Genomic DNA, 121,896 nt, shown 5'->3' on the forward strand with positions numbered 1-121,896 from the left:
ATATAATGGCGGTGTAAATATTTTTAAAATTAAATTTGTTTTTTATATATTACAATATTTGAATAGAATAGAAAGTCATTACATAATTATGCGAACAATTGTTCCATTACATATCCACATTATATTCGTTTAGCGGGAAACATATGTAAGTTATATTACCTTAGAATAATACAAACATCCAAGATTTAGTAAACTAAAAAAAAAAAATACGGTAAACATTTTATTCCAAATTTGATGTTTGACTTCAAATTCTTATTTTATAAGAGTATGATATAAAATACTGCCTCTTAACAGATACGAAATGTTAATATAAAAATATAATCAATCAATAAACAATATATTTGTGTTATTTATATAATATATAGTGATGTATAAGTCTACCGTCAGTTCTACATTATTTATGAAGCTGAATATATTGTGGCTTTAGGATTTAAGGAGAGACAAAGGAAACAGTAACAAATACAAATCCGCATTTTAGGTGACAGTGTGAGATGGAAACGAATTTGGTGGCAAAATTACCATCATTAATCTGTGCTAACCATTATTAGAGCGCAGTATTGCCTTACAAATATTTTCTAGCATATCACACAATATGTGAAAATAAGCAAAATTATTTAGGGTCGTCTGAATCTACTGTTTATGCTTCTTAATTTATAGTACTTGGTTTATCACAATGATAATGGGACCAATTTAATCTGCGTTCTTCCCATATTGTCTAAATTTACATATTAATTCCAATTCCGGTTCTTGCAGGACAAGTTTAGTGTGTACATACACAAAATTAATTCCTTATCGTACAGAGCTCATTTTTTTTTTCTTTTTTTACTCTTATTATTGTAACTTCTCACGTATACAATTATATTTTGGTCATGGTTTTCTTAATAGGTGATATTGATTCCAATTATTATTTATATTTATAAATTATCTCCATAATACAGTAGTAAGCATGTTTCAATACATAAATGAGCTCACGTTGGAATCTCGATTGGAACAATTCAGGAAATATACATCCGTAAATTACAAACTACCTCTGGTTTGGATATTTTTAGGTTTTTTCATTATTCGTCTAGTAATATAATTATTATTAATTATGGTGAAATATTTATACAAGATATAAAAACTAGATAGAACAATAATGTATGAAAAAAATTAACACCAGTAACACAACAGCAGTTACAGCATTACAGAATTAAAGATTACAGTATGTAATTATTTTTTTAATTATATTTTTATTTAAGAAAAGTTATAAAAGTATACAAAGAAAGATATGTACTGATACCTTTGGCACTTACATTCTTTTTCCTGTGAGAATAATATAAGACTCTGTTCCATAAAGAAACACGAACTCTAATCACGGTAAAACAAGTTATTTTGATTTAAAAACTAAACGACAAAATTCTATAGAATCAATCTATAAATATATCCTTTTAGATAATAAATATCTAAAACACGATATTATGAGGTAACAAAAATAAAAAATATTACAACATTGAGAACTTCCTTCTTTTTTGAAAACGGTTAAAAATATGATTGCACAGATCTTACATAATTACATTAATAGATCATATCTAAATTTATTAAAATTTTTATATCACACTTCTCAATAACATAATGCTGCAGGTATTTTAAAAAAAGAATAAAATTAACAATCATTTTATACTTACACGTGGGCCTTTACAGTAATACAAAAGCAACAAAAGGATTCCCAAATAAAAATTCCTTTGTTTTTTTAGTCCAGTTTTATTCAATTATAACAAGATAAAAGAATTTTAGGCATACACCGCTTACTAAACTCAAACACACATTACTTGGGTTTGGGCCTTCATTAATTTTATTTATCTTCTATTTTATTTTCTGTACATATTCCATTATTGGACCTTACAGTGATCCTTATTATTAACAAGCTTTTACTCTTGACTTTGCCTGTGTGAATATATTCTTGTTTACTACAAGAATATACCACATTTGTGTACGTAATTTTATTGAAATGCGTTCAACCGTTTAAACGTGATATAGTAGCAAACTTTTAATATAGAAATACATTTGAAAATTTGTTTTTTTTTTTGCAAGCTGTGGCCCGCTATGAGGCGAGACGCTGTAACGCAAAGCGCCGTACGTCCCCTGAAGAAGACTTTCGGATGAAGTCGAAACAATTATCGGAAACGACATGTATTAAATACATAGGCGACCATGTTACCTGTAAGTCGCAGTCTAGGAGAATACACACTAGATAGAATACTGACCTCAAAGGTGTTACAATGATTTAGTAGTATGTAACTAAGGACCATATCTTACGAGATTTTACTGTCTAATATATTCTATACTAGCTTTTACCTGTGACCTTCATCCGCGTAGCCAAGATATACTAACCGGTATAAAAAGTAGCCTATATTCTTCTTCAACTCTTCTAAACCATATTTCATAGTGATTGCTTAAATCATTAAAGCGCTTTAAGATAACAAACAAACAAACTCACTTTCAATTTTTTTATATTAGTAAGAATAGTCTAATATATTTATAAATTTATAGTTATTACGGGGAAAAAATATCCCACTAAATAACAATAATAACACTTTTTCATCCATGAAAGTAATAAAAAAAAATTAATTAATTTAGTTAAACATTATACCTTTGAAAGTCTGTACAACGATGTAATAATACTATTTCAACAAACGAAATACGTCTCTTGTTTGTATTGGGATACGCTACAAAAGCACGAAAGGTTTCGTGGACGCGTCTTTATGGGCTTGTTACGCCCAGATAACACCCATTTGTACAGGGTTGGCGACGTTTTATTGAATACTTTGATAAAGTGTATTGCCTTCATTTTATTTTCTAACAAAATACAGTAACACAAAATAATTTCTTTGAAATTGAGTATTAAAAATTTTCATATTCACTATAGATCACTTATTTTATAGTATAAACCCGTTTTTTCATAAAAACGTCAAACCTCTCATCAACCTAATTTAACTATTGAACTGATCCCTTTCTTTTGTGCTAAATTCTTAGTTTGAAAGTGACAAAACAATATAATAATTAAAACAGGTTTGTAGAAGGTTTAAGTTTTATAAATTAGGGTGTAATTCATTAGAAATGAATGTAAAAGTAACCAAATTTTGTTGAAATTATCATTTATTCTAATTTTGTTTTGTACTACTATTAGACATTAGCAGACTGTTATATGGTCGGGACAATTAATTGTTTGTTTGTATCGAAACAGATTATAATGGCCTATTTAACAGTCCATTGGCCAGCAAACACCTCTACTCTGTTTTACCATATAGTTCGACGCTTCGTTGGCTTCCCACTACTTCTGATTACGCGTTCTAAATTCTAGTATTAACATTTTTAACGCTTGCCTACTTCTATCAGATGGTCTAACCCCAAAATTTTAATTAATTTTCAATATTTTCGCTCTTGAAAAAAAAATTTAATAATGCTAGTAAAAATTGTTTTAAATATATTATAAAAAAGCTTTACTATTTAACGATAAACATAAAACCCTACTTGTAAGTACGAGTAGCACACATGTTATGTTGAATTGGGACTTGGCTCTTCCCAACCCGAATTAGATATGTACGAAGACTTTGTTTTAGATTTTAATATACCTACCGTACCGAATAAAACCCTTAGTGTCTTTTGGGAATTCAACTTTCGGGACTCAATGTTACACTATTTCTATAGTATAAAGAAATATAAAATATAATACACGGCCAAAAAACTGGCCATTTTATGACTCAAATAGTAGATAATGAAAACTGTTGTATATATTCGTATACAACATTGTTTTATTGTTATAGAGAATTTGAAAAAAAAATTAGATACATATTAATATAATAATATGAAAATACTTACCAACATTTATTTTTTGTTAGCGAAATATTTGGAAGGATTTTTTTCATATACCGAACAGGCCTCGGAATATCATTTACCTATGTACCTATAGGCATACATTTAGTTTTTTTAAATACTTCGTGTATAATAAAATTTGGTGTATTCTTTTTTAAAACTATAACATTTATTCCATTATAATTGGAAAATATAATTTCTTAATATAAATTAGTTATATTATGTATTAAATATCACTCACCTTCTCCTAATATAGAGATAGCAAAATGCAAAATCAAAACAATAACGAAGCACTTGCAATACATGTTTATTTATTTTTTAATTTATTTTTTACTAGCCCAATTACCCCGGCGTCACGATCACAAATGGTAAATATTTTGCTACACCGATGAACGAGATCTCACTGGGATTGTAAACAGCGTGACGAAACCATACTCAATGGGCATTTGTGCCGAACGCGCAACTCTTTCGTGTTTAATTAAACGATTATCAATTTTGACGAGATTGTATTTAATATGAAGGACAAAGTACGTACTGCGAGGACAGAAAAAAGAAAACGACCTATAATTATTATGGCCATAGATACAAGTATAAAGCGCTGGTTTGTTGTGAATTCTTAATTTAATTTATTGCAAACTGTTTCAACAGATTTTTTTTATACAATTTAGAATGGCAAACAAACTGACGGCCCACCTGATGGAAAGTGGTAACCGTCGCCTATAGACATGAGCAGTACCATGGACATAACAGAGTATACTGTTTCGCCCATGATACCCACCATGTGTTGCCATTCCCGAGGACTCAGATATTATTCCTGCTTGTACCCTGTAAATTCACGCCATATCCCACCCTTCAAACCGAAACACAGTCATGTAAACACAACTGCTTTACGGTTGAAACACGAATGGGACAGAGGTACCCAAGCAAACGACTTTTGTACAAAATCTCCCTCTGGTTGAAGAAGAAGAATTGAAGAAGAATGTAAATGAATAGTTGATCTAAGCATAGGATAGTGTACTCATATTTAATAGCAGTAGTAGTCGATATTAAAAGTCGATTGATTGATTGAATGTTCCAATCTGTTACTAATTTCTTTTAGAAAATATTATGCTGTTAAATTTCTAGTAAACTTGATTATTTTTACATAAAATTACAATGAATGGAATACAAATGAATGGTTTAATTTTGGTTTATACAGTCTGGCCCTGAAATATTGTAGTAAAATGTTTAAAATTACATAATATTATATAAATTATTGTAGATCCACTGAAACTACGTAGAAGTGTTGCATCTCTGTGCATATTCTACCGAATTTATCATGGAGAAAGCTCTGAAGAATTGTTTGGATTGATACCTGCTGCTAATTTTCACCACCGTACAAACTGCTATAAACTAAAATTTCATCCCAACCATCTGGACGAGTGGTGATCCCCCCCCCCCGTACGTTTTAGAAGGCACTTCCTTTCACGCACAACCACTCTTTGAAATCAACTTCCAGCAGGAGTATTTCTGAAACGATACGACATCATAACCTTCAAGAAAAGAGCATGTTCCTTTTTAAAAGACCGGCAACACACCTGCAATGCCTGTAGTTTTGTGAATAATCACAGGTGGCGATAGTCACTTACCATAAGATGAGGCGCAGGCTTGTTAGTTCCCTGTGTTAAAAAAAAAACAGTATTATTAAAACAATGATTTTGGCTGTAAGTTTCAGGAGGAGTACGTAACTCACACAAATGACCGCGTTAATAACTTGTTATTTCGTAAATGGTACATAATATTGATAAATTGTCAAGGAGTCTTGACTTAAGATTTTACAAAAAAATGAATGTGAAAAATTTTAGTCTGCTTTAAGATATAGTCACGCGAAAATATTGAAGCATTTCACACACAAAAAATTTGAATTTTTTGCTTTTTTATGTCAGTTGAATATAATTTATAAAGTTCTCAAGAATTACCTTTTAAATGAATGAACATTTATCCAATCATTAAATCTGTGTACGTCATCTATACAGTTAGCAATAAAAGTAGCAACAGACTTAAAGTAATAATGTTTATCACAGTAGGAATAAACTTTCTTTGGCCGACCGTACCAAATGATTACGTGAATTCACGTAACTTACGAGTAATTATGTGAATATAAATTGGGTCGTGCGATTCAGTCCACAGTTTTTTTTTTTTTTGGTACACTTAATGTGCACTATATTATATAACAATATTGTAGTTTTAACTCACTTTTTACATGTGCTACTACTATCATTTTATTTAAGAATAATATCGTTACGTATTTACTCGCTTTGCTGCATATTTTGTTCAACGATCTGTGACGATACCAATAATATGTGAAGGTACTTACGACCTTTGTGGCACAGTGGTAAATACGTTTGGATCCAGTCTTCCTAAATAAGTGCAGAGTAATAAATGTATCTATTTATAGATTAATCTAAAATTAAACTATCATTAGATACGTTAAATTTCTTTTCGCTGTAATACGCATTAGTTACGACAAAACAGGAACATTTTCCGAAAAAGTGAAATTAATTGTCAATAGTAAAGGGGTCTAACAGACCCATTGCTAGCATTATACTTTATCAAGTCGATCTCCAGGCGGTTCCCTCTAAAAATTGTCGTCGTTAAGTCTTGATGGACCAATTGACCCTTTTTTATTGTTACCTATCATCCCTAACTATTGTAATATCAACGTATACCAATGGCGCAGGCGGAGTCACCATTTTATTGTTAACAATTAATAGAGAGACCTATATTCAATATTGAACAAATAACGGCTGTGATGATGATGATGATGATGATGATGATGATGATGAAGGCAGATCAGTGTAGTATCTTTTCACTTCGGCGTAAAACTATAACTACAGACAACCATTCAATTTTATAGAAAATGGTGAACTATTTTATTTTTATATGTACACGACTGTACTTACTGCTAAATCAAACAACTTAACGTTTATTCTGTTAATGACAAGTTCAACTCCCCTTGTAGTTAAATATCAACAGTGGGAAGAAACTTCTGTAGAAGTGTAACGCAAACACTACAAGGTTTACTGTATAAAATACATACAACTAACTAGGTCAGCTTCCATGATTCTGAAACGTTCAAATAGCCGAGCCCCTTTCAGACATTAATTATTAAATTACTGACCCACCTTCTACACTTAAGTACTTACCTATTATGTGACAGATTTCAAGGACTTTATTCGTGTAAGTGAGTCACTTTAATTTTACGAAAAAATCGTACTGTGTATGTTTGGGTTCATAGAAATTTATTTAAAAAATCTACAATTATCTACATTATTCTGTACAAAAAGAAAAAATCAAGCATGCCACGTTGATTTTGATCTCTAGATTATAATTTTTCCAATATAAATATTAATAATCCTCATTCCAAATTTTCAATTTATATAATTATATAAATAAAAAAAAACATCTCGATACATTGCTCTAGAATAATTACTATAATTTTACATTGCTCTGAATTGATATGAAATAAAGACAAATAAATACACGTTTACTTATATATTTAATACTGTAATATTACTCAAATATTGCTTTTTCACAATCGTTAACATCATCATAATCAACCTACATAAAGCCTTTTCCAGGGTACACCACTGATCTTCAGCTCTTCGCTTCCAATTATTATTACCAGCCACACTGCGCATGTCATCTCTCCGCCTAACACTGGTCGTTCTAAACCATGTTTATCGGTTCGCATAGTCCACTTTATCATAGTACTTGAAAATGTTTAATGTTTAAAATAATTGAAAAGCTTAAGTTAACCACTCCAGTGTTTAGTGCTTACAGTACATAAATTTTATTTATTTATTTAACCGTATGGTATATCAGTGGTTCTTATAATTATGAGGTAGCAATGTTATTATTTTCTTCATCCAAGCATATTTGATAGCATCATTTTTGAGGTTGAATAAATCTGCATTATTGCTTTTATATATATATATATATATATATATATATATATATATATATATATATATATATATATATATATATATATATATATATATATATATGCACTTCTTTGTACATAATGCTTTTCTTTAATATCTCGGCAATGACAATATTATAAATGTAGGATTTTAAAGATATTTGGATATTTGTTAGTTAATTACGCTTAAATAGCTAGACGGATTTGATTGAACTGTGGAGATTATATACTAACGTAACACATGGATACATGGTATTATCTGCTGCATATACCTTTAAAATAATTTACATTGTCTTCTCAATAATAGCTTACGTTTTATTTTTAATCTTCATAAGTATGACCATAACTCTCCCTATCGTACTTAGTTTAAGTGGCTCCCCTATATAACAGCGTAGAATTACAAGCATACTATGTACTCTGCATTACATTTCCGACTACCTTAAGTGTAAATTTCAATTTCACTTAAGGTAGTCACAATATTCACTACCAATTGTTGTGTTCATACTTGCAGGAATCTTCTTCTTCACATGCTGCTCGTCGTACTGGCTTCTTTTCCTATCCGCCGTTCAGGCTATTAAACACAGGAAAGCACTCCCGCTTGACATAAGACTACTTAACTTGACTATCCTAAGCAAACTAACTTTTAAACATAAATTACGCTCCTTTTTTCTAAAAAAAAGGTCGATTTATAAACTTCATTGTCTTTTCTCAATTTCCCTTTAAACTTAACCTTTCTAGTTACTTTGTCTGAGACACAGATTGTTTTCTTTATTTTTCTAATTTGATGTATCAATATTTTACGCATTTAATATATGTTATATATTTATATTACATATTTTGTGTATGTTCTATAATACTACTTTATGTTTTCTCAATTCATGAATACACTGCCTTCCTATTTCTCCGTTTGCCAAATAACTGAGTGGTTCATTAAAGTTTAAATAAATAAACACTTTATATACCGATTCACGTGGGTAAAACCGAGGGAAACATAACAGCTAATAATACGTAATGCTTACCTAAATAATGTGGACGCCGATATGTTAACGTTCACGTATCACCGGTAATAATTAATGAACTCAATGTTATTAATAAAACATAACGTTAACATTATAAGGTAGATACAGTGAAGCAACATGCATTGTTAATCACTTGCGAAACATGTAATTAGAAGCTGACTATAACACGATCGGTAATCTTAATTTTATTAAATTTCAATTTAATTAATTCAAACAAGCTGACCCTGTAAATGTCTCTTTACCACCTACTATCGCTTACATACCGGTTACATTTTTTTTCTTATCGGAGTAAAAACTATTCTATCTTTCAAATTGGAGCGAACAATATACATCTTGCCGTGTGTTCCCGGCATAGAATAGACAACCCCTTCCTTTCCCGTGGATGTCGTTAGACTTGACTAAGAGAGGGCGAGGGATGGACAGCAGCGTCCCTCTTAAAACATCTCTAAAAGCCTACCTGCGGTTGCCAACCTACCTGCCAAGCGTGGTTAATACTGGCAAAACTCCCCTTATGGGAAAGGCTTATGTTCAGCAGTGGACACTTAACGGCTGAAATAATAATAATTATAACAAAATGTACATTTACAAAACTTTATTAAAATCGATTGAGCGGATTCGGAGATTAGTGTGAACGAATTTTATATATTGAGATATGAACAAAACCCATTTCAGTATTGATTAGTGAGCTTGCCTGCAATCGACAGGCGTGCAGGCGGGTTCTTTAATACATTATTGGTATAAAGATAGATAAAAAAGACGTGTAACGAAGAAGGTGTAATGACCTGAAATCTAGCAATATTATTTGTGAAACTGGATAACTTTTTTTAAGAAACATCAATTGAAATTTTAGATTAACAAATATTTGGACAAAAAAAAAAAATTTTTTATGGTGTCGTGAGAGTGAATATAGGATAGCATTTTTTATACAACATACGTAGTGTGGCAAGCAAGTTGAAACTGGTAACTATAGATGGTAAAAATAGCACCATGAATATCTGTATAGCTCATGGTACCCCTTACGTGTTGCCATTCCTGACAACTAAGATTTTATGCCACTGTGTAATTTTACTGCCATATCCCTCTAAAACGAGTGGCGTGTAGGGATTTTAAGTCATGGGGATGCTAACCCCCATTGATAGCGATATACCCTGTCAGGTCGATCTCTACGCGATTTCCCCTGGTAACTATCGCGAATAATTCTTGTTGAATCAATCACAATTGCCTACTTAACCTGGTTTCATCCTCTCCTATCACCATTCACGGGTGCCCCGCCAGCGTATGCCGGTAGCGCAGGCGGGATTACCATTCCATTATCACCCATCAAGAACCCTCCAAAAGGAAACATTCTCAGACAAGCATTTTTACTTAACGTCGTAAATAGGAGTGGATCATACCCATGCCGATTACTATATATATATATATATATATATATATATATATATACACTATTGAATATCAATAATACTCATAACTTCCTTCGTGTGACCAGGATAAATAATATACCTTGACAGAACGTGTCTTAGACTACTCAAATAACAGAAATGGAAGGTAGATTTTGCGAATGTGAGCTCACACAGAAGCTTACGTATTTTTTACATATGACTGCCAAAGTTGCGTTTCCTCACTCTCTTCTCCTTTTTGCTAATACCTGCTAAATAGATCTTACCTAAGACCAATATAAAAAACTTGAGCGTCTCCATAAGAAGTTTGGACTTCGTAAGTTTCGCGCTCAGCTCAAATGAATCCTAATACATTGACGCCATGATTGGCACATACTTTCTCTTCTTTATTCTATTTTATTCAATCCTCTCACGCCTTAAGGAGAGATTTATATTTCTTCGCTTCGCTTCGTCATGCTTCGCGTACCACGAATAATCTTCATCTAAAAAGCCTTTCACATACTTGTACTATACTAAATCCTTTTCCATTCAGGCTTTGCGTCTATGGAACTCATTTTCTTTTCTCGCCTCTGGAATTCACAGCAAGTTCCAGAGGTTCTAAATGATGCTAAGGACTGGGCATTATAAAAATATAAAATAGTAGCCTATGCCCTTCTCCATCTCACATAATACGTGTGTACCAAATTTCATGATCATTGGTTGAACCCCTACAGCGCTAAATGTTAACAAAATAACAAACAAATTCAACGAAATAAAAACATTCTTGAATTCCCTACTTTAATACGTTTTCTAATTGATTGAGCTGTTTTAAATTACTTATATTAAATCATAATCGTAATAGCAAATACCGTAGAGATGTTTTCTAGTAGAAGCGTGCCTATAACATTACGAGGGGTGGAAAATGTCAAGGTAGTGCAGTTATTTTAGTTCCTCCTCCACAGATACGCCCTTGAAAGACCCTCGCAGTGGTGCGGAAAACAGCTTCACGTAGTTAAAACCATTTGAACTATTTATTATTTACTACTTATATTCCTCAACTTCTCCCGCATGAATCAGTACATAAAGTAAATAATCCTATGTGTTAAGTTAGTATATAGCCTACTCATGTGCCAAATTTCATACAAATCCGTTCAGTAGTTTTTCCGTGAAAGTGTAACAAACATTCATTCATCCTTACATATTTTTACATTTATAACATTAGTAGGATTTAATCATATATATCAAAAATTTTAAATTTTGTACGCGTAACTAGGATATATTTCCTAACTGGGACAAAAATATACCAAGTTTTATAGTAATTACTTAAACTATAAAAACATTAAGAGGTAATAAACAAACATTCACTTTTACATTTATAATATTAATAGGCATAGTACATTATTATAATGTCCAAATACAACTTGCCTTTATCCTTATAACATTTGATTATTAACGTACGATTGGAAATAACTACTATTTGTACGTATTTATTTTATTATTATTCTTTTGTCTGTTATCTACCACAAATGGTTAGAATTATATTAATGATATATATAATGAATGATATACACATTATATCTCTTGGAATTGATGAAAATATTGAAGATTATTATTTTATAATTATATTAATAATTAAATTAAACTAAATATGCACAGACCAAACATTTATTCATGACTAGCTTTTTGCCCGCTACATCATACGCGTGACTAATGAAAACCAATTAAATAAACCATTTCTAGATGCTATATTAGGTTTAAACATACTCCAGTTGTCAAATTACACCTTTAGGGATGCAACTGTAAATACTGCGTCCAATTTTATGCAGTAGTTTTTATGTGATACCAGAACAAATATACCAACAGACGAAATTTTAAAAAATATATTTTTTTTTACCTCTATTAACTTATTAAGACACCTCATATATTTTTTTCTCAAATATCTCCCACATAAAGACTAGTTACAATTTTATTATATTAGTATGATGTCACAACCTTTTGTATCCAATCCAGATTAGAGAAAACGTCCATGTAAATTGTAATACAATTTTTATGTATGTGAACATTTTTGCAGCTAGCCGACGTGACGCCAATAAGACGGCCCCTCGATATTAAAGATCCACCTGAATCTCCAGATCCCGCCCTCACTGTATCAATTGAGCAAATAAGTCCATCTACGTCGTACGGACATTGAGTTAATTTGGTAGTACCTTCTCGAGGATATGCCACATAATCTTCAGAAGCGCCATATCCAGCGATTACTGCTGATTGTCCGATCTGTGGTGGTGTTTTCGTTAATTTCACTGGTTGTATGGAAGCACTGAATTTAATCGGGCATTTAGTCTTTATCAAAGCAATATCGCCTGGTTTATCAATAACCGATGCGTCTCCAGATACAAAAGAGGGATGTATATGAATATCGCTCCGATCTACTTGAGCAATCTTTCTTAGTCTGTCCTCGGTTTGACGAAACACAGTTACACGCTTGACATCTGTTTTGAAGCAATGCGCTGCGGTTATTATCCATGAATGGTCTATTATGGAACCACTACAGAGACTCGGGTTACTTAAACGTCGATGCACTTTGAGTTGCACTAAATATTTATGCACTTCAAATCTTATGTCCTGACCATCAAATACACGCGAATCTATTGCAATTATTGTATTCACAAAACAAGAAAATAATATAATCAGTAAATAATTTTGATTATACATGACTGTTTAAGTCAAATGCTTACAATAAATAAACAATAATTATTGACATTTACTATAAAGAAATTTATTATATAGCTCCATTGTATTCGAAGTATGAAGCAAATGAATGCCACTTTTTGATAATTATACAATTAAAATATTTCTAGAATAATGCGAAAAATAGTTTCAAGAAGTTATACACATATGTATATTTCCTCATTACTAATGTAGCATAAAGCAGGAAATAAGGTCTATAATTTTATTTAAAAGTGTAACATATACTTGCACCATAACACCCGATGACTTATTTGAACTACGCCAAAGGGCTCAAAATCCTATTAAAATCATAAGCCCAAAAATCAACAATTGTATGTGACGATCTATATATTATTTGTTGAAATATGAACATAAATTTTTTACTTAAAAACGACTTAAATTAACAATGATTTTAATCACAACAAAATATCCTCATGAACGACGAGATGTATCGAAGACAAATTAGACTGAAAATATTGAAATTTGGATTTTCTTTTTTATAACAGGGGACAAAAGAGCATTTCACTCGTATGATGGTAAATGACCACCGCCGTTCATTAATACCCGCAACATCGAAAGAATTGCAAGTATGAAAAAGATTATGCTCTTTTCTTAAAGTTTATGATTAAAAAAGACTGCTTTTGTAAATTGATTCCAAAGTATGATTGTGTGCGGAAGAGAGTGCCTTGGAAAACGCACAGTGCAATATCGCCACTCACCAAAAGGTTGGAATTTTAGATACAAGTCTGTACCGGCACTCATCGGTATGAACACGCGAATTGTTTGCATGACCTTTACTGTTATATATAATGCATCCCCTGTACTATTGCTGACATAGCAATGTTGCATAAAATGCAGAAGTGTGTGTCTACGAATAGATTTTCTTCGCTCAGAAAGTAGGATTTTGCTTCACAAATAAAAATGGCGACATCGATCTTTTAAAAAGTAATATGGAGCCGACAATAGAAAAATGTATCAATCAGAATCGACGATTGTGTAACATGACTACTAAGAAATAAATGAATTGAGAAGCTTCTTCTTTTGAAAGCCCCTTAAAAACAAGAATAATGACAAGACTGAAAAATATCGATCCGATAAGTATTTAATTGCTCAGCATAAAAGTTAAGGCACTATATAATCTCAGGAGAAATGTCTAACTGCGTACGTAAATATTAAACGTTGCTATATCTCGACAATACAAATTATTAAAAAGTTTACTTTGGTAGTAATATATAGTATATATATAGTATAATAATATATATATAGGTAGTAATATATATAGGTAGTAATATATATAGTAGCAACTCCCTGTAGAGTTCTGAGAGGGCATAAACACCATACTCATTAAAATAATTAAAACATTTTCATAACATTTTCACTTTTAATATTATTATAAAATACTTGTACTGTATAAAGTATCTGCAATAATCTTAAATAAAATTCGATTAACAGCATTTAATAATATTTTATTTTAAAACATGCTTTGAAAAATTACAATATATTTAACAATTTTACAAGTTATACTAATTTGTTTTAATGTTTGCAATAGTCCTACAAACATTTCAGTTTTTATAGAGAATGAAAAAAATAATAATAGGATTGGATAATTTTTACGAATTAATGAACAATAGCATTCGGAAATAAAAGTTATCAACCAGTATGTTTGGCCTGCCACGACTATCACACTTGGACTGGACAGTCCGACACTTACATATTTAAATGACGGTCAAAGCTATATTTGGAATTTCCTTAAGGGATATAAACCAGAACGAGGAAGTTTGGCGTGGAACTAGAATGGTTCGTACAGCTCTCAAAGTTTGTCAGCTGAAATAGTCCTACGTCGATCATATTAGTCGAGTTAACGTTAGTAGGTGATAAAGGAAGGTCTTGGAGTGCAAGTCGCGTACAAGATGGAGTTTAGTGTGCTCTCCATCTAGGTAATCTGATGATATTAGTAAAACAGCCGGGATTCATGTAGAAATGAGAGATCTCATATGTTATAAAGCATGGGGGCAGACCCATGTTCAGCAATGAATAGTTACAGGCTGAAATGAATACATGATGAACCTCCTTCAAGTTTGCTAGTAATTATGCAATTATCCTACTTTATTTTTATTTTTTCATTTTAAATAGAGACATAAAAATTGTGTTACAATCCAAACTATTTCTATTACATACAAACTATCTATACATATATATACATACAATCTATATGTTGTCATGCTACTGAAGTATTATAGATAGGTATATATTTAATTTAGCAATTCCATAATGTACAAATTTTAATTAGTTATAAAGAAAATGGTTACTTTCCTATCCTGTCTGGTAATTCCAAAGGAAAATAAGGAACACATGCTTTATTAATTTCCCGAATAGTAAAAAACAGTAAAAGGAAGTCAAACATGCCGCCGACCGATTACGGTGAAGAAGAGGGTCCCTAATCTTAACGCATACATACAGTTAATTTAACTACAGGAGATTAATATTAACAAACGATACACGAAGCAGAGGCCGCTCTACAATGGAAATGACAATATAGCGAGGATAAAGTCCGGCCCCTCGCAAAGGCCGGTCTTTTCGGCAACATCGGACTCCCCGAAGAAAGCCTTCCAAGTATGCTATATATACGAAGACGAACGAAAAATTTCGATAGCGCGTTTCAGATGCAAGTCTCCGATTGGTGTTCACCAGTAATTTGGTTTCGTGCCGTTCCATTCAGTGCTCGTGAGCAGCAAAAAACGTGCATCCGAGGCCATAGCTCGGAAACGGTAGTGGTTAACGGTACTGCAAATTGTTGAGATAGCATATTGTTACATACGAGTAATTTAAAGAGAATACATACATGTCATTTTAATAGTTATGAAATATGTAGAAATATATTAAAATAAAATCATATTCATATATCTCGTACCTCCAGCGCAATACTGAGGCCAGTGCCCTTATTATTTTAATAATATTTATAATAAACCGATATACAATTAATAAATTGTAAACTATTTGATGTTATTAATTAAAAATAAATACGTTTAAAATATATACAGTAAAATCTCAATTACCCCAATAATTGAATATCCGGATTTATTCTTCACGACTCTAATTACCGATTTAAGAATAGTATTATGTAGATATTAATTATCTTTATAACTAGTAATTTTTTTATATCGTATTGTCTAAATGACATATGTGAAACCCTTTACATAATAAACCAATATAAAATATAATTACATATATTCAGATTTGATTTTGAAATTGATTATCCGGATTTTCGATTATATGGAATATCCTTGGTTTTATTCGATTCAGATAATCGAGATTTTACGGTATTTTAAAATTGCAATCCCTTCGCGATGTACCTAATTTTTTATGAGTCAAAGCAATAAAATATTACATGAATTATACATTTATTTTATTAAACGAACAAAAAATATACGATAATATCGATATTTTTGTTAGTTAAAATTTTTATAAAAACATGTATGTGTTTGTAAATGTAAGAAAACAATAACACGTCAATAATTTTTTATTACATATTTATGACTAATTTGATAATTGGATTTTAACACCTGATTTATCCACCACAAGTTATAACAAATACTGGCGTAATAAGTTAAACTGGTATTTATAACGTTTGCAGAAGTTACACCAACCAGTATTCCAGACGCAATCAGGGGTCCTCCTGAATCTCCACTCCCTCCCTGTGCTTTTCCTTTTGTGCACATTAATTGAATATTATCATTCCAACACTTTGATATACGGACTTGACCTTCACGTGGTGCAGTCAAACCGGGTTCAGACTTTCCATATCCCGCAATGTTGCCATATCGGTTAAAATTTTCCCAACATCCTATTGTTATAGGCTGCACGTATTTATTAAATTGTATGCGATGAACAGTCTTCACTAAAGCAATGTCAACCAAAATATGTTCGTTGGTAAGTATACTATCATTAACAGTTCCTTTATCAAAATGAGGATGTGTTAAGACACAATTTGCCTCTGCTATCTGTTTCTTGATGTTTACATGATGAAATATCTTGGCATTCACTTCATCATTGAAGCAATGGGCAGCAGATATTATCCAAAATCTGCTAATGATCGAACCACTGCAAGTAAATAAAGTGTTCTCCTGTTGTATCTCCAATTTCACCAAATACTTGTGGACATTTCGACGTAAATCACGACCATTATATACTCTATTTTCCAGATTGTAACTAAACGTAATAAACGAAAAAAAGAAAAACATAGAGTAAATCAACTTTAAGGTGATCATTATTTGATTAGATTTATATGTCCAATGAAGTAAATGTTTATCATCTAATTTTTTGTAGCGTAGGTACTTATTGATAAATTCACAACACATTCTTGTTATATTTATGTTCGGTAAATGGTATTTATTTTACTACCACATATGTAAATTATTTAAATGATAATATTTTACAACATTACTAAATACTAGCTCTTGTCTGCGGATTCAGTTATGCTAATTTGCTCATTTCTTTTACCAGCTTACTTTCTCTTGATTTGATTTAGAGATATGCTATAAGAATTGTTGACGATGACAGGTTAACAAGTAATATCGAATCCCTTTTGGTAATTAAAATATAAATTTAAATAAAGTTTAATTAACATTGTGTTTTGAAGAACATGATCTGCGACATGATGCCTTTTACCCTTTACTTTTTACCATTACTCCGCTGGTCATCGGTAGGAATCCATTCTTACACTCTAAAACTAAAATGACAGTATGATTTCATAGGAGTTTCCTCCTGCGAACGCTCAAGTTGTAGAATGACCTTCCTGTCGAGGTTTTCCCTAGAGACTGAGGTTCTTAAAAAAGGGCGTAATAAAGTTTCTTAAGGATAGGCAACGCACACGTGATAACCCTGTTGTTATGTGTTCATAGGCTACAGTGCCCCCGTTTGCCTTCAGAGGGACGTATGCTTGTTTGCAATCATTATAGTATAAAAGAAATTTGTGTAAAAGAAGTCTTTCTCTTTCTAAAATGTATTTATTTCTTTCTCTCATTATTTTTCTAAGTCTGATTCGCTAAAGATCAGCATAAACCTGATAAACATTTATTAGATTTATGGTTCTTATATTTGATGCTACATATATACAAAATAAGTGTGTGTATTTATCTATTTTTTTTATACAACTTAGAATGGCAAACAAGCTGACGGCCCATCTAATGGAAAGTGGCAACCGTCGCCTATAGACATGAACAGTACCATGGACATTACAGAGTGTACTGTTTCGCCCATGATACTCCCTATGCGTTGCCATTCCTGAGGACTCAGGTGTTATTCGTCTGTACCCAGTAAATTCAACAGTAAAAAATAAATATTACAGGCACAACAAATATATGTGACTAACTTTTCCACACATCTTTGTCCACGTGAGCAAGATATATTCATTAATCCGTATAAAAGGTAGACAATCAGTACAAAAATTGATATAAAAGTGTTATTAAATATAGAATGAAATTGGCACTACCTGTGACTTAGCTGTTATTCTTCTGTATCCTGTAAATTCACTACCGTATCCCACCCTTCAAACCGAAACACAGCCATGCAAACATAATTACTTCACAGTAGAAACACAAATGGGATAGAGGTATCCAAGCTAACGACTTTTGTGCAAAGTTTCTCTCATGGTCATATGTTAGCGTTTGAACCGAATCGCAGCCGAGCAAAGTCGATTGACGGTAGAAACACAAGGGGAAAAATACCCAAGACAACATCTTTTTTTTTTTAATTTCAAATACTGATGAAATTATAATAACAATTCTTGGTCACGCGGACGAAGTCGCGAGTTAAGACTAGTTGTATTATAATTGTTTCACGTCTACTCCATTACCTTCTCGTAGCGCAAGATGTGATTTGAATCTTGATAGAGTAGGAAGATGTCGGAATCTTTTGATTTAGTAACAAGATTCAACCCTTTTCTTGTGATGGATGGGATCTCATGTAAATTCTGCTGCATACCTAATCTTACTCCTAAATCATAAGTAGTACCTCTCTAATGTGCTATTCATTTTAGAGTATGTATTAACTTTTAATATAAAACTTTGTCTCCAACTTTCTGTGCATGAAATATACACCATATTTTAAGTAAGGCCTTTAAGAACACAGCCACATTCAATTCAATGCAGTAGTTTTTGCGTGATATCAGATTAAGATACAGACAGTCAAAATTTCTAAACATTTTTATTTTGGCCTCTTATGGTCTTATTAAGGCCGTTCATATTTTTTTTTAAATATCTATCATGTACAGATATTTTATTACATTAGTAAGATTTCTATCAACTATTATAATAATTCAAGTTGTTACTATTTAGAAAACGTTATCATTCTAAAGTTTATTTTCTTCTCTAAGTTCATGCTGAAAAAATAAAACTCTTATAATCCGTCCTCTTTCATCCATAGCGGTATGTTTCAAGAACCATAGATGCTATTAGTTTGAAATATAAATCAATATCAAAAAATTTGACGTTCATAAGCGGCTAAAATGTCCTACATGAATAAATGATTTTTGAATTTGAATTTGAATATTAAATAAAATGGACTTTACGCTGATATAGCTAGTCTTTTACATAAATAAATCACTTTCTTTACCTAAACATTCTACATCTTTTGCCATGTGGTCCCGGTATAGAATAGGTCATCCCTTCCTTTCCAGTAGGTGTTGTAAGAGGCGACTGACTGAATTTAATGATCGAGAGATTGGTTGCAGTGTCCCTCTTAAAACGTCAACAAAGCCAACGTTGCCAAGCTGCCTACCAAGCGTGGCAACTATTGGCGAAATCCCCCAAGAGGGAACCCTACGTTCAGCAGTGGACACAGCGATTTATATGATAATGATAATTCTACGTCTACGTATTACTTGATCTATTTATGTCAACTTATGTATATCTTTATGCTTAAGAAACGTTACTCCACTCCGTAATCTACTTGACAGGTAAATCAAAGAACTCTGAAAAGACATTTGAATTAATCATGAGAAGTTCCACGGCTTCATCTTGTTTTCATCAAACGAATGGAACGTCAAACAAGTAGACGTGTTCAAACAAACATAAAGGCTGGCTATGTACAGAAACTTACCTACCGCTTAATGTACTTATAGCTTTATCACGGAGACATAATGTTTATTTTATTTCAGCCCGAACTAATCACCTGGAAACCTTTTTTAAAAGTCCCATATTCTAGGTAAAGATAAAAAAAGAAAACTAATAACAAATTTCTGGTGAATTAAATATTGTTTTAGTTCCGTATTATTTGAAAATATTTTTAATAAATATTTTATCTATATAAATAAAACTGTATTACTGAATGTGTTGCTAAAAACAAAATTGGAAAAGAGCAAAAGTTAAAAAATAATTCTAAAAAAATTAAAACTCTTATTTCTCTTTTTCTAATACAAACTGTTCCTTACCAATCCTTAACAGGTCGACAACCAATCGTTATGAAATTTGGAATTTAATAATAATTTTCAATGTCTATACATATATACATATGTAATGGAAAATTAATGAACTCACCGTGTTTGCCATTTCCGACAATTGTTTCGTGTTCATCCGGAAGTCTTTTTCAAATGACGTACGGGGCATTGTTTCAGAAACGGCAAGTTCGTTGATTTCTCGTTATATATGTATATAGACATCGTATTTAAAAATAACCATACGTTATAAAAATAATAAAACAATTTTCAGTTATTTTTCTGAAAACATTAAAAATTCTAACATCATCTAGATTATCATCTTAGCTCATCTGGCGAAAATGGAAAAGAAATTTAAAGGCGAAATCCAATTACAATTTCCATGAAAAAAAAAGATATTGTATGACTGCTGAACGTATACCTACTCATGGACGCTAAAAGCCCGCAGTTATCATTTGTGGTACAGAGGTACAGAGTATTGCCATGTGTCGCAATGTAACTAGGATGTCCTGATCTTCAGAAATTTAAAATCACTATTATTAAAAATAATATGTTATTATTCTAGTCCTTTAATTATTAATACGGTACAGTAAGATAGATAATGTTGTTATGTAATATAACTCGAATGTTCTAATTTCCCGCAATTTTAAATAAATATATATCATTTTTTTAGTTTCCTAATTACTAAAATTTGTAGTAAGTGCATAGTGTTGCCATCTACCACAACGTAACTTGGATGTATAAAAATTTAAAATGCCCTATTACAGGAATCATATAGGATTTGCACAACTAAAATTAAAAGACCTTTCACGATGAGGGTATTATTTTAATAGGCTAGTTCATTACAGTAAGTTATAAAAAAAATCCTATTATGATTCGTATACAGCGGGTTTTAAAAGCCCCCTAATATTTGAAAAAATAACATTATAAATAATTAAATTTATCGCACGGTAAGTTTTTGCTAGAAAAATACCTTTGAGTAAAAATTTGTGTCCTTTTAATATTTTATTACTTCAGAAATATTACCGATAATTTTCATGTGAAAACTTTTCTATCCCACGAATGACGTAGAGAATTTGGTAATACTACCTGCTACACGTACTTAATTTCCATTTTAATTGAATTCAACGGATGAATAAATTTTTAAAAAGCCTTTACGACAGTCCGGTGCCCGGATAGTTTCGTCTGCGTTTAATTTTGACTCAACGTAAATAAATTTTGTTAATCATAATAAAAGAAAACAGATATTAATATGAACATATATTATTATGATAACGTCCATTTTTTTAGATATATGTCAAACACTATTGTAAAAGGGGGAAAGAGATTGTTAGTAATACGGACTAATGGCTCCATAGCTAAACAAGTCCTGTCAGGTCGACTTCCACGCGGTTCCCCCTGTAAACCATTGTGATTAAATATTTCTTGCATTCGTCACGATGGGCTAACTGATCTGCTTTAATTATCATCTATCATCCCTCACTGGTGCCCCGCCGATGTACAACAATAGCCCAGGCAAAAGTTACCATTTTATTATTATCCATTAAAAAAAAACACTATTGTAAAGAGTATTAAGGTAAGTTCAAAATATACACCAAAGACACAATCGATTTTTTAAGTTAAAAAAGTAAGCTCTCTCTAAGGTACTAATCTCCGATATATATATTGAACAGCTCCATGGACATCACCAAATACACTAAGACGGCCACGATATCTTTCATGCGTTGCCATTTTTTTATTTGCCAACTACCTACCTAAACTAACCTATATTTCGTAACTATGTTTGCTGAATAGAATTAATGAAAACTCTTTATTACTTAAAAAAATCATACCAATTATATATATTAACAATATGCACACAAATGAAATTAATAATTAATTATATAAACTTAATAACTAAACTAACTTTAACTAAAGCAAGATAAGGAGGCAACAATGGACGGTCTTATCACTAAATAGCGACTTCTCTTCCAGGCGACCTCAGGATGGAAAGAATAATTAAAATTGTGCCTGGTCAAGGCGTAATAGAAAAATAATAAATCTAAAGAAAGGAGAAAAAGGGGCTAAGCATAAATTAATTATTCAAACGCAGTATAAAATTTTTAAATAATAATATATTTGCACATAATAATAATAACATACTTATAATATATCGTATTAGGTACTACGATGGAGATGATTTTCTTAAATCGTAAATTTTTTTTACTAGAATTAGTATATTAACATGAACATATATTTCTGCTTGTTTGCCATTTCAAAAAATTCCATAGTCTGTAAATTCACGTCTTCGCTTATGGAGTATCAGAGGAATAATAGTCTATTTATAGAATTGTATCTACAGCCTAGAATGTTATCTATAAATGTTTTGACTTTTCATCAGGGAAGGCTGTTAGGTTATATATGCGGTTCACTGAGGCACTATAAAGTCGCTGTATAAAGGTTTCATAAAGATTATTCATATTTGTCTATGTTTATTAGTAGATAAAATTTTCATACAACATTGATATAAATAAAAAAAAATTAATTCATATCAGAAACACTTCACAAATTTTATACTTCGTTCATAGTAAGTTTAAGCACAAACAGATTTTGCTTCGCAACAAGCTATAATTTGCTCTGCAAAAAATGCATGCAGGCATCATTCATGATAATCATAACATGGTGATTAAAATTAGAAATATCCCTTACAATTATAACCGTATTTAAAAGGGGGTGCTCACCCCAGAATGCGAGGAGACCTATTCCTTTCGCTATGCACAACTACATGTCTGAGGGTATGTAATACCTGAACCTTTTTAGAGGTTTTAATCTTAAAGAGATCAATGTTATTAATTGGAAAAATAATTATTTTTAGTCAGAACTTTCACAGATAGCGCGTAACATACTCATAAAAAAATATATAAACGAAAAGAGACCCTTCTCCTTTTAGATATGGCTTAAAAACAAAATAAAATGACCTTTTATCTTTGAACTCGTACAATTTTATTGACATTCAAATACTTTAACAAAGTTATAGCTTCTCTATGTAAATACTTAAATAGCCAGAAACCATTTCATATTGAAACAAAGGTAAGCGTTTCCCACTTGACAAAACGCGATAGGAGACGATTATTTGAATTCTGACAGCTGACTCACCTCGCCGAACAAATATTCAACTTTGCTTTGTTTTAACTCGAATCGTTAAGCTATACCCTTACACTAATAACCGCAAAGCTGCTTACAGGCATTAAAGTCTGTGGAAAACCCGCGTTTCATACGAAACTTACAGCAGTCACTGAAAACAAATGGCCATGGGCGGACGTATCGCGCGCTGCGTCCCTGAAGACTTCGTAACTTTACTTCAATATCAATAAATACGCACAAATGCAATAAAATGTATTCAGAACTTTAACGTGATCATTTTAAAAAACATTTTCAATTATTCTATGCGGGTTTGTGTGAAATTAAAACAATGATACGTAATGACATTCCAACCGAACGTGCTTATTCGGAATAAGAATTTGCCGTGAATGTGGAAAGCTAGACGTATATATACCTACCCCCGCCACTGAGGAGCTAACCTAATTTAAAGTTAGCAGGTAAGTTTTAGAGTAATTGTACTTAGGATCACCATACCTGCGTGACTCAATGAATTTTTAATTACTTTCAATGATAGAGTTATAAAAAATAGTTTATTTTTATGCTTACACCTTTAAAGTAAATTCAAGAGAACAATGAGAGGAAAGCAAATGTAGTAGTATAATTATAAACATTATACAGAGTTAATCGTAAATAATGTGGTATACCATCGAAAAACTATGAATAACAATATAACAATTTGCCCCAAAAACAATAGTCAAACGTAAAACCTCACATTTTTACACCCTCACGTAAAAAAATCAATCATGTGACTGCGTGGCCTTTATAGTGACATAAAAATAATTTCAAATTTCGAATTTGAGACAATTTCAAATGGAGGAATGTTTTTCCGACTTATTAATATTATTATTCGATTTTGTCTCGGTATATCCTTTATGACTAACCCTTTATACTCTTCTTAATATAACAATTATTACGAGTACAGTGTAAAAATATATTATTGTAGATATTATGGTAATATAGTAGGTACACGTATTTCTTGTTGAGACAAAACAAAGCATTATTAAAAATTTACTTGTATATCCCTTAGTGCCATTTGGTAAATAAGTTCGCGCCTTTTTTTACTATCATGACACAAATTTCCTATCCTATAGTATTTCAGGTTTCTAAAATTCTATTTATTGTAATTCAATTATTAAATACAGCTCAAAAGAGCTAATAAAATAAATAAATAAAAGTCAATTTACCAAAACAATTTAAATTAAAGATTAAATGTTTTTATAATCTAAATTCTTTTGGTAATACCTAATTTAAAACCAACCGATTGTCATTGATTTAGATAGAGTTTCCTAAATTAGATTATGAATTATTTTATTACGATATAAATAAAATATATACAACAAATGTGACAACAAAATAAGATAAAAAAAACTCAGTGAAGTTCGATAAATTGTAGATTTGCATCCTGATAACTAAAACTAAGGCGACTAACGGGAACTTAATGATCGAGGGATGGACAACAGCGTCGCTCTTCAAACGTTACCAAACTGTTGGTAATTACGGTTGCCAATTCGCCTACCAAGCATAGCATCTACTGGCAAACCCCCCATTTTGAGGGAGGCTTATGTTCATCAGTGAGCAGTCGATGACTGATATGATGATGATTATGATATAGTTACAAGATCATCTAACTAAATATTAAATACAATAACTTTTAAAAGTTTAATAGTCCCGTTCAGTTGCATTCATGATTCAAATTAAATAATATTAATCTCGAATGCAAATAATAAAGCGCAGTTTTGGACAACTGAAATTAGTGGGTCATTGTTTGCTCTACCACGTTTGATGATTTGCCCGTACCTAGTTAATATTGTTGACCAACATTTCTTACAGACAGATATTGAAACGTTATCTGTCTTCTAACGTAGCAGACTGCGAACATACCGTCATTTCTCGGATTAATATTGTAGATGGAGTGACGACGTAAAATGCATTGAAAGGAATCAGTGGATACAAATGGCACAGGACTGTTTCTTGTGGCAGTCTATGGGGACGCCTATGTTCAGCAGCGGACAGATGTCTGAGACTATGATAACACACTTTATTCTGATTCTTTATTAATTTTTTTATTACCTTCTTTCTCTCTCTCTCTCTCTTTAGGTACTTATAATTTTGTAATTACGATATTGACAGGATTCCTCGTATTAAAGCCACATTTATTTTCAATATTTTATTTATCCCAATTTCCTGATTTCATCGAATCAAAAATGTTATTAAAAGACCTTTCTCAGTACCTCATATATATTCAAAACCTTTAAATTTCTGCCATGAATAGATTCCTCATTTAATTTAAAATTTTATTTAAAAAAAAAATATATTTTTCCACGGACGTTAGAAACTTTTACTGCATTCTGCTTTCTGACAATCAAACGGGAACCACCGTGAGCAAATATTTGACGCGCTCAACTCTTTGTGAATCAAACTTTCAAAGAGAAAACTAAATGTGAATACGCTTCCTATTTATATGGAATTTTAATTTAAATGCGTTAATTGTAATTTACATAACTAGGAAAATTTAAATTTATAAATATTTAATATATAAATTTACAGTACATACACTTAAACTATCATAATTAGATAACTTCTGTAGTGAATTATACTTCATAATTTTTCTTTTTTTCTTCTTTGTGTATGTCTATCTATATCTATTGTAATTTGCTAAAGTGATTTAAATAAATTATATATTTATCTGTCTATCTATTTGTGTAAAAATTTGGTAATAATTTTTTTTTTTATTTCCACTTTGTATCACGTATGTCGTTAGCTTATTCTAGTTAAATGAGGCCACACATGGAATACTGTTCTCACCTGTGGGCAGGAGCGCCACAGTACCAACTCCTTCCGTTAGACCGCATTCAAAGTCGGGCAGCTCGAATTGTTGACGATCGGCGTCTTACTGTCTGGCTCGACCCACTGAAACTGCGTAGAGATGTTGCATCTCTGTGCATTTTCTACCGAATTTATCATGGGGAGTGCTCTGAAGAATTGTTCGGATTGATACCTGCTGCAGATTTTCACCATCGTACAACCCGCCATAAACTAAAATTTCATCCCAACCATCTGGACAAGTGGCGGTCCTCCACCGTGCGTTTTTCAAGGCACTTTCTCCCACGCACAACCACTCTTTGGAATCAACTTCCAGCAGCAGTATTTCCGAACCGATACGACAACATAACCTTCAAGAAAAGAGCATATTCCTTTTTAAAAGGCCGGCAGCACACCTGCAATGCCGTAGGTGTTGTGGGTGACCATGGGCGGCGGTAGTCACTTACCATCAGGTGAGCCGCATGCTCGTTTGCCCCTGTGTTGTAAAAAAAAAAAGATACTAAATATTTTTATTTATAATTAAAAATTGTGTCCCACTGTTCAAGATTAGACATTATAGTTGTTTTAATAAAAGTTAAATTTTTCGCACTTGCAATATTAGAACCATAGATATAGACCGTTTAACCGCTAGAAGGTCAAACATTCAAATTTTGTTAACGGATAGAACTACACGCACTTTTGTATTTATTTTTAATTTATTATAAAACTTGAGGCACGGACAAGCATTTCATTTCAACCAAGAGCTTCTCACCTTCAAGCGCAAACATACGTGTTTTGGTCCTTCGAGCCGGATAATAATACGAAAAGTACGAGTCAGCGACCATTGGACTCATCGTATGCCAATTCATCGCACAAATTTTGGACTACGAGAAGTGAGAAGACATTTAGTAAGGATCGAGGTTAAGGCGTCGGAGGAGCAGCAGCAGACAGCAATCGTCCATAAGCGCATTCCGGAGCGGTCTGCCATCCTCCCTAACCCCATCTCCTTCGCTTCAATTGTGTCACACCGTGCCTTTAGTCACGTTACAGTTCTTGTGTTTAGCAATAAGAAGCAGCTTTGTGTCGCAGCTAGCACAGGCTGATCTTACAGACCAAGAATCAAACGTAAGTACCTTCATAATTTGCCAAAATGAGTATAAATGAGGCTAGTGTTAAAATAAATCGTGAAAGATCCCCTAATAGGCTAGTCGCTAATAATGAAAACGATAATGAATTGCTAAAGGATCTAGTCAAGACGCGTGGCATATTAAAAAGCAGGCTTACTAAATTTTCTAATGCCGTTAGTGATATTACCCTCGAACAATTAACTAATCAAAAATGCGCCGATGTAAAATTACGCATGCAAGGTGTTACGAGCTTATTTACAGAGTTTAGCGATGTTCAAACAAAAATTGAAAAAATTGTACGAGATTCAGATTTAGATTCACAGCTGACGCAACGAGAATTGTTTGAAGATTGCTATTATCATGCACTAGCTCAAGCTGAATGTTTGCTCAAATCGGTAGAGGTCACTAGCGCGTCCAGTAAGGGCAGTAATAGAGCGTCACAGTCTATAAAACTTCCGACCATCTCCCTACCTGTATATGATGGAACGTATGAGCATTGGATCGAATACAGAGACATTTTTCTATCTCTAGTACACAATTCCGATGAAATTAGCGATATACAGAAATTCCACTACCTAAAATCGTCACTAAAGGGAAGCGCGGAGTTAGTTATCGATTCCTTAGAATTCTCTGCTAGTAACTATGTGGTAGCATGGGAACTACTTCTCAACAGATACAACAATAGCAGTCTGTTGGTGCATAACCACGTTAAGGCCTTATTCACTATTCAAAAACTTTCTAAGGAATCACCACATGCACTCAGAAAACTGACAGATATTATTCTTAGAAATTTACGCGCATTAAAAATATTAGGTGAGCCTACTGAGTACTGGGATACGTTAATTATATTTATTATAACGTCTAAGTTAGATGAAACCACCGAACGTGAATGGGAACAATTTAAATGCACCACACGAAAATATATTAATGATAATTCTTCACTGAAGGTAGATGATTTACTTATGTTCCTCAGAGACAGGGCTGACATGTTGGAAACATTGCTAGTTTCACACAGGGTTAACAGTGACGTTAAAACTCAAAACGCGACTTCACAACAATCGTCATATTATCCGTCACATAAAAAATCACAACATAAAGTGCACTGCAATGTTTCCACCAATAAGTCACAGCAAGGTCGAATCACGTCTACTAAGAAATCGTGTTTAATGTGTAACGCCGATCATCCACTTTATTCATGTCAAACATTTTTGGACACTAACTTAGACGCTAAACTGCAATTTATAACCGCAAATAAATTATGTGAGAACTGTTTACGTCCAGGGCATTCAGTTAGTATGTGCAAATTTGGACCTTGCAGACTGTGTTTTAAAAAACACAACACGCTTATTCATAATAACGTGACTGATCGAGTAGCGGTCGTATCAATGCATCTAGCCGACAACGAAACCCCGGGTTCTAGTCAAATGACCCCCGCGACCGTCGCACCGCCCGCGCAGTCCATCCCCGCGCAAATTCATTCGTCTCGAGTAAACAGTACACACATAGATAATTTTAATTTAATTCACAAACAATCTACTATGCGACCCGTTTTATTGTTTACAGCTATAGTCGAGATAGCCGATAGGTACAATAAGTTTCACTTAGCACGCGCGCTTCTCGACTGTGGTAGTCAACATTGTTTTATTTCTAAACCACTATGCGATTTAATTAATATAAATTTAATACAGTCCACTTGCGAAATTCGAGGTGTCGGCAACACAGTAACAACGTCATCACAGATATGTGATATCGAGATCAAATCACGCATTGACAATTACTCCGCACGCATTAAATGTTTTGTGTTGCCGCACATTACATCTACGCTATCTACTGCTATGTATAGTCAACGCGCGCAGTCTTTTATGATACCTGACTATATACAGCTGGCTGATCCACAATATTATGAATCTCAAAATATTGATATTTTAATAGGCGCAGACTTATTTTGGGACTTATTATGCGAGGGTAAAATGAGATTACCCAATGGACCCTTTTTACAAAATACAAGGTTAGGTTGGATTATTTCAGGGCCTATTGAGTTTAACACGCACAATATCAATACGTCTGTCCAATGTAACTTCACTCAATCTATTGACACTCAGTTACGACGGTTTTGGGAGTTAGAAGAGGTGCCTAAAACTAGTGACATACAGACTGACGAAGAACGCTCTTGTGAGGAAGCTTTCATTCGTACTACCACGCGCAATAGTGACGGAAGGTTTTGCGTCAGCTTGCCACTGAAACAGTCGCCATCTGTTTTGGGTGAATCTTTGTCACAAGCTGAACGTCGTTTTTTGGCACTAGAGAGGCGATTAGAACGTAATTCTAACTATAAAAAATTATATATTGAATTTATACACGAATACATCGAATTAGGTCATATGACGCGAGTAACTTCATATGGAACCCCACACTATTTTTTACCTCATCACGGCGTGTATCGTGAGCACAGCAGCACAACAAAACTTCGCGTGGTGTTCGATGCAAGTGCCGCCACAAGTAGTGGAGTGTCTTTAAATGACATTCAACAAGTCGGACCTCCCTTGCAGCGTGATTTAGTTGACATCCTGCTTCGTTTCAGACAACATAGATACACTGCTTGTGCAGACGTCGAAAAGATGTACAGGCAGTGTCTCTTAAACGAATTACAACGCGATCTCCAGTTGATTGTGTGGCGTGACAACCCATCTGAACCGTTAGGTATTTACCGACTGAATACGGTAACGTATGGGACAGCCTCCGCACCGTTTCTTAGTGTTAGGTGTCTAAAGCAGCTGGCACTCGAATGTAAGGACTCAGCCGTCCAACAAATAATTTTAAATGATTTTTATGTAGATGATATGATTACAGGTTCAGATGACAAGCAGGAGTTGCTTGTACTCTGTAAGAAGGTCACAGATGTCTTAAGTTCTGGAGGATTTCACTTAAGAAAATGGATATTTAATTTTAAATGTGATGAATTGTTGGTTCATCAAATTCCAAATAATAACGCATCACAGGAATTAACATTAGGAGAAAATGTTCAGTGCAAGACATTAGGTCTTGGATGGTACTATGCATCAGACGAGTTTTATTTTAATACTCAAGTTAAAGTTGATACGTACAAGATTAGTAAACGAACCATTTTATCGCACGTTTCTCAAATATTTGATCCATTGGGATTATTAAGTCCGACCATTATAATAGCCAAAGTTTTATTGCAAAAACTATGGTTATTACAACTAGGATGGGATGATGAGGTACCGCGAGACGTGTTGCGCGCATGGACCGTATTTGTAAAGGGCTTATCAATGCTTAATACCATCCGCATACCCCGTCATGTTATAGCTAACGAAGCGATATGTACAGAGCTACACATCTTTACCGATGCATCGCAGACTGCGTACGGCGCTTGCATCTACGTTCGAACAGTAACTAATAACGGACTTGTATCGGTAAAATTGTTATGTTCAAAGGGTAAGGTTGCACCTTTAAAACCTGTCAGTATCCCGCGACTAGAATTATGCGGAGCTTTACTTGGGGCTCGACTTTATGATAAAGTAATTAACTCACTTCGTCGTCATTTTGATAACATCATGTTTTGGACTGACTCGACCATAGTACTAGGATGGTTACACATGTCGCCTAATTTACAAAAAACTTTTGTACAAAATAGAACGGCAGAAATACATGAGTTGGCGAAGGAACTTCCATGGCGTCATGTCAGTGGGAAGGAAAACCCAGCTGATCTGGTCTCGCGCGGTGTTCAGATGGAGGACCTTTCATCTTCTACTTTATGGTGGGAAGGCCCATCTTTTCTTCGTCACACTAACTTCAGTTGCAATAATGTACCGTTAAATTCATTTGACTCTCAGCAACTATTGCCTGAGCTGAAATCCATTGTGACACATTCCTACGCTACTGATCAAGACTGCGAACGTACATTATTTCCATTTGTTAGATTTTCTCAATATAGTCGCATGAGACGAACTGTCGCATATATACAACGTTTTATCCATAATACGCGCAATAAAAATACTCAACGGTCAGGTACTCTCACTGTCGATGAATTGAGGGAATCTGATATAACTTTGGCTCGACTGTCTCAACTAGAATCGTTTCCAGATGAGTATAGGTTACTCACAAATAATAGTACTCTAGTTAATAAGCATAATTTGTCTAAATTAAATTTATTTATTGATAAAAATAAACTAATTCGTGTTGGTGGTCGGATTGTAAATTCTCCCGACTTTAATTTTGATAAAAACCATCGATTTTAATTTCATCTAAACATATTTTCTCCCTACTACTATTCAGACACGAACACAAGCAGTTGTTGCACGCAGCTCCACAGGCGCTTCTTTATAACTTACGTGAAACGTGGTGGCCAATTGGCGGTAGAAACTTAGCAAGGAAGGTTGTTTATGATTGCATTATTTGTAAACGCTTGAGAGGTATGACCCCTACTCCCCTTATGGGAGATTTACCAAAGGAACGCTTAACTTCGGGCTTTCCTTTTATGCGTTCTGGGGTGGACTACGCCGGACCAATGCTCATACTTAATCGTAAGGGTAAAGGTGCTAGGACGACAAAATGCTATGTGTGCTTATTTATTTGTTTTGTAACGCGCGCTGTACATTTAGAACTCGTCAGTGACTTGTCAACAGATGCATATTTATTAGCGTTAAAGAGATTTATATCTAGGCGTGGCAAACCATGTGAGATTTTTTCTGATAATGGTAGAAATTTTGTTGGATTGATGAATGACTTTAAACATTTTTTAGCTAATTGTTCGTCACAGATTATAGAATATGCCACGGCTCAGAATATTCAATTCACATTCATACCGCCTTATGCGCCTCATTTTGGCGGATTATGGGAAGCTGGAATTCGGTCCTGTAAGAATATTTTACGTCGTATAGTAGGAAACGCGCACTTAACCTACGAGGAGTTCAGTACAGTGTTGACACAAATTGAAGCGGTCCTGAACTCCCGTCCTTTAAGCCCTATGTCCTCAGATCCACAAGATTTGTCGCCTCTTAGTCCAGGCCATTTTCTGGTGGGACGTCCACTTACTGCACCTGCTAGTGATGACTTCACTGAGACGCCTGTTCATCGACTGACACGTTATCAACGAGTTGAGCAGATTCGACAGCAATTTTGGTCCCGTTGGGCGAAGGAATACGTGTCAGAACTTCAAATAAGGACTAAAGGAAGGAAGAACACACTTGAACTGCAGCCTGATATGCTAGTAGTTATTAAGGACGACAACCTACCGCCGCTAAAATGGCATCTCGGTCGAATAGTGAAGATCTTCCCTGGCAAAGACGGCATCACTAGAGTAGCCGATATTCGCACATCGTCAGGTGTCGTGAGACGCGCTTACAGCAAGATATGTCCCTTACTTGATGACTAATTCTAGTTTTGAAGTTTTAAAATTGAAAGCTGAAGCTTTCAAGGCCGGGGGCATGTTCAAGATTAGACACCCACAAAAAACCAACTTTAATTGTCACAAAACCTTTAGTCTGAAAATTAAACTATTGGACAGATGCCGATACAATTTCTATAGGACTCTTCTGTAAATATATGTTTTCAGAAAAAAAATCCTATATCGGAAAAGTTAGTTTAAGTCTGAGTTACGAGTTTACGTCTGACGTAACAAACATAAAAAATGGGCAAACGCAGTGTAGAACGACTCCCCACTAGGTAGAATGACGACGTGAAATGCATTACAGGGTGTCAGTGGATGCAGGTGGCTCAGGACCGTTCCTTATGGCAATCTATGGGGGAGGTTTATGTCCAGCACTGGACGGATAATGGCTGAAATGATGATGATAAAACATAAAAAAATACAACCGAATTGAAACGTCCTTCTTTTTGAAATCGGTTGATATAAGACAAATACTTAAAAAAGAATCCATTGTAAATATTAATTCAAGATTTGTTCCCTAATTTTTAATGCTTAGAATGGAATATTTTCTACTGGCATAAATAAAATAAATCTCTGTAGCAATTCCATTTTCAACGAAAAATAGCATTGTCAAAAGTTGATTAGTTTATCGTCATAAAAGGTATGCGTGCCTATTATACTTGCGTGAACATAAAAATATACGTCACCACACTTGAAAAATTTATTTTTTAATTTACCACTACTTTCTTCGTGGATAGATATTAATTGTGAGTAAAACAAAAATTTTTACACTCATTTTTTATGTCATCTATTGTAATATCAAGTATAATCAATTTCTATTTAAAAAATAGATGGTTTTAAAAAGGAGTGATTTTTAAACCTGTTTATATGTTGATCCATATTTCGATTTTTATGTCAATATACAAATAGACAAACATACATACAGAAAAAAAATTAAAACTATAGTTTTCAATTCAATATCACATATACTATAGTATATGTGTAGTATATATGTATAGTATAATACTATAGCATATAAGTATAATATATACATAAACTTAATTTTTTTAAAATATTATTTTATATTATAAGTCGTTACAAATACATTATACATAAATATATTTACAGATATGATAAATATGTACAATATATTATCATATTATGCGTTAACTGTCCCCTGCTGAACATGAGCCTCCCCATAAGAAAGTTTTGACAGTAGTTGCCATATTTGGCGGGCAGATTGGCAACAACAAATAGGCTTTGATGATATTTCAAGAGCGACGCTGCTACCCATCCCTCGACCATTTAATTCCTTTAATCACTTCTCACGACACCCACGGAAAAGAAAGATGTGGCCCGTTCTATACTGGAACCACACATCGATTATGTATACGTTACAATTAATACCCTTTTTAGCTATAATTTATTTAGTTAAAAATAGTTTTTATTAATTGACTTTGTTAGAACTAGTATTTCCTAGTTAAAACTAAAATTTACTGCTAACTTTGAACATTAATTATAACTAATATTATAAACTTTTTTTAGGAAAATGACTAAAGATAATATAAATTGTTTTATAAAGTATCCCTCGATCAAATTGTTTAACTAAATAAATTCTAAAACGCGTTTTCTATATATATCGGAAGGACATTTCTACACAGTAACATATTATATTTATTTTGTATTTATATCATATATATGTTTATTTCCATCTTATATATTTGAAAACTTATCGGTCCCCATAGAATTCTCCATATCAAGAGTCACGTATTTTATAAAAGATCTTTGACTTGGGTAGTCGTCTGTCACAATGTGTCAAAACAACCATTATTCACCCTACATTATGCCTGTGCGTAAGTAGGAAGTTCATATTATGTGGAAAATATACTGAAAGATATTCAATAAATTTAATTAGTCTAAAGAACATTATCTATAATCCACAATTTGACTATAAATAAGGAGTTAAAGTTTCAAAGATAGGTAGAGCCTATCTCTGTAACTTTAGACATCGCCTGCGTAACTTTATAGGCTAAAATTATTTCAACGTCCATAGATGGCGTTCGCCCAAAAGTGATTAAAAAATTTATCAACTGATTCAACAGTATTCCTTCCCTGATATAACGGAGAATACATTCTGCTGAGATTGCTGGTATGAATCCCGTTTAATTTAAATAAATAAAGTTATTATCAGCTTATTTTCATTCATTAATAATTAATTCAATAAATTAAGTTACACACTGTCTACATTTTAATTTACATACACGTCATTCTTTAGTCATTTTAAGACCACGATCAGAACCATGTCAATTAAAAAAAAAATAACTTTTCTATAAAATCCTTATAACCAGTTCATTGAATAAGAAATTTATACATTGTAAAATAGCCAATCCGTTTATTATATATATTGATATTGACATTATATATATTTGAAATAATATTCAAAGTGTTGTTTGCACAGCACTTTGAATATTTTTATATTTTATTATGTTGTTTCTTCTAAATGGTTGCATAGATTCATTTTTCAGTTTTTACGTACAAGATCAATAGCGATTCTTAACATAATCTATTACTACTTAAAAATGGCATCCTTTTGTAGTCACTGTCTTCATTATGCTAATTAAACACATATATTATTATTTATTATCTTAATCACCTCTTATGAAATGACATAATTACGTGTCTAATTCTCATCATGAAATAGCAACAAATAAAAAACCAAATGTAACACAAAACCCTCGCTAATGGTGTACAGACCGAATTTCACTCTCATTTCATATTAATCAATATTTTGTACTCGTAATTCGTGCCTGCCTAACGTGGACGGGGGTGCCTGGTACTTCTTAATAACGCCTTTGCATGTTTACAATAATCCAACTTATAGAAGCGAAACTAATTAAGTGTTTATTGCTTAGGGATTTCGATAAGATAGACATACAGACAAACCTATATGTTACTAGCTACTCATATATCCCTTACACTTTACTCACGTGAATCAGATTGTAAAATGTCCTTTAAGTTAGGATACTTAGCCGCGAACCAAATTTCAATCAAAACCGCTTAACCGTTTAAACGTAATTGAGTAACAATTATCTTTATATACTTACTATCAAATTTATAACATTAGTAAGTTTATGGATTAACATGGAATATGTTTTTTATTCAAATTCAGGCAAAAAAAACCGTATGATTTCGTACTGATTATATTTGCGTGAATTTAGCTAGCCTAGTAGTAATTTAGATCTTGATCGTAGCTTTCGAATTGAAAAAATATAAAAAAATAGAGACCACAATGTTAACAACGTAAGCACGACAATGATCAACGTGATATTTCGAGAATATCAAGTAAAGATTAAAAAATGTAACATTTTGATTTGAAAATTTGAATTTAGAACACAGTATTGTGTATAAAATATAAAATTGTTTATTGCCAAGCAAAATTTATTGTTAGATTAACTATAAATAAATTTTGCTTGGCAATAAACAATTTTATCATTCATAAATATAAACAGCATCATCGATCATCACAAATTTAACACTATCGATAAAATACTCTACGAGTATCTATTAAAGATATCCCAGATCAGGCCGATCTTATAAATTCGAATTAAGAACAATTTTTACTATTATAATATAAAATATACATATTGTACATATTGTTCAAATGAATATATGTACATACATATAATGATTAAAAACGCTACCATTTTCAATTATTTAAAAAAAAAACATATTTTATGTCTATACTCATTTACAGTCATAAATCAAATTATTCAGGCAAGAAAAAGATGCTTGATCATTACGAATCATTATACACTGTTAAACTTGTACTTTCAAATATATTCGTAAGAATTCTATACTTTTTATTTTTCAATTTAATTACATAATATAAATTTATTCCATATATTGAATAAAATGTACATTATAGTAATGGATAATGGATAATGATAAACACGAATTGACAAAAAAGTTGACCTGTTTTTGGCGAAACATTTGTATGGTGACACTTTATCTATATAATCTGAGCTAATTACATACATCAATATTTTTTTTGTGTCACTCATTATTATAAACGGTATTGAATTTGACAACTAATGTAATTCGATAGTTTAATATCGAAATTGTCTATTTTCGTATTCACTATCGATCCGTGCCACTCGGTCAATCGCCTGCACGACCTATCGATTCACCTGAACCTCGCTGACATGATAAATATCATCCAAACATCGAAACGACCGTCGATCGAATTAGGCATATCATTTACAAAGAGCTAGCTTGGCTTCTCAACTGGTGTAAGTTTCATTGTAACAAACTATATAGAAACTAAATTTCAAGCTGAACTGTCTTAAACTTAGACATGCCTATGCACCAGCTTTAGCTTATAATCTAATTTTTACTCCCAACTTCTTCTGCTTGGTTGAGATATATTTATACACCATCGTCATATCAGCCGTTATCTATCTATTGACCTCTCACTTGGGAAGTTGAAATATATTTTTAGAGATAAAAAGAGGCCTGTAATCCCATGTGTAATGTGCTAAAGTTCATAAATTGAAAAAAGTAACAAATAAATTATGAAATAAACAGAAAATTGCCATATGTAAGTCATTATGAATTAAATTGAGCAATAATTTCCATGCCTAGAACCAAAATTAGGACTATCTTGTACCAGGTACGTACATGCTCACTAAAATAAATGTTTGCTTACTTGTTATTCAAATTATCCTTTCGACATGTCTAACCAATGATTTGGATAACCTATCAACCCTTCACTAGAAGTGCGTGATGGAAATTTGAGGTTATTATATAATCAATAATAAGTTCACTTTTACTCAGCCCGGTTCATATTTCTGTTGACTCCTTACTAATTTACTGCTCAAATCACTAGCCGTTGTTTTGGACAACTCCCCTGTGGCATATCGATTCTGTCAACGGTCGTTTGTTGCCGCGATTAATGTTACAAGACACTGAAACAAAAGCGTTCGAGTTCTGTAGCTAAATAGCAAAAACAGAGCCATAAGCTTGATTGTTGAGAAACATAAACTATATATCTTATCACATTTTTGTATTTGTTTCTTTGTCCCTTCATCATAATAATCATTATTGATTAAATTTCCAAATATATCCTTTATTTGTTACATTTTATTGATCTATTAGAACTTCATAAATTACCGAAAGATATTATACTAGCTGCCCGTTTAAGCTTCGCACTAATAAAGAAAATTACTTCTGTCTCACTCACTCACTTTTTTATAAGGGAGATTTTTTTTACTTAAAATTTTTACTATTCCGTACGACTTTTCAGAAGTTTTCTTTTATACAAACACTGTCTTGATAATTAAAAATATAACAAAAAAAATTAGTCAAAGAGATGCAATTGTTCTAAAGTAATTAGTTAACATGCATTTGGCAATTCATTTTTATTTATATAGACTACTTGTTTTGTTCAAATAGTTCTAACTGCCTTTGTTATCATATGTATGCTAGTACCATAAGAATAAATATGATATTACTGCTATCTGAATGAAGATGACGCCCTCTAGTTTCAATAATTGCTAGACCGCCTTTATTGTACATAAGAAGATGTGGTCGATGAAGACTAACTAAATCTAAAAGAATAGATTTACGTACCTTCTCGAATTTAGAACACAAATGACGAGATGTAGTAAACACTTGATCCAAATGCAAGTTTTGAAAGTTCGTAGATTAATGAGATTATTTGAAAAAAATAAACGTAATCGTCTTCATTCACTTAAACTAAATATTTAACAAAGCAAGAGTAATAAACATCCATCCAGCGTTACAAATTTACGCGTTTATTCGCATTACAAAAAATCGTTTATTTATAAAATCCTATTAATATATTAAATTAATATATTAATAGGATTTTTTGATTAATCTAATAGTACATAATTCATATAACTTTATATTCATTTTACACTACCTAATCAAGCAGTCGACCGTTCTTCTGTAGAGAAGAGAAACAAAATGGCTCCGCGGCCGCGGCACACGCGATTTATCATTTAGAGCACGGACAAAGAAACCTTGATTTATTTGCCCAGATTACAAGAAAAATCCACACCAAGCCGTTTCTTATTAATCAAACAATTTCCCTATAGAATTACCTTATATTTTTGTTTACAAAAACATTTACACAATAAATACAACGAGTAAGTTATTTGTCATTCAGAAATGATAAATTGTTACGTTACGATTATCTATCACATACTTGAAAACTTTATAAATGTATTGAAATATTTATATAATAATTTAACAGCCAGTTGATAAATTATTTTAACTTAAGTCATAACTAAGCGTTATCGATAAAATTTTATGTATAAAGGATGGCTGCATCTTCACGCTATAATCATGCTCGGTTATATGAAAGACATGCGAGGCATAATAAAAAGTTATGACACAGGGAGTGTGGAAATGAGTCCCTTTATGGTGGTCCTCGATACTTTATATCGGCTATCAGATGGACTCCATTGGAATTTCAAAGACCTTGTTACAAGCTGGAAGTGATCTGACCGGGATACTACGATATACCTAAAACGTAACATTCAATCACAAACTCTTCAATATTTTATATCGTACCATAGCCAACACTGTCCGCATTGGCACAGATCCCTAGAGAATTGAACATTGGAGCCGAGTATTTATTCTACTTCTGCAGAGATAAATTAAAAATATAAAACTTGTTTTCAACAATTTACGATAAAAAGGCTCGTTTCATTCTAACTTACATATTGTAATATTATGTTTAGAAAACATTTATCTTTAAACTATCACACATCTTTATTTAGAAAGGAAGATACCTTAAAATCGGTTCACTGATTTTCATATGGTCTCCGAACCGAAAAGAAACTCAGATATAATAATTTCAAGACTGAATTTTATATAACATACCTATCCTAGTTACCTATGGGATAATAAACGTGTAATAAACGAGCCCCTTCTACATTTTTATAAAATATAGATATCGATTGTGAACAATCGTCTTGTTTGCCCTTACCTCGAGAAATTCTTTCCATCCTAAAATATGGTAAACATCCAATAAGTACCGGACACTCAGCTGAATAACCCCTTTGGAACTTCCTCGATCCATTTCCCGCAATTGTTTATTTAGTAAAACTTTTCGCATGAGTGAGATGCCAACCCTTCCTGACAAACTTTCATTTCTTGAATATGGGTACTACATAGTAGGTAGGTGCTACTACCTACTATGTACCTGTGAAGATAGTATAAAAGAACTCGTAATATAACTATGCTGTTATTCAAATTGTTGAGTTTAGAAAGCGTTAAAAACTCAATAATATGTCAGATAGACAAAAAAAATATTTTAAAAACTTTCATTCAAATTAATATATTTCTAAGAAACAAATATAGCATGTAAGTTCTGAAGTACTTTAGCGAAACATGTAACATGCGTTATACTAAAGATACGTACAACACAAATACATCACTTTATTTCGTAGTAGAACAAAACAATTGAATACATTACGGGTTTTGTCATTCTATTGAATTCGTTCACTTAGAAAATCCCCAGAAATATGTTGTATATGTATTTATGGCGTAGTGCAGAGCTTACACAAATTGATATCATAATATTATTAGCAATAACCTGAGGCTTCCCTCACGGAATTCAGGTTAAAAATAGTCTATATAATCCTCCTGGATATGGTCCAAATATATAACCTAAATTTGAAATTTTATTTTTGTAGTTATTACCAGTATCTTGGTAATAATTACAAAAATAAAATCAATACTAATCAGTATTTGTGAAAAAATAAATTTTGAATTAAAATTATAGTTATGATTTCAGCCTTTCATTTTCAGTGTTCATATGATTACTGAAATCACCAATGGCTTAACTTAAATATACATATTTAACTATACATATACTATACTTTATTGAATAATTCATTTTTACTATCCAGTAGCGCCTTACCTATTTCTTTCTCCGAAGCACATATATTGTTAAATTTATGGATATTTTTAGTAAGAGACGTGTGTCTTACTAAAAATATCCATAAATTTTACTTTATCTAAAATTAATAAAATGCTATAACCGGGTTTATTATTATATTAACTAGATTTTTGCACACTACTTCGTAAAAGTGGATTTCGGATACTACTGATCTTCATTGGAGAAAATCAATAACATGGATCACTTCTATATAATATAAAGCAGATTAAAAATAGACTTTAAGAACTACAACTGTGAAAACGGCATCCAATTTGGTGCAGTAGTTAATGATGATGCCGGAATAAACAACAGACAATTTTTTTTGAAATTTTATATGTTTCCTATTGGTCTTATAAAGACCCTACATATATTTTTTCTTAATTATCTCCCATACACACACACTGTATAGTTCCAATTTTTATTTCCTATTTTATTATATTCTCGTAAATGAGATATTAGTAAGATAAAGTTATATTATTATATTAACAGTAAATAAATACTTGTATTATATAAGTACGTAGTAAATCGTTTGTAATTACCAGATTATACAGAGAAGTACAGCTACATAGAGGCCTTTATATGGCACTTATATCCATTAATCAATTTTTGCCGTAAATAATCAAGTCTCAGAAAGGGCTCATTTAGTGTAGTGTAGTGTTTTCCTGCTTTCACAGATTTCTGTCACGTTGTTTCTTCTTGTTTGTTACCGTTTGTATTGTTACAAGTATAATACAATTTAAGATACATTTTATGTACGGTATATTTCTAAAAAAGGAGATACAAAAGTCTTTATTCAATATACACATTAGGAAAGCTAAACTGCGGTTGCCAACACGCTTGTCTAGTGTGCCAACTGCTAGTAAAACCCCTTAAGGCCCCATATATTCAGCAGTGCACTTTTAACGGCTGAAATGATGACAACGATAAAGATCTTTTTATTGAAAGGTTTAAACAAATTCCCATTAGTGTCCTATAGAAATTTGATTAAAGACATATGGATTTTATTGAGATATAGAAATATAGATAACTCTTTATTGTTTTCTCCAAAAGATTACAATAGTAAACTTGTTATAAATATATATGTTTAAAATTTTAATTGTATAGGTTCATTAAGCACAATTGTTATATATTACATATAAATATTCCTAATTTAAATTATAGATAGATAGGTACTCTCATAGATTATAAATAATTAAATTTAATATATATAATATTATTATTTTTATATTTAATGAATGAATGAGTATACTTTATTTGCATTATACAATATAGGAAATAAGCAAGGCAATTTACAAACATAACGATACAATTGTATAAGTACAGTAAGGCGGTCTTATTGCTGAGAGCAATCTTTTCAAGACAACCTTAAGGTAATGGACTAATTGTTGTACAAGTAGGTATGATAGTGCTGTATAATTAAAAAAGCATCTTTTGCAAATTAAAAATATATGAAAAATAATTAATTAATATTATTATTACCCGCCAATAGGGGGAGGCTGGCCTATATTCAGTAGTGGATAGGTAACAACTAATATGGTGTGCTAAATTATAATATTTCACTCTAACTATGTGGCCCTCTTTCTTTAATTGAGTGGTATCCGCGTGATGGAAAAAGAAACCGAGGTAGGCCAATAAGAAGATGGGAGGATGATTTGCCCAAAGGCTGGAGACAAGCTGCAAGGAATCGTTACCAATGGATAAATATTGAGGAGGCCTATTTTCTAGAACAACCTGAAAAATAAGATGTTGCTGATGTCAATATTAATTATTTAAACATATTTACAATTTAAAAAAGAATCTGTAATTCAGGAATAAAGGCTATTTTTATTTTATTTTTATTTATTTTATGTGGTCCTCTTATATATATCAAAAAATTTTAATATTTATAGATTCTTTGACGATATATACCTTTCATGTCTTTATTACAATACAATGGTATATATTAACAATCCTTATTAATACATTAATTAATCAATGTGTTGTTGATTTTTACTCCCTATATATGCAATGTTGAATTTTATAAGTTCGAGATATTATTGTTAATACTTATTTAATCATCACATGATTAAATAAGTATTAACAATCATATATATATATATATATATATATATATATATATATATATATATATATATATATATATATATATATATATATATATATATATATATTATATAAGCCTCATATTATCCAAAGTATGCAAACTAAACTATCAATAATACATTAGATATGGAAAGTAACCGTTAGAGCACTGATGTCAAAATAAGAAGCTATTGTATAGCGATCTCGCGACATGTGACTTAGCAATCTTATGTAATGGCCCCCAGACACCTGCCTCTATAGTAAAAAAGCTATCAGAGTTTACGATACGGAACTATATGTCGAGAGAAAGCTATATGAAGGCTTATAAATGTATTGGCACTTAGAAAGAGCTATAAAGATTCCTATCAAAAGAAATAATACATTTTTTATACAGTTCCTTTTGTTATATAATTGGAAATGGTTAACAAGCCGAAGACGTTTCTAACGAAAAGTGCTATAGGAATATACAGTATCTTAGGTGTAACAGTACAGTACAGTATTTCTGAAAGCCACACCTTTCTTTCTCGTGGGCGTCGTAAGAGGCGACTAAGAGAACTTACTTGTTAAGAAATGGGCAGCAATGCCCCTCTTAAAACATCACCGAAACCTACCTGCAGTTCTCAACCGACCTACCAAGTATGGCAAAACCCCTTGGTTGAAAAACCCCTTTGTGGCGAAGGTCTACATTCAGCAATAGTGTCAGCAATCAGCAGCGATGGCTTATCATCATATCAGCCTGTAACTGTCCACTGCTGAACATAAGCTTCCCCCTTGGGGGTTTTGCCAGTAGTTGCCACGCTTAGCAAGAGGATTGGCAACCGCAGTTAGGCTTTAGAGATGTTTTAAGAGGGACGCTGTTACCCATCCCTCGCCCCCCCTTAGTCACCTTTTACTGCACCCTCGGGAAAGGAAGGGGTAGCCTATTCTATGCCGATATCACACAACCAAGAAATGGCTCGTCTCGTTTCTGGATAACTAGTTCTAGTTTGTCTATTGCATACTATAATCATACCTACCTACTACCATTACATCTTTCTATTAACATTGTATGTTCTCTAAGAAAAACAAATATTATCATAATCTAGTGATACCTACATATCCTTGTATGAGACGAAATATGTTCACAAGGAAAACCGACACTTTTTTTGTTTATTACGTATTCGCATCTCTACGAATAACAACAGCATACCAGTGTTATCCCCTTAATTTCGATAGATGTTTACTTTCTTCATAAGCTTTATTTTTTACCTCTACTTAAGACCTCGACTTCATTATTCAACTTATTAATTTAGCTTTTAATCATTAATTTGTATGACAATGGGGTCGATACTGAACTGCAACTTTCTGTCATTCTTTCTAAAATGAATAAATAATTGTATATGTATATTAATAAATATCAATTCCTTTTACAAAAAAAAAAATTGTTAGTATACATATGGTTTAAAAAAAAAATATCTAACCGTTGTCTATTATACCACAGCACAAATTTTTCTTACATTAGGATTAGTGGAGTGTGCGAATAGTAGGCGCTGTAAAATGTATGTAGAAAAAAAATAAAGTTTTAAAATATTAAACTTCTAATAACGTCATACTATCCATCTAATTTTTTATTTAATTCAAGTGCAATACGATATTTTAATATAATATTTTTACAATGAAATGTTTTTGTTAATGTAAAAACTAAGATAACATGACGAGAAATAATTAAAATTAAATTATTTTATATGTCTTTAGTAAAAAGATAAATCAAATTAAAACGTAACCTTAATGCGAGGCTCAGACCATTTGGCAACGCTGCCTCAGAATTAGGGGCGGTACACACAGCCTGTGTAAATATTTAAGTGTGACGCATAAAACACAAGATAGGGTTGCGCGGACGTGCTAATGTCTTACGCCAGGTTTACGTCTTAAACCGCGCTTTGTGTTCAAATACGAGTACCTAAGTATACTCTGCGTTTATGTTATGGAGATAATCCAGCAAGCAACGTTTGATTTAGGGCTGCCGTACTCAATGCGGGCCTAATACCTTCTCACAGAAGATTTATACATTACTGAATTTTCACATTAATTTTATTGTTTTACAATAAAAATAAATATTATTTATTATTTGAAAATTATTTTTTTTTTAATTTAAAAGACCTTATAATCTATATCTTGTAAATAAATATTGTTATCGAATATTATTTTTTTCTCTCGTGATAATAATTCTTATTCTTATAAATAATTCTTTCTCCTTCGTGATAATAAAGATTTCTTAAAATAATAGAAGAGGCATAAAGAAATTTTATTTCCCTACCTAAAAAAAAAACTTGTCACCGACTATCATGCCGACAATTTCGCTAAACACTCTTAATCCCCCTATAAAATATGAACTCCTCAGTGACCGAGTCCAACTCTAAGTAGTCAGTTATTATTTTAGTATTACTTTGCGACCCTGATTGGATAAAATATTTAAACTAACATTTACTGGCCATTGTCAGTTCTTCGATTAATTTATAGATTAAAAAATAACAAGTTTATATTATCTTTTATTCTATAAGAATTTCTTTCAAAGATGACACGACACAGTTTGAAATGTCCTTTAACTGTATTAGAGGGGTTATGACTACCATTATTTGATCTTTCTACATTGATATCAAAATAGGAAAATGTATTCATTCTCTTGTAGTTTCTTGTGTACATGTTATCTTCGGCCATACTGGCCTTTTTTATAATTATTTTAACTATTGTAGTATTTACTGCCATATTCATCATATATTAATTTAGTAAATATGTTGAAGTTAGTTCAAGAATAAATTGACTTTTGGTTGTAATTTTAACTTAGCGTAATTAATTGTTTTATACTTTTTGTATTTTACTACTAAGAGTAGCGTGAGTAGAGTAACAATTGCCCTGCATTCTAATCTACGAAAATAATTTTTTTGGTTATACAATTCAAATTAAAGTTTTTTTTTTTACTTTTTCATGTCCCGCAAAATTTTAAATTTTGACTTACGCGAAGTTAGAACTTGAACGCCTTATGTTAACATATGTGTACTTTGCCTAATGAGGCAAGAGACATTTAGTTCACTGTCACTACTCGACCTACTTTGTCACAATGTAAAATACGAGATATTTCAACATAAATACTTCAGTATTTTAACTCTATACTGTTACTTTTAAAACCAATTTAAAAATAGAGATAATTAATAAAAATAAAATATGATTGTAAGTTTTTTGCGAATGTATTAAGCAATATCTTCCAAAATTCCAAATCAGTGGTGTTTCCTTCAGTCAGCGCTAAGATTAATTCCACATCGAGCCTATAGTATGGTAAGTGTTATAAATGAAGTTTTTTTTTTTTTTTACTTTACACTTGGCAAGTGGCTTAAATACTTTTATAAAAAAAAAATATACCTAGTACTGTGGCAACAGAATGTCAGCAGTTTTGATTACATCGCCTTACCGCTATTCCTCGCCTTTATATCAGCCACTCTTTGGTCCACCAATCTTTGTTAATTTATTTTCATCTATAGAAAGCTACATTATCAGCTACTAACATAGACTATATATTATTTTAAAAAGTTAGAAATCTAACGAAATTTACAATAATGTCATCAAAAATTAAAAAAATTTGCCTATTAAAACTTACATAAAACTTTTTTTCTGCCTACCTATACGAAGCTAGGGCGAATGGCTAGTCATATGTATATAAGTATAACTATCAATTCAGGTAGAAACTTTAATGTGATGAAGTACTCATCCAATAACCTTAATTGAGATCAAGCCGAGAGTTGCGGATAATACTTACCAAACATCAATCATGTAATGAACCGCCTCACGTCACGTTCTGTGGGAAATACAAATGAAATGGGAATCGAATAGGATGAAACTTTTCCATTATATTGTTATATTTGATTTTTACGGCGTTAATCCATTAAATGTGTATCTATACTCGTATTGTGATTGTTGTCAACCAATAAAGAGATTTTTCGTGTTCCGATCATTCAAAACTACCACAAGATTTAAAGATAGATCGTCAAAATAGGAATTCTTTAAAAACATGTAAATTAAAATATAGATTTACGATAAAGCCAAATTTTTTAACTTTCCGCATGACAATTTATTTAATGTACTTGGTGCCTACATGTAAGTAAGTACTATTAACCAGATAAGTATCTAGTTAAGAGAGAGAGAGTAAATACTCTCTCTCGCTCTTTTTTCAGCTTTCGGTCATATGTTATAAAACCTTAGCCTTTTACTGTAAGTGAGACAATATGAGGGTTGATCTTCCTCTATCTTCTTTTACCTATTCTTAACCTCAACTTACTTAAGTACAAACCTACTTTCATCGTCTCTCTATGTAATGTATGTCTATATAATCTAATAGATCTGCTTTACACTAGAGACAGGATATCAACAATATCAATTTTCGACCTAAATATGTACATTTCATCTCTAAGCCAAACCCTTGAGTATTATTCTTTTATTACTTCAAATAATTAGGATAAGGGCAGGAAGATGGTGATGATGATTATTTAGGCTGTCTATGCCCGCGAACTCTGTTCCTTGAATTGGATATAGCAATAAAATTACCCTATGTTTCCCTTTGTGCTAAATACTTCGTATAGGATTGTATATGTAGGGTTTAAAACAAAACACATTTGAAATAGGCCAGATGGCATACCATTCTATTTCCAAAATAGAATGAAACCCAATAGAGTTAAGTGCATGAAAAACGTTCTATAATATAAATGCAGTATCAGCTTACCAAAGTACCTAAGGCTAGCTCTCAAATTAAGCCGACCCGGTTTCCGGCTAACTGGAATAAAGTTAGATATCAAAAGACCGGGTCAGACTTATGACCTTTTAAATATCTATTATTATCTAAGTTAAGCTATGTTGTAACATTCAATAAACATCTTATTCGTATAATATTTCACTTAAAATAAAGATATTTACTTAAGATCACTATTTATGTTTTATTGCAGTAGACGTAAAAAGTTCTGACATTATATTGATGTCCAATTTTTTAAGTACAAGCAGGTAGGTATTAGAATTATATTGCACTACAAGTTTTTACCTGCGACTTCGACCGCATGGCCATTAAATTTAATTTTGAAAGTTAATCTATATCCTTCTCCATACCATATAATACGTGTGGACCAAATTTCATAGTGGAAGTACTACAGCAATAGACAAAGCGTTATGGATATTTTGATATGCATAGGAGCGTAATGTATTCTGTGGTATTTAAGGTATAGTTCATATCATTTTTTTATTATTATTATGGTATATATATTTTCCCATGTGGTTCCGTCACCTCTTTCTTTCCCATGGGTGTTGTAAAAGGTAATTAAGGGAACTTAATGGTTAAGGAAAGGCCAGTAGCATCGCTCTAAAAACATAACTAAAAAACAAAATACGTTTGCCAATCCGCCTACCAAGCGTGGCAGCTACTGGCAAAATTCCGCCAATGGTAAACTGCTATAAGGAATGATCCCGATTCTTACGGCAGTCTATGGGGAGACCTATGCTCAGCAGTGGACAGACAATGGCTAATAATATAACGTTGATGATGAAATATTATTGTAATAATAAAAAAATTACACCCCAAAATAAATTAAAAATATATAAACATAATACACCTAATTCAGCGTAATTATATCATTATATTTCATTCCTTTGTTATCAATTCTCCACATAAAATATTTTATAAGTAATTGTACTGTAGCGATATAAGTACATACAATACAACACCAGTTTATTTTAAATTTATTTAAAAGTCAATAAAACGGCGGGTTTAATTTCATTTTTTATGCCATATAGTTACGCTGGAGACTGTTTTACTGTGGCTGTAAAAATATATAACGTCTACATTGTACTTCGCTTCAATTTTAATTATAAACATGGACAGCAAACATTTTATATGTATGTATCATGAAATTTATTTCAGTGGTATTCATTTATTGATAGCTATCAAATAAATTCGTATTCGATACTAAACGAATAATATTTACGAGTATAATATTGGTATATAATGTCAGTTCGGATACATTACACAATATTGAGGGAAATAGCTGTACGACGGTTTGTGAATAGGATTAATCAATATGCCTCGTAGATCACCGTCTTAAAGATAAATAAATCTCGAACTTTATGTTATTAAACTACGATTTGAGGTAAGGGCGTAGTGAACATAAATACTTGTGTAATGCGATCAGAACGATGAACTATTCAAAAATTTCAACAATATAATTAATTGACTTTTGCATATATTTTACTCTTACTAACTGATTTAAACAGAATAAGTGTGTAGGGACTGTGTAAAATGAATACCATTATCAGAGAGTTAGTCAAGAATTAAAACTGACATAAGAAGTATGATGACGGTCACATTATTATCTCTAACTATTGTTGTACTATTGAGGTTTACTCATGGTTACTTCCAATTAATCATAAATATTCATTATGCTCAACAATATCAGATTACTTCGTCAGAGCCTTTTCTAACTATATCTTCACGCTATGTTCTTTGACAAGTATAAACAAAGACAAATGAGTGTCAATAAGTCCTACTTTTACATGATATCGCCTAATTTCCTCTTATAGAATATGTCTATAAATATATACTAGTTTGATACTGTAATCTATTAGTTATTTAGATTACAGTATCAAATTCGCCGGCTATACTGTATTCTAACTTTTACTTCTATTCGTATTCTAGCCCTCTAGACAAGTGGCAAACGAATTCGATATCGCTAGCGAGTCCGTGAGATATAATGAGATAGCAACGTTGAATGTATCATTCCAACTGCTGGACTCGCGATGTCGATTCGATCGACGAATTCGTTTACTATTTGTCTAGAGGCCCAGACCCTCTAGACAAGTGGCAAACAAATCTATCGATGGAATGGTCGTCACTAGTAAAACCGTGAGAGTATGAGATAGCAATGTCTGATGTCTCTCATCAAAACTCATGGTCTCGCTTGTGATTAGGTTTGGAATATTTCACATGTCAGATGTGAAATTCCATATGCTACGTCAAATCATATATTACTCCATCTACGTCGCTTCAGAGAGAGCTACAGATAACTCACAATGAAATTAAATCACAGATAGTCGCTGTGTTCGGCTTTATTCGTGAATCATCGGCTGCGCTCGATTAGTAGTAAAAAAGAAATGGCATCAGATGGCCGATTGGAGCATAAACTCGTAGAGCGAATGAATAGAGACTTTACAGACTCGGCCTTATCATACAATTCATAATTTATCATAGGGAGTGTTCTGAGGAATTGTTCGGATTGATACCTGCTGCTGATTTTCACCATCGTACCACCCGCCACAAACTAAAATTTCATCCCAATCATCTGGACGAGTGGCGGTCTTCCACCGTGCGTTTTTCAAGGCACATTCTTCCACGCACAACTATTCTTTGGAATCAACTTCCAGCAGCAGTATTTCCGAACCAATACGACAACATAACCTTCAAGAAAAGAGTATATTCCCTTTTAAAAGGCCGCCAGCACACCTGCAATGCCGCTGGTGTTGTGGGTGATCATGGGCGGCGGTAGTCACTTACCATCAGGTGAGCCGCATGCTCATTTGCCCCCTGTATTGTAAAAAAATAAGAAAAAAAAATATTCAGTAGTATATAATAAAGAGTACAACATTAAGTCATTCCGATTTCATATTTTATGATTTGCCACTGCTGATCACCAGTGTAAATAAAAACAATAATTTTACTAAATAATAATGAATTAAATGTAGCAATAATTTCTATTCCTACCTACGATTCAATTTGGCTGTTTTTAATTATATGTAACCTATGAATACATTGTTATAGGCATCTATAAGAATTTGAGAGTGTTTTCTTATTACTGACTAAACACAGTAATATGAAAACAGGAAAACATTTTCATGTAGGCTTTTAATGGCGTAATTGGCATTGATTTAATCTAATCAATATTTTCCCATACGTTACTATATTACATTTTCCCCAATCTTGTATTTATTATGGAAACTAAACGTATATATAAATAATACGTATAATAAAATCATTTAGGTACATTACTCTAGCTATTACTGCGGTTAAACTTCAGTGAATTTAATAATGACCTTAATGAAAGGCAATTTTGTTTAATTTGTTGACTCATAAACGACTTTGTAGTTTGAGGGACGTACGGTGCGTGCTCCAAAAACTACTAACAAAACCTTTATTCATAAAAACGTCAATTCTTCAAACCTAATTTAGCTATTGAACTATTTTATCTTTTTCCTTCCGAGTCTGAAAAAAATGACAAAACAGTGCAATAGTTAAAATTAAGGCGATAGGTTATTATGAATGCTTATAGTTGTATTCAGTCTCATGTATGAAGTTAGGTTCGTAATTTATCTGTTCGTAACTAAATTATTATTTTTATGCAACTTAGAATGGTAAACAAGCTGAAGGCCCACCTGATGGAAAGTAGTAACCGTCGCCTAAAGACATGAGCAATACCACGGACATAACAGAGTATACTTAATGATTAAACGAACTTACACAAGTAAAGTTCTATCATAATTATACGAGGTGCTTCGTCCGAAGAGATTAGTAACCTGTAAATTTAAGAAATATATAATGTAGTTACACGTAAGTGATACCACTTTGCACTGAAATGTGTAGGCACTATAGTTTATTGATTGATTTCCGTTTTTTTTTTTTTTTTTTTTTTTTTTTTTTGTGGGTACTTTTTTGCTTGTATGGGTATTTAGGGCTGTGTCGCGCCATAGTTGCTTCATTCAGTTTAGAGCTTTTGTTTACTTTATATTTTCTGAACTTATTTTCTGGGTAGGGTAGGGGGGGATGTGTTACTAATCTCTTCGGACGAAGCACCTCGTATAATTATGATAGAACTTTACTTGTGTAAGTTCGTTTAATCATTAATTATACTCGTGCTTCGTCCTCTAGATTAGTAACCTGTAAATTTAAGAAATATATAATGTAGACCTTGAGAGTTGGTTCAGAAAATATTGCAGATTAAAACGAAATATTATTGTAAATATGAGTTTAATCAAAAAGAATTAGATGAGTTCATGATTATCAAGAATAATCCGTAACCACTAATTATCATTAATTATTATAAGTATAATTATATTAACTTAATAATCATCTTTCCTACTATATGAATTATTTTATTAACTAAATTATATATATATATATATTCCTATTAATTATTATTTATGATTGCTCGCGCGAGTGAGCCATCATTGTTGTTATTTATAATGATTCTGTTGTAGAATTTTCCGAATGTATTTGACGAGCCACTCCATCCGGCCGTCTTACGAATCATATCGACAGATACACCACACTTGTATGCTTTCGAGGTGGCAGCATGGCGAGTGCTATGCGCCGTGAAGACTGAAACATCAATTCCGCAATTATGCAGTGTGGACTTGATCCAGCGGCTAATAGTCTGTGCGCCTACGTTTTTATGAGGTTTTTTGTATCCTACAAACAGATTAACCAAATTTTGGCGTAAATTTTTGGTTCTTTTTAGGTATGCAGTTAATGTTGTGGAAGGGCATATTTCGGGTTTTTCCGAAAAGAAGGGCAGAATTAAAAGTGGCTGCTTGGCGCCTAATCTACTACTAGTTTTGATTTCATTTGGTATTTTAATTGAAATTTGAGTTGGCTGGTGCTCGATATTATTGATATTAATTAGTGCTAATGTCTGTACTCTATGCGCGGAGGCTAAAGCTAGTAAGGTTGCGCATTTTTTGGTGAGGTTTTCTAAAGACAGTTGTTCGTTAGGATACATGTTGCCAAGGCAATCAAGCACAGGGGCTGTATCCCATGTAATGTCGTATTTAGGCAAAGGTGGACGAAGTCTGTAGACGCCCTTAAAAAATCGAGCTACTCGATCGTCTTTCGTTATATGGGGACCTAATAAAAGCGAAAGTGCTGATCTATAGGAATTGAGGGTACCATATTGACAGCCGCTATTATAAGCTTCGGTAAAGAAGAGTAGGATGAACGGAATTGATGCTTCATAAATACTAATTTTTTGTTTATGACAAAAACTGAACCATTTCTTAAACGGTACATCATACTGTTTAAAAGAGTTCTTGGAGAGTGATGCCATCATAACTTCTAGTGAGGAAGGCGGTATACTTCGTCGCAGTAATGCTGTCCGCACAATACTCCGACCTCCAGGGTAAGCTTTGATTGAATGTTCTGGCTGCTGCTGTGTGACATAACAATGCAATTATTATTCATAAGAACAAAAGAATTAGTAATGAGCAGTTTGCGAAAGATAGGGTACCACGGTTGCGTCGGCCATCTTGGGACAACCATAATACCTTTTGCTTTATCTGAAATAATTTTCCTTAGTGTTTTTAATATAATTGCAAAAGGGGGAAAAGCGTAAAAATATATATTTGTCCATTTAATAGTGAAAGCGTTTATGGCTATGGCATCAGGATCTCTATGCCAGGATACAAATTTACTGCATTTGGTGTTGACTCGACTGGCAAATAAGTCAACTTGTGGAGTACCAAATTGATTACAAATATACTGGAAGGCTTTATTGGTTAGTTCCCATTCTACATCGGGGTGTATGCGCCTGGATTCTGCATCAGCAATTACATTATCTGCAGATTTTATATATGAAGCGTAGATAAATAAGGCTCTATCCTCACACCACCTCCATATGTCTTTAGCTACTTTGGTCAAGTGAGGAAATTGTATTCCACCCATGCGGTTTATGTAAGCAATAGCGGTGGAATTATCTATATGTAATAATACTTGACATTTTTTGAGATCTTTGGCGAATATTTTCAGCCCAAAGAATGCAGCTATCAGTTCTAATTCATTTATATGTTTTCCTTTCTCATCTTTTGACCATGAGCCACTAGCTGTATTGCCGCGACATGTTGCGCCCCATCCAGTTAATGAGGCGTCCGTATATATCTCTAGATGATATTCGTCGATTCTGATTTGCCTAACGGATGAAGTAATGCCTTTCAACCACCACTTAAAATCTGGTAATAAGGTTTTGGGTAAAGACATATATTTGTCGTAGTTTTGGTCTTTTTTAAGATGTAAAAACTTGTGTCGTTCGAGTTGTTTCGTATAAAGTAGACCGTACTCGACTGCAGGGCAGGCAGATACAAGAAGTCCTATTAATTGAGCAAACTTTCTAACTTTACATCGTTTTATATTTATCATCTTAATGAGTTCCGTTCTAATATATGCTTTTTTCTCATTAGGTAACGTTATTTGGAATTGTTTTGAATTTATAATGAAGCCCAGAAATCTGCATGTTGTTGCAGGTGATGGGGTACTTTTTTCGTCATTAATGATAAAGCCTAAACTTTCTAATAATTTTTTAGAGATTGAAATGTTGCATTTACAGACTTCATATGTATGTCCTAATAGAAATAGGTCATCGAGATAAATTGTGGACAGGAGTCCACACATGCGGAGGAGTTTAACAACTGGTTTCATAATTTTTGTAAAAATGTATGGAGCAGTATTTAACCCAAAGGGTAAAACATTAAATTCATATATTTTTCCTTCCCATGAGAATCTTAGATATTTCCTAGACTCGGTATGTATTTTAATTAAAAAGTATGCGTCTTTTAAATCTAATGTTGCCATAAAACAATTTTTTGTAACTAATTTAACAGCAGTGCGTAAATCTTCAAGTTTAAAGTGATCGGTTTTAATAAATTTATTTAGGCTTTTTAAATTCAAAATAAATCTAAATTTTCCGTTGGGCTTAGGCCGTAGAAACACTGTAGAAAGAAATTGATTTCTATCGGGAGAACACTTACTAATAGCACCCATATTAATGAGGTCTGTTATAGCTGCATTAAAGTGATTTTTTTCCGTGTCGGTATATTGATGGGGTTTGGGTTCATATTTCTGGACGGGGGGATTTGAAAACCTTATTTTATACCCATTTACCCATGACAGTATAGTGTGGTCATTGGTGATGTGTGCCCATTGCTTATAAAACGATGAGAGTCGACCAGCATACTTTACCGAATCTAGCGACGACCCGCAGGTTTCTGCGGATGTTGCGATGGTTTCGACAAGTTGGAGTGCGTCGGATTCTGTGAGTATCTGTTCGGTTGAGACGTCGTCATACGAGAGGCAGGTCCGCGGCTCCGTTGTGGTCCCTGTTGTTGCCTGCGAACTGGGACCGGAGCTCTGTAGTTTAAATTCCCGGTAGGATTTTGTGGCTTGGGTCTAGGTTGACTTTTAATCTTTAGATCTGTCCCTGATTTAGTGACTAGTTTAGCGGTTTTGAGCGTTTCGCTGAGATTTTCGCCAAAAAGGTATTTGTCTATTTTAGTGTTGGTTAAATGTTCTCGTAAATCTTTCTTTATAGTTCCCATTGCGAGATAGCGTCGAGTGACAGATTCTGCATGTTGGATATCGCATAAAATGCGGGTAACGTCCATTATAATTTTAAGGCGCGAGCTGTCTTTATCTTTGGAATTTAGTTCTTGATTGAGTATGCCAGATAATCCCGATATAGCTGCAGCCAACTGTTTCTGTCGAGTTTCTATCCCCTTGTCGCGTTTTATTGTGGCTTCCGATAATGCAGCTTTTATTTCAGCGTTTACTAGGGGTGCGCCGATTTTTTTACTGTTTGCTGGTACTAGATATTTACTGCACAGTTCTTTACGGGTCTCTTTCGTTAGCCCATCAGTCGCAATGTGTTCAAGCCTATTTGCAAGTTCTTTGTGAATATCGCTGCCATACTCTGTTATCGATGTTGGGTCTTCACCCAAAATGTCTAAAGCAATGCTGTCAAGTGCACCGCTTTCAGCAACATTGTCTTCCTCGTTGTGAGTGGCGATTTCAATTTCAGCCGGTGGCATAGCTGCAAGATCCCCCGTTTGATTTGTCTCGCACAATAAAATTGGAGTTATCTCTTCTAGATTCTTAGACTGGGGAGGCGTCGTGTCTAATTTAGGTGAGCTCGAGTTGTCCAAAAAATCCCGAACTGCAAATATGAAATTTCATCTCTCAGGATACTATTTCACTTATTTATTTAATATAGCACAGCATAGCAGTAGCATTCTTTTGAGCATCTAGCTCAAAAGAATGCTGTTTTAGCGACCGCGATGTACCCATTATAAGGATAGCATATTTTACGGGAGGTGCGTCATTAGACGATTTGTTTGCCCTGGCGGGCAAGGTGTATTCCGCAAGGTATCAGATCCAAAGATCAGTTCTTATTGTGGAGCACCGTATAAATGCCTGAATACACAGTCCCAACGACTGATTAGGTAGGCTATTTGTAAGTCCATTAAGACTTGAAAGCATGCCATGGTGGCATAGTCTGTCACACAACAGATCAGTCCCAGAGATTGACCTTAACTGTGGACGACTGAATTTTTATGTACTTAATGTAGGTTGTATTTGAGGTTTGTTGCGGTCATCCACAACCGAACACGCTAGGGTGAGTACATGTTAAATCTAGCTTATTTTAAGACAAGATGACTGACTACCCAACTGCGATTATAGTTGCGAGCATATTTTATTTAGTTACTTAAAACTGATGATTAACGTAATTTGTAAGATGTTTAGATAAAATATTTATGTCTGTACTTACATGTTTGTGCATCCGGGGAGGATATTGAGTGAGGTGAACTTTTATCACTATTATCACTATTGCGGTGACGCCGCGCACGCTTTAATTTTTTCTCTAATTTTTTTAACTTTTTGGATATATTATCTAGATCGTTGTCTGAATTCTTTCTTTTTGGCATTTTTAATAACTAATATTAAAAAGATAAGCAAGAGGTGCGTTGTGGTTAAGCACTGAAACGTGAATGAAGCAACTATGGCGCGACACAGCCCTAAATACCCATACAAGCAAAAAAGTACCCACAAAAAAAAAAAAAAAAAAAAAAAAACGGAAATCAATCAATAAACTATAGTGCCTACACATTTCAGTGCAAAGTGGTATCACTTACGTGTAACTACATTATATATTTCTTAAATTTACAGGTTACTAATCTAGAGGACGAAGCACGAGTATAATGTTTCGTCCATGATACCCTCCATGCGTTGCCATTCCTGAGGACGCAAGTGTTATTCCTTTGTACCCTGTAAATTCACTACTATATCCCACTTTTCAAACCGAAACACAGCCATGCAAATATAACTATTTCACGGTAGAAACACAAATAGGACAGAGGTGCCCATGCAAACATCTTTTTACAAAGTTTCCCTCTGGTATACCTATTAATTAATTATATTTTAAATAACAAAATTAATCATGCACCTATCTGTTACGTGATATAATATTTTAAATACACTTATACGGATATACCTGTGAATAAGTAAGTAAAATTCAATAAATACATCATGGAAGAAAATATTTGTTGACAGTAGATTATAGCTTCCCCATTAATACCAATCTAAGTACCATCGTGTCGACTCCACGCTCTTTCCTGTAAACCCGGATTTATCTGTAATTAATCACGGTTAATTACGGATAAATTCGTCATTGTCTCACCTTACCTAACTTAATTCTTAACTGTCATCACAAAATATTTTATTACACTAAATAGTACATAATCAAAAAGAAATATAAAGTTATAGCAGTATTGTGACTTTAACACTTTACTTGTATTTAATTGCAACTATAAAAAGAACAGCTTCACTATGTCCACTTAAAATTAACAATTCATTTTCCTTTTTTTTTAAAGAGTTAATAATGCATGAAAATTTTTAAATACGCTATAAGTAGTCCTACTAAGTATTACCTATTAAGTATGAAGATTTGTCTTGTGGTCCTGGCGTAGTATAGCCCCTTTCTTTCTCGTGGATGTCGTAAGAGGCGACTAAGGAAATTTAATGATCGAGGAAGGGTCAGCAGCTTCCCTCCTAAAACATCACCAAAGCCTGTCTGCGGTTGACTAGCGTGGCAACTATGGGCAACACTCCCTTATGAAAGAAGCCTACATTCAGCAGTGTACAGTTAATGTCTGATATAATAAAAAAAAAAAAAAACATAAATAAGCTACACTAATATTATAAAGAAATAAAGTTCGTCAATTTGGACTGGAGCAATTTATTGATCTTGAAAAAACAGGCTACTTTTATTTTGATAAATATATAATAGCAATAATTAATCACAATAAATGTAATTGAAGTCGGCAAAGATTCTGTAATATGGCGTGCGCTGTCTGAACGGTTTGAAATAAAGGATTCAATCTATAACAAAATGATTGATTTCAATATTATGTTACAAAAAAATCCTAGCTTTGCAAAAAAATTCGCGACACCATATATATAAGTTTAATATCTAAGTTGAGAAGATGGTATTTATAATAAAATAAAATTAAACTAGCCGTTTATTTTAAAATCTTAGAAAATATTAGCGCAGTACTTTCACACACACCGAAATACCAGCCTTACTAAAATGATGGTTCAGATAAAAGATGACAGTTCAAAAGTTACACAAATAAATATTGCACCTGTGCAAAGCCAGGACAAGCACTTCTTCATTTGTAAAGATATTTAAAACTCAATCGTAAGAATGAATTTGGAATAAAAGTTAATACATATACTAACTTTCATTATAATCTATCGATAGACCATATTTTTAATTAGCATAGTATAAAGAATCGTTTCTTATTGCACCTTATTGCAACATAAAATGCCAAATAAGTAAATAGCATACCTGATGTGAAGTAATAAACCCTTGCCAATAGACAGTAACATGCAATGAACATTACAAAAAAATACTCAAATTTCACAGCGAAAGCAGTAGGTTGCATGTCATATTATAATAATTTGAGTCAGAGGTGGTCTGAGTACTCTATCACCTCAATAGAAATGCAAGAAATATATCCTTGAAACGATATCTGAATAAGGTAAGTATCTACAGTACTTATGGGGATACTTACAAAAACAACATATTTTAATGCGAAACATAAAAACATAGCAAGAAATAGACACGTAAATGTTTAGTCCTCAGAAAAAACAATGCACGAGAGATGCCATAGATATCATAGTGTAGGTATTTATTTTGTGGTTTCCATGACGCAACAATTATCACTTGCGTTCAGATGATCCATCAGGTTTTTTGCTATTCTGTATTATATATATGATAATATCTCTATACTACCTATCTCCTTTACCTTAGCTATATCAGTGTATAAACCGCTGTATTTGTTTAATGCTATCATCATGTAACCTATAGTACTCCATAATTACCATATTTATTAGACATAACCATGTTCTGACGGAGAATACTCATAGCAATGTGTCTCTATTCCATTTAACCCTTCTTTGCATGTTTTTTTTATTGGTAAAATAAATCAAGGTGATATAATTCATGCTCAAAATTAAAAGAATAATAGTTAAAAAATAAATTTGACAGCTATGGTTTTTTTTTTCTACAATGGACATTAAAAAGGTATCCAGACACGATCAACTTAAAGTGAACTTGTTCTTTTATATAATTTATGGCTATTCAATGTTATGATGAAAATTAAGTATAAATATAGTAAGATATCACAAAAGTACTCATAATTATTAATATCATACTAATGCAAATATAGACAGAAGTAAATTTGTTAAAAAAAAAACTTTGGGGCAGAACCGCTTATTTTGATTTATAAATGAAACTACTGGATCAATTTTAATAAAATTTCTATCTACTATTTTAGATTACTGAAAGTGTATCCTTTTAAATAAAAAAAAAAGAATTTTACAAATCGATTTACAAATAACCGAGGTCTAAGATAAAAAATTACAACTGAATCGAGAATTCAATTTTTGAAGTCGTTAAAAACATCGAAATAAAATCCTATACCAAACTACCTAGCCAGCGAGAATAAGAATTTTCTCCTTAAGAGAAGAGAACCCATGGAACCATAATAGTTAGTTCACAATTTTGTAACGCCCAAACGAGTAGTCAGTACCTACACTCCTGCATTCAGCTCAATTACGACTCGTTCATGCTCGAAATTGTTTTCCTCGGTTTATGTACGTTCAAAGGGAAGTAATATAGACGCAACCGACAAACAAAAATATTTTATTCCTTTTTATAGCATCAGTGTGCTAGTTAGATCGAGTTTCCACCACCACCACGAGTTTATGATGCTTGCAAATTTCTGTTAACCTTATTAAAATTAAAGTTAAAGAATTGCTTGTCCATAAATTGTTTCTACTTTTTAACAGATTCCCTAGAAAAATAGGATAAAAAGATTAATATAAAAAGACCTTAATGGGATACGTACCAAATGTCGACCAAACTGTAAATTTTTTCATCATATCTGTAAGCTTTTTTGTGATAATATAAAAAATATAAGCATCACATAATACGTAATGTTTATCATAAAAGACTATCAATTTCAAAATATATAAAAATAACTTCTAAATAATAAAAAATATTAAAATCCGCCAACAATTTTACATTTTAATGGAATATAAATTAATCTGCCCTCGATTTTAGTTTAAATCTTTAATACAAACTGAATTTTAAACCAATTCAATTTTACTCTTCACAAATAACTGAATTTATTATCGAGATTTCTTGAGAATGGTTCTAAATGTAAACCAATCATAGAAAAGATTGAACTTTAATATCCAACTGTGAATTTTGAGGAAAAATAAATTGCTACATAACAAGAAGTAAAATCCAAAGAGACGAACTGCTCCTGTACCTAAAATTAATGTATGTATAAAAATCCCGTGTCACGAAATTGGTTTACACTAATCTTCGAAACCGTTCAGCCCATTTTAATGAATTTAGTGAATGTGTATTGTTTGCATTAATTTATGATATAGGATAATTTTTATTGCTATTAAAAAATTCAGATATCGTTAGGAGATAAATATCATTTTCCGGGTTACTAGTTATTTATAAAAATCTACTAGCATTCCACTGCTGAATACGTCTGCCCTTGTTATTATTATTATTGAGAAACGAGCTTTTTAAGGCAGAAAATATCTGTGACACTGCAACCTTCTTTTTTTTTTGCTCGCCCCTTTTTTAAAATTCACTAATAATTCCTATCAGTAATAGGAGTTTTAAGATGTTTTTCATTTCCTCAGGAAAGTGTATTTTCCAAAGGAGATAATGATATCGTTTATATATAAGTGGTAGCCAATTTAATTTGTGGCTGTGGCCAACCACAAATTAAGTGCTGCGTTTTTGGTCATAAGCCTAGTTGGGCCAGTGCTTGTTTAGTTTGCAGTATCCAGTGAGAGCCTTTGCTAATGTACACATATTATTTTTTACTCAAAAAAGTAAATTTTTTAAAGTAATTTTACTGAAACCTCTTTAATCAGGACTTTCTAATAGTTTAATTCAGGCAAGCTAAAATTCGATTCAATTCGATGCTATTCAATTATATTATATATATATATATAGAAGAATAAAATTAATACAAATTTTGCCTCTATATAATTAACAGAACATGTCTCTCACTATACTCGTAATAAATCTACAAACTAATAAAATGTTAATTCAAGACTAATAATTACCGTATAATTACTAGTCTGTCATTAACTGAGATTATGTCCCTTGGTAAATAGGTTAATAATAAACTATTTTAATTGTTATGCAGAATACCATAGATTATGTGATACTAGAATACATATTATGTATAATTGAACATACATAATAATTAAGAGGTACATGTGAGAGTATAAATCTATCTAATATAATATAAATGAAAAAATAAATAAAATCTCCTAACGAATTTATCAGAAAACCTAGAAATTTTGCATTAATTAATTAGAATTTTTTTAAGTTTTTTTTTATTATTTTGTGAGGCTATTTATTAGTACGTTATGAAATGCAAACAAACCGACAGAAACACTTATATACATGATATCTATGGGTCGCTTTATGTGTCGCCATTCCTGACAACAGTAGTGTTTCAAGTGATTTAATTACCACATTTGAGATATCAAATCGAAACAGCCAAATTAGGATCGCAGGTACAATTCCTAATCTATGCAACCAAGCAAGTACAGATTTTGGGCAAAACCAGGGTGACAGAAGTGCTTTTAATGACGACTGTTTGCTATTTTTTGTACTTCATAGTTGGCATTATTGGCAATAATTAAAAACGATTTTCTTAGTAAATACAAAAAACAACAGATCAAGTACAGAACGTACGATGTTACGAATATTTATTCGTTTATATATTCACAAAAAAAAAATCCAGTGTCAAATAATATATCTTTGCAATAAAAATAGTGTTATATCGATGTATTTAGATTTATATGTTTTTACATAACTAAATGAATAATGAAAGAAAATTAAAGATGTGACTTTAATTTTCATTGGTTATCAGTATATAATTTTTACATATAATAAAGATCTATATTACATGTAAATACGCTGTAACATCAATTTCTCTAAAGATTTAGACCGATAGTACGAAATTAGACTATAAACCGATTCTGTAGGTTCGATAGAAACTTTGAATTAGTTGTACGTAAAACATTGTCTCAAGAGAGATACTTGAATTCAAACTTTTCCTATAATGGGGGTAAAGTACATAACCTAATTCTTCTTAAAGTATTCATGAAACTTATGGAAACACTTTGTGGAAAACAAAAGTTATTCATATACACGTTTATCTGAATGAAATAGGAAAATTAAGAATATTTATAACTGAATAAAACTCTTTCGAATACTCAGATACGACTTGAACGAGATAACTTTTTAAGATAGATTAAATACCTATTCCTTTTTTCAAGGCCTTATTTAGTCTACTAGTTGCTGCCCGTGACTTTACCCGCGTGGTGTGGTGAAAGCCAGAATGTAGGATTGAAATTTTCACAGGTTTGTAAGTTTAATATGTATCGATATATGTACCTACCTATTTATTGTCTGGGAATACTAGATCAAAATTGACAAATGACGTGTCGTTCTCACTCTTCGCCTTAAGTCAAAATGACTACTTAAGTGGGTTGTTTACTAAGCTGTATATGTTACTATAGTTTTTTAACTATCCTACGGGAACTTTTTAATTTTCCGCGATCAAAAGTCTAAAAAGATCTAAAATCTTGACCGGGGATGTAAGGTATCACCATGAAAAATTTCATTTAAATCGGTCTTTTCTAATTTACATTAACAGTTTCCCGTTAGCCCGTACAAACAGACTGATTTGGTTTTTAGCGTTTTTTTTTTTCTATATCTATAATACAGAATTGATGACCACTTAACATATTTACGTATAGATCCAAATTTAATATATTCATTTATTTATTTATTTCTTATTACACTCCATTATTTGGTGGGTAAATCGGTCCTGTGTGCAGTTAAGCACATCAAGTAAGAGAGAGAAGGAAAACTCATTATTTATTTTTACTTTGTAAATATAGTTATTAACTTTAATGGGCAAATTTTAATATACCGGGTTACGTTATTGTAATTTTCGTAGGGATCTCTAATTTTTGAAAATAATATATAACTTATGTTTCGCTGATAATTAAGCCTTCTGCAGATGAAAGAGTTTTTAAAATAGATTGAGTAGTTTCTGAATATCATTACAAACGAACATAAAAAAAATCAAGCATTTCCTCTTTATAATGTTATTTAAGAAGAATGTAATTGAAATATTGATACAAAAGCGTGAAATATTCTTGATAAATACCTGTGATATATTTCACGAAATGATTCCCCGGAGCCAGTTTGAATGCAATAATACACGTTTAAAAATAAATTGCCTCTTACAAAAAATAAGTATCCATTTCAGAGATTCATGGTAAGGTCGTTAGAGCGCAGGTCGAATATATTTCCTTTGCGATTTAGATACCTTCAAAATTAAGGAGATACACACTCAATAAAGATACATAACTTTAGTAACATTTATATTAAGCAGCGAAAATATAACCTAATAAATACATTTACAATTAAAAGCTTTTACCTGTGACTTCGTCTGTGTGACTCGTATATGTTTAATGACCGGGATAAAAGTAGCCTATATACTTTTTTTACGCCCATATATGTGTATACCAAATTTCACCAATTTTCAATTAAACCGTTAAGTTAACAAACTCATTTTAACATCTATATATGTATATATTGAAGCAATCTTTTTTCTTTACTGAATAAAAATATGCTTGTTAACAAACGATATCACGTTCTAAATTCAAATAATAATATGCCCAATCTGTACACGAAATATTTCAAAGTTCTAGATGAGTTTTGTCACGACAGAAATTGCTATTTTTTGCTCGTTTTTTTTATGCAACTTAGACTGGCAAACATGACGACTGACGGCCCACCTGATGGAAAGTGGTAGCCGTCGCCTATAGACATGAGCATGAGCCTATGACATAGATACGTCGATAATAAATATAATACGTAACTATAAAAAAGAGTACATACATATCCATTACGCCTGTCTCCAACTGTGGTAGACAGAAGCAATGAAACGTCAAATGCTCCGTTTCAGATCTCTGTCGCTTCCTTCACATTCATCAATCTATTCATATACGCTCGCTAGTTAACGATACTTTTAATTTGGCCCTTCTTCAGCACGTCGCCTACTTGATCGACATACGTCTGCATAGGACGGCTTACCGACATCTCCATTAACTCGTACTCGATAAATTTCTTTATTATTTATTCTTTCATCCATCATCGTCAAATACCCAAAAGAGTAAGACTAATATAAGAGTATGCTTTATTTGTACCACACATAATATAGTTTGGATAAAACTAATAGTATTGCCTTGTATAGAGAATTTGTATGAATAAAACAAGGCGACTTTATTGCTGGACGTCATTTTTTTATAAGCAATAAAATATGTACATATAGGTATACTTTGATTTATGTCACAACGCAAATCCTTCATTAAAAGTGCCTCGGCACCCCTAATCAATGGTTTAACTTGGCGAAGTTAACAAAAGAAAAGTTTCCGGTGATTTTAATCTAAAAACTTCGCCAAACCTTTTGTTTCAGGTCAGAGCAGAGACGTAGAGAGTACAAGAAAATCTTTTTAAATTAAACTATAATATTTAAGACTCGTCGTAAAAATATTGTGAAAAATTAAATCTAAATTGTAAATACTAATACTAAAAGTTTTTTTTTTTATTTTATTATATATATAAAAAATAATACCTATACAGGTATTTCTTTTCACCAAAGCGGCTGTTACTTATTTGCTACTTCTAGTAGTAAAAAATGTTTTATTACTGAGTGAATAATAAAGTAAACAAGGCCAGCTTGATGGTAAACAATGACTGTACCCAGTGTATATACTAAGTTATTGTACAACAAAAACGTACCATGCTCAATTGCATGAAAATAAATAAATTCTACTAATATAGTATAATTATAACTAGGCAATGTATGTACATGGGAAAGATATTAAATAAAAATTGATTAACAAATTATTTCCTTGTTAAGAATTAGACCAATAAAGAACACAAAAGAATATTTTTTTATAAATTTTGTCTATCTTTTTATCTGTGTGTCTGTATGTTTAATTTGGTATCATTTAAAAACTACTGTATCAAATTAGATGCGGTTTTCGTAATCATATTTCTAAAGGTTTAACTGAAAATCTGGTTATATGTTTTACTCTTATTTTGATATGCCAGAAGTGGTCTGTTTATTTCCTTCTTCCAAAACTCACGCATACAACGTAACGAGAAAAAAGCTAAGTACTAAATGAAATAAATATTTTATGTTATAAATTGTTTTAAGAACTTCTGCAACTATTACCTATTCGAATCTCAGTTCTTTTATCAACGAACTTGTGGAGCTCGCACAGCCATTGTGCCGAACTTGGCCGCTATTCTCATTCATTCTTAATGGATTTTCATTTTACAAAAACGTATTGGCAATATAAAACTCACTAGCTATTCACTATTTTCCGTAGTTGCTATAGCAGTATAATAGAAAAAAGTAAATATAAAAAACACAAAATCCAAAAAAATATTAAGTAAACCAAATAAAATAATTTTTTATACAAGTAAACTCAATTGTAAGCATTTTTGACTAATTATTTTCTTATGACTCTACCTCTCATTCGAAATGCAATTTCAGCTGAAAAAAGAAACGGATGAGAAGCTTAACTATTGTTTTTTTTTTTTCAAGTAATAATATTTTTTTATCTAAAACATGATTTTCATATTACTTCCATTTACTTGGCATACCTTCATGAGATTAATGCGAGCTCGTGCCAAATAAATATTTGTAACTACATACAAAATATTTTGTATTTATTAAAATTTCAATGAATCTGTAATTTATTAGCTACTAGCTTTTGCTCATGAATTCATACGTATGTATTTAAAAAGAAGAAAAACTAGTATAAATAGTATATTTATAAATGACCATAAAATAGACGACACTTTGAAGTTTGACCATCAAAAACAAAAATGTGAAAACCTCGACGAAATTTGGTACAATAGTTTTTACTCGTCTATTTTTCTTAAATAACTCCTATGTACAGATATCGTCTAATTATAACTTTATTATAAATTATAAATGTATTTATCTATAAATGTTTCAAACTTTGTTGAACTTAATACAAATGATAACTTCAATAACAGGCTGTACACAAAAAGTATACAAATTTTACACAATATAATATAAATTAAAAAATTGAAACAAATTTAAATATTATCACACTAGCTTTTTTATGATATACATATGTACAGTAAAGTGTAGAAAAAATTTTTAATTTTATTATAACTTGAAAATTACTAAGTAGAATAATGTCTAGCTTACGCTTAGTTTATAGTTACTCCCAAGTGGAATCATAAACGCGAAATATTAATGCATGTCTGAAATAACCTTCGTCTCAAGCTTTCAGACACGTTTTGATATCCCTTAGTCTATATTCATCAACTTACAAACCGACAATAGTGGCTACATGTTTATTTAAAATGAATAGTTTATTAAAAAATTAAATATATTAATTTAATATTTATAATATTTATTTATACCCTATTTCATTATTTCAAATACTCATTCCTTAAAAATAATGATGATTTATTTCTAATTCTCTTAATATATTTTATTCATTTGATCAGTACGATTTAATTTAGTACGCATGTTTTTAATCAAATATGAAAATAATTATTTTACTGCTTTATCAAAATCATCGTTATTAATTGTATATTCATTAATAATAAAATAAATATCAAAAATGTTAAATATAACCTGTCGCCTAGTTACGAGTAACCTAAGTGTTCCAAACTAAGAAAAAAAAAATGATTTAGCATTTTTCCTTTTTTCTTTTAAAATATACATTGGAAACAAATTGTAATTATAAGATATTTTCTTGTGGGTATTATATCATGATAATCCAATAAACATTCTTTCTTGAGTAATTGTTAAAAATAGAAATGGAATACGTAAAAATCTAATAAAGCTTCACAGAAATGTCGAATCGAAACGATCAACGCAAAGGAGGCTGTTACAAGAATAACGCCTTCAAGAATAAAATTATTCAATAGAATGGTAGAATGCTATATATGTAAGTATCAGTACACAATTATTTTTTTCCGATTTGATATCATACAAATAATAGAAAATGTAATGTATATATAAAAATAAATATGTAATGCTTATAGTAAAAAAAGTATGAACTTCAATGTTTACAGAGAAAGTACAGAACTAAATCAGGAACAAGCACAATCAGTAAAAGAAAATTAATATCAAAATCTGAGTAAAATAGTTGGAAATATCATAACTATTATAATAGAAATGATAAAGTCACAAAAACTCTTCAGTAAAAAGAATTTAAGGTTATTCCACAAAAGTATACGTTACGCCAAAAATTCTAGATATATAAAGCCGAAAACTATTACCTTCTTTTCTACGGCAGTTGAGTAAACAAATATAAATAATCAATTTTAGAACCTTTTAAAAGCAATGACAATCGAGCAAATTTTTACACAAACACATCGAATTGAGACAACCTAGAGCATAAAATTATACAAGAGAATTACATATACATTCAAATTACTCGATTAGATCAATGACTTCATCGAAAAAGCTATTTTTAAAATGAACCACGAAAATGGAGAGATTTCTGACGCAAAAGAAACAGAGAAACCGCCGCGGGAACGTAAAGCTATCATTATTCAGATAGATTTCACTGTCAAACGGATTCAACCCTAAAAAGCTGACGGTAACGGCGCCATTTTTCGCTCCAACACACAACGACAATGCGATCTCAAAACTCGTGAGCCAACGACGTAATTTCCTATGTCGTGTCTAAACGACCTGCCTCAACTAGATAGCGTTTTGATAAAGGCCATATCACGCGTGCTTCAGAGGGTTGTACAGCCTTTATTGGACAGTTTACCCATAATTATCTCGAGAGAGGCATGCAATGATAATAAGAACCAAGCATATTCATGATGAAATAAAATACATTAAACGAACATGGTTTTGTAAAATTTCTGTTGTATCTAATCTTTTGTTGAATGTGATAAATGCCAGCCTTGAGGTGACGAAGTAAGAACACAATGTGTCAACATTTCTTTGCATCAAAACTTCAAAGACGATTATACTACAATACGCACTTCAAGAATGTGAAAGGAGAATATCTAGAAATAGCATCAAGCCAAATAACTTTATTTAGACACCACTTTGATAATAGTAAATTAATATCCTCGTCATATTAATTCTCTATTAATATTTTATTAATTATTAATGCAGAGCAAAAATTGATGATTCCAAAGCCTTATAATTACAAAATAATACGTGATCTAATCTTTAATATCTACTTTTCTTAAATTTAATAAAAAAAATAAAATTTAGTTCCCCAAAAATAAAATTTAACCAGAAAAAAATTAATCTGCGACATATAAAGGAACAAAGCCTGTAGATTGCAAGAACAATCACAAAAATCAATGCAAAATTGACGAAGATATAGAATAAAACAGAAATCATAATTATTTAAACGGACTCATTTAGAAGTTTTTTTACATCGTCACATTTTTATTATTCCACTTATTATAACCCACAAGAAACTGGATATTTACTTACTATGTGCAGTAAAACATGCAAACTAAAAATAAAAATATATAGATTGAATTTGAAGCCTCAAAATGATAATTGATTCTATCATTCTATCGCATTTGGTGGTTGGCACATAAATCAGAAACCAGCGAGTCTACCATGAAATGAAATTCCGAAATTTCGGACTCAATTTCGTGTTTTTGTTTATACCAAAATCGGACCAATTAATGGAGTTTAACATTTCGGTCGTCATACATCCTATCATAAAAGTCCAAAGGAACGATATTTTAACATTTTTAATATTTCTAAACGGCATGTATTATGTAATTTTAACATCAAATTTGTGTTTCGTTTGGCTCCGAAATTTCGGAAAACATTACATGGTTGGCCCTCTGATCTATGGATACTAAAATGATCTCATTTCAAATAAATTTGATTTAAAAATATATTTACTTATACCTATTTATGTTTGCGAATATAGCTTACTCAGTTAGGGGAGAGTAAGTATTGTTAGTGATGAGAATTAGTAGACCCATTACTAGCAATATGCCAGATCGACTTCGTTGTGGTTTTTCGCGGTTGATTTGCAGGGAAATCATCGTAATTGATTTACTGTTAGATTCGTCACGGTGGGCCAACTGACCTGCTTTCATTCTCACCTATCATCCCTCACTAATACCCCGCCAGTGTATACCAATAGCGCACTAACCATTCCAATATCATCCATTAAAAAAAAACTCACTGAGTCACTGCTACATAATATAATAATAACATAAACAAAACAATATTTCCTTTGAAAATATTTCTCGACTTGTAATTTCTCACATATAAAAAATAACACATGTAAAAAACAACACATCCACTTTCTCTTAATACGACTGTATACACAACACAGATTTACCGTAAGCAATTTCCATAAAACTAGAACCATCTCGGTAATAAGTACCTACCTCAGACAAAGGCGCGCCTACATTTGTATTCGCAAAGGACGCGGTGTTTATTTGCGTTTATTTCGCCTGCAACAGAATCAATAACTTCTATCGCACCGACCTACAAACCGAAGAATCTACCCTCCATTCATTATTATACCTACCATTACTCAGTAGGTAGTCGGGTATTCTCCCACGCGCACAATTACCATGTTCGAGCTTTTCTGACCCTTCCATCCTACCGTTGCAAATTCAACCGCGAATATTTTATTGCTTCAAAATTCCTAATATGAGTCTAGGTCTGTGATGTTTCATTTGTTGTTTCACATTTTGAAGGATATATGTATATGTAACACATATCCAATTATATAATTGTATGTAATTAAATATGAATCAATCATCAGATTAATAGCGCTAATTAAAATAAACAATTTATTGATTAAAAAGTACCTGGTTATATAACAAATTTCTTTAAAAGTCTCCACAAAAATCTTGCTTTAAAAATTAAGTAATAGATATAGATATTTTTGACTGTTAGGACACTAATAAATATTTCAATACTTTACTTTTTCAACAGACATTTTTAGAACTGCACAATTTACGCAAATATGATTGCATAGGCTATTTTTTTATCTCTTGTACACTGGACTCTGTAACTTGTTGAAAATTATTGTTATGGCCTTAATTGGTCTTACTGAGACCCTTCATATTATTTTTTTTTAATATTTCCCATGTAGGGATATCATTTAGTTACAATTTTATTATATTAATAAGATTATGGAATAAGTTATGTAAGTTTCATGAAATTAATGCAAGCATTGCGGCTAACATGGGAATGTTTATCATAGTATCGTTATTTTTCCTATGAGACATATGATAAAAAGTGATGGCAAAAAATATATAGTATATTTCTCCAGGATTACAGAACGATGTTCCACTCCCTGAGAGTTCACGCGAAAATGAATGACGCTGTATGTAAATATGAGTATCACATAACCTAGTCGTACATTTAAAAAAATGGTGCTACAAATAATAAAAGAAAACCCGCATGGAAAACTAAGAATGATTAACTAAGAGCATACCTTTTAGGTAGGTCGTTATAAGTAGAATTACCTTGCCTCGTCACGTACACTACAGTTCGTGTTCGTTCGTTGTACATGTTACGATTTTCCCTTGTAACGTTTCGTGCCCCTTACGAGTATATTACATAAGTTACAACTCTATGTAATGAATATACATATATCTAACGTGTGCATGCAAAAAGTGTTGACCATGAATATATCTGTACATTTTGTTAACATTTAATGAACTAATAAATAATAATTATGTAATAGATGCGACCTTTATATACAACAAAACTTGGTTCAAGACTACCTGTATGCTAAACGCAGAATTAACAAAAAAAAATTAAATTCCTTTTGCCGTCTGGTCCCGGCAATAGAATGGGTCAAGATTACCCTTCCTGTGGGTGTGGTAAGAGGCAATTTAGGAAATTTAATGGTTGAGGAGTGGGCAGCAGCGTCCCTCTTAAAACACTACCAAGGCCTAACTGCGGTGGCCAACCCGCCTGCCAAGCGTGTCAACTAGTGGCAAAAACCCCCAATAGAAAACGCCTTTATTTAGCAGTGGACAGTAAACGGCTAATAAGGTATATATAGAAATTTCTTGATTACGTAGTGTTTCCTTTGATTTTCATTTTGAACAATTTTGTTTTTTTTTTTTAATAAACTCAATAGCCTATAAATGTATTGAGTATACGGACTCAATACATTTATAATAATATATAATAATAACAATATACTTTATTACTCAGACTACAGTTTGGTCCATTTTGTTAGTAACAGTTTTCTTACAAACTATGTTAGTAAAAATTTAGTAAAGATTGTTGAATTTGTTAAAAAAAAAAAAGGAAAATATAGGTAGATTATATTTGTTATTTAAACTACAGTATGTGGATTGTGGTTTTTGAATGGAATTAAAACCTATCACGAATATTGACGAAATATTAATTATAAATTTATTCTGCCATTAGTTTTATTACTATACGAAAATACGGAAACACGATAATATTTAGGCGACTTTTAAAAGAAGAGAGTGGTTTGTCTATATTTTCATAATTAAATCATTTTTTTAGAAAATATGTAGGTATGCAGGGTTACATATTATTCAATCTTTATTTCAAAAAACTTCGACATAATTCTAATAGTAGTACAAAAATTTTAATAGTATACAAAAAATGTAAAGGATATTATTATGCAAAAAATATATGTAATATGCTTAATAATAATTTTCTCCCTTTACCTGAGTTTCTCCGTGAACATAATTGTGGGAAAAGGTACACGTGTCTAATTGTTACTACATTTATTGATTAACAGTCAAATTATTCGACTTCTTAGCAACCTTATTTTGTTACTGATTGTTTATTTGAATGTCATATTTGTCAATGCAATTAACATAATTTTTAAAACCATGTATGCCTATTTATCGCAACCAGAACGCCACGTAGAATTCAAATTTATTCAGTGTCACTCTTTTAGTAAAAATTGTATTTTAATAACCTAGTCACAAATTACATAATATGAGATAGTCCTAATCCACGAATAGTAATAAGTATCCGTCTTGTTTGTAAGATAATGTTACTTAAAAGTTTTTATAAAAACTTATCTAAACTATATAGGTAGTTATAATACAAACTGTATCCATGAATTAGGATAAAAGTTATTGCAACAGTCTCTCAGACCAATTTTGTCGTTGGTCGCTTATTAAGACATTCGACGGACAAAAGACTGCTTGACAGGACAAATGAAGTCAACGGAGACAGACAAAAACACGGGCATAGATTTAGATAAAAAATTTGCCTTCTTTGTTTTTGTTTGAAAAACATTAGTTTTTTTTTTTTAAATAAATTATTATAATAAATATCTGAACAGTATCACGGTTCATTTTTAAAAAAATATTTACGTTGGTACACACTTATATTTTAATCAAATAAATTCAGCTATTTATCTAGGCAAGATTAAGCAATAAATATCCTAATATGATTACATAATCATTGTTCTTATAACACAAAGTTCTATACAAAATTTTTAACCAATAGTCTTAATGTAGCCTATTTACATAGATTATATAAATACTCTATAAGCTCATCACGTAATTATTTCATTTCTATTAAAAGCACACTGACGTTGATATCAACAAAGTGTTAATTTTAACTTGTAATAAGGAATGCTGTAACCATGAATTAGTCGGTTCAAATTTAAATCGTAGTTCGATCTGTTTTCTGTAACTTCAAGTCATTATGTTTAAATTTATTGCCCATTACTTTGAAAGCGAGTGAGATGATAATATTTCACTGGACCCCATTTACACTTATAACGCTAAAAATTCAGATCACAAATGTTTCCAAGTAATAGAGTAGATTTAATAATTAACAGATTTAATCTGAAATTAGACTGAAGTAATGCGAGGGTCGCGTGCGTCTATAAGCAAATTAAAACGCTAAAAATATTTAAGCAGAATAAGATGTTTTATTTATTATTATTCCTTTAGATACCAATTATTATAATAAATTTACGCAAATCAAGACGTTGAGACCACAGATTGCAAATATCCATACTTGCATACTTACATAAAGAAGTGTAAACAATAGTATACTTTTTTCAACAGTCGAGTACAGGTGAAGCAGAATCTCTTCCTTTTAAAGTCGGTTGAAAACCTTAATTCTGGTCTATTATAATATTAAACGAAATTTTGTCAAAGAATTACTTTTCTCAAAAACCCCTCGACTGAAAGATACATTTAGGTTAATTATATCATAATTAATCTGGTTGTTTCAGGTAGATGCCAGATTCCCCTTCAAGTATTTAATAAATAAGTACTTTGAGAGTGCCTTACTTTGTATAATTATAAAATTCTGTTAAAGGTGCCTACTCAAAAATATACGTAATTTATTAGCTAAGTTCGAAAGTAGCAATCAAACAGTGATGAAATTGCTCCAAGCCAGCTTTGAAGAGCGTCAAATTAATCATCGGGTAATAAAATAACAACGACCTTTTATCCAAACAAAACTGCTTAGTAAGTTCAGTGTTTTAGGGCGGTTTTACAAGTTAGGCTTAATTAACATAAATATTGTATTTAATAAAATGTAAATTTATTGTGATTATTATTAATATAAGTACATCAGCGATTTAGCTTTGAACGTACAATCGAATCTTTTAACTACTCTAAAAAGAGAAGATTTCTGGCTCGGATTTATTGATATTTTTGCGGTTATATTATACGATTACATCGCTAATTCTGAATTCATTTTTATATTTGGTTTAAATCTTTGCGGTCACGAAGCAAAATTCTAACAAAAACTAGTCCTTATTCCAATTTCAAATGTTTTCAATGTAAATGAGTTTAGGAAATATTATGAAATATTCTATCATTAAAGTTGTAGTTTGCTATCAACGGTCAGTATGGTTGTTTGGGGCTGTCACCTTTGTGGTATAAAAAAAGATTTTTATACGAAGCAAAATGTCTTCCTCGTATTTAAACTTACATCAAGTTTCTCCAAAAGTTTAAACACATTTTCATTACAATAAAAAATTAAATTATATACATGTTATTACAGATGGTTATTTTTATTTCATCGCAATCGACAGACAGAGGAAGACTTTGTACAAAAGTCGATTGCTTGAGTACCTCTGTTCCATTCGTGTTTCTACCGAGAAGCAGTTGTGTTTGCATGGCAGTATTTCGGTTTGAAGGGTGGGATATGGCGTGAATTTACAGGGTACAGAGGAATAACATTGAGTCCTCAGGAATGGCAACGCATGGGGGGTATCATGGGCGAAACAATATACTCTGTTATGTCCATGGAAGTGCTCATGTCTATAGGCGACGGTTACGACTTTCCATCAGGTGAGCCGTCAGCTTGTTTGCCATTCTAAGTTGTATAAAACAAATCGAGAGCTGATCAAATTGAATTTCGTATCTCATCGCTTGATATATACAATTTAAAACAGTTAATAAATAATATCTACTTATTTATGCTAAGCCACGCAACCGATTTCAATTAATGTATTACTGTAATTTAAATATATTTTATGGAAGATTTTCATATAGTAGTTAGCGGCCCGTCCCGGCTTCGCACGGGTGGACATTTTTACAACATAAAAAAAAGTGGTTATTGTAACATAATGATAATAATTGGACATAAAGTATCGCGAAGTTTTTATAGTTATTGATATTTTCTTCAATTTTGTAGAACATACTTTTATTCTATTACCAATAGTTTCCGCAGCGCACGCGACGAAAGATATTTTATAGCATTTTTTTTACACCTTAAGTTACGTTACTAAAGTTTAAGTAAGGATCCCTAATCCTTTCTAGCAATAAATATAGCCTATGTTACTTAGAATTAATGTATCTTTTTAATAATGAAATAATTTTTGAAATCGGCAAAATAGTATTTGAGTTTATTCATTACAAACATACACACAAAAATACAAATCTTTCCTCTTTATAATATTAGTGTAGATGTAGATAAATCATCATAATTAAACTTTTATAAATAGATAAATTCAATGTTTCGTAACCATGTAGAAAGGAGCCGAGATAGGTCGCTAACATTATATAATTATGATAAATTTTCAATCAATATTCAATACTAATATTTTGAAATAGGTCACTTTAGATATGAAGTAGAGCGGAGAGAAAATAAAATTATTAGAACGTGAAAACGTGATTTGAAAAGTTTTCCTCCGAGTCGGCATAAATGTAGACATTCCGTTGCCGGTGCATTCATAAAAGATGAACACATTTGATGGATTAATCCATTTAGTGGCGGCATCAGTTTTCCGAATTCAACTTTTGGTATTGAAGCTAAACTTTCCTCAACGAATTTGTTATTGTGTAAAAAAAAACAATTTATGACATTTAATCATTTTATTATTTCTTTTCCAATTTTAAGAAACACCAAATTTAATAAAAATCTTAGTAAATACCAACAAATCATGTGTTGATCCGTAAACCATATCAATTAAAAACAAAGTCGCTTCAGAATTTGCATAGACAGTTCAGTGCTATGCAACGAGTATTTTATCTAAACTACACTGCTTTCATACAGAGTATACACACTAATCAAATTTGGTAATAAAGTATAAACGATATAAAATCCCAAAATTTAAGAGAATCAGACTGAAGAACGACGACGGCTCCTTACATAAGATTCTAAACGACAGAATAGAATATTTATAAATGTTTTCTAAATTGGGCGATAGAATCATTATACTCGTATATTCTATAACACTCATAAAATGCTTAAACATAAGTGTAATTTAATAAAAAATAATTAATCTACAAAATAATAAGAAGTTACAATATATTCTTTATAAATTATAAATAAATAAATATTTATCAAGTCTCACTCCGCTAGACACCGGTCCATTGAAGTAGTAAATCTGTACATTAACAATTAACGTCAGTGCCAATCATGTAAATTGCTACGCTGAGCCGATATTGTCTTCCTAACGGCCATTCCGCCACTGCATGCAGGCTAATGAATTAATGCTACAGCCGCTATATACGTAGAGGCCATTACTGTTTGGTGTAGTGTGCTCTAAGTCAGGGCTGACAATTAAACTCCTTGCTTAATATATAATAATATGTTTTAATTACCTATAAAACGGTATTAAAAGATTCACTATTAAGAGACCCAAGTAATACACGACTATGGCTGTTAGCTGGGCTGAGTAATAGTTTTTGCCAATACAATAAACATTGGGTACTATTTGTAAGGTAAGACGTATAAATTCGGAAGTATCTCGAAAAAAGCGCTCCTTTTAAAACATTACCAAAGCCTAACTAAAACCTACTAGCAAAACCCCCTTCATAAGGGAGACCTTGATGGTTTGATGATAATGAATTAGAGCACTACAATTATTGTATAATTAATTGTAATCTTGTAATTGTTTAAATTTATAATAAGTTTACTATTGTAATCTTTTGGAGGAAACAATAAAGAGTATCTATCTATCTATCTATTTATGATAACTCGTGTGGTATTTTCCCCAAATTCCACTGTTTTTAGGTAGCTAGCCATTTTCTTTTAAATTTAAACTAAATAAATATTTAAAAGATGGAGTGACGACCTGAAATGCATTGCAGGGAGTCAGTGGATGCAGGTGGCTCAGGACCGTTCTTTATAGCAGTCTATAGGGAAAGCTTATGTCCAGCAGTGGACGAATAATGGCTAAAATGATGATCAAATATTTATAAGAATATGTTACGTATTTTTATCTATAAATTAAATCTACATAAGCAATCTCATTATTCATCTGTTAATGATAATGATTTAAGAGCATATTAATATTAAATGAGCTCGGGTCGTTCCTACCTCATTCATATTGAAGCAGTATACTCTGTAAGAGGTGGCAGCTGGTGTAGACTAATTGCCTACATGACGCTAGCATTTCCAACTTAATTAAACAATAGGCGCTCAATAGTGGCTAATGGCAAAGATAGCTTAGCGGCATGTTTAGCTTTTAGCGGCAAAATGCCTACAAATTTAACGAAATATCGATAATAAACTTATTATGTTTTTGCTACCATCGTTATGGATTAATTGTAATATAATTCATGTTAATTTGTTATATAATTAAAGTTAATTTCTTTTATAACTGTAATAGAAAATTGTTAAGGAAAATTATAATAATTAGAGTATTTACACAATTTAAATAAATTTTGAAGTAATTTATTCAGTAATTACATATAGTAATTTCTGATACATATTTTTGATGTCATCATCATTATCATTTCAGTCATTATCCGTCCAGTGCTGGACATAAGCCTCCCCCATAGATTGCCATAAGGAACGGATCCTGAGCCACCTGCATACACTGACTCCTGACTGCTATGCATTTCAGATCGTCACTCCATCTAATGGGGGGTCGTCCTACACTGCATTTGCCCGTACGCGATCGCCATTCAAGAACCTTTCTTCCCCATCGGTTGTCGGTTCTTCGAGCTATGTGACCAGCCCATTGTCACTTTAGCTTGCTTCTCTTTCGGGCTATGTCGGTTATTTTGGTTCTTTTGCGGATATACTCGTTTCGGATTCTATCACACAAAGAGACTCCGAACAGAGCCCTCTGCATAGCCGGCTGAGTAATTTAAATTACACTTTACTTTTTCACATGTGGATTGTACAGTATTAATAATGAATGTTTATATTTAAAATCACTGCCATACAGAATGCATATAATACTCATGTGCGCATTAGCACAGCGTGGAAAGCGTATCGCGTCATAGTTAAGCACTACGCACCTTATGTCTATTATGGAGTCTACAATGTCTCTGCTAAGACAATCTACGCTTCTACAAGGTTTTTATGCTCAGGTGGAATCCTGGTTTCCTACTGTATTAATTTGTTGTGGCAATTTCCTTATTAAATAACACACGAAGAAGATGAATTACGTCTGTGTAACATTTCAGTATTTTAGTTCTGACAAGTCGGTGGATTCTCACCTGTTTTCAATCTTATTATATTGTAATTTATTAAGTACTTAATGTTCCATTTCTCAAAATGACAAAATAAAGAAAATACTTAGGTATTTTTTCCTTTCCCAAATGGAAACCTTACGTTCTGCAACATACGTGTTTGAAATGCGATAGTCGGTCGATTTAAAGACATTGGAACTTATGTGAGGAAAATTGGGTTGGAAAAAGACTGTAAATATTTTTTACTGTGAATAGGAGAATATTTTAGGAAATTGGTTTTGTATATTACAATAAAATTATTAGTATCATTATTCAATAAATTACAGGTATAGGTAAATAACTATAGAAACATTTTACGAAACAAAGTTAAGAATAGTTCTTAAAAATTTAGGCTATTTGCTATATATGATTATTTTGTAAAATATAAATTATTAATGGTTATTTTCTTTTTTATTATCAATTATAGTCGTAAATATAGTTAAAAACTTAATAAATAAATCAGTCAAACTTATTTATTTTAGTTTTTTATTTTAGATCACTAAATTTAAATTAAAACCCAAAACCCAAATTGAATTACTGTGATATATTTTTATAAATATAAAAGATGCGCTGGAATGATATTAATCCACTAGATTGTTAATACCACAGAATACCAAAGCATATCACAATAATCCATAATTATTTATGTATTTCAATCTATCACACAAGTACGACAATAAATAATATATTAATAAAACAAAGCATCATTAACTGTGAAATTATGCATTTATATTGCATAATCGAACCAACCAGTCAGACAGTACATGACCTATATCTAAGCTTGAATATGATGAATTTATCATTACCAAAATTAATGTAATTACACAATCATGAATCGTACACCATTAAATATAAATACAAAATTGTTTGCTTTCTTACTAACAATATATATACTTTGAGTTTAATAGTAATAGTAGTGTTGATTTTTTCACAGTGGGAAAGGCAGAAGAATTAAATCATACAGCCTAATTTTCTGACAACAATTTAGAAAGTATAAGAATATTAAAATTCGTTCAAATCGAATAGACAAGTAGCACAGTCTACACAGTCAGTCATATGTCCTTATCTTTTATTTTGATAAAGAACAATTATAATTACATTATAATCTGGTCAATAACAGATTATTTTAATGTCGTAATGAGCTTATAAAGGGTTCATAATTCTTATGAATAAGATGGTTGGACCCTTTTGTATTTAATATTCAGTTAGAGAATGCCCTAATTGAGTTCCGTTTTAGTTCGTAGAGCCCTACTAAAATTATTAGTCAAGGTTCATAATATATAGTATAAATTATATATATATATATATATATATATATATATATATATATATATATATATATATATATATATATATATATATATATATATCATTATCATCACTGTAACGCATATTTAGAATAATGTTTAATTTCTTCAGGTGCACGTTAAAACTAAGCAATAGTAGTTTATGTTGTATCTGTATTATAAGTAGATATGTTATAAGTATGTTATATGTATAATGCAATTCCCAATCGGTAACTAGGGGCAGGAAATATATAGCAATATCTTTATATTGTAGTTACAATATATCTATCTATGCATTGGCCCAATAACAAATAAGTTAACTATCGGTTACCCAATATATTAAATAGAAAAAACCGCTTACAATAAATAGAGATATTCGACTGGTATGGGTGATATCACAATGGATGATCATCAATATCCAGAAGAAGTCAACATATAGATATCGGATTTTACCCAGCTCTATAGGTAACTACATAGGTAGTCCAATACACTAGTGTCTTAAAACTTATACAGTGAACTGCATTCTCTATACACATATATCCTTGCATATTTTGTTATGCCACTGAAGTGATACAAACATACGGCTCACCTGATGGTAAACGTTTACGTTTACGTATTCTGTAAACGCCTGCAATACTTTCCAAAGTTCACCAAATTATATAATATCCATAGTACTCATGTTATAACTTCCCATCGGTTGATCCTTACAACATTCTAAGTTACATAAAAAAAATATTATACAAACCTTAAGTCAAAGAAACCATACTAATTCCATTAATTTTATATATATAATTCCATTTATTTCATGCATATAAGTCCAAAGCAAAAGATTGAATATAATATGTTTCGTCGTTTACCCTTTACCCTTCGATAGGTCTCCCTAGATATCCGAATAAATGGGGATTTCAAGTTTATAGGTCATTGGTTTCGTTATCAATAGTTGTTTATAAAATAGATAAGAAATATTTTTCATAGCAAAATTGTCTCTTTATGCAAATCTAGCAATATTTTAGTATACAATTTATTCCGTTTCATTCAATATTATCAATATTGTAATCTATCTTTTGTTTTTTTTACAAACAAACCCACAATTGTTTTATTTTTATGACATTTAAAAAAAATGGAATGAATAAAGTTAAGCTTTTTCCAATAATAACTAATAACCTTATTGTTGTACACTATCTATAAAATTTGATTTTTTTATAAAAATAGAAGGAAGGGAATATTATAACCATCAATACATATAATAAAATCGTAACTGGTCACTGTCTGTACATGAAAGGTATATAAGGAAAACTATTATAGCTTTATAAACGTAATAGAACTCAAAGCAATAATTTTTAGAATTTTTGTCTGTTTGTCTGTACGTTTGTGCGCGATAATCTCAGAAACGGCTTAACCTATTTATACGCGATTTTCACTAATGCGTTGCGATTTACTTCACTTAACATTTATTTTTTGTTTTAATTCAATCGGTTCATAAATACAAAAGTTATATCAATCTAAAGAATCACATATAAAATGCTATAAAATAACCGATCAGTTGAATTGGATGAAACTTTATGAAGGTATTAGGTTTCTAATTATCATTTAAATATATAATACAATATTAGACCAGCTGCATAAAGAGTTCTAATGAGAATATTATACGGAAACTACAACGGACAACGCCGCGAGAAATGGCTAGTACGATAATATAATAAAGTAAATATATGTGTTACCCTTAATATATTTTATCATTTTTTAATTAAAAAAGTAACATAATTTCTTTAATTTCATTTGAAACCGCTCAAGCATTATGCAGTAACACAAATCAAAATATCTGTACAGATTTTCATATTTATAATATTAATAAAGTATAACGCTTTGATGACAAAAGTTCATGACATAAGACAAAATACTTATTTATTTAACAAATTATCACACACAAGCAGTCTTTATTTGCAACATTCAGCCAACACTCGGAAGCTGCTAAGCGTGTTATTATTCCCCATGGTTATACGAGTTCTGAATTCTTAGTTTAATTAAAATTTGCTCTTTCCTACATACAGTTACGTTGCATCAACAGTAATAAAAGTAAATGAAAGTTTGTTCACATAACAAGAATTAAAATTTGCAGGGAAATTTTATAACACGTACTCTGTTAGTAGTTAACTTTAAGACTTTTTTAATTGTGTAGTAGGTATGATTTTTTTTCCTATTTATTATCATTGAATGTGTAGTTAAATGTAAATATTTCTTAACGCATGTATATTATGTTTATACTACTAATATACTTTATATATTGAATAAGAAATACATTAATTTGTATATAAGATAAAGTTGCCTTCCACTTATATATATAAATCGATTTTTTCTAATTTACATTAACAGTTTCCCGTTAGCCCGTACAAACGGACAAACAGACAGAGAAACAAAAAATTTATATATATTCAATATATATATATATATATATATATATATATATATATATATATATATATATATATATATATATATATATATATATATATATATATATGCAATACAATGACAAACAAGCTGACGGCCCACCTGATGGAAAGTGGTAATCGACGCCTATAGACATGAGCAGTACCATGGGCATAGCAGAGTATAATACTATTTCGCCCATGATATCCCGTATGCGTTGCCATTCCTGAAGACTCAGGTGTTATTCCTCTGTACCTTGTAAATTCAATGCCATATCCCACCTTTTAAACCGACACGTAGCTATGCAAACACAACTGCTTCACGGTAGAGACACGAAAGGGACAGAAGTGTAACTATATTTTCATTTTTTTAAACAAATTGTACATTATTATAGATATATAATTTTAATTAAAAATTTAATAAGTTAACAAAATCTTAATTAGGTTATATTAATGAGGTACATCTTTACAGTGTGATCAATATTGATTATACTTAATCTGACCATTATATCTCAAAGAAAAATAATGAATCATTAATAATTGTAATTTCTCTTAAAACTTTCTTTATTTTCATAAATAGGTTCTATCACGTAAAGTAAAACATTTTACAATAAAAAAAAGTATAGCTACATACATGTATTTTAAATAATATTATTAAATCAATAATAATTACATTAAAGAGCTACAGGTATAATGCACGTACACGTAACCACGCAAGCCAGTATGTTAACCTCAATAAACTCATTATTTACTTGCTTTGTCCTAGTTTCTCCTTTACTATGTTGTTCGCCTTTAATTAACTTTATTGAACTCACTTATGCCAAAAATATCAATAAAATTAAATGTTCTTTTATGTATATTTTTTAAATTTTGTGTGATAAAACTTCCCATGTAATTTTTGTTTTTGTATTTATTACTTCTCTGTTTTATATTACTTGTTTCACTAAAAATGTGAAAGATATAACAACATATGAAAGAAGGCACTAACTCGTGAAACACAGGTTTTTTTTATACCTACCTGGGGAGTTAGGGACTTCAAACTATATTGTAACAAAGAGTGAAATAAAGATTTATTTATTTATTATTTATTTGTCATGAGACATATATAATATAATATAATATATATTTATTTATATATACATATATATCGATTATAACTATACATTAGGACATAGATGATGTTTAAGCAATTAGTATGACAATAATCTTTCAATTTTTTGTCTAATTGTCTATCTCTACGTTTCTTCTGGCATCACACAAAAACTACAAATCGAATGCGGTTTTTACAATTGTATTTCTTACAACTATCATAATAAAAAGATAAATAAATATTTAAAAAAAACTCAGTAATTACAAAATTAATACAATATCAATATTAAAAGTTACGCCACTTTTTCTAAATATTTATAAGGATACAAAAGACATAATTCTATATTTAAATGTGGATTTATTATATGATTGATGTATTATCAATATTGTACTTTCAATCTTTCGTACGCTTTGGTAAGAAATCTAATATTTTAAACACTTATTACGAAAAAATGAACCTTCAGCTAACAGATAGCTGACTGTTTTTTATAACTTTTTTAACATTCGATTCGGCGTCTATATATTATTAAGCCAGGAGTTTAATTAATTGTAATCTTAATAATAAATTTTTTTAGTTCCCTAACAAATAATAGTACAAACCAAATATCGAGCAATTGAATTTGAATTTGAATTTGAATTTGAATTTGAGTGTTTCTATGATTATTTTAACAAAACTTAATTACTATTTCATTAAATTCTACAGAAATAGACTATATCTAAATTTCAATACCTCTAATCAGAACGCTCACAGTTTTAATCTTTAAAATTCAATATTCGTTAGCTACTTTCAACTTTAATAGCATTCCACAGAGCAACATCTAAATTGCATGAGCTAGAGAATTTATTCTCACCTTCGACCTTTTTGGCCTTCCCTGGATCAAATAACCATTTATTAGATTTTAGATAAAGTAAACTGATATATTATAGGGTTAAGTCGGACTATTATTTACTAAGGCGTTTGGCGGCGTATGAAACGCTAGGTGACTGTCAAATGAAGAAGTGAGGAAGAATAAGTATTTTTTGTTATAAATTATATTATAATATAATATCAATATTATACAAAAAAAAATATACTAAAATCTATTTATTCTTTAGAGTAAAATAAAGTTGAGATATCGGATAAATTATTATTTAGTCATTATCTTGTGGATAACCAATTAATGAATTAATACAGATATTGTTAAATGTAGTGTTGGTGATGTCGTATCGAGATTCGATAGAGTTGATAATTGTCTATTTGGTAATTGATAATGTCCAATTCAAATAAAAATAATTTATTTATTGACTAAATGTTTTAATTTATTATTGATGTCATTTAGAGAATATTTCTATGATTATTTTCGCAAAACTTGTTACGTTTACCTTTTTATCAAATTATATTAAAATAGAGTATATCTTAAACTATCTAGTCTGTGCATGTACTAGGCTACCACTTCCTTTCCCGTGGGTGTCATAAGAGAAACTAAGGGAGTTTAAAGGTCGAGAGATGAACAGCAGCGGCCTCTTAAAACTTCACCAAAACCTAAATACGGCTGCCAATCCACCTACCAAGAGTGGCAACTACTGGCAAAACCCCCCAGACAGTTAACGGCTGGTATGATGATAATGGTAACATTTTAAGCAGACTTTTATGTCTGACCAAGTTAAAAATTGATTAGATATGAAAGTACGTAAATAAATTATTACACACACATTACACATAAAGTTGGAAATTGAAATTGACATTGGTACATAATTCGTTCTTATTTATCAAATTTTAAAAACATCTTGCTCACACAGCCAATATATAAATATTAATATAGGAATTTTAATCACCTCTCCGTATGTCTCTAACAGAAAACAAATTATGATAAAAACTATACACGGAACATTATATTGGTTTTCCAAAGAATCCTAACTTACAAAAAATGCTGACGAATTGATCTTGTTTTACCATACCCAACTGTATGACCTCATTGAACCTTAAAACGAAAGTGATTGAGTCCATATTTCATGTGAAGTGGACACAAGATATTGTCCGTGAGTTATGACGGTTCCGGAAATCCACATTGGTCTTTTTTTCAATTTACCGAACAGAAATCAATCCCATTATTCTAGCTATTTACTTGAATTGCCCGTTTTCTTATTTATCCTTATGTTAGCCTTTCTTTTTTTATCAAATGTTGGAAATAGTGACTAAAAATAATAAATTTTTACGAAAACAATCTCTTAATGTGTAAAAAAATATTCACGGAATTATCATGCAAATCAACTTCTTTTATTAAAAGAAGTTAGGTATCAAAGTTGGCCACAAATAGCTTTTTGATAAATTATTTTTAAATTAATTTAGTTTTTATCATTACGAATGTATAAACATTACTAGCTGCGTCATACGGATTTGTCCACGTTAAAAATATTCGATACGAATCTTAGTTTTGATCTTTGTACTAAGTTTAACCTAAAAGCACAAACACCCAAACACATCAACAATCATATATAAATGTGTATCCATCGTTAACAGAGATGATCAGATCATTGTACAAAAAATTAAGCCTGTGTTCCTCAAAAAAGATCTACTTCAGTTGTGGCAAAACAAGTTATTTTAATTTAAAAACTAAAGTACTAAACCAATTTTGATAAATTTTTCAAAGAAATAATCTGTAACTATATCCTGTCAATTAAAAAAAAAGAATTTTCCAAATTGTTTTATAACTGACGAAGTTATGTGGTGCCAAACATAAAAAACCCCCTTCTTTTTGAAGTCTCTCACATTTTGACGTACTATCTGAAGAAGATGTGAATTACACAAAATTCGACTTACGAGAAATAATCGAATAAAAGTTTTGCCCTACGTGTCAAACTTTCAGAAGAAGGAAAATATCTGTACGATTTCCAGAAAATGTTTGCACCAAATTTTGCCAAGGCTAATCTGTTTTTAATGACTCACCTGTTGAGGTTTAATGTTTCTTAAGAATGGATAACGGGGATACTATTGGCAAGCGATTTAACCGACCACGCGATTCAGCTATTTGAAGATCTATAGCTCAGCGTAGCTGGTCAATTTACGTTGATACTTAAAAATGGACACAAACTACAAAGATAGCAGAGAAGTACGATACAGATTAATCATTTGTGCCACTAAAAAGGTATTTTGTCTACTCTATACTAGTGTAGTCGATTCCAAATTTAAATTTGAATAAAGCATAACACCTTAGCCCTCAATAATGACTACTAATGGGGTACCTTAGGTATCATAGAATTTATTTAGTTTACCATTTTTCATAAGGAGGGTAAACGGCTTATTTTATGGAAGTTTATGTCATAATAATAGTAATACTAACCAAATAACCAACAACTAGTTAATAATATAAAATAACGGAAACGATTCTGTATAATAAAGTTTATTAAAATTTCAACAATCCTCATTAAAATTCAGATTTATAAATACGTAATTATAGAATGAATAGATGATGAGACGTTAAAAAAGACATTAATAACTCGCAATGCAATGTAAATTGAAGTACAGAATAAACTAAGAATATTTTATGAGTACTATCACTGAACCTTTTATAGAGGTAGACAAATGGAGGATGAATGTCCGCTGTCCCTTAATCCCACGTGAATCCGTGTCTGCATCACAACTATCAATAATTCAGATCCAATCTGTAGTTACAGTGTGGGTTGTATGTACGTACTATTTCTTTCAACTATTGGGTCGCCTGCCAAAGGCACCTATTAGCCAAGTTTTAATACGTTTGGAGATTTGGTAACTGGATTGGTATGGAGCCAATTCTAAAATCGGGCATTCTCTACATTAGAACTTTCCATATAATTTATTATCCTAAATACAGGTTTCTAAAATTAAACACATTTCAAAAATGAAAAATCTGGCCTCATGGAGTATTTCTGTTACTTATGGGCAGGAGCACCAAGATATCAGCTTGAACCCTTCGACTTAGTGCAACGACGAGGTTAATAAAGAGGTTTCTTCAAAGTCGGCAACGTGCGCGTAATACCCCTGGTATTACAGGCGTTCATAGGTTACAGTAACCGCTTACCATCAGGCCGTATGCTTGTTTGCCACCTCAGTGGTATAAGAAAAAAAATTCTAAAAAAATATTCTTTATATTTAAGCATATTTGGAGGGCATATTTTTTTTTATAAAACAAGGGCTTATACTCTATGAAAGAAAGGTATTGCATGTTTTCGATGATGTCTGTGGGGCTGTTCATTTTTATAGGCGGCGGTTAACATTTTCCATCAAACGCAATCCGCTTATTTGCCATTCCAACTCATTTAAAAAGCAGCATTTTATTTTTTATTTTAGTAAAAAATACCGTAAAAATATATAACAAATGACTCGGAAACCCTTTTTACTAAAATCTGTTTTCATTCTTTATGAGTACCGTAACATTTCGCTGCAAAGCTTGTTTGTTACATTGTTGTTCCTCATTCACAATAGGTGAACACCTATATAAATTACAAAGATGGCTACAATATTTTACAACTGATATATATATATATATATATATATATATATATATATATATATATATATATATATATATATATATATATAAAGCAAAGTAATTGTACTTTATACATGAAACATGAGGTAGAAATATCTTTATAGTTATAATACTCGTAAGTGGATATTTAACTATATTACCAGAGTATTCTTGTATACAGTAACAAAGTTAGATTTTCTAAATATATTAGCAGTACAGTTTTCCATAGATTTTGAACGTGAATTTAGATGAATATTAAATAGTACTCTGTTATTTTCTCTGTGAATAAGTACCACTTTCCATTTAAAATTATAAAAAAAAAAAAAAAAAATATTAAATTATTAAAATATTACATTATAGAAGTAACGAATCAGTTTAAAGGATGCGATATTGAAATAAAATTACAGTACCATACTCACATAAGATTCAATAATTCTTTTATCCTTATTCAATGGTAAAGGTCTATACACATACCATAAGAATAAAGATAAGGATGTATCTTCACAGACACCTATGTCTTCAAGAATGAGTACCGTGAACCTTTTACACTATTTTTACACCCTAGTGCTCTTCTATCTTGGATGTGTTTATTTTACTTTACATTATTTAATTATTTAATCGTTTCAGGGAGACTTTGTACAATAGCCGTTTGCTTGGGCACCTCTGGTCCATTCGTGTTTCTACCGTGAATCAATTGTGTTTGTATGGCTGTTTTTAGTTTTTTTTTTTTTTTAATTGATGATTATTAAATAGTAGCCCCGCCCGCGCTATCAATATACGCTGGCGAGGCAACAGTGATGGATGATAGATGAAGCTAATAGCAGGTCAGTTGGCCCATAGTGATGAATTCATAAAAAAACAATCAAATTGGTTTTCAGGGGAAACCGCGTGGAAGTCAACCTGATAAGGTATATTGTTAGCAATGGGACCTTTAATCCCATTACTAACAATTCCTTTCCCCCCGCTGTGTTTCAGTTTGAAGGGTGGGACATGGAAGTGAATTTAGAGGGTATAGAGAAACAACATCTGAGTCCTCAGGAATGGCAACGCATGAGGCGTATCATAGGTGAAATAGTAGTCGGCTTGTTTGCCATCCTAAGTTACATAAAATAAAAACTTATTTTTACATTTGGCTAATGTTTGTTACAGCAAAACGGCGAGGATGAGCAGCCACGTATCAGTATGGAGATGAAAAAACATGAGAAGCCCGGCAGCCTGTCGCCAGTGAAGCCGGCGCTCAAGAAAGACAACGACGACGGAAAATCCTCACGGTCCAGTAGTAAATCTGAGAAGGAACTCAAACTACCTCCGGAGAAATCCCCCAGCGATGACGGCACAGGACTAAGAAGGGAGCGACGCCTGTCCAAGGCTAGTGAGAGCTCAAAGGACACATTTGAGAGGTTAGTCTGTTATATATACATGTTATCTATAATATCTTATATATATCATACTTACCAGCCGTTAACTGTCCACTGCTGAACTGGCCTTCCCAATAAGGGGAGTTTTGCCAGTAGCTGTCACGCTTGGTAGGCAGGTTTGCAACCGGAGTTAGGCTTTGGTGATGTTTTAAAAGGAATGCTGCTGTCTATCCCTCGACCATTATGTTTCCTCAGTCGCCTCTTACGACATCCACAGAAAAAGGAAGTGGTGACTATTCCGAGACCACATGGCAATATTCCATATAGGGAGGAAAGGGCTTGTTAGCAATGGAATTTACAGCTCCATTGCTAGTAATATGCCTTATTAGATCGACCTCCACGTGGTTCCCCCTGGAAACCATCGTGAATAATTCTTGTTGAATTCGTCACGATGGGCTAACTGACCTGTTTCATCCTCACCTATCATCCTTCACTGGTTACCTGCCGGTGTATACCATTAGCGCGGGTGGGGTTACTATTCCATTATCACCCATTAAAAAATCTATATATGTTTTAGTAATTCTTATCTATCTTAAGCAATTCTTTTTCGATTTTTTACGACTATTTTTACGCTTATATAGCCTGCTATATAAGCTATATATATTATATATAATTGCAACTTGGAGAATTTAAGTTAGCAATTATTCGTCATATTGACGTGGATTTTCAGTCGCTAACCCTAAAATGACTAAAAAAATCTAAATGAAAAACTGATGTCTTTTTTGAATTGCAGACGTCACCTTGCTACCTGGGCCTAAAACAATATTCACAATTATTTTTGCAGTCAATAGGGTTTATTCCCATGTTGGATTCACTTTAACTTTACTACAATTGAAATTAACGTTTTTCTTTACGAAGCAAAGCAAAAAACTGCATGCATATTCGTAAAAAGGTGCATTGCGCTTGCCAGGTATTTATGCAACCATTCATATCAATCACGCGTGTGTGAACTACGAGATGGGTTGGTACTATATTTAATAAAATAGTACACTTATGGTATGATCTGCCTATGGTATGCCAAGTCATAGATATATACCTAAATAACATTCATATTTTCAACTTAACATCCGTTTAATCCTTGTATAACATTGGATTTTTGAACAAGTATTCATACAATTTCTATACGAATAAAATTGCGTAAAAAATACGGTGCACAATACGGGCTTACTCTTATTGTTATATTTGAGTACCATTTCAATACTGATAAAGCCAATATTCATCAAAACTATTGTCCAATGAAAACAATATACAGAAAACCTGAACATATTTTGATAATACAGTACAATATAAGAGTAATATTGAATGGAGTGTATCGATAACACACACGCAAGGTTTTTGATAATAGGTAGATACTTGTACCGTTTATTAGCAAACTGCACGTGTTTAGATTAGCTAAATATTAATTTAATTAAAAATTTGTACTCAGAAGCTTTGTAACTAATACACTAATTATTTATTTAATCATTATTTTTATGTGTATCTATACCACATAAATAAATACATTATAAATATAAGCCTTTTGGCTATAGTGATGGAAGTGGCAGATGACTTAATTAGATGCCACCACAAATACTCACTGTTGAGTTATTTTCGAATAAACAACTCTGTATGTAGATTATTTTTTACTCGATACAAGAATACTCCTATAGTTCAAGGTACCTTATATATAGTTTTTCTAAATAATTATATGTTAGTATTCTGTGTAAAGTACAGTACAATACCGCTATACACTGTAATACTTTACAGTTTCTGGCAAGAGCTTAAAAATCTTAATTAGATTTACAATATTGCGGTGGAAAAAACGGAGCTCTTTATAAATATGCACTTAACAGATTCTCGCCCAACTTATATTCCTGAAAGCATCATTTATCTTTTATATTGTGTACTTTTTAACATTATAATAAATAATATCTTTAGAAGGTAAATATCAAATTCTGGCAACATTTGCATTATTAATCAATTGTCAAAAACCATTTTCAATTACAATCTAATATTTCTGATGACTATTTTGAATGTAACTCTAACAAATTCTATAATAACAAATTTAGGATAATATTATCTATTAAATTTTGAAATACTTTTTATCAACAAATTCTTAGATTTCATTGTATTTGGTACTATTTACATTTGGTTAGTTACTAACTCCAAACTTGAAACAAGTCAGTGCTAACCAAATACTTCCATCGTCTAAATTGATTTCCAGTTAGTGCAGCACTGTCGCATTTCAATTTACACTAATGTAGTAGAGGGTCAGCATTGACTGCGTATAAATTGAACATTAAAGACAATGACAGTAATTATGTACTAAATTATTAACAATACATATAATAAAATCTTAACTGGTCGCTGTCTGTACATGGAAGATATATAAAAAAAAAACTATTGTATGGGGTTTTATGAATGCAATAGAACCCAAAACGATGATTTTTAGATTTTTTGTCTATAGTTATTTTTATCTATATCTAAGGTATAGATAAATACATTTTTGGGCACTAATCTCAGAAACGGCTTAACCGATTTGAACACGATTTCCACTAATTTGTTGCGCTTTACTCTACTTAACATTTAGTTTTTGTTTTATTTCAATCGGTTCATAAATAAAAAAGTTATATCAATCTAAAGAATCATATATAAAATGCTATTAAAATAATCAATCAGTTGAATTGACTGAAACTTTATGAAGGTGTTAGGTACTTAATTATCGTTTAAGTGTATAATACAATGTAAGACCAGATTCATGAACAGCTCCAATGGGAATGATATACGGGAACTACATAGGAGCGAGCAACGCCGCGGGCAATGACTAAGTATAAATCTTCATAAAAACTCATAAAAAAAGATATTGTTATTATTAAGCACTTATATATTTAACGCATTCATCTAAAATAATTATATATATGCGCATTATTTTTTATTATGTGTCTTTATATATTAGCTAATTTGTAGAATCAATCATCGATGTAAAAGTGTCTTTAAATCAATAAATATTATTTCATTTTATTAAAAAAAAATAAATATGTTATCCATTATTGTAATTTTATATCAGTGTAACACTTTTTTTACGAAGGCAGTAGAGTATCAATACTGAGCCCTTTTGATATTGACTAACTTAATGTAAATCTGCACTAATAATGTCTTAAATACCAGAGGGAGACTTTGTACAAGTCTTTTGCTTGGGCACCTCTGTCCCATTCGTGTTTCTACCGTGAAGCAGTTGTGTCTACATAGTTTTGAATCAGTTTAAAGGTGAGTATATATAGCAGTGAACTTACAGGGTACAGAGGAATAACACCTGGGTCTTCAGGAATGGTAACGCATGAGGGGTATCATGGACGAAACAGTATACTTTGTTATGTCCATGGTATTGCTTATGTCTGTAGACCGTCAGCTTGTTTGCCATTTTAAGTTGCATAAAAAAAATAGTTACTTTTAAAAACCCTTATCTTGATTTTTTTTTTATTTAGACGCCACTAGGTTTGCTCTACTAACCTCAACAACATCCAACAACATGGAATCGATTTGGACACAACGTACGCAACAAGAATGATCAATAGTACCCAAAAGCATTTCGGATAATAGCCAGTAATAAGTTGGCAAAGTTCGTGCCGAGAGGTATTTCGTTGGGGGTCGTTGTCACGCACTGTGATCACGGAATTTGGGAATAGTGGGCACTTATCTGATCCCGCCGTATTTTCAATGTAATAACTATTAAGCTACATGATATATTGTCCAACTAAACACAATCACCAAAACAATGCCTTGATTAAACGTTATGTTGGGTTAGAGCATCCGATATATCAGTCGACCCTGTTTAGAAAGCCCTTTGCTGACTCACAAGGGGCATAATATCCCTTAGGCAATGTAATATAAAAATACACATTGTGATAGGACATGATGAATAAAAATATAGAAATGAAAGACAATGTAATTTGCATATTTTTAATATAATAATAATAATAACATTTTATTGCGTACAAGAGATATATATGTATACTAGAAGTATTTATACAGAATGTGTATATACAAAAGGTGGACTTAACATGAAAAGCAATCTCTTACAGACAATCTATTATTATTATTATTATCATCAGGATTGTAAAACACAATGTAATAGATGCAATATTAGTATTTTGAAGGTGTAATTTTCGACATAGTCGAAACAAAGTGTGAGTCCATGTTGGATAAATTAGGGTTGGTAAGGTTATGGCCGTGTGATCCCGGCATAGAATAGGCCACCTCTTCTTTTCCTGTGGGTATCGTAAGAGGCGACTAAAGAAACTGAATGTTAAAGAAATGGGCAGCAGCATTTCTCTTAAAATATCTCTAAAAGCTAAACTGCGTTTGCCAACCCTGCCAAGCGTAGCAACTGGCAGAACTCTCCCTATAGGGAAGGCTTATGATCAACAGTGAACAGTTATATGCTGAAATGATGATGATAAAAGGTTAACTAAATGCTTAGTAATATAATTAAAGGCTTGGTAAATTAATGATAGTTTTCCAGATGGTCAGAATTGGTTGTAAAAGTACAATTTTTTTTTATATACGCTAGACTAATACGGCAACTGTTTCTCTTACTCTTTTCAATTGTCTTTTTACTTCTACTTTTGGTTCGTTTATAATGAATACAATGTACAAAATATATAGGCGTTAACCATATTCGTACCTATAACAATTGAGATGGGAAACAAAATAAAAACAAAACATCAGAGCTAGTGTCGATTTATCTCTATTTCTTTTTATGCAACAGTCGTGCCCATAAATTGAGCACACTACCGAAACAAAAGCCGTCCTGTATTACTGATTGGCTTAGCGATTTTGGCAACGAGGCAGAACAAATGCTTCAGTTACTTTTTAATCGAATATCAATATCAGATGTTGTTAGCCAAATTCTAAAAACAGAAATTGGAATTTTCGAAAACCGACTTCCATTGTAGCAAAACGAGTTGTTTTAATTTCAAAACTAAATTACTCAAAATGTGTTATCATTTTGATAAAATTTCTATGGGACCAATGTGTAACTATATCCTTTCAGATAAAAAGAATCTTTTAAATCGATTTAAGACTGACGCAGTTACGAGGTGTCAGACATAAAATAATGCAATCGAATTGAGAACCTCTTTTTTGAAGTCAGTTAAAAAAGGAGGAGATTCTCAATTCTGTGGTATTTTTTTTACATTTGTTACCTCATAACTCCGTCAGTTATAAACCAATTAAAAAAAACTTTTTTTATCTGAAATAATATATATTTCAAATTGATCCCATAGAAATCAAAATCAATTCAGTAGTTTACTTTATAAATCAAAATAGAATCTTTATAATCAAAATATTACATTTTGTTATAATTAAAGTCAGTTTTTTTGTGGAATTTGTGGAATCTTAATTATTGGAAGAGTTTAAGTTTAATCTCTTCTAATATTATTAAATAAATAACGTTATTAAATAATAGGTATAGATTTCATTTACAAATTAATCTCTGATTACGAATTACTTTTCATGTTTACTCGAAGGATTACGCTATGCAGTGTACCTTCAGTGAAGCGGTAAGCGATACGGCATGCCGTAATAAGGTTTCGGCTTCGATTCTTGGTCGGGTCAGCTTAAAAAACTTTTTTATACTGTCTCGTGCCTGCCGTCATCATCATATCAGCCATTAGCTGTCCACTGCTGAACACAGACCTTTTCCATAAGGGGGATAGAACTTTGCTAGTAGTTATGACACTTGGCAGACGGGTTGACAACCATAGTTAGGCTTTGATGATGTTTTAAGAGGAGCGTTAAACATCGTCTGACCATTAAATGCCCTTAGTCGCATCTTACGACACCCATGGAAAAGGAAGGGGTGGCCCATTCTACGCTGAGATTACTTAATTTATAATATTAGCAAGATAATACATTTTTTTTTACAGACAAGACTCCAAATCCGCAAGTCTTACAAGTCCCAAGGTGTCCAGAAAGTATTTCACGAACTGGCGTCAAGCATGCGACAAGACAAAGGATAAGACCAAAGAGCTCCTCAAACGCTGGCGAACGTTACCAGAAGCTGAGGCTTCGGAGACACAGATGCAGGCTTCAGGGAATGCTGAGGAGGAGAAGCATCACGGGTGGAGCGTTCACGTTTGGAGTGAGTAATAATATTTTCTTATCCCACTACTAGACTAGTACGAGTATAGTGTTATATTATCTATGCCACTAGTATTACTCGAATAAGGATTGTTATCAAGAAATTCGAGGCCACCTTTATTAAACCACAGATAACATAATACAAGACCTCTGATGTGGTTTACCGAATAATAATTTTACATGCCCTTCGAAACACGAGGAAAATCCAAAAAATAATTTGTAATGACTCGGTATCTTTTACTCGGTATATTCGTACCTATTTAAGTTCATGTCACTTAATGCCTATTTCAAGGGGGAAGAGATTGTTAGTAATGGGTTCTAAAAGCGCCATTGCTAGTTAATATATCCTATCAGATCGACCTCCACACGGTCCCCCTGGAAACCATCGTAGTTTATTCTTGGTGAAATCAACACGATTTGTTGGGAGGAAAAAAATTGTTAGTAATGCGAACTACCAGTCCCATTGCTAGCAATATGCTATGTCAGGTCGACCTCCATGTGGTCCCCCCTGAAAACCATAGTGCTGAATTACAGGTGTATTAATCACGATGGGCTAACTGGTTTCTCACCTTCATATTCCATTAGCGCAGGCGGAGCTACCATTCCATTATCATCCTATGAACACGATGGGTTAACTGACCTATTCATTCTCACCTATAGTCTTTCGTAGTCCAAATTCGAAAAGTGACTTTGATTTTTTTTTTTCTTAACTGTTACTATTGAGTTGAAAAAAATATCTTTAATTTCAAAATCAGTCCGAACGTCTAAACCGCGAGATCGTTTATATTTCTCACTTTCAGACTCAACTATAGTAAGTTCTAGTTAAGTATTAAATAAATTTCAAAATCGATCGGTTAGGAACTAAACATGGAAAATTTTAAAATGAAAACTAAGAGCTGGATTGCAGACCTGTTGAATTGAATTCTGTCTATATGACTGCAGATTGTATATTCAAAAGTTCAGAAAATATTTCCGTATTTCGAGCTCGTTCCTCCGATGAACATTGTATCACGAAATCTGTGCTGGATTTCGCCCTGTTAAAACACATACCTTTACGAGTTAAAATGACAAAAACACTTTTAACAATGATATTAATTTACAGATTAATAAATTCAGATATTTTAAGATTTTTTTTACAAAAATAATATATAAGGATTATATAGTAGGATTTTCTGACTTTTAATCCTTTCTTTTCAATTTGTTTGCGACAATTTAAGTCAACGTTATTCTGATTGAAATGAAATTCCTCAAAATTCAATTTCAACTTGTTTAAAATTCATGTAGTAAATAATTCACAAAAGCGTGTTGCCTATTATACATTTGTCAGTCACTAGTGATATAATAATGTCGATAAATATATCGATATAAAAAATATTTAAAACAAACGGCCAAATTCAATTTAATTTTTAAATAAAAAAATATTTAATTAATATCCAACCTTTCACGTTACCTAATCGCACACAAATCATTAAGATAGATGCGGGTTTGTTTGAATTAATAATCTAAATAATAATTGTAGTTATTGTTACAAATCAACTGTTGACTATAATTTTTTTTTATGCAACTTAGAATGGCAAACAGGTTGACCACCCACGTGATGGAAAATAGTAATCGTACCATAGAGATGAACAGTGATATGGGCATAACAAAGTATACTGTATCGCCCATGATACTCCTTATGCGCAGCCATTCCTGAGGAGTAGGGTATTATGCCTCTGTACTCTGTAATTTCATCGCCATATCCCACCCTTCAAACTAAAACACAATCCCTCAAGGACAGTTACTAAACAACATAAATACGAGTAAAACAAATGAGAATATAAAATAAATAAATTCACTTAACACTATTATTATACATAATATATTATAGTGTGGCAGTATTTTCTATTTAATTTTCAATTTCCTGTTTCGGACTGTAAAAATGTGGTAAAAACAAAAATACAATTTAAGAATCTTCAAAAAGAGACTACCTCAGCCGGTAACTTATTGTTAGTATTTATAGGCTGCGCTGACCACTTAACAACAGATGAGCAGCATGCTCGTTTACTACTGCTTTATATAAAAGAAGAACATTTATAGATAATTTATATTTATTGTATCTATTTTCATAAATGGAAACCAACGATCAAAATATATATAATATCTGGAAAAAAAAAATAACTAAATGTACGTAATTTATCGATATTTGTTTGCTAACGTCGCATCACTAAACCAAAACGTTAGCGCGACTAAGCGAACGCAAAATTTGGCCACTTTATCGCCCTCACTGTTGCCGCTGAGCTCGAAATCCTCTTTACTTGCCTACTCTATGATGTGGTATACCAATCCACAGGATAATACTGTGAAAATAGAACAAGTCTGTTCAGTATTTTCGTGAAAATATTGCAGGAAAATAAAGTTATTTCGATTACCTTACCTTATAATATTAACATGTAAAATGCACAAAAACACAACAATGGTATTATAAAAAAATAAAATAAATATTACAAATAAATAGCACCTCAATAGTATTCCATAAAAGTATATTAATCTATATGTGTATTTACTAATTAAATTGTTCAAATTATTTCGATGGAATTAATTCTATGCGAAGAGATAATTTGAAATTATGTTCAAGCACGGTTAAAATATATATTTTTATAAAATGACATATAAATCTGGCAAACGAAGACCGTTATTATAATAAAATAGACATAAAACTGAAATCCTTTTAATATTTTAATAAAGTCAAGAACACCTGTCCGTAGTCGTTAAAATTGTATACCATAAAAATGCGACCTTGATCTTGACCTTGAAATTTAAAATCGCTTTATAATTAACGGAGATTTTAAAAAAAAATAAAAAGGTTAAAACATTTAAAAGGTGTACTTCTTTCTTTTTGAATGCTTTGAGTGAAAAGAAAAATGGTGATAATAGGACAAAAAACTAGTTCAACATACAATCTAATGCCGACAGAAGCATACAAAGTTGGCAGATTCTACATTTACGAGTAATCCCATTACGCTGACACGAGTCAAGTTGAAATGTAAGTAAAACCATAGTTGGTTTTACTTACATTTCAACTTGACTCGTATCGGCCACTCGTTGAATAGGTTCTGTAAAACCAACTATGGTTTTACTTACATTTCAACTTGACTCGTATCGGCCACTCGTTGAATAGGTTCTGTAGCTTTCTTTTGGATTAAGAACCCAAAATTTCTCAATAACAATTTAATTTTCATTTCATTTCAAGTTACTAATTTCTACTTTTTTTTTTGCGTTATAATAATGTTCTATAATTTTTTATAATATAAATAAAAGAGGACATGTAAGAATTATATGTATAGTCTATGCCTTAATCAATCAATTTTTATAAAAAACAATTATAACCAATCAGTATGCAAGCAAATAGGAAAGCCTTTTTTTTAATGGATGGTAATGGAATGGTACGCCCGCCTACGCTAACGGCACACGCTAGCAGGGCTCCAGTGAGAGTTGATAGGTGAGATCAAAAAAAAATAAAAAAAATTGGAAAGGCTTTAGAAGAACTTCATTCAATAAATTGAATTTACTTTTTAAAAATAAATATATTGAAGCCTAAAGCATATTAGAATCCAATAAAACATTATATTCATATAAAAAATATTTTATACATTTTTACTTGTTATTAAAATCTGCGTATTTTAATTATATCTGCATCAGTTAGTTGTACATTTTTATTGATACACAATCTCTATGAAGACTGGATTCAAACTCACGACTTCAGTAACTAAACTAAACCAGAGAAATAAACGGACAGTACAAAGTGTCGCTTATCTGCGGAATCCTGAAAAAGTGTTCAACGATGAATATACATTCTTTTATTATTTGCCACAGTTCCCTTCGATCAGCATTCACGAGCGATGCCGCCAATATTTCAAACCATCAGAGTCTTTGATCTGCACTCTTAAAACTTTGTCGACAGAATACGAGCACAATTTTCACCACTCGTCCGACGGATAATTTATAGAAAATTGTTGACATATTTTGTTCCATTTTGAAAGATAATTTAAAAAATATCCAACCCGTATACATAGTTTACTTCACTTTTAGACTAAAATAAATTTTAAAAAGATCTTTTGGTACTCTTTCAATTTTAATGTACTCATAATTTAAGCGTGGTAAGTAACAGAGTGTTCGCCGTATGGCCCTAGCATAGAACGGACCACCCCTTACTTTCCCATGGGTGTCGTAAGAGACGACTGAGGGAACTTAATGGTATAGGGATTAGCAGCAGCGTTCCTTTTAAAATATCACTAAAAGCCTAACTGCAGTTGCCAACCCGCTTGCCAAGCGTGGCAACTACTACATGGAATATTTTAACATCAAAACAACAACTCCAATTTTGTACTAATAATACTGTTCTTTCATTTTACATAAATTACTGTTACACTCTGAACGCTCTTGAACAATATGCAAAATGACATATTAAATATTGATAGGTTGTACCGAAATTAATTACTCTACAACTGATTAACTTGTGATGTCAGCAACATAGGTGCACGTGTATTAAGCAGCTGATATGTTATCTGTATGGAGCGGTACTTACATAAATAATAATAGCAAAAGGTCCATATTTTATAATGAGCGTCCATACTTTAGCTAACCAAAAGATGCATTGGCGTATTTAAGATTATGTTCCAGGGGGAGGAGGAGGGGACCAAGCTCGGTATGATATTTTTTTAATTGGCGTAAATGGCATGGTAACCTCGCCTGCGCTATCGGTGTACACTGGCGGAGCACCATGAGAGAGGCTTGGTATGAAGGTGCATATATAGATATATCTTTGCCCACAACTAAAAGCTATGCTCTTGATCCTAGGGTTGGCACTAGACAATTGTGAGGTGAAATTCGTTTAAAAATACAAAGTATAGACCGATATTTCGCTATATTTAGGATTTGTCGTGTGGCCCGGCATAGAATAAACCACTCCTTCCTTTCCCGTAGCTGTAAGAGGCGAGTAGGAGACTTAAAAACTAATGGTCAAGAAATAGGCAGCACCTTCCCTATTAAAACAATCATTAAAGCCTAACTGCGGTTGCCAATCCGCCTGCCAAAAGTGGCATCTACTGAGAAACCCTCCTTATGGAGGAGGCCTATATTCAGCAGTGGCCATTTAATGGCTGATATAATAATAATAATAAATAATAATAAGGTATTAATAATAATAATACTATAATTCGAATTTTATTACATATCATATTAAACATAGACATTTGATTTTATTTATTAGATATTAAGTACAGAAGAGTTTAAAACTTAGATTTCAAGCTCCAATATCAAAAGTACGTTATAAAAAATACATACATTGATGCCACTCATACTGCAACTAAGCGCCTGTAATTGTTTAGCTGTGTCTCGGTTTAAAGGTGGGATATAGCAGTAAAATTACACAAATTATTGATTAGAATTATTTTGTTTAATTCGACCACCATTAGTTAGTGTGTGACTGCCAACACTCGAAGCTTGACCACAACTATAACCGCCAGAAGTTCCACATTCTTCCTAATTAGCCATCAGTCTACAACTATCATTTTGTTCACGCACGTTTTGCGACACGTGTTTTACCTCAAAATGAGGTTTAAAAATAAATTCTAATCAAATAACCAATGATATGAACTTCTGCAAGATAACATCTACTCGTATTTAGTAAAATTATAAAGTATAGTACAGAATCATTAGTTAAAAGATTATAAATTTATTACTGAAGAATTGTTTGGATTGATACCTGCTGCTGATTTTCACCATCGTACAACCCGCCATAACTAAAATTTCATCCTAACCATTAGTTCCACCATGCGTTTTTCAAGGCACTTTCTCCCACGCACAAACTCTTTGGACAATATTTGAACCGATACGATAACATAACACATATTCTTTTTAAAAGGCCGACAGCACACCTGCAATGCCTTAGGTGTTGTAGGTGACCATGGGCGGCGGTAGTCACTTACCATTAGGTGAGCCGCATGCTCGTTTGCCCCCTGTGTTTTATGAATGACAACATTTGTTAACGTATACATGTTTATAGACAACGATTATCACTTTCGATAAATTGGGTCATAACACAATTGATGTTACATATAAAAAATCCAACTTTTTCATGATGTTGCTTGTATTCAGGTAATCCATGAACCATTATTCACATAATAAATTATAGTAACACGTCCTCCCACTCGTTTGACTACCAATACACCGCAATACATTAATAATTCAGCATATTATATAATGTTTCATGTAATCGCTCCATTCGACCAAGCGCCTTTGGCGACATAGATCGATTTTCACCTATTTGCGTCACAGTTACCAACGAATATCAGCCCTACCTGTTCTTTTAGTTTAAGTACCTTCGACGATTAATTTATATAAATTATGAGCTTTAAGATTGTTTAATATTTCTTTTCATATCACGTTTGCTGATCACAATCAACTTTCAGCTTTGTTTTTTGTAGTCTTAATAAAATGCAGCAAAATGTACGAGCCAATCACACATAATAATCTTACTAATCGATCACAAGTAAAGCTGCTACTTCGCCCGCGTGACTTTTTTTTATCGATAATAATGGAATGAATGGCAACGCTGTACATGGGCGAAATGGTATTCCTGTTATGTTCACGGGGTACTGCTCATGGATGATAGGCGACGAATGATCTTTCCATCAATTGGGCCGTCAACTTGTTTGCACATTCTGGAAGTTGATGAAAAGAAAAAGTTTCAAAAAAACTATCGCCCGCGTGACTTTTTTTTTGATCGATAATAATGGAATGAATACCCAATCTGTACTGCATTACTAATAAACCTATGCTGGCGCGGGACTAGTGATGATGTTTATTAACCGAGATCAAAAAAATCCCAAATACCCATCGTGATACCAAACACACGATGGACGTGATGAATGCAAGACGAGTTTCAAGAGAAAACTATGTGAAGGTTAATCTGATAGGATATATTGTTAGCAATGAGACTGGTTAGCTGCATTACTAATAATCCCTCCCTCCCCGCCCTGACCGCGTGACTAGGATGTGTTTATTAACCGAGATAAAAAAAATCTACATCCCAAATACTACGTGCATACCAAATTTCATGACGATTGATCGAGCTGTTAAAGCAGTTAAGACGCCAAGAGATAACAAACACACGAACAAACTCTCTTTTACATTTATAATATTAGTAAGTATAATATAACGAAATAATTTACTCTGCAAATATTATTTTTCACTGTATGTAACGTTGTAAAGACTAAAGAGGTATCTTGGCGTGGTGTTGTGGCAATTAATAATCCTCTGTGAGAGAGCCTATGTTATGTACCTAAATTTTAAGTCATTATAATAAAATAGTTTCATGAAAATGTTAGATATTCATGATACTTTCGGGCATCCTAAGCACCTACTGCCTACTTCACACGTTAATTATAACAAATGCTGTAAACTGGTTTCTCTGTGTTTATAAGTAGTGAAACACATTTTATTTGACTAAACTTTAGTGAGTATTTTATCTTTTTTTTTTTACTTTACGGCGATATTTATATGGATACTAATATTGGCATTTAAATTAAAGATTCGAAATCAACCTACTAGAAAAAAATTAAAACAATGTGAAAATGACAGTCCAAAAGTGACAAGCGTAAGTACGAATAATTTATAAAAACCCGTGGGCTGTGTAATATGAGGATTTTTCCTTTAATCTAATTTGCTTTAAGTATTAAATAAAGACGGAATAATGAGTAAAGAAAGTAAAGGGAAAGAGAATATAAAAACGAGTAATCAAAATGAGGATAAACTGAAAAACTATTACAGACAAAAAAAATTCGATGAGAGTAAGAATAAAAAGCCAATGACACGAGTAAGTAACATCAAAGTGGAAGGCTTCTATAAATTCAAGAACATGATGAGTCGGAATATAAAGTTGCAAGGAGAGAAAATTACTGCCGTTGCCAAGCGAGACAAAAAACGAGTAAAAAAGAGACCACCAAAATAATCTGGATTTATCAAGCTAAAGTTACGCCATTAGAAAAAAAGATATTCTATCCGAGTAAATGCTAACGAGACGCGCTCTTAAATTTATAATGTTGCATTTGAATAAAATATTTTCACATCTCACAGTTAATTTATTTCATACTACCATTCATGATAAGTGAAGAGATAAATCTTGAAATAATATTGAATCAAAATATCATATTGACATATTCTTCAAACTAAATAGTCGGAGTGGATATTCTCAGTTAGAATATACGCTCAAATTAATTGAACAAAACTACTTGCATTTCAATTACATAATTTATATAGGTATTACTTATTTTTTCCGTAAAATTTCTTAACTTTTAATCTGACTTATGATTATGTTCCATAAAAAAAAAACAATTTCAATAGTATTTTAATTTAAAAACTAAAGCACTGAACCGATTTTAATAAAATTTATATAGTACCAATCTGTAATTTGGTGTATCCTTTCAAATAAAAAAAGAAATTTAAAATCGTTTAATAATTGAAGGATTTATAAATTTTTTTATACAAATTACAATGGCAAACAAGATGGATGATCCACCTGATGGAAACTGATAACCGTCGCCTATAGACATGAGCAGTACCATGGACATAACAGAGTATACTGTTTCGCCCATGATACCCCCATACGTTGCCATTTCTGAGAACTCAGGTGGTATTCCTCTGTACCAAGTAAATTCACGCCATATCCCACCCTTCAAACCGAAACTTTAAAACAAAACACAAAAGGTAACAGACAAAAAAAGTACAACCAAATTGAGAACTTCCTTTTTTAATGAAGTCGATTGAAAAGTAGTAAATTTTATTAGGTATATATTATAATATCATATAATTAAAAATTTCCATCAAGAAAATACTACAGAAATATTAAATTAGGTTTGTATTAAGAGTATTTTATTTTGTTTCATAAATATCTGTATTGTATGGATTCAAAACATCACTAATGACCAATAGGTAGAATAGATATAATAATAAAAAGTAGGAAAAAAAACACGTCCCTAATCACAGGAGAAATATTAATGAAACTGTTTGATAAAAAAAAATTACATTATGTAAATTATACATTTGATTTCCTCAATCCACTTTACTAGACAAACTGTTTACTTGAATAAATTGTTTTTTTTTTCCACTCAAATATGATTTATATCCTAATTAGTGTACATAAAATATGATACACTTAGTATAGCTATCATATACATAATGGTGACATTATGTAATAGATTCAAACTAAATAAATTACAATATAGCTTTGCGATTATGTATGTACCATTTGACAGTTTTATTACATAGCAAATTATCTCTATATAGTTTGTGCACATAACTTGTAAATGAAATTATCAAACTTAATGATAACATATGTCCCTCTGTATGATATAGATATATCTGTTACTACAAAACTATTGATTCTACTCTGATTCAAATTCTTTTGTAACAATTTTCATTAAAACTCCAATAGTCATAAAAATTACCATATTTATCTACAAGTGCCTTTATAAAGTGGAACCCAATCTTGCACTATTTATATATTCTGACAAAATAGTGTAGTAATAGAATGGAAAATACTAAGAAAACAAATAAATAAAAAAGAAGTCAACATCAAGCGTCATAAAATTAATATGGGACCAATACATAATCGCATACCATAAAATCAAACGAAGTGAAAACGAATAAAACAAAGTTAGAAGTCGCTTAAAAAGAAAACCAAAAAATAGAAATTAAGAATAAAATGACAAACGTATTTCGTCTTGTATAACTAAATTTATTTATAAATACATACAGTAGCAGCAGATAAGCATAGAATATGTAGAAAATCCAACATAGCCTCATAGAGACTCATAGTGACAATATTTTCTTCTTTTTATTTAAGCTTTGAATAAATAAAAGAAATTCAAACTTGAACTATTCTTTGATTCGTTTGTATTCTTTCATGAAATATTAAACAAAGCTCTTCAGCTACAGTCAACAAACGATTGGGTGTATCTACAATAACAAAGCGGAAATCGAATTGAAATGGATAAGTAATAGTTTTATTTGTGACCATTACAGGATATTTATCAACCAATTTTAAAAAGTAGCTCCTATGATCGACTATATTTATAATATGTTATGCAATATACTCGTATATATAGGTATGTATAGCCGACACTACAGCTTCTGCATCGATTTGAATTATTACTAATGATAACTCCAATATATGGTTCCGTACTATAATAATTTTATCACGTAAAACAAAGTAATTCAAAACAAGAAACCTTAGCAGTTAAAGGACATTTTTGGCCAATTTTGTTTTTATATTGGTACATTATATACTTTTTTGTATACGATGGTTAACAGTTAAAATTTTTATTTATTGATTTTTTTTTTTTTTAATTTGTCTGTATACTTTTTTTAATACAGTATGTCTAGGTGTAAATCATGTATCTAATAATTGAAAATAATTTTAATAATTCTGAATTATGTGATCATTATAAGCTACCCCTTATTTTCCCGTAAGTATCGTAAGATGCGACTTAGGAAACTTACGGTTAAGAGATGGATAGCAGCGTCCCCCTTAAAACATCTTTAAAATTTGCCAAGCGTGACAACTATTGGCACAACTCCTCTTGTGGAGAAGGCTTGTGTTCAGCAGCGGATAATTAACAGCTGAAATGAATGAATGAAAGTCTAATTATTAAGAGGGGTCTACCTCTATCTCTAGTGGTTATAGTAGAGAGACGTGCCTCGTGGCCGCCACGCCACATACTGCAACTAACTAAAAATAACCTAAGATAGATTGCTATTGCAATTTGAATATAAAATTCATGTACTTATGCAAAAGAGAAATGCTCCGTTGAATAACACCTATTGCATGAGTTTTTCCAAGAATTTTCTCTCGGCTCGCTGCAACCGTTCCATGCACAATATCCAACTGAATACATCAAGCACACACCTGTATACAGGTGCTATGCTACTGGCAACTTTATTGAAAACCCTTCTCCAACCAACAATTTACGAGTAGGCATGCGAATTTTACGAGTGGGTGCGAATAATAAACGAACAAACTGAGACATTACACAAAACAAAAAGTAACATTTCCCTTTAAACAAAGCTTATGATGTTTTATTCAACTAATTATGTTATGGAAAAATCTTGTAAACACGAGATAAATTTCCGTAAAAGATTTGGTAAATTAAACTCTTTTTTATTTATAATACAAAGTATTTTACTCATACATAATTTTATTCGTTATATTGTTTAATCAATTTAACACAAAACTCATTAGTGTCCTCTATATAATCTCTTGCAGAGACCTCTTGTGTACATGTGTACCTATTTTACTGCTACCTATTAAGGAATGAAATATTATTTTTCAAAAAAGTGACGATAAATATACCTAAGTCTAATTCATAAACCAATTCTCATAAGGATGTGATATATATTATATTGCATAAATAAACTCGAAATAAGATAAACATGTTTTCTTTGCTCTATGGCTGACGTAAAGTATATCGAAGGAGGTGTGTCTACTTTATCGTCGGCTTTACTATGTTATGTCACGTTTTTCTCGTAATGTTAATCTAATTATAAGCAATGTGTAATCAAACAAACACTGTAGACTCTTCTATAAATACTAGCGGGAAATCAAAAAACGTGCAATAGGTGAAACGTATACGATAGAAAATGTGCGAAGTGGTATCTGAACATCATATTATCTGTAAGTAGCATTTAAATCTTTATAAAACAATTTGGCAGAGAACAAACAAACATTTAGAATTTTTGGTGTAACAAATATATGTTACATGAAATAAAACAACAAGTAAAAACATTTGTAAACAATTTACTGAGAACCATAGTATAATCAAATAATACTTGAACCCTTTAATTGAATATTTATAGTTAATTCCTCTCAATTTTGATCAAACCTCAATCTTACCAAAGGCCGCCCACTAAGTTATTTAAGACTCTTAATCGATCTTTGATTGCCAATAGGTAAGCAAGTCTCGAAGTCTTTTTCCGTCAGTCCATGAGCTTCCATCTCCCACGTCTTCGATATTGGTGTTGTTGTTTGTTTCCAAATTCATTACACTTGGCTCACGTCACAATATGTGATCGTTAATTTAACAGTGTTATGGCAAGCCAAATTATATAAACTTTTTTTTCTAATAAAAACTTTAATTAGTTAATTAACCAGAGGAAGACTTTGTATAAAAGTCGTTTGCTTAGGCACCTCTGTCCCATTCATGTTTCTACCGTCAAGCAGTTGTGTTTGCATGGCTGTGTTTTGGTTTAAAGGATATATAGCAGTGAATTTACAGGGTACAGTGGAATAACACCTGTATCCTCAGGAATGGCAACGCATAGGGGATATCATGAACGAAACAGTATACTCTGTTATGTCCATGATACAGTTCATATCTATAGACGATGGCTACCACTTTCCATCAGGTGGGCCGTCAGCTTGTTTGCCATTCTAAGTTGCATAAAAAAATGTTCGTTAGTAATAGTAAAAGAAATGGAATATGAACTGCTGGATACGGAAATTTACAGAATTAAAAAGGACATTAATCTACTATGAACTATTACCACATTAACCAGGTTGCTTTGGCATAGAATTTTATTTGGAATATCTATTGTACCGTCATATTATGCTTTGTTCTCCCAGCTACAGCTTACTACGTCGTAGGAATACACGTAAAATGAACGACGACGCATTTGTAGTCTTATTCCGCGTAAAATATTGAATGTTTGTATTTTAATTAACAAATATAATATATACTTATACTCCTGTATATCGACATAATTATTTCCATCTATTATTACTCATAATTAAAAGGTTTAACAATCCAATTGTGTACAAGTGGGACCCGATGATTATGTACCAGAGTGTACACAATAATGTAATCAATCACAATCATAATGACAATAAAAATCGTCATCTCAAGTGTAAACAATCATTATTTACACTTAACTTAACTTTGATAATAAATTTGTTTAGATTTCGTTCCAGACTTACATATTTATTCTATGTGATGATACAGTAAGAATTCACTCACACATTTTTAGCCCCGGGGGGCGTATTACAAACTTTTAAAAACTTGACAGATTTATGTCACGTGACTACAAAAGTTTTGTCTATGCTTTTTGTGCTAATATAATATGCAATGTAGCTTTTTGAGATACAAACACCATGACTACCACAGTGTTATCTGTGATATCCATAATACGCTTCGTGTCTATAAGCGATGGTTACTTTTTTTATCGTACACCATACACCGTCAACCGTTTATTATGACAGTGTTGTTGAGGTTTTATTTGTTACTTTTAAAAATAGAACTTATTTATTTTCTTTTTCTGTCAATGAATATTTTGTTATTTAGAGAACGTCATTTTTAAATATCACTATTATTGTACTGGGGAAAAATATAATATATCTTTATTCAATATTTTCTATTTTATTGTTCTATCCAACGAACCCTTCACAAGTGTAGTGACTTGAGAAGTTTTACTAAACTCAGCTACTGACTTTAGCTTACAGACAGATTCTGATGAATCTTGAAGTTTGAGAGCAGACAGAATAGGAACAATAGCAAACAATTATAACTGGTATTTAAACTGACATTATATATTCTACACAAATAAGTAACAAGAATGACAGAAAAAATGAAAGTAATAGAGCAAAGCAAAACATCATATTTTCCTTTTCGAAGCCAACTAATGTTTGTTATTTCAAGTTACATAAAAAAAATTCTAACTGTATTACCAAAACTGGTTATCTTAATATAAAAGTAATATGTTTTATTAATTTTTTTTCTTATCAAATTGCAAAGATAAATATAGTTTTCCATGTAGTCAACGTATAAAGAAAACTCGTGTAATACCTACTTAGTTTACGAGCGGCCTTATTGAAATGCGGCCGGGCCATCGAGCAAGGGTCACACCACGCCGTTTATTTGCGTGGACAAGTTAAATGTGTGTCCAGGGTACAGGATTATAGCTCATATAATAGTTTTACATTCAAACAATTCTATGAGTATTTTCGGATAAGTGAATTTTTAAAAGCAACGGCAAAGGACAATATTCTTTTTAATTCAGTCTTGACAACGCAAATTTTCATATAGTACTAACTTTTTGCTCACTACTTCGTACACCTTGATTTCAGAGGTAGGAAAACCAATATAAAAACAACTTATAGATGGAGTATTAAGATAAAACATACATCAGACTTTAAGCTAGATTTTTAGGAATACAACTGTGAAAATCGCATCTAATTTGGTGTAGTAGTTCTTGCGTAATATCGGAACAAACCCACAGACAAACAAAATTAAAAAAAAACGTTTTCGCTTCTATTGGTCTTATTAAGACCTCTCACATACATTTTTCGTAATTACGAATATCCCCAATATAAAAATATCGACCAATTACAACTTTATTACATTTATAAGATTTTATGTTATCCGAAACTATTATACCTATTTATCATTAGACGGCCCGTATGCTTGTTTGCTACCATATTAGTATAAAAAAATATATTAGGCAAAAGTTGAAATATAGAAAAATATATATTATTCCATGAAATAATGTAATTATTGTATTTTTACATTTAAATACTTTTAAATAATATTATTGTCAGCTATATTATTCGCATGGACTTTCAACTAAGAAACTTTTTCATTAAGGAAAAAGGTTTCGTAAAAATAAACCTTCGAAGGTCGCCGGGAATAAGCTTCTGTATAATGCTTACATAGATAAACAGGTGAAATTCCTCAGATGAACTATTATATACCTACATAATGTAATAGTAATATCTCTGTAGAATTCTAATAATCAAATAGTCTTCGAACTTTATTAAAAAAGTTACCAACATATTCTTTTTTTTTTATGCATTTTTTTACATTAAAAGGTAACTAACAGACATATGTACAGTCCATTTAAAAGTGAGTAATCCCAATATTGTAAACACGTGTACATTGCACCTAAAGAAACCTTAATACATCCTCAATTAATTTCAGTTATTATGAAATATCATTCTATAATACGTACCTACTTTTTAATACAAGTCTTTATAATAGACATTCGCTAATTTCTATACATGTTAAGTTTAATTCAACACCCTCATTCAATTTTGAAACAATGTAAAAATGAGGTACAGAGTAGACGAGATGTTGCAAAACGCCACGACAGGGACTCATCAAAATAAACGGGCCTATTCAAATTCAACGCTGCACTTTCATTCTACGATAAATTGCCACAGAGATCAACGCGGAAAGGGCGTGGAAATTACTTATTAAACAAGCAGTGAATCCAGCCCTATGGGTGACCGAATTACAGCGTCGCAGTGCGGAATCTATTGTGTTTGACAGTACAGCAGTTTTTAAACGATTTCCAAAAGGAGAAATTTCTCGATTCATCTGAATTTTTCTTTACTTTTTCTGCTATGGCGCGCGATTGTTTCGCGAATTTTGAGTAGATTATAGTCAACGGCTTCTTCCCGTATTGATTCCATCTTCATTTTTTGAAGAATGTTAAAAAAAATGGGTTCGTACAATGTGAACCGTGCAAACCGTGTTTCTAATTACAGTCTTATAATAATACTAATAATACTAGCTAAGTCCCGCGACTTTGACCGCATAAATCAGTAAATATATGTACAAAATTTCATTCAAATCCGTTTAGTAGTTTTTGCGTGAAAGAGTAACAAATATCCATCCATCAATTCATACATGATATAATTAAAAAAAATACTGGACCAAACGAGAATCATTGTGAAGTCCTTACTACGGAAATCGTAAAAATGATAATGGAGACATGATTGTATATCATATTATGTAGTACATAAGATTGTTTTTAATACATACCTACACTAGCTTTTACCCGCCATATCTACGAGATCTGGATATTTTTACTAATCGAGATAAATAGTAGCCTAAAAGTCCTTCATGTCATATTATATCTGTATTTCATAATGACCGATTAACACACTAAGAGATAACAAACAAACAAACTCACTTTCAGGAAATAAAGATTTTTTAATAGATGATAATGGAATGGTAAACCCATCTGCGCTAATGGTAGGTATACGCTGGCGAGGCGCCAGTGTGGGATGATAAGTGAGAATGAAAAGACAGGTCAGTGTCATCGTGATGAACACACCTGGAATTCAGCACGATGTTTTCCAGGGGTAACCACGTGAAGGTCGACCTGATAGCGTATATTGCTAGCAATAGGACTGGTAATTCGCATTACAAACAATTCATTCCCCCAGGAAATAAGGATTATAAATACGTAGCTAAATACTCGATATTGATTACATAAAATTTGTTTTTCCGAATACTTAATCTTGTACAAATGATAGTCTATGTTATTATTTACTTTTAAATGTACCGTCGTTGTATTCATAAGCAATATTTAAAGAAACATAATGGAAGAGCGTAATGCACGAGCGACGTGTATACCAAACATATTAAATATTATACTTTTTTAAAAAGCACTTTCGGATTTATATGGGGCTGCTTCCAAAAGGGTTCCATTATCTGGTCGTGATCTCGAAACATTAATCATCTGTAACATGTTATCAGTAAAGAGTGCATTGTATATTTGAAATAAAATAAATATAAATAACTACATAATTATATACAGTTATATACATATGATTTTAAATCTTAGTTATTTAAAATATGTTAAGAACCTGTAGGTTATTCATCCTACTTATTACCTAATGCCACATCACGTTAAGTGAAGGAAAAAAGAATTAATAGAGTGCAATAAAGTTTATCCGTGTAACCGTGTGTTACCAGCATAGAATAGGCCACCCCTTCCTTTCCGTAGGTGACGTAAGAGGCGACTAAAGGAGGGTGAAGGATGAGCAACAGCGTCCCTCTTAAAACATCTCCAAAGCCTAACTGCGGTTGCCAATCCGCCCGCCAAGCGTGGCAACTACTGGAAACACCCTCCAAGGGGGAGGCTTATGTTCAGCATTTAAAGGCTAATATGATGATGATGATGATGATTGCTGTGATGTTTATATCCTACATATCTATCAGCATCAACTTGAAACTTTGGTTTGGATATAATTCTATTTGCAATCGATCAAATTCCCTCCTACGCCGTTCCTAGTAATTTCGTCAAGATAGGAACACTAATAGTTTTTTATTGCATATCAATTTTTAAAATAAAATCCTTTTATTATACATCAGCTACTTGGGTGAACCGGTGCAGCGAAGACCTGGAATGTCTGGATTTAGAAGAGGAGCAGCCTCTTGCCCAATTGTGCTCGGTCCAAGCTGACAAGATGACATTGTTCTTCACAGAGCTGTTAGACCACGACCGGGACGACGTCATCTGCGATCAGGACTTCGACCAATTCTTCGAGGTATGAAGGTATCCGAACTGTATTAATCTTCTCTCTCAATATTTATAGAATAAAACCTTTTATTTATTGTCCTATCTTCATACAATTTAGTGTAACGTACCTCCGTATCTTACACGTTTAACTTTATTTATGAATAACAGGATAATGTATGTCTGTTTATTTATTAATTCATTAGTACATATATGTGTACATGGCGGACTTAATGCTAAAAGCATTCTCTCCCAGTCAACCATAGGGAAGTGTCAGAATACTCGAATGCTGTACTAGTAATTATTCATATATATACATAATAAAATTACATATATAAAGGAATAGATATATATAAATACCAAATATACTTACACATATATGCCTGTTGCACAGAAAATTGGAGTATTAAGAAAAATTAAAAAGAAACTTGACAAAAATGCAGCACCTATAATCTATTAATATATAAATAAATCAGTAAATATAATAATATGAGATCAACACAAGAGTAAATGTTATTAATTACAAAAAGTTTCATCAAAGTCGATTCAGAATTAGTGTAGATATTACGTAATATACACATAAAAAATTGAGTATCTTTTGCTTTTTAAAGTCTATTAAACATTTAAACCGTTCTTCAAACTAATAATAAAAGAAATAAGTTATTTACTTACTCAATGCTTAAAGCCACAAAACAAATGCTATAATTTTAGTCGATGCTTTACTTTTTTTAATGGGTCATAATGAAATAGTAACCCCACCTGCATTATCAGTATACGCTGGCGGGGCACCAGTAGGGGAGAATGGTGACGATGAAAACAGTCCGTTAACCCATCGTGACGTATTCCACTAGAATTAACCACGATAGTTGCCAGGAAAACCGCGTGGTGCTCGACTTGATAGGATGTATCATATTGAGGAAAATAGACCCAATTGCTAACAATCCCTTCCCCCCCCCCCCATGCTTTACTTACGAATAAGTAAACAGCAAAACTAATATTATAGTAAACATCAAAAGTTTATCTTGCACTCTAAACTTCTAATTTGCCATATATTAAGGTCCGGGATGATATAAAATCCACTATATGCTTCGGCGGTCACGTTAAGCCGTTGGTCGCGAGTTTTATCATACGATCGGCATAACGGTCGCCTAAAGCTATTAGACGTGGATGGGTTTTTGATGGAAGAATTGGAAAAGGCCCATAGGTTTATGAAAAATATCAGCATCTATACGTATCATATGTTCTCAAGTTAAACTGCGGAAAAGTGAAACAGAGATATTTTTTCCGTTGCGCTTCTTAATGGATTTGTCGTAATTTTTATAGCAATAATAGACATTCCTATCGATAATTGAGATTGTAAAATTTTACTGCTAAATTTTAAGACGGAATCTTGCTAGAAAGACTAATAATATCAGATATTATATTAGAAACACATTTAATACACTGCACACTGGCTTTAACTTTAAAATCAAAATACAACAACATATCATGGACTGAATCTATAAGTAGAATTACAAAATCTGCTTATCATAAACACCTGCAAACAAGATGCAGCTGTTATAAAGAATGTTAATGATCCTGACAATGGAGTCACTAATATTACATTACATCTTTTTAACCTCAGCTAACCAGATCCACCATAATGAAAGAAAATAATTAAATTCATTTCACATCGTTGTTCACAGAGGCTGGCACACTTCGCCGACTGGTCGAGCAACTCGTCCGAGTTTCATATACTGCTAGAAGTGAAGCAAGAATTCATAGAACATTTCATCAACCCGTTACCCGCTAAGTGAGTCGACTGATCGCACAATACATCCACATAAATAGTAAATGGGTCGAGATAATTAATAATCATTATTCATCAAGATTTAAGGTTCATTTTCTGGAATTAAGAGATACAAAATAACGAGACTATTAGCAAGACCGTCTTTGTTAATGGGAACATTTGCATAAATGATCATACAATTTCAAATAAAATTCTGTACAATTTTAAATGAAACATTCATCAATCAAGAAGACGGTATTTTGTTACAATTAACAAAGGTGTTTTACGTTTTGGTGTCATTAATTTAAATGAACCTGGAAAACATGACTATATAATTATATTTTAGTCTTTACTTTCATTAAAATGAGATTTTAAGACGAGATTTTCAAAACTATTTTTGAGATGCATTTAACTTTTTGCTACAGCATTATAACAGTATACTCACTCTTAAAAGATATTTCTCTGATTTCGTGCAAATTACATAAGTAGATTATTCTATTATCTGGTTATCCAGTTATGGATTTAAATTAATAAATAAAAACAATATTTTCTATCTGTAAATTTCATTACCTTCAGAATTCCTTCCTGCTCGTGACAAGTGAAATAAAGTAAAAAAGTAAAATTAAAGCTAAAGGTTATACAGCATACTATGCTGTATAACCTTTAGCTTTAATTTTACTTTTTTACTTTAATGGGACGCCATAAGTATATAACAAGATACATTAATTATATTTTATATTATTATGGTCTACGCTCACTACAATAAAATAAATTTATTCCTAAAAATTTATAATTAGCTTTAGCAATTTTTGTAATGTAAATAATTTTAAGAATTATTAAGAGAGAATAAAAAATAATCCTGAAAAACATGTTCTCCATAATCAAAGATTGTGTCCCACAATAAAACCGACTTTTGAATAATGACAAAACCATGTTCTCATTACCTTTCACAGTAGAAACTTCATCGATCGATATCTTCACAAATATAGGATATAATTTCGTACGGATTACATAAACATAGTATGCTTTTTTTTATATTTTCACATGAACATTGAAAACAAAATATTTATTTTTTCTCTAGATCAAATCAGCAATGTCAACTGCATTTAGGAATACCGAAATCATATACGAAATATTGAAAAATTCAATATAAAAATTGAAATACTAATTCTAAGACAGTTGAATTATACTACTTGTATACTATTTTATATAATTTTTAAATACTCTTACTTTGTTCTACTATATTTATTGTACATTTTTACAGTTAGAAAAAAGTAATTTATTCTTATATAATAAAAGATGGGGTGAACTGCCGTACTACAGAAGAGTGTGCGGTCCTGAAGCAAGTGGAATCAACATTCCAGGACGGACCACTCTGGAAGGCTGGCTGGCTAGATGGGCACTTCACCTTAGCGAGATGAAGCGGTTTTCTGATCTGCCCCTCTATCTACAGTACTTGTGCAAGATTCTGTTCCACGTCGTTGACAGAGCAGGTTAGTATCTACCATCCCATTTTCTAACATGTCCTTCCTTTTAATTTTAAATAATAAACTATAAAATATATAACTTAATGACCATGAGGGATGGGCAGCAGCGGGGACGCTGAGGGATCTTTAAATACTACTAAAACCTAACTGGAGTTGTCAGGGGGGAAAGGGATCGTTAGTAATGGAGACAGAATCCCATTGCTAGCAATATACCCAACCAGGTCGACCTCCTCGCGGTTCCCCCTGAAAACTATCATGGTTAATTCTTGATGAATTCATCATGATGGGCTAACTGGCCTGTTTTCATTCTCATCTATCACCCTTCACTGGTGCTCCGCCAGCGTATCCCGTTAGCGCAGGCGGAGTTACCATACCATTTTCACCCAACAAAAAAAAGAAACTGGAGTTGTCAAGCCACCTACCAAGCGTGACAACTACTAGACAAAATTCCCTTAATACGGGAAGGCCCATGTTCAACAATAGATAGTTAACGGCAGATGTGATGATGATAATGAAACTATAAAATAAATAAATTTACTTCTCTTCTGTATTTTTTATTGAAATTATAATTTTGGCCTTCTAACCAACACTATTAATTATAAATGATACTTTTCCGAGGTCGCTAATATTTTATTCTACTTTCCCTTCGATATGAAGTAAGTTTTTTTTTAAATATTATTTATTTACTTTTTATAATTAGTATTTTACTAACAAATTCAAGTTTTTGACAACGTTATATAAGAGATCAGATCAGATCAGATCTCATCCAAATTAAAAATTATAAAATATATTTTTGGCTAAACTACTAAACCAATTTTGTATACACAACAACTTCAGTAATATTTAAAATAGTTAAAATCAATGTACTATTCGATAAAACTATAGTACTTTAATTTTACTTCAAAACAAATACTAAGAAATCTCGTTTCCCTCCGACCAAAGCTGAAACCTAATTTTCGCGCGGTCAATGATATTCATGAAAAAACAAGAGAGCTATCGGAAAGTTTCGGGCGCAAGAGTGGCACCCGTCGAGCCGCGGCAGACTGATGGACGGGATTAATTTGACGGGAACAACCCGGGATCGGGAGTGACGGCGGCTCCAGCCCCGTGTACCCACGACGTGAATCACGCTAATTGATACAACCACCTGACTTATTTATGAACTTAGTTGAACAAGAGTGAATAATATTGAATCCATGTTCTACCAGTTTTGACATTTTGCTCTTAACAGATCCTTGGTAATATAATAAATAGGGAAGTGTGTTTGTTTGTTTATTTAGGTAGGTGTCTGTTTACTAATTTATTTTATTATTTATAACCCAAAATTGCAAATGTGAAAGTGAGTTATTTGTTACCTCTATATATAAAATATATCACACATGTAATATAATCATGTACTTAGTGCTTTTTCAAATGGTACCTAACATAATTTATATTTATGCAATATCTATATGTGATTGTTTTTTTATCTAATTTCACTTTTTAGTACTCAATGTTCTGCTTAAAGGTCATTTAATTATTAAAAATTCATATTATTCCCTCCAAACGATAAGTGCATTCAATACTTATTTAAATTTGAACTTATTTATTATAATATCATTAAGTACATATTGGTGTGCAAATTATTGCATTAAGTGGTGATAACGATAACGAATCACGATAAATTAGATAATAAACAATAATGTACTTAAAAAATCCTTTATATTACGTAGGTAGGTTATACAAGTATATACAAGTGTAGATAACCACAGACACACAAAATACTACATAATGTACTTCAAAAAATCCTTTATATTACCTTTCCTTTATTTTGTGTTAATTTTTCCTCCCTAAGGTAGATATTTTTAACACATTGGGAGAACAAAACACAGAATTCATATTTGAACTCCGTATCTTGGTACTCTTAATATTTTTATGGATTCCCGCGATACAGATACGTCTAATGCGAGCTCCAATGTACTTGAATTTATATATTCCTTATAATTAATAAGTAAATAATTATATAAAGAGAATGAGGCCTCATGATATATAGAGACCACAATACAGGTCGCTAAAATATATACACAAAAATATAAGATATGCAGCAGATAGATAGATAGATAGATATGTTTTAAAACACATAGGAGCTGTTAAATTATACTTTTGGTAACTTTCCAATGACTTCGTTGGCACTTGGCGGAATATTCCAGGCCAAATTCTTTACCTCTCTATGGTAGATTCTTTTATGTTCACTACCTACTGTCACAATATTTTATATTGTTCATTATACATACAATATTTCCTTCGAAAAGTCACGTTACAATATTGAAGTATAAAACTATTATTTCACGCCAAATGCAACTATCTCTACTATTTTAAATGCCAAAATTAATGAGAATGTTTGGTTGAATGGATGTTTGTTATTTTTTTTTCACGTAAAAACTCCTAAAAAAATTCGAATGTATTACCAAAACTCATCTAATTTATGCATATGGATAGATTATACAAATACAGAAAGATCAATGTTTTTATCGTTTTTGAATTTTTAATTCACGAAATTTCTATCCTAATATACTGGTATTCTATTACATACATTTTTTTTATTGTTAAGGGGGCAAACGAGCAGACGGTCCACCCGATGGAAAGCGGCTACCGTCGTCCTTGAACACCTGCAAAACGAAAGGAGTTGCTTGTGCGTTGCCGACCTTTTAAATATTTGTAGGCATATTTTTTTAAATTCCCCATATTATGTTTTAAAGGGAAAACTGATAACGGGAGCTCATTCCACAATCTAGATGTACGAGGTAGAAATGGAGATGGTTAGAAGATTCTTGGTTTACATATGGCTAAGGACTTTGATTTAATTATTTCATGCCTGTATTTGCATATTGAATCATTGTACTGAATTAGCGGCCAAATGACGACTAATTATAAATTTTGTATTGCGGTGGATCAACGTTTACCGAAAAGTATTACGGTTGAATAAACGTCCGTTGCATTGTATCGCATTTAATCCTATTACGCGTAGAATTAATACACGTATAATAAATGTAAAAAGTTTGTAAAGCCGTTTCTATTTGTTTGTCGCACACCTCACCGCTACACAAATAGAACATGCTCTAAATTAGCATACAGAATACTTTTCATATCGGACTAGCGACCCGCCCCGACTTCACGCGCCTATACAGAGATCTGCAATTTATTGAAATACAAATTAAAATACAATCCATGTTACTCGCACATAATGTAGCTTTCTAAAGATGTAAGAATTCTTAAAATCGGTTAAATATTTTTTGAGTTGATTTATTACAAACAAAACGTCGTCTTTTCTTTCTCTATTATTAATTTAGATATAACTAGTGTTAATTGCCTAATTCTGAACTTTTCAGTTACAGCCAAATCCTGCCATACCTATTGTCAAAATTATATACCTACCTATTATTACTTGTATATTATAAGCCAATTATCGTTCACTATATTGTAGAACTCATCGCTGTGATAATCTGACTATGTATCTATCTTTGCAGCCCACATTAAGCAACTGCTGGGCGTAGGCCTCCTTTTTGTCACGTCACTTATAATAGTTCTGTGCTAACCTCTTCCAATACTTCCCCGCTATCCGCACTATGACCATCGGGTTAATAGTCTACCAACTGTAAATCCACCGTAATCCACAATACGTAATACAAAAACTACTTTTAATATTTCTATATTAAATAAAGCGAAGAGTTTGTATGTTCAGACGCGCTATTATCTACAAGTACCAATGCCGATTTTTTTTTTGCATTTAATAGCTCATTTCTCGAAAAAGGTTATGACAAGATATATAACGTCACGATATAATCACCGAATGAAGTCGCGAAATACAGCTAATTTTTTTTCTTTTCGTGTGTTTTCATTCTTCTCAAATGAAAAATTTTACTTCCAAACGAGATGAATTCATTCCATAACATGTATAATATAAAGGCTATATCCGCTTACCCCCTTAATCATAAAAATATCCTATATCTTTTTACGACGTCAAGAAAATTTTCTAATCTTATTTAATTTATTCAGTATAAATACGAGGAGTTTTATTATTTTTTTATTGTTACAGGCTCTGGTGAGATAACGAAGCAAGCGCTCGCCGCTTTCTACCGCTCTGTCATCGGTCTCACTGGAAGCAGAGTCGAAGAAATTATCGACACAGCTTACAATAGAATGACAAGTGTAAATAATCCATTATTTTATAGATTTATTAGCTAGATTTCCATTGGATCTATCTTACTTTAGAAATAACAATTGGTTTTGTCGATAGAAGCAGACTGTACACTGTCTCTGTCCGACCAGTGTCTCTGCCGTGAAACAGCTGAGTTTGCGTGGCTCTTTTAGTTTTAAGAGTGTAAGATATGGCAGTAAAATTAATGGATATCGAGACATTACATTATAGACCTTAGGAAAGGCAATGCTGTAGGATATTTTTATTTGACGATTATAACTTTCATCAAAAAATTCAATTCAAAATGAGGTCGATTGACAGCGATCTACCCTTTCTTACAATCAAGTGTCCAATTTACCTATCAACAAATACGTTATCACTAACTTGTGCTTGAAATAAAACGAGACAACGACATCCAACGTTTTGCTATTTTTCATGCGTGAGTTATTGAAAACGTATCTGACAATAAATAACTATATTGTTATGTATTTTTTTTTTTTTTGTTATTAGAATGGTTACCTTATCCTGGACTACGGCACCTTCGTCCACTGCTTCACCAACTGGTTAATGGGAAAGAACCCCAACGGCCCTGGTCAGTGGGTTCTCGTTCCTCCAAAGGATTCTCTGCCACAGCCGCCATTCCCCGTCGACTACAGCGCCCTCAACACCGAGCCAGCGAAATTAGAACCTTATGCACCAGACAAAAAGACTAACAGACATTCTGTTATAGTGTGAAAAACACACGAGGTCATGTTCAGTGGTATTACAGAAAGCAGAGTTTCCAATCTTGGATACAAATATCGATCTTTTGAATTGATCCAATTGATGAAATCATTCCAGGAAAAAGTTGCTGTTAAAAAAAGTCAATTGTATATTTACGTTTAAAACAAGAACACTACAGAAAGTAAAACAGAAACCTACGCAGAGCTACACAGAAAATAATAATTATCTAAAAAAAAGTAAACCGCACTGGTGTCATTACTACTGTGGTTTAGCCTTTCTAAGAAAAAAAAATACACTGACATAAGGAACAACACATTATATAATCATATATAGATCGAGATAGATTGAAACCCTCACAGAAAGAAATGCGGTTCGGCGCAAAAGTCAATTTACTGCTAACTTTAGATAAATACGTAAGAAGTACCTATCCGAAATATATTAAGTACGACCTATTGAGTGAATGCAAAATATTATTCCTAACTTTGTTTCCCTATACATTTAAGGCGTTATTTCTTTGTCTTTTAATGTGTGTAGATACTTGAATTGATGCATTCCGCTTGTGTTTGAGAATGAAACGCTTTATAACTTGTACTTATCGTGCAATTCGACCAAACCTCTATTTACATTATTATAGTTATATTTTAAGTCGTTGTAAATAGTAGAATTAATTATGCACAACACGGTAAGCAAGAACTGCCTTAAGTAAGCGTATTCACATTTCACGACATAGCCTTATTTTGTACCTTAAATATAAAGATAATGTAATATGCGTAGATTAAAATAAATTCACTGAATCTACTTCAATAAATGCATTCATTTATTCTTTGAGTTTTTTATAAAATTCCTGGATCTCTATAAATTGTTGGCGGAACTCCAGCTGCAATTCTAACTGACGATAAAAAAAATAAAGTGTCACACACCAATTATTAAGCTAGGATGCCTTGTGTTATGAGGAATCAGGTAAAGTATATTTATGACACGGCCCAGAACTCCTAGACTCGAGTCATTTAGAAAAGTTCATTTCTTATATTGGCTCGACTGAGAATCGAACGCGGAATCACATTACGCAAAGCGCTAAGTCTACCGCTGCACCACGAAAGTCGTTATTAATATTCCAGTTTATTTACAAAATATCAGAAAGCAACCCCCAGCTCAGAAACAGAGGGTCCTTTTAAAATCCCATGATTGATGACGGGTAAAAAAGACGTCATCGTAGAGGCCATGTGATTCACGGTTGCCGATCGAGAGTACCTACTTATTTCTCATCAATCATCGGCATCCCCTGACAAATTATTATTTTCT

The 121,896-nt window shown here is 31.8% G+C and overlaps 7 protein-coding genes across 7 annotated transcripts; 3 read left to right on the plus strand and 4 right to left on the minus strand.

Annotated features, from left to right (window-relative positions):
- Positions 1 to 12,135: 12,135 nt before the first annotated feature.
- On the minus strand, positions 12,136 to 12,941 carry LOC116413801 (snake venom serine protease rhinocerase 5-like). The gene has a single exon (XM_031914691.2). The coding sequence runs from the start codon at positions 12,924 to 12,926 to the stop codon at positions 12,189 to 12,191; it is 738 nt and encodes a 245-aa protein (XP_031770551.2). The 5' UTR covers positions 12,927 to 12,941; the 3' UTR covers positions 12,136 to 12,188.
- A 3,509-nt stretch (positions 12,942 to 16,450) lies between these two features.
- Positions 16,451 to 17,253, minus strand: LOC116413822 (anionic trypsin-2-like). Its single transcript, XM_031914813.1, has one exon. The coding sequence runs from the start codon at positions 17,207 to 17,209 to the stop codon at positions 16,451 to 16,453; it is 759 nt and encodes a 252-aa protein (XP_031770673.1). The 5' UTR covers positions 17,210 to 17,253.
- Positions 17,254 to 23,653: 6,400 nt separating this feature from the next.
- On the plus strand, positions 23,654 to 121,415 carry LOC113520243 (uncharacterized). Its single transcript, XM_052898072.1, has 8 exons — positions 23,654 to 23,951; positions 88,714 to 88,964; positions 94,889 to 95,103; positions 112,295 to 112,470; positions 114,125 to 114,231; positions 115,507 to 115,700; positions 119,770 to 119,882; positions 120,382 to 121,415. The coding sequence occupies exons 2-8, from the start codon at positions 88,747 to 88,749 to the stop codon at positions 120,604 to 120,606; spliced, it is 1,248 nt and encodes a 415-aa protein (XP_052754032.1). The 5' UTR covers positions 23,654 to 23,951; positions 88,714 to 88,746; the 3' UTR covers positions 120,607 to 121,415.
- On the plus strand, positions 27,467 to 31,702 carry LOC128201376 (uncharacterized). The gene is made up of 2 exons (XM_052898174.1): positions 27,467 to 28,930; positions 29,132 to 31,702. The coding sequence occupies exons 1-2, from the start codon at positions 27,467 to 27,469 to the stop codon at positions 31,700 to 31,702; spliced, it is 4,035 nt and encodes a 1,344-aa protein (XP_052754134.1).
- LOC128201353 (uncharacterized) lies at positions 31,872 to 32,898 on the plus strand. The gene has a single exon (XM_052898073.1). It carries the CDS (start codon positions 31,879 to 31,881, stop codon positions 32,836 to 32,838), a length of 960 nt encoding a protein of 319 aa, XP_052754033.1. The 5' UTR covers positions 31,872 to 31,878; the 3' UTR covers positions 32,839 to 32,898.
- LOC128201377 (uncharacterized) lies at positions 52,069 to 54,068 on the minus strand. The gene is made up of 2 exons (XM_052898175.1): positions 53,340 to 54,068; positions 52,069 to 53,085 (listed from the first exon to the last, which is right to left on the minus strand). Exons 1-2 carry the CDS (start codon positions 54,066 to 54,068, stop codon positions 52,069 to 52,071), a joined length of 1,746 nt encoding a protein of 581 aa, XP_052754135.1.
- LOC128201378 (uncharacterized) lies at positions 54,156 to 56,728 on the minus strand. Its single transcript, XM_052898176.1, has 2 exons — positions 56,456 to 56,728; positions 54,156 to 55,873 (listed from the first exon to the last, which is right to left on the minus strand). The coding sequence occupies exons 1-2, from the start codon at positions 56,624 to 56,626 to the stop codon at positions 54,893 to 54,895; spliced, it is 1,152 nt and encodes a 383-aa protein (XP_052754136.1). The 5' UTR covers positions 56,627 to 56,728; the 3' UTR covers positions 54,156 to 54,892.
- Positions 121,416 to 121,896: the final 481 nt, after the last annotated feature.

The sequence above is a fragment of the Galleria mellonella genome, unplaced genomic scaffold (assembly GCF_026898425.1).
Source record: "Galleria mellonella isolate WM207_F2 unplaced genomic scaffold, CSIRO_AGI_GalMel_v1 utg40, whole genome shotgun sequence".
Lineage (NCBI taxonomy): Eukaryota > Metazoa > Arthropoda > Insecta > Lepidoptera > Pyralidae > Galleria > Galleria mellonella.

What these genes read in the sequence shown, in the direction of transcription:
- LOC116413801 (XM_031914691.2), bottom strand. Translation starts at nt 12,926, where the DNA reads ATGTATAATCAAAATTATTTACTGATTATATTATTTTCTTGTTTTGTG.
- LOC116413822 (XM_031914813.1), bottom strand. Translation starts at nt 17,209, where the DNA reads ATGATCACCTTAAAGTTGATTTACTCTATGTTTTTCTTTTTTTCGTTT.
- LOC128201376 (XM_052898174.1), top strand. Translation starts at nt 27,467, where the DNA reads ATGAGTATAAATGAGGCTAGTGTTAAAATAAATCGTGAAAGATCCCCT. An exon ending in CGCAAATTCATTCGTCTCGA is followed by an intron (nt 28,931 to 29,131) that starts GTAAACAGTACA and finishes AATTTAATACAG; the next exon opens with TCCACTTGCGAAATTCGAGG.
- LOC128201353 (XM_052898073.1), top strand. Translation starts at nt 31,879, where the DNA reads ATGACCCCTACTCCCCTTATGGGAGATTTACCAAAGGAACGCTTAACT.
- LOC128201377 (XM_052898175.1), bottom strand. Translation starts at nt 54,068, where the DNA reads ATGATAAATATAAAACGATGTAAAGTTAGAAAGTTTGCTCAATTAATA. An exon ending in ACACCAAATGCAGTAAATTT is followed by an intron (nt 53,086 to 53,339) that starts GTATCCTGGCAT and finishes TATGTCACACAG; the next exon opens with CAGCAGCCAGAACATTCAAT.
- LOC128201378 (XM_052898176.1), bottom strand. Translation starts at nt 56,626, where the DNA reads ATGCCAAAAAGAAAGAATTCAGACAACGATCTAGATAATATATCCAAA. An exon ending in AAACATGTAAGTACAGACAT is followed by an intron (nt 55,874 to 56,455) that starts AAATATTTTATC and finishes CCTGAGAGATGA; the next exon opens with AATTTCATATTTGCAGTTCG.
- LOC113520243 (XM_052898072.1), top strand. Translation starts at nt 88,747, where the DNA reads ATGGAGATGAAAAAACATGAGAAGCCCGGCAGCCTGTCGCCAGTGAAG. An exon ending in ACTTCGACCAATTCTTCGAG is followed by an intron (nt 112,471 to 114,124) that starts GTATGAAGGTAT and finishes CGTTGTTCACAG; the next exon opens with AGGCTGGCACACTTCGCCGA. An exon ending in CTTACAATAGAATGACAAGT is followed by an intron (nt 119,883 to 120,381) that starts GTAAATAATCCA and finishes TTTTGTTATTAG; the next exon opens with AATGGTTACCTTATCCTGGA.